Source organism: Rutidosis leptorrhynchoides, chromosome 4 (genome assembly GCF_046630445.1).
Source record: "Rutidosis leptorrhynchoides isolate AG116_Rl617_1_P2 chromosome 4, CSIRO_AGI_Rlap_v1, whole genome shotgun sequence".
Classification (NCBI taxonomy): domain Eukaryota; kingdom Viridiplantae; phylum Streptophyta; class Magnoliopsida; order Asterales; family Asteraceae; genus Rutidosis; species Rutidosis leptorrhynchoides.
Genome location: NC_092336.1, coordinates 461,483,954 through 461,628,132, shown reverse-complemented (window position 1 = coordinate 461,628,132; position 144,179 = coordinate 461,483,954). Strand labels below are relative to the sequence as shown.

General features: G+C 34.0%; 2 protein-coding genes across 2 annotated transcripts; one reads left to right on the top strand and one right to left on the bottom strand.

Annotated features, from left to right (window-relative positions):
* Positions 1 to 42,629: 42,629 nt before the first annotated feature.
* On the top strand, positions 42,630 to 47,433 carry LOC139844450 (hydroxyproline O-galactosyltransferase HPGT3-like). The gene is made up of 13 exons (XM_071834673.1): positions 42,630 to 42,950; positions 43,500 to 43,563; positions 43,937 to 43,986; positions 44,098 to 44,285; positions 44,357 to 44,417; positions 44,732 to 44,804; positions 44,921 to 45,044; positions 45,154 to 45,241; positions 45,797 to 45,847; positions 46,007 to 46,078; positions 46,560 to 46,672; positions 46,851 to 46,929; positions 47,032 to 47,433. Exons 1-12 carry the CDS (start codon positions 42,769 to 42,771, stop codon positions 46,871 to 46,873), a joined length of 1,089 nt encoding a protein of 362 aa, XP_071690774.1. The 5' UTR covers positions 42,630 to 42,768; the 3' UTR covers positions 46,874 to 46,929; positions 47,032 to 47,433.
* Positions 47,018 to 103,687, bottom strand: LOC139842239 (heparanase-like protein 3). Its single transcript, XM_071832407.1, has 13 exons — positions 103,679 to 103,687; positions 102,863 to 103,009; positions 101,802 to 102,091; positions 59,661 to 59,749; positions 49,656 to 49,858; positions 49,480 to 49,516; positions 49,171 to 49,354; positions 48,635 to 48,783; positions 48,228 to 48,458; positions 47,942 to 48,131; positions 47,654 to 47,779; positions 47,485 to 47,584; positions 47,018 to 47,398 (listed from the first exon to the last, which is right to left on the bottom strand). Exons 1-13 carry the CDS (start codon positions 103,685 to 103,687, stop codon positions 47,018 to 47,020), a joined length of 2,136 nt encoding a protein of 711 aa, XP_071688508.1.
* Positions 103,688 to 144,179: the final 40,492 nt, after the last annotated feature.

Here is a 144,179-nt window from a genome sequence, read left to right as displayed (position 1 = left end):
GCTATATTTGAATTCTCATTCCGTTTCCTCAAGATTTCTATACGTATATCAAGGGTATATGTAGCCGTATCATACCCAGCTTCTATATGTATTTACTATTGGTATATACACATCAAATCAACATCCTAATCAACATTATTACTGCCCTAGATATGGAGTAACTAGGATTTGTCAAGTAGCATGAATTATTAGTAAGAAAACAAAATTAGGAATCCTTTTCTTTCTTTATAAACTAAAAACGTTTTTATGAATGAACACCATTTCTTCACTCCATTTTCTCATACCTACACCCTTATTTCTCTCTCAAAATACTCCTAACTTCATACTTGATCATCTCCAAGCATTTTCTCCATCATTTAGCTTCAATTACAAGCCTTAAACACCATAAGAAAACTCTTTCAATATCAAAATAACCACCCATTTGAAGAAGTATACTTCCAACCTTTTGATCTAACTCTACCACTCTTTGATTCCAAGATTTTTCTCTTATCTCTTACAGTAACTTTGTCCAAGTAACTTGAGGTAGTAACCTTGTTCATAATCTTGTTCGATTCATAATTATATAGCTATCTTATTTTATGTTGTAAAATTTTAACAACAAGAACATAGTTTGAATGATTTCAAACTTGTTTGCAAACTAAATAGATCCTTCTAACTTAACTTTTAAAACACTTCAAGACCTGTAATATATCATAATGATATGCTAACTTAACAAGACATAACTTGGTTTTACAAAGAACACCTTAAAAACTGAATCTACGTCGTCAGAGTGCAACCGGAGGGCTATTTTGGGTTGGATAATTAAAAACTATCTTGAACTTTGAATTGGAAGTTCATGTTCTGAAAAAATGATATTTCTTATGAATATTTTAACACATAAAAATTTCATGGTTTAACTCAAAGTGTAAGTATTTTTAGAAAAATGATCATTAAATGTTGTTTTTATGATGGAAAATGATCACTTTCATAAGTTTTACCAAAGTTTGACCTATAACCTGTGATTTCGAATACAAACTAAGGTATTTTCAGTTCATATTCTTAAAATTTGACTCGATCCAAGGAAGTGGCAAGTTGAACCAACAAAAACGGAGTTGTAATGAAGAAACTACAACTAAAACAAGATTGGGTATCCGAAGCTAGTTTAGCTACGAAAATATTTGGAGATAAAGTAAATTAATCATATCTTTTCTAATTAATATGATATTTTATATATAATTACTTATGATTTGATTTTATATATTTCAGGACAACCCGTAAACAACACGAGAAGATTAATCATAAGACCTCATGATTGTACGCAACACGTCATTTGACAACACGGTACTTTATGTATGCAACACGTCATTTGACAACATGGTACCATGGGTCGAGATTAATTCTGATCAATACGAATACGATGGGGTCTTTATTTATTTTATTGAGCAACTAATTGTGGACCACTAACATCGGACTGCTAACTACGGACTAAGAAAATATTAAAAGTATTATAAGTGTGTATATATATATATATATATATATATATATATATATATATATATATATATATATATATATATATATATATATATATATATATATATATATATATATAACGATTACTTGAAAAGAAAATATGTTGATATATTATATATATATATATGGTTAGGTTCGTGATATCTATCGGAGACCAAGTCGAGTTAAATACCTTCAAGGAAAAAGTGAGTATATAGTCCCACTTTTAAACTCTAAATATTTCGGGATGAGAATACATGCATTTTATGATTTATGTTATGGACACAAGTGATAAAAAAAATATATTCTACGTTGAGTTGTAGCATTGGCATACTTCCCTGTAGCTTGGTAACTACTATTTACATGTGGTATTGTAAACGCGAATCCTGTTGATAGATCTATCGGGCCTGACAACCCCAACCGGACTGGACGACCAGTATTCAACGGTTGCACAGTACTTCGTTTCGGTGACTACACTTGGTACAGTGTAGTGAGATTTCATAATAAAGGGAATATGCGACGTTGATTAAATGTTAAGTATGGTTATCAAGTGCTCAACCACTTAGAATATTTTTATTAAAACGTTTATGTATATGAAATCTTGTGGCCTATATTTATAACGCTGCTAGCATTAAACCTATATCTCACCAACTTTATGTTGACGTTTAAAGCATGTTTATTCTTAGGTTCCTAGAAGTCTTCCGCTGTTTGAATATATGTTAGAGAAACCATGTGCATGGAGTCATACATGTTTTATTCGAGGAAGCATTGCATTCACAAAATCATCACCGTGTATTTATTTTGACTGCATTGTCAACGGAAGTATTCTTGTAAACTGTTATTTACGGTGATTGTCTATATGTAGAAATCATCAGATGTTGAAAACATTAAATTTTAAATATTCATTTATGGTATATCTTTTCAAAAGAATGCAAGGTTTATAAAACGTATCATATAGAGGTCAAATGCCTCGCGATGTAATCATATGTTATTGTATTCGTCCCTATGGATTGGGTCGGGTCGTTTCATGTGGTATCAGAGCGGTGGTCTTAGCGAACCAGGTCTGCATTAGTGTGTCTAACTGATAAGTCGTTAGGTTACATTAGTAAGTCTGGACTTCGACCGTGTCTGCATGTCAAAATTTTGCTTATCATTTTGTGTCGAAAATCATCTACTTATCATCTGTAGGAAATTACCTGCTTATCATCTTAAGTCTAAACGCGTCTTACTGCATTCATTGCATGAATGGTGTATAGACAAAATTCATATCTTATCGTATTTGCTAATTCATATCTACGCGTATCTGTTACTGTAAACTTTGTCTGACATATTCTGTAAATCCCTCCGTAATCTATGAGATCTTTTGTTCTATATATGTGGATATTCTATATAATTAGAATACCACCCAGTAGCCAGAAAATCATTTCATATCGAAAAATCCTTTATTCAATCATACGAAATGGAACTCGTCACTAGTTGAAGTCCCTCGAATTCCGATATGGAATACCACTCAAGCTCCGAAAGCAGTGTGACCGGAATGGATCAACCAATCAGTCATCATCTATTTTGGATGGATTGGGGATGGGTTCGTAGCCTCCTCAATCATTGGAGACAAGAAGAAGGTGATCCCTTCCATCCACCAAATTGCCCTCTTGACGATGAACCTGAAGCACTTACCGGCGAACCTGTTCGAGAAACCATTTTCTCTTTCATTTCCAGAGTATCTCATCACGATTATATACTACATAAAATTCTAGATTTTATTTATCCGCTCGTCCGAACCGACAATCACCCCGGTGTAATAGAAGAAGTCAACGAGCTTTGCACTCGGGTAGTGGCTTTGGAGAATACTGTACGAAGGTTACAAACACCATCAGCAGCATCAGCAGCATAACCAGTACCGTCAATAACATCAACATCGCAAGCCTCAATACCCTAAGCACCAACAGCATCACCAGCATCAACGTTATCACCATCATCAACATCAACAGAATCATTACCACCACCAACAATCACATCCGCATCACACGCCTCAATATCACCATCCGTACCTCGAATATTAATGTCACACTCACCATAGATACCAAGAAGTACCAACAACAATAAACGATGAAGTATTGATTCATAACTTCATCGGAGAAACATTCTATGGTGATTATGTAATCTCTAAAGACATAGAGATTACCTATTTCTGCCTTAACCATAAATCAGATGAGTGGACAAAAATGATAAAAGGAAGAGTAGAAACCCCGACAAGAATGATGCGTAAGGTACAAGCTAGACTTGTTTTACCAACAGCATCAGCAGTACCCTTAGCCTCACCAACACAGTCAGTGCTGTCAATATCATTAGAATCGTCAGCAACTTTAACATCACAAGCTCCACCAGTTCAAGAATCACCGTGGACATCATCAATAACGCGTATATTGCATCAACGAGTTATGAAGTATTAACTCATTCTTCTGAAGAATTTATATAAATATTTTATATATATGAATTCGGAAACCAAAATAAATCTTTTCGTACTAAGCTATTAAGTATGAATTGAAAAAGGGTAGATACTACTCGTTTAAATTCATACTACAAATATGCAATGATGTACGTCCTTCGTCAGCAACTTAATCATCGTTAACTACAATCCCTGTTTCAATTCAATGAATTTCGTTTTATAATAAACCAAGTGTATTATTCAATAATATGTTTGATTTTACACTTTCATCTTCAATGTACTCGAAGCTTACTGGGAAACAACATTCATATCTTGCGAAGTTAGCAAAAGTTCAATGAGTATCAGCATGATTCACTAAGGAAATATATGTAAGAATAAATAATGAAGTATTGATCCATAACTTCATTAATATTCTGTGAAGAATATGTGGTTCCTAATCGTTTTAGAGATTACTTATTCTAGCCCAAACCGAAAATCAAATGAGTCTAATATTATATTGACTTATTAAATTCATGATTACATCTGAAGAAGATATATATATACATATATTTTCATAAAGATTTTAATAAAATTCTCTGGTACAAAACATTACTTGTGAAATTTTTTTTAACGGGTAGGTAATACCCGAGAGATATATAAATTCACAATTAATATGATTATATTCTTCGACTCTGATTCAACAATCATCAACTATACTCACTACCTTCACAATAATATACATTCTTTCATAGAAATCAAAACAACCATTCTCATCCAAATTTGATTACGACAAAACGAAATCCAAGTCAAGACTTAACAGAAGACATCACTCTTAGGACTCTTACATCTTTCAAAACTATACTTTGACTTCAAAACTATGCTAGAACATCATTCGATTCTTGGAACCCAGAAAAATATTTGTATCATTCAAAGTCCTAAAACATCATATGTATATTAACAATTACAATCTATGATCAAACCCTTCGAAATTCCCGAAGACACTTCAAATAATGGACAATCGAGATGATGATCCAACCACACATTACCCGCAGTCTTGCACCTGAAAAGCTCTCGAAACCAAGGACATAATTTAACACGTATCCGCGTTAAATCTTTTAGTATTTATTAACAAAAATAACTTTGCGATTCCTTTTCAAAATAGCAAATTTTGTCACAGTTTCAGCAAGTCAACCTCGACTTTCCATTCGAAGTAGCCTTATTATAACCTGTAATACATACGATTACCCTTTTGTTGCCAGGGAACCTTTTATATTCCACGACATTATCAGCAGATGTACCAGCAACTCGTTACCCCTTTGGCAGAATCAACAATTGGTATTTTGAAATCTCGCAGCATTTCTATTTCGGCAGTTATATATATATATATATATATATATATATATATATATATATATACAACGTCTATCCACAAGAATTACATATTTCAAATGTGAAGTTTCTGAAAAAATGCTCCAGTCTACGAATTAGTGCTATTAAGTTTTGGAAAAGACTGATAAAGTGGTAAAGACAGTAGACAACAATTACGGTCAGAAGTTTGACAATAAAGAATAATAGATTGGAAAAGCTCGAACGAAAAATTTGGTACTGGAAAACGGATTGAGCAAAGTATAAAGGAGGTCGTGGACAAATCACAATGACGAAATCTACCTTCAAAGGATTCAAATGATTCAGTGTCTGCTGAAACCGTTAGTAAGAACCTTACTCCTTATTCTAAACCTTCACAGACAGATTTTCCGCATCATTCCCTGATCTTAGATATTCTAAGATATCATCGTATTTTTCATTATAAATATCTCCGATATTCCTGAAGATATATTCCCAACTATCCTCATCAAAAATCATTTATCTCTTCACAATAGTTGCGTTACAACATAAAAGAAACTGTGTTAGTTTCTAAATTCTGAAAAATTCGAGTTTAAAATATGAATTTTTAAAGTAGTGTTGGAAACTGAAGCATGAATTAGTATAATATAATTACACTTGATCAACGTGATTATATTACAATAATTCATGCTGAGTTTCTAAATGGAACATAATGATTCACAGATCATAACGTCATCATGTGCCATGTTACACAACTCTTACATTCTACCCAATCTCCAAACATATTAAGAACATATCTCCTTGATAATTCTATCTTTTCGGACATTCTGGTAACTTACCAAATCAAGATCGTGCAAATACTATTTCCTTCTTAGAACATTAACTATGTTTATTTCAAAATCCATACCTACGAATTCCGGACCATTATTCGCTTGACTCGAAGTCGGGAAGAGAAAACAGAAGTATGGAACTGTTGAATATAAAAGAAAATATAAAGCTCGACAACAACAAATAAATTACAAACCGTGTATATCAATACGTATTGCAACGTAAAGGCACGGTAGAATTAACAATACTATAACCCCAAGGTAATAGTAGAAATAAATAAAATCCTCCGGAGGTAGATGAAAAAGAAGAATGACAGAGATGAAAGTTAAGAGTATATCCAGGATCAGTACTGGATGAAGCATACTGATAAATGTGTTAAAGTATGAATTGAGGGAGGAAGAATAGAAGGTATGAGTTGTAAGGAAATGAAGGGAGGTGGATTTATAGTAAAAGATCCAATAGAGCAATCAAAATAGATGATCGCATTTAAAGCGGATTCTAATTTCCTTGATTATCAAAGAATCAAATCTCATTATGAAGATTTTACTCTAAATCTCTTGAACTTGGAAATCAATCCTATCTACGTCAAAAGATATGACGAATCTATACCTACTCATTTCACCCTTTAGTGATAGCCTCACTAATACTCTTAAAAAAAATCAAATTGCTTTATCAATATTACTTGATGATAATAAACTCTAATTTCCAACTCGTATACGTCATGAAAACATACTTATTGTCAGCCATGACCATCCCATTCAAATTTCGGGACGAAATTTATTTAACGGGTAGGTACTGTAACGACCCGGATTTTTCCAATCATTTTATACTTATGAGATTAATATTTACATAAATTAAACCTTACCAACATGATAAGCAATCCAAATTGTTGAGACTTGTGTTTATGAATAGAGTTTTACACAACGTTTGACCGTCCAATTTGACCGATGATATCACGAACTATATAACATAAAATAATTATACGTTTGTGTATATATATGTATTTATATATATTTAACATGATCTAAGGATGGTTTAACATCTCATTGTATACTAATGACAATGAGTTATAAGTATATTTTGAAACTACTAACTTAAGTTTTCAAAACGATAACTATACGTAACATTCTTTAATATATATACTTATAACCTATAATGCTTATACATGTATCGTATATATAATGTATTTAATCACTTTTTAAGGACTTAAATACATAAAACAATATAAGTATATTCACAAAAGATAGATATATTTGAATTCTCATTCCGTTTCCTCAAGATTTCTATACGTATATCTAGGGTATATGTACCCGTATCATACCCAGCTTCTATATGTATTTACTATTGGTATATACACATCAAATCAACATCCTAATCAACATTATTACTGCCCTAGATATGGGGTAACTAGGATTTGTCAAGTAGCATGAATTATTAGTAAGAAAACAAAATTAGGAATCCTTTTCTTTCTTTATAAACTAAAAATGTTTTTATGAATGAACACCATTTCTTCACTCCATTTTCTCATACCTACACCCTCATTTCTCTCTCAAAATACTCCTAACTTCATACTTGATCATCTCCAAGCATTTTCCCCATCATTTAGCTTCAATTACAAGCCTTAAACACCATAAGAAAACTCTTTCAATATCAAAATAACCACCCATTTGAAGAAGTATACTTCCAACCTTTTGATCTAACTCTACCACTCTTTGATTCCAAGATTTTTCTCTTATCTCTTACAGTAACTTTGTCCAAGTAACTTGAGGTAGTAACCTTGTTCATAATCTTGTTCGATTCATGATTATATAGCTATCTTATTTTATGTTGTAAAATTTTAACAACAAGAACATAGTTTGAATGATTTCAAACTTGTTTGCAAACTAAACAGATCCTTCTAACTTAACTTTTAAAACACTTCAAGACCTGTAATATATCATAATGATATGCTAACTTAACAAGACATAACTTGGTTTTACAAAGAACACATTAAAAACTGAATCTACGTCGTCAGAGTGCAACCGGAGGGCTGTTTTGGGTTGGATAATTAAAAACTATCTTGAACTTTGAATTGGAAGTTTATGTTCTGAAAAAATGATATTTCTTATGAATATGTTAACACATAAAAATTTTATGGTTTAACTCAAAGTGTAAGTATTTTTAGAAAAATGATCATTAAATGTTGTTTTTATGATGGAAAATGATCACTTTCATAAGTTTTACCAAAGTTTGACCTATAACCTGTGATTTCGAATACAAACTAAGGTATTTTCAGTTCATATTCTTAAAATTTGACTCGATCCAAGGAAGTGGCAAGTTGAACCAACAAAAACAGAGTTGTAATGAAGAAACTACAACTAAAACAAGATTGGGTATCCGAAGCTAGTTTAGCTACGAAAATATTTGGAGATAAAGTAAATTAATCATATCTTTTCTAATTAATATGATATTTTATATATAATTACTTATGATTTGATTTTATATATTTCAGGACAACCCGTAAACAACACGAGAAGATTAATCATAAGACCTCATGATTGTACGCAACACGTCATTTGACAACACGGTACTTTATGTACGCAACACGTCATTTGACAACATGGTACCATGGGTCGAGATTAATTCTGATCAATACGAATACGATGGGGTCTTTATTTATTTTATTGAGCAACTAATTGTGGACCACTAACATCGGACTGCTAACTACGGACTAAGAAAATATTAAAAGTATTATAAGTGTATATATATATATATATATATATATATATATATATATATATATATATATATATATATATATATATAAATATATGTAACGATTACTTGAAAAGAAAATATGTTGATATATTATATATATATGGTTAGGTTCGTGATATCTATCGGAGACCAAGTCGAGTTAAATACCTTCAAGGAAAAAGTGAGTATATAGTCCCACTTTTAAACTCTAAATATTTCGGGATGGGAATACATGCATTTTATGATTTATGTTATGGACACAAGTGATAAAAAAAATATATTCTACATTGATTTGTAGCACTGTCATACTTCCCTGTAGCTTGGTAACTACTATTTACATGTGGTATTGTAAACGCGAATCCTGTTGATAGATCTATCGGGCCTGACAACCCCAACCGGACTGGACGACCAGTATTCAACGGTTGCACAGTACTTCATTTCGGTGACTACACTTGGTACAGTGTAGTGAGATTTCATAATAAAGGGAATATGCGACGTTGATTAAATGTTAAGTATGGTTATCAAGTGCTCAACCACTTAGAATATTTTTATTAAAACGTTTATGTATATGAAATCTTGTGGTCTATATTTATAACGCTGCTAGCATTAAACCTATATCTCACCAACTTTATGTTGACGTTTAAAGCATGTTTATTCTTAGGTTCCTAGAAGTCTTCCGCTGTTTGAATATATGTTAGAGAAACCATGTGCATGGAGTCATACATGTTTTATTCGAGGAAGCATTGCATTCACAAAATCATCACCGTGTATTTATTTTGACTGCATTGTCAACGGAAGTATTCTTGTAAACTATTATTTACGGTGATTGTCTATATGTAGAAATCATCAGATGTCGAAAACATTAAATTTTAAATATTCATTTATGGTATATCTTTTCAAAAGAATGCAATGTTTATAAAACGTATCATATAGAGGTCAAATGCCTCGCGATGTAATCATATGTTATTGTATTCGTCCCTATGGATTGGGTCGGGTCGTTTCATGGATGATCACCTTACAAGATTGGAAGTGAGCTAGCAAACTTGAAAGTATTCTTGATTTTATGTAACTAGAACTTGTAGAATATATGAAGAACACTTAGAACTTGAAGATAGAACTTGAGAGAGATCAATTAGATGAAGAAAATTGAAGAATGAAAGTGTTTGTAGGTGTTTTTGGTCATTGGTGTATGGATTAGATATAAAGGATATGTAATTTGGTTTTCAAGTAAATAAGTCATGAATGATTACTCATATTTTTGTAATTTTATGAGATATTTCATGCTAGTTGCCAAATGATGGTTCCCACATGTGTTAGGTGACTCACATGGGCTGCTAAGAGCTGATCATTGGAGTGTATATACCAATAGTACATACATCTAAAAGTTGTGTATTGTACGAGTACGAATACGGGTGCATACGAGTAGAATTGTTGATGAAACTGAACGAGGATGTAATTGTAAGCATTTTTGTTAAGTAGAAGTATTTTGATAAGTGTATTTAAGTCTTTCAAAAGTGTATAAATACATATTAAAACACTACATGTATATACATTTTAACTGAGTCGTTAAGTCATCGTTAGTCGTTACATGTAAGTGTTATTTTGAAACCTTTAGGTTAACGATCTTGTTAAATGTTGTTAACCCAATGTTTATAATATTAAATGAGATTTTAAATTATTATATTATCATAATATTATCATGTATGAATATCTCTTAATATGATATATATACATTAAATGTCTTTACAACGATAATCGTTACATATATGTCTCGTTTAAAAATCATTAAGTTAGTAGTCTTGTTTTTACATATGTAGTTCATTGTTAATATACTTAATGATATGTTTACTTATCATAGTATCATGTTAACTATATATATATCCATATATATGTCATCATATAGTTTTTACAAGTTTTAACGTTCGTGAATCACCGGTCAACTTGGGTGGTCAATTGTCTATATGAAACATATTTCAATTAATCAAGTCTTAACAAGTTTGATTGCTTAACATGTTGGAAATATTAATCATATAAATATCAATCTCAATTAATATATATAAACATGGAAAAGTTCGGGTCACTACAGTACCTACCCGTTAAATAAATTTCGTCCCGAAATTTTAAGCTGTTGAAGGTATTGACGAATCTTCTGGAAATAGATGCGGGTATTTCTTCTTCATCTGATCTTCACGCTCCCAGGTGAACTCGGGTCCTCTACGAGCATTCCATTGAACCTTAACAATTGGTATCTTGTTTTGCTTAAGTCTTTTAACCTCACGATCCATTATTTCGACGGGTTCTTCGATGAATTGAAGTTTTTCGTTGATTTGGATTTCATCTAACGGAATAGTGAGATCTTCTTTAGCAAAACATTTCTTCAAATTCGAGACGTGGAAAGTGTTATGTACAGCCGCGAGTTGTTGAGGTAACTCAAGTCGGTAAGCTACTGGTCCGACACGATCAATAATCTTGAATGGTCCAATATACCTTGGATTTAATTTCCCTCGTTTACCAAATCGAACAACGCCTTTCCAAGGTGCAACTTTAAGCATGACCATCTCTCCAATTTCAAATTCTATATCTTTTCTTTTAATGTCAGCGTAGCTCTTTTGTCGACTTTGGGCGGTTTTCAACCGTTGTTGAATTTGGATGATCTTCTCGGTAGTTTCTTGTATAATCTCCGGACCCGTAATCTGTCTATCCCCCACTTCACTCCAACAAATCGGAGACCTGCACTTTCTACCATAAAGTGCTTCAAACGGCGCCATCTCAATGCTTGAATGGTAGCTGTTGTTGTAGGAAAATTCTGCTAACGGTAGATGTCGATCCCAACTGTTTCCGAAATCAATAACACATGCTCGTAGCATGTCTTCAAGCGTTTGTATCGTCCTTTCACTCTGCCCATCAGTTTGTGGATGATAGGCAGTACTCATGTCTAGACGAGTTCCTAATGCTTGCTGTAATGTCTGCCAGAATCTTGAAATAAATCTACCATCCCTATCAGAGATAATAGAGATTGGTATTCCATGTCTAGAGACGACTTCCTTCAAATACAGTCGTGCTAACTTTTCCATCTTGTCATCTTCTCTTATTGGCAGGAAGTGTGCTGATTTGGTGAGACGATCAACTATTACCCAAATAGTATCAAAACCACTTGCAGTCCTTGGCAATTTAGTGATGAAATCCATGGTAATGTTTTCCCATTTCCATTCCGGGATTTCGGGTTGTTGAAGTAGACCTGATGGTTTCTGATGCTCAGCTTTGACCTTAGAACACGTCAAACATTCTCCTACGTATTTAGCAACATCGGCTTTCATACCCGGCCACCAAAAATGTTTCTTGAGATCCTTGTACATCTTCTTCGTTCCAGGATGTATTGAGTATCTGGTTTTATGAGCTTCTCTAAGTACCATTTCTCTCATATCTCCAAATTTTGGTACCCAAATCCTTTCAGCCCTATATCGGGTTCCGTCTTCCCGAATATTAAGATGCTTCTCCGATCCTTTGGGTATTTCATCCTTTAAATTTCCCTCTTTTAAAACTCCTTGTTGCGCCTCCTTTATTTGAGTAGTAAGGTTATTATGAATCATTATATTCATAGATTTTACTCGAATGGGTTCTCTGTCCTTCCTGCTCAAGGCATCGGCTACCACATTTGCCTTCCCCGGGTGGTAACGAATCTCAAAGTCGTAATCATTCAATAATTCAATCCACCTACGCTGCCTCATATTCAGTTGTTTCTGATTAAATATGTGTTGAAGACTTTTGTGGTCGGTATATATAATACTTTTGACCCCATATAAGTAGTGCCTCCAAGTCTTTAATGCAAAAACAACCGTGCCTAATTCCAAATCATGCGTCGTATAATTTTGTTCGTGAATCTTCAATTGTCTAGACGCATAAGCAATCACCTTCGTTCGTTGCATTAATACACAACCGAGACCTTGCTTTGATGCGTCACAATAAATCACAAAATCATCATTCCCTTCAGGCAATGACAATATAGGTGCCGTAGTTAGCTTTTTTTTCAATAACTGAAACGCTTTCTCTTGTTCATCATTCCATTCAAATTTCTTCCCTTTATGCGTTAATGCAGTCAAGGGTTTTGCTATTCTGGAAAAGTCTTGGATGAGTCTTCTGTAGTAACCAGCCAATCCTAAAAATTGACGTATATGCTTCAAAGTTTTTGGGGTTTCCCACTTTTCAACGGTTTCGATCTTTGCCGGGTCCACCTGGATACCTTCTTTGTTCACTATGTGACCGAGGAATTGAACTTCTTCCAACCAAAATGCACACTTTGAAAACTTAGCGTACAGTTTTTCTTTCCTCAATACTTCTAGCACTTTTCTCAAATGTACTTCGTGCTCTTGATCATTCTTTGAGTAAATAAGTATGTCATCGATGAAAATAATGACAAACTTATCAAGATATGGCCCACACACTCGGTTCATAAGGTCCATGAACACAGCTGGTGCGTTAGTCATGTAGTGACCCGAACTTTTCCATGTTTATATATATTAATTGAGATTGATATTTACATGATTAAATGTTTCCAACATGTTAAGCAATCAAACTTGTTAAGACTTGATTAATTAAAATATGTTTCATATAGACAATTGACCACCCAAGTTGACCGGTGATTCACGAACGTTAAAACTTGTAAAAACTATATGATGACATATATATGGATATATATATATAGTTAACATGATACTATGATAAGTAAACATATCATTAAGTATATTAACAATGAACTACATATGTAAAAACAAGACTACTAACTTAATGATTTTTAAACGAGACATATATGTAACGATTATCGTTAAAAAGACATTTAATGTATATATATCATATTAAGAGATATTCATACATGATAATATCATGATAATATAATAATTTAAAATCTCATTTGATATTATAAACATTGGGTTAACAACATTTAACAAGATCGTTAACCTAAAGGTTTAAAACAACACTTACATGTAACGACTAACGATGACTTAACGACTCAGTTAAAATGTATATACATGTAGTGTTTTAATATGTATTTATACACTTTTTAAAGACTTCAATACACTTATCAAAATACTTCTACTTAACAAAAATGCTTACAATTACATCCTCGTTCAGTTTCATCAACAATTCTACTCGTATGCACCCGTATTCGTACTCGTACAATACACAGCTTTTAGATGTATGTACTATTGGTATATACACTCCAATGATCAGCTCTTAGCAGCCCATGTGAGTCACCTAACACATGTGGGAACCATCATTTGGCAACTAGCATGAAATATCTCATAAAATTACAAAAATATGAGTAATCATTCATGACTTATTTACATGAAAACAAAATTACATATCCTTTATATCTAATCCATACACCAACGACCAAAAACACCTACAAACACTTTCATTCTTCAATTTTATTCATCTAATTGATCTCTCTCAAGTTCTATCTTCAAGTTCTAAGTGTTCTTCATAAATTCCAAAAGTTCTAGTTTCATAAAATCAAGAATACTTTCAAGTTTGCTAGCTCACTTCCAATCTTGTAAGGTGATCATCCAACCTCAAGAAATCTTTGTTTCTTACAGTAGGTTATCATTCTAATACAAGGTAATAATCATATTCAAACTTTGGTTCAATTTCTATAACTATAACAATCTTATTTCAAGTGATGATCTTACTTGAACTTGTTTTCGTGTCATGATTCTGCTTCAAGAACTTCGAGCCATCCAAGGATCCATTGAAGCTAGATCTATTTTTCTCTTTTCCAGTAGGTTTATCCAAGGAACTTAAGGTAGTAATGATGTTCATAACATCATTCAATTCATACATATAAAGCTATCTTATTCGAAGGTTTAAACTTGTAATCACTAGAACATAGTTTAGTTAATTCTAAACTTGTTCACAAACAAAAGTTAATCCTTCTAACTTGACTTTTAAAATAAACTAAACACATGTTCTATATCTGTATGATATGCTAACTTAATGATTTAAAACCTGGAAACACGAAAAACACCGTAAAACCGGATTTACGCCGTCGTAGTAACACCGCGGGCTGTTTTGGGTTAGTTAATTAAAAACTATGATAAACTTTGATTTAAAAGTTGTTATTCTGAGAAAATGATTTTTATTATGAACATGAAACTATATCCAAAAATTATGGTTAAACTCAAAGTGGAAGTATGTTTTCTAAAATGGTCATCTAGACGTCGTTCTTTCGACTGAAATGACTACCTTTACAAAAACGACTTGTAACTTATTTTTCCGACTATAAACCTATAATTTTTCTGTTTATATTCATAAAATAGAGTTCAATATGAAACCATAGCAATTTGATTCACTCAAAACGGATTTAAAATGAAGAAGTTATGGGTAAAACAAGATTGGATAATTTTTCTCATTTTAGCTACGTGAAAATTGGTAACAAATCTATTCCAACCATAACTTGATCAACTTGTATTGTATATTATGTAACCTTGAGATACCATAGACACGTATACAATGTTTCGACCTATCATGTCGACACATCTATATATATTTCGGAACAACCATAGACACTCTATATGTGAATGTTGGAGTTAGCTATACAGGGTTGAGGTTGATTCCAAAATATATATAGTTTGAGTTGTGATCAATACTGAGATACGTATACACTGGGTCGTGGATTGATTCAAGATAATATTTATCGATTTATTTCTGTACATCTAACTGTGGACAACTAGTTGTAGGTTACTAACGAGGACAGCTGACTTAATAAACTTAAAACATCAAAATATATTAAAAGTGTTGTAAATATATTTTGAACATACTTTGATATATATGTATATATTGTTATAGGTTCGTGAATCAACCAGTGGCCAAGTCTTACTTCCCGACGAAGTAAAAATCTGTGAATGTGAGTTATAGTCCCACTTCTAAAATTTAATATTTTTGGGATGAGAATACATGCAGGTTTTATAAATGATTTACAAAATAGACACAAGTACGTGAAACTACATTCTATGGTTGAATTATCGAAATCGAATATGCCCCTTTTTATTAAGTCTGGTAATCTAAGAATTAGGGAACAGACACCCTAATTGACGCGAATCCTAAAGATAGATCTATTGGGCTTAACAAACCCCATCCAAAGTACCGGATGCTTTAGTACTTCGAAATTTATATCATATCCGAAGGGTGTCCCGGAATGATGGGGGATATTCTTATATATGCATCTTGTTAATGTCGGTTACCAGGTGTCCACCATATGAATGATTTTTATCTCTATGTATGGGATGTGTATTGAAATATGAAATATTGTGGTCTATTATTATGATTTGATATATATAGGTTAAACCTATAACTCACCAACATTTTTGTTGACGTTTTAAGCATGTTTATTCTCAGGTGATTATTAAGAGCTTCCGCTGTCGCATACTTAAATAAGGACGAGATTTGGAGTCCATGCTTGTATGATATTGTGTAAAAACTGCATTCAAGAAAGTTATTTTGTTGTAACATATTTGTATTGTAAACCATTATGTAATGGTTGTGTGTAAACAGGATATTTTAGATTATCATTATTTGATAATCTACGTAAAGCTTTTTAAACCTTTATTGATGAAATAAAGGTTATGGTTTGTTTTAAAATGAATGCAGTCTTTGAAAAACGTCTCATATAGAGGTCAAAACCTCGCAACGAAATCAATTAATATGGAACGTTTTTAATCAATAAGAACGGGACATTTCAGTTGGTATCAGAGCGTTGGTCTTAGAGAACCAGAATTTTGCATTAGTGTGTCTTATCGAGTTTGTTAGGATGCATTAGTGAGTCTGGACTTCGACCGTGTTTACTTGAAAAATGATTGCTTAACAAATTTTGTTGGAAACTATATATTTTTAACATGTGAATATTATGTGATATATTAATCACTTAACGCGTTTGATATTATATGATAGATGTCTACCTCTACAACAAGTCCCATTGACTCACCTAATAATAATGAAGAGTCAAATGTAAATTGGAATGATTCGTGGACTGATTCACAAGTTCCCGAAGAGGAACCGGAAGAAGAGTCGGAACCGGAAGAAGAATCGGAACTGGAAGAAGAATCGGAACTGGATGAAGAAATAGAACCGGTGGGAGAAATAATAAAACAGTTAAGTAAAAGAAAATCCTCAACCAACCGACCAAGGTTAATTATGGTCAATGGTGTTTCCGCCAAGGAAGCAAAATATTGGGAGGATTACCAATTCTCCGATGAATCGGATTCCGACGAGAATTCCGATGATGTTATAGAAATTACCCCAACTGAATTTAAAAAGGCAAAAGAAAATAATAAGGGAAAGGGCATAAAAATAGAGAAATCTAATTCCAACCCCGATGAACTTTATATGTATCGTCAACCCCCGAAGTCCTTAAGTTGTAACAATGACCCGGGAACCTCTAAACCACCAGGTTTTTCTAAACCAATGTGGATAACGACGGCTCGTATTAGGGGAACATCATATATCCCTACAAACTTGACAAAACGAACCAAAACCGAAGAAGAAGAAACAAGCGAGTCGGAATAAGATAGTTGTATTCGTGTGGTGTAATATATGTAATATAGTGTGCTTATGCTTTATGATATATGTAAAAATTGCTTGTATTAATAAGTATTTTTTTTTATGAATCTAACTCTTGTCTATTTTACAGTATAAAAGTACAAAATGGATAGACAACCCAATATTTTAAGAGACCTACCCGGAGACATGATTGATGAAATCTTGTCTAGAGTCGGCCAGAATTCTCCGGCACAACTATTTAAGGCGAGATCAGTTTGTAAGACATTCGAAGAACGTTCCAAGAATGCCTTGGTTTATAAAAGGCTTTCGTTTGAAAGATGGGGGATATCACATTGGGAAATCCATAAGTTACGATGTGTTTACTTTGACGCATATATTGCGGGGAACCCAAATGCTATTTTACGCAATGGGTTAAGAAATTATTTTGACTCAATATATCCGAATATTGGACTTCGTGATTTAGAAAAAGCGGCTAACATGCAACATAAAGAAGCATGTTATGCTTACGGATTAGTAATGTTCGCTTCTCACCAAAGTGAGAACAAGAACATCGGGCAACAACTATTAAACAAAACGTTCCCACAAGTGACGGAGTCGGTAATTGGGGTAAGAAATGAGGTTTTTAGATTGTTACGGGACTGTTGGACATTACGTAACCCTCGTCCCTTTGACGACGTTACAACACGCTGTCTTATCAACGACCATAACGGTTATGTTCCACAAGACCAAGGATGGGAAGTAGTCCTAGTAAAACCAGAATGCATGACTTGTTTCTGGACGTATGAATTACGTGTCTTTATTGCCTTTGCTGAACGACTTGTGTACTAGCTAGAATTATCTTCACAACCATCTTGTATCAAATTTATTGTGTGCTATATTTCATGCTATATGTAAAATAAGCGGTATTGTAAGTTTGTAAAATATTGTGTAAAAGTTTGAACGCGAAATATTATTATAATCAGTTTTTCATATAGAATTGTAGTAGTTGAATTGTATATTAGCTACTAAGTATGAACTTAACGGGTAGGTACTACCCGAATTTAAACTTATAAAACGCTAATATGAAGAAAAAGCTTTTATAAATGAGTTCATATTATGCTACGAAATACTATTAACTACTCTTAATATTCTGTATGATTAACTTGTTCCATTTGACTATTTTGAAGGAAATGGCACCGACTACTCGACACACCGTGAATATGAATGAAGAGGAATTCCGTACTTTTCTAGCTTCAAACATAGCCGCAGTACAGGCTGCGCTACATACCAACAATAACCTTGGATCTAGCAGTACAGGAAATCGTGTAGGATGCACCTACAAAGAATTCACTGCCTGCAAACCTTTGGAATTTGATGGAACCGAAGGACCGATCGGATTGAAACGGTGGACCGAGAAGGTCGAATCGGTATTTGCCATAAGTAAGTGTACTGAAGAGGACAAAGTGAAGTACGCTACGCATACCTTCACAGGTTCTGCGTTAACATGGTGGAATACCTATCTAGAGCAAGTGGGACAAGATGATGCTTACGCACTACCGTGGTCAGCATTCAAGCACTTAATGAACGAGAAGTACCGTCCCAGAACCGAGGTCAATAAGCTCAAGACAGAACTTAGAGGGTTACGAACCCAAGGATTTGATATTACCACGTACGAAAGACGATTCACAGAATTGTGCCTATTGTGTCCGGGAGCATTCGAAGATGAGGAAGAGAAGATCGACACGTTTGTGAAAGGATTACCGGAAAGAATCCAAGAAGATATAAGTTCACACGAGCCCGCCTCCATACAACAGGCATGTAGAATGGCTCACAAACTAGTGAACTAGATTGAAGAAAGAATTAAAGAACAGACTGCTGAAGAGGCCAATGTGAAGCAAGTCAAAAGAAAGTGGGAGGAAAATTGTGATAAGAATCACCAATACAACAACAACAGCAATTACAACAATAATCGCAACAATTATCCCAACAATCGCAACACCAATCGCAACTACAACAAATGGCCCAACAACAACAACAACAACAACAGCAACAGCAACTACAACAATCATCCCAATAACAATAATAACCGCAACAACAACAACAATCAGAAGCAGCTATGCCAAAGGTGTGAAAAGTATCACTCGGGGTTCTGCACCAAATTTTGCAACAAGTGTAAAAGAAATGGTCATAGCGCGGCGAAGTGTGAGGTCTACGGACCAGGGGTTAATAGAACGAAAGGAACAAATGGTGTCGGAACGAGTAATGGCGGAGCAAGTAGTGTCGGAGCAAGTTATGCCAATGTAGTTTGTTATAAATGTGGAAAACCGGGCCACATTATTAGAAATTGCCCGAACCAGGAGAACACGAATGGACAAGGCCGCGGAAGAGTTTTCAATATTAATGCGGCAGAGGCACAGGAAGACCCGGAGCTTGTTACGGGTACGTTTCTTATTGACAATAAATCTGCTTACGTTTTATTTGATTCGGGTGCAGATAGAAGCTATATGAGTAGAGATTTTTGTGCTAAATTAAGTTGTCCATTGACGCCTTTGGATAGTAAATTTTTACTCGAATTAGCAAATGGTAAATTAATTTCAGCAGATAATATATGTCGGAATCGAGAAATTAAACTGGTTAGCGAAACATTTAAGATTGATTTGATACCAGTAGAGTTAGGGAGTTTTGATGTGATAATCGGTATGGACTGGTTGAAAGAAGTGAAAGCAGAGATCGTTTGTTACAAAAATGCAATTCGCATTATACGAGAAAAAGGAAAACCCTTAATGGTGTACGGAGAAAAGGGCAACACGAAGCTACATCTTATTAGTAATTTGAAGGCACAAAAACTAATAAGAAAAGGTTGTTATGCTGTTCTAGCACACGTCGAGAAAGTACAAACTGAAGAAAAGAGCATCAATGATGTTCCCATTGCAAAAGAATTTCCCGATGTATTTCCGAAAGAATTACCGGGATTACCCCCACATCGATCCGTTGAATTTCAAATAGATCTTGTACCAGGAGCTGCACCAATAGCTCGTGCTCCTTACAGACTCGCACCCAGCGAGATGAAAGAACTGCAAAGCCAATTACAAGAACTTTTAGAGCGTGGTTTCATTCGACCAAGCACATCACCGTGGGGAGCTCCTGTTTTATTTGTCAAGAAGAAAGATGGTACATTCAGGTTGTGTATCGACTACCGAGAGTTGAACAAACTTACCATCAAGAATCGCTACCCACTACCGAGAATCGACGACTTATTTGATCAACTACAAGGCTCGTCTGTTTATTCAAAGATTGACTTACGTTCCGGGTATCATCAAATGCGGGTGAAAGAAGATGATATTCCAAAGACTGCTTTCAGAACACGTTACGGTCATTACGAGTTTATGGTCATGCCGTTTGGTTTAACTAATGCACCAGCTGTGTTCATGGACCTTATGAACCGAGTGTGTGGACCATACCTTGACAAGTTTGTCATTGTTTTCATTGATGACATACTTATTTACTCAAAGAATGACCAAGAACACGGTGAACATTTGAGAAAGGTGTTAGAAGTATTGAGGAAGGAAGAATTGTACGCTAAGTTTTCAAAGTGTGCATTTTGGTTGGAAGAAGTTCAATTCCTCGGTCACATAGTGAACAAAGAAGGTATTAAGGTGGATCCGGCAAAGATAGAAACTGTTGAAAAGTGGGAAACCCCAAAAACTCCGAAACACATACGCCAGTTTTTAGGACTAGCTGGTTACTACAGAAGGTTCATCCAAGACTTTTCCAGAATAGCAAAACCCTTGACTGCATTAACGCATAAAGGGAAGAAATTTGAATGGAATGATGAACAAGAGAAAGCGTTTCAGTTATTGAAGAAAAAGCTAACTACGGCACCTATATTGTCATTGCCTGAAGGGAATGATGATTTTGTGATTTATTGTGACGCATCAAAGCAAGGTCTCGGTTGTGTATTAATGCAACGAACGAAGGTGATTGCTTATGCGTCTAGACAATTGAAGATTCACGAACAAAATTATACGACGCATGATTTGGAATTAGGCGCGGTTGTTTTTGCATTAAAGACATGGAGGCACTACTTATATGGGGTCAAAAGTATTATATATACCGACCACAAAAGTCTTCAACACATATTTAATCAGAAACAACTGAATATGAGGCAGCGTAGGTGGATTGAATTGTTGAATGATTATGACTTTGAGATTCGTTACCACCCGGGGAAGGCAAATGTGGTAGCCGATGCCTTGAGCAGGATGGACAGAGAACCCATTCGAGTAAAATCTATGAATATAATGATTCATAATAACCTTACTACTCAAATAAAGGAGGCGCAACAAGGAGTTTTAAAAGAGGGAAAATTAAAGGATGAAATACCCAAAGGATCGGAGAAGCATCTTAATATTCGGGAAGACGGAACCCGGTATAGGGCTGAAAGGATTTGGGTACCAAAATTTGGAGATATGAGAGAAATGGTACTTAGAGAAGCTCATAAAACCAGATACTCAATACATCCTGGAACGGGGAAGATGTACAAGGATCTCAAGAAACATTTTTGGTGGCCGGGTATGAAAGCCGATGTTGCTAAGAGAATGTTTGACGTGTTCTAAGGTCAAAGCTGAGCATCAGAAACCATCAGGTCTACTTCAACAACCCAAAATCCCGGAATGGAAATGGGAAAACATTACCATGGATTTCATCACTAAATTGCCAAGGACTGCAAGTGGTTTTGATACTATTTGGGTAATAGTTGATCGTCTCACCAAATCAGCACACTTCCTACCAATAAGAGAAGATGACAAGATGGAGAAGTTAGCACGACTGTATTTGAAGGAAGTCGTCTCCAGACATGGAATACCAATCTCTATTATCTCTGATAGGGATGGCAGATTTATTTCAAGATTCTGGCAGACATTACAGCAAGCATTAGGAACTCTTCTAGACATGAGTACTGCCTATCATCCACAAACTGATGGGCAGAGCGAAAGGACGATACAAACGCTTGAAGACATGCTACGAGCATGTGTTATTGATTTCGGAAACAGTTGGGATCGACATCTACCGTTAGCAGAATTTTCCTACAATAACAGCTACCATTCAAGCATTGAGATGGCGCCGTTTGAAGCACTTTATGGTAGAAAGTGCAGGTCTCCGATTTGTTGGAGTGAAGTGGGGGATAGACAAATTACGGGTCCGGAGATTATACAAGAAACTACCGAGAAGATCATCCAAATTCAACAACGATTGAAAACCGCCCAAAGTCGACAAAAGAGCTACGCTGACATTAAAAGAAAAGATATAGAATTTGAAATTGGAGAGATGGTCATGCTTAAAGTTGCACCTTGGAAAGGCGTTGTTCGATTTGGTAAATGAGGGAAATTAAATCCAAGGTATATTGGACCATTCAAGATTATTGATCGTGTCGGACCAGTAGCTTACCGACTTGAGTTACCTCAACAACTCGCGGCTGTACATAACACTTTCCACGTCTCGAATTTAAAGAAATGTTTTGCTAAAGAAGATCTCACTATTCCGTTAGATGAAATCCAAATCAACGAAAAACTTCAATTCATCGAAGAACCCGTCGAAATAATGGATCGTGAGGTTAAAAGACTTAAGCAAAACAAGATACCAATTGTTAAGGTTCAATGGAATGCTCGTAGAGGACCCGAGTTCACCTGGGAGCATGAAGATCAGATGAAGAAGAAATACCCGCATCTATTTCCAGAAGATTCATCAACACCTTCAACAGCTTAAAATTTCGGGACGAAATTTATTTAACGGGTAGGTACTGTAGTGACCCGAACTTTTCCATGTTTATATATATTAATTGAGATTGATATTTACATGATTAAATGTTTCCAACATGTTAAACAATCAAACTTGTTAAGACTTGATTAATTAAAATATGTTTCATATAGACAATTGACCACCCAAGTTGACCGGTGATTCACGAACGTTAAAACTTGTAAAAACTATATGATGACATATATATGGATATATATAGTTAACATGATACTATGATAAGTAAACATATCATTAAGTATATTAACAATGAACTACATATGTAAAAACAAGACTACTAACTTAATGATTTTTAAACGAGACATATATGTAACGATTATCGTTGTAAAGACATTTAATGTATATATATCATATTAAGAGATATTCATACATGATAATATCATGATAATATAATAATTTAAAATCTCATTTGATATTATAAACATTGGGTTAACAACATTTAACAAGATCGTTACCCTAAAGGTTTCAAAACAACACTTACATGTAACGACTAACGATGACTTAACGACTCAGTTAAAATGTATATACATGTAGTGTTTTAATATGTATTTATACACTTTTTAAAGACTTCAATACACTTATCAAAATACTTCTACTTAACAAAAATGCTTACAATTACATCCTCGTTCAGTTTCATCAACAATTCTACTCGTATGCACCCGTATTCGTACTCGTACAATACACAGCTTTTAGATGTATGTACTATTGGTATATATACTCCAATGATCAGCTCTTAGCAGCCCATGTGAGTCACCTAACACATGTGGGAACCATCATTTGGCAACTAGCATGAAATATCTCATAAAATTACAAAAATATGAGTAATCATTCATGACTTATTTACATGAAAACAAAATTACATATCCTTTATATCTAATCCATACACCAACGACCAAAAACACCTACAAACACTTTAATTCTTCAATTTTCTTCATCTAATTGATCTCTCTCAAGTTCTATCTTCAAGTTCTAAGTGTTCTTCATAAATTCCAAAAGTTCTAGTTTCATAAAATCAAGAATACTTTCAAGTTTGCTAGCTCACTTCCAATCTTGTAAGGTGATCATCCAACCTCAAGAAATCTTTGTTTCTTACAGTAGGTTATCATTCTAATACAAGGTAATAATCATATTCAAACTTTGGTTCAATTTCTATAACTATAACAATCTTATTTCAAGTGATGATCTTACTTGAACTTGTTTTCGTGTCATGATTCTGCTTCAAGAACTTCGAGCCATCCAAGGATCCATTGAAGCTAGATCCATTTTTCTCTTTTCCAGTAGGTTTATCCAGGGAACTTAAGGTAGTAATGATGTTCATAACATCATTCGATTCATACATATAAAGCTATCTTATTCGAAGGTTTAAACTTGTAATCACTAGAACATAGTTTAGTTATTTCTAAACTTGTTCGCAAACAAAAGTTAATCCTTCTAACTTGACTTTTAAAATAAACTAAACACATGTTCTATATCTGTATGATATGCTAACTTAATGATTTAAAACCTGGAAACACGAAAAACACCGTAAAACCGGATTTACGCCGTCGTAGTAACACCGCGGGCTGTTTTGGGTTAGTTAATTAAAAACTATGATAAACTTTGATTTAAAAGTTGTTATTCTGAGAAAATGATTTTTATTATGAACATGAAACTATATCCAAAAATTATGGTTAAACTCAAAGTGGAAGTATGTTTTCTAAAATGGTCATCTAGACGTCGTTCTTTCGACTGAAATGACTACCTTTACAAAAACGACTTGTAACTTATTTTTCCGACTATAAACCTATAATTTTTCTGTTTAGATTCATAAAATAGAGTTCAATATGAAACCATAGCAATTTGATTCACTCAAAACGGATTTAAAATGAAGAAGTTATGGGTAAAACAAGATTGGATAATTTTTCTCATTTTAGCTACGTGAAAATTGGTAACAAATCTATTGCAACCATAACTTAATCAACTTGTATTGTATATTATATAACCTTGAGATACCATAGACACGTATACAATGTTTCGACCTATCATGTCGACACATCTATATATATTTCGGAACAACCATAGACACTCTATATGTGAATGTTGGAGTTAGCTATACAGGGTTGAGGTTGATTCCAAAATATATATAGTTTGAGTTGTGATCAATACTGAGATACGTATACACTGGGTCGTGGATTGATTCAAGATAATATTTATCGATTTATTTCTGTACATCTAACTGTGGACAACTAGTTGTAGGTTACTAACGAGGACAGCTGACTTAATAAACTTAAAACATCAGAATATATTAAAAGTGTTGTAAATATATTTTGAACATACTTTGATATATATGTATATATTGTTATAGGTTCGTGAATCAACCAGTGGCCAAGTCTTACTTCCCGACGAAGTAAAAATCTGTGAATGTGAGTTATAGTCCCACTTTTAAAATCTAATATTTTTGGGATGAGAATACATGCAGGTTTTATAAATGATTTACAAAATAGACACAAGTACGTGAAACTACATTCTATGGTTGAATTATCGAAATCGAATATGCCCCTTTTTATTAAGTCTGGTAATCTAAGAATTAGGGAACAGACACCCTAATTGACGCGAATCCTAAAGATAGATCTATTGGGCTTAACAAACCCCATCCAAAGTACCGGATGCTTTAGTACTTCGAAATTTATATCATATCCGAAGGGTGTCCCGGAATGATGGGGATATTCTTATATATGCATCTTGTTAATGTCGGTTACCAGGTGTCCACCATATGAATGATTTTTATCTCTATGTATGGGATGTGTATTGAAATATGAAATCTTGTGGTCTATTATTATGATTTGATATATATAGGTTAAACCTATAACTCACCAACATTTTTGTTGACGTTTTAAGCATGTTTATTCTCAGCTGATTATTAAGAGCTTCCGCTGTCACATACTTAAATAAGGACGAGATTTGGAGTCCATGCTTGTATGATATTGTGTAAAAACTGCATTCAAGAAACTTATTTTGTTGTAACATATTTGTATTGTAAACCATTATGTAATGGTTGTGTGTAAACAGGATATTTTAGATTATCATTATTTGATAATCTACGTAAAGCTTTTTAAACCTTTATTGATGAAATAAAGGTTATGGTTTGTTTTAAAATGAATGCAGTCTTTGAAAAACGTCTCATATAGAGGTCAAAACCTCGCAACGAAATCAATTAATATGGAACGTTTTTAATCAATAAGAACGGGACATTTCAAGTCAATCCAAACGGATAACCATAAACTCGTAATGACCATAACGCGTCCTAAAAGCAGTTTTTGGAATATCATCCTCCTTTACTCGCATTTGATGATATCCAGAACGTAAATCGATCTTCGAATAAACCAACGAGCCTTGTAGTTGATCAAATAAGTCGTCAATTCTCGGCAGTGGATAACGGTTTTTGATGGTAAGTTTGTTCAACTCTCGATAGTCGATACACAACCTGAATGTACCATCTTTCTTCTTGACAAACAAAACAGGAGCTCCCCACGGTGATGTGCTTGGTCGAATGAAACCACGCTCTAAAAGTTCTTGTAATTGGTTTTGCAGTTCTTTCATCTCGCTGGGTGCGAGTCTGTAAGGAGCACGAGCTATTGGTGCAGCTCCTGGTACAAGATCTATTTGAAATTCAACGGATCGATGTGGGGGTAATCCCGGTAATTCTTTCGGAAATACATCGGGAAATTCTTTTGCAATGGGAACATCATTGATGCTCTTTTCTTCAGTTTGTACTTTCTCGACGTGTGCTAGAACAGCATAGCAACATTTTCTTATTAGTTTTTGTGCCTTCAAATTACTAATAAGATGTAGCTTCGTGTTGCCCTTTTCTCCGTACACCATTAAGTGTTTTCCTTTTTCTCGTATAATGCGAATTGCATTTTTGAAACAAACGATCTCTGCTTTCACTTCTTTCAACCAGTCCATACCGATTATCACATCAAAATTCCCTAACTCTACTGGTATCAAATCAATCTTAAATGTTTCGCTAACCAGTTTAATTTCTCGATTCTGACATATATTATCTGCTGAAATTAATTTACCATTTGCTAATTCGAGTAAAAATTTACTATCCAAAGGCGTCAATGGACAACTTAATTTAGCACAAAAATCTCTACTCATATAGCTTCTATCCGCACCCGAATCAAATAAAACGTAAGCAGATTTATTGTCAATAAGAAACGTACCCGTAATAAGCTCCGGGTCTTCCTGTGCCTCTGCCGTATTAATATTGAAAACTCTTCAGCGGCCTTGTCCATTCGTGTTCTCCTGGTTCGGACAATTTCTAATAATGTGGCCCGGTTTTCCACATTTATAACAAACTACATTGGCATAACTTGCTCCGCCATTACTCGTTCCGACACCATTTGTTCCTTTCGTTCTATTAACCCCTGGTCTATAGACCTCACACTTCGCCGCGCTATGACCATTTCTTTTACACTTGTTGCAAAATTTGGTGCAGAACCCCGAGTGATACTTTTCACACCTTTGGCATAGCTGCTTCTGATTGTTGTTGTTGTTGCGGTTATTATTGTTGTTGGGATGATTGTTGTAGTTGCTGTTGTTGTTGTTGTTGTTGTTGTTGGGCCGTTTATTGTAGTTGCGATTGATGTTGCGATTGTTGGGATAATTGTTGTGATTATTGTTGTAATTGCTGTTGTTGTTGTATTGGTGATTCTTATCACCGTTTTCCTCCCACTTTCTTTTGACTTGCTTCACATTGGCCTCTTCAGCAGTCTGTTCTTTAATTCTTTCTTCAATCTGGTTCACTAGTTTGTGAGCCATTCTACATGCCTGTTGTATGGAGGCGGGCTCATGTGAACTTATATCTTCTTGGATTCTTTCCGGTAATCCTTTCACAAATGCGTCGATCTTCTCTTCCTCATCTTCGAATGCTCCCGGACACAATAGGCACAATTTTGTGAATCGTCTTTCGTACGTGGTAATATCAAATCCTTGGGTTCGTAACCCTCTAAGTTCTGTCTTGAGCTTATTGACCTCGGTTCTGGGACGGTACTTCTCGTTCATCAAGTGCTTGAATGCTGACCACGGTAGTGCGTACGCATCATCTTGTCCCACTTGCTCTAGGTAGGTATTCCACCATGTTAACGCAGAACCTGTGAAGGTATGCGTAGCGTACTTCACTTTGTCCTCTTCAGTACACTTACTTATGGCAAACACCGATTCAACCTTCTCGGTCCACCGTTTCAATCCGATCGGTCCTTCGGTTCCATCAAATTCCAAAGGTTTGCAGGCAGTAAATTCTTTGTAGGTGCATCCTACACGATTTCCTGTACTGCTAGATCCAAGGTTATTGTTGGTATGTAGCGCAGCCTGTACTGCGGCTATGTTTGAAGCTAGAAAAGTACGGAATTCCTCTTCATTCATATTCACGGTGTGTCGAGTATTCGGTGCCATTTCCTTCAAAATAGTCAAATGGAACAAGTTAATCATACAGAATATTAAGAGTAGTTAATAGTATTTCATAGCATAATATGAACTCATTTATAAAAACTTTTTCTTCATATTAGGGTTTTATAAGTTTAAATTCGGTTAGTACCTACCCGTTAAGTTCATACTTAGTAGCTAATATACAATTCAACTACTACAATTCTATATGAAAAACTGATTATAATAATATTTCGCGTTCAAACTTTTATACAATATTTTACAAACTTACAATACCGCTTATTTTACATAAAGCATGAAATATAGCACACAATAACTTTGATACAAGATAGTTGTGAAGATAATTCTAGCTAGTACACAAGTCGTTCAGCAAAGGCAATAAAGACACGTAATTCATACGTCCAGAAACAAGTCATGCATTCTGGTTTTACTAGGACTACTTCCCATCCTTGGTCTTGTGGAACATAACCGTTATGGCCGTTGATAAGACAGCGTGTTGTAACGTCGTCAAAGGGACGAGGGTTACGTAATGACCAACAGTCTCGTAATAACCTAAAAACCTCATTTCTTACCCCAATTACCGACTCCGTCACTTGTGGGAACGTTTTGTTTAATAGTTGTAGCCCGATGTTCTTTTTCTCACTTTGGTGAAAAGCGAACATTACTAACCCGTAAGCATAGCATGCTTCTTTATGTTGCATGTTAGCCGCTTTTTCTAAATCATGAAGTCCTATATTCGGATATATTGAGTCAAAATAATTTCTTAACCCATAGCGTAAAATAGCATTTGGGTTCCCCGCAATATATGCGTCAAAGTAAACACATCGTAACTTATGGATTTCCCAATGTGATATCCCCCATCTTTCGAACGAAAGCCTTTTATAAACCAAGGCATTCTTGGAACATTCTTCGAATGTCTTACAAACTGATCTCGCCTTAAATAGTTGTGCCAAAGAATTCTGACCGACTCTAGACAAGATTTCATCAATCATGTCTCCGGGTATGTCTCTTAAAATGTTGGGTTGTCTATCCATTTTGTGTTTTTATACTGTAAAATAGACAAGAGTTAGATTCATAAAAAAATATACTTATTAATACAAGCAATTTTTACATATATCATAAAGCATAAGCACACTATATTACATATATTACACCACACGAATACAACTATCTTATTCCGACTCGCTTGTTTCTTCTTCTTCGGTTTTGGTTCGTTTTGCCAAGTTTCTAGGGATATATGATGTTCCCCTAATACGAGCCGTCGTTTTCCACATTGGTTTAGAAAAACCTGGTGGTTTAGAGGTTCCCGGGTCATTGTTACAACTTAAGGACTTCGGGGGTTGACGATACATATAAAGTTCATCGGGGTTGGAATTAGATTTCTCTATTTTTATGCCCTTTCCCTTATTATTTTCTTTTGCCTTGTTAAATTCAGTTGGGGTAATTTCTATAACATCATCGAAATTCTCGTCGGAATCCGATTCATCGGAGAATTGGTAATTCTCCCAATATTTTGCTTCCTTGGCGGAAACACCATTGACCATAATTAACCTTGGTCGGTTGGTTGAGGATTTTCTTTTACTTAACCGTTTTATTATTTCCCCCACCGGTTCTATTTCTTCATCCGGTTCCGATTCTTCTTCCGGTTCCGATTCTTCTTCCGGTTCCGACTCTTCTTCCGGTTCCTCTTCGGGAACTTGTGAATCAGTCCACGAATCATTCCAATTTACATTTGACTCTTCATTATTATTAGGTGAGTCAATGGGACTTGTTCTAGAGGTAGACATCTATCACATAATATCAAACGCGTTAAGAGATTAATATATCACATAATATTCACATGTTAAAAATATATAGTTTCCAACAAAATTTGTTAAGCAATCATTTTTCAACTAAACACGGTCGAAGTCCAGACTCACTAATGCATCCTAACAAACTCGATAAGACACACTTATGCAAAATTCTGGTTCTCTAAGACTAACGCTCGAATACCAACTGAAATGTCCCGTTCTTATTGATTAAAAACGTTCCATATTAATTGATTTCGTTGCGAGGTTTTGACCTCTATATGAGACGTTTTTCAAAGACTGCATTCATTTTAAAACAAACCATAACCTTTATTTCATCAATAAAGGTTTAAAAAGCTTTACGTAGATTATCAAATAATGATAATCTAAAATATCCTGTTTACACACGACCATTACATAATGGTTTACAATACAAATATGTTACAACAAAATAAGTTTCTTGAATGCAGTTTTTACACAATATCATACAAGCATGGACTCCAAATCTCGTCCTTATTTAAGTATGCGACAGCGGAAGCTCTTAATAATCACCTGAGAATAAACATGCTTAAAACGTCAACAAAAATGTTGATGAGTTATAGGTTTAACCTATATATATCAAATCATAATAATAGACCACAAGATTTCATATTTCAATACACATCCCATACATAGAGATAAAAATCATTCATATGGTGAACACCTGGTAACCGACATTAACAAGATGCATATATAAGAATATCCCCATCATTCCTGGACACCCTTCGGATATGATATAAATTTCGAAGTACTAAAGCATCCGGTACTTTGGATGGGGTTTGTTAGGCCCAATAGATCTATCTTTAGGATTCGCGTCAATTAGGGTGTCTGTTCCCTAATTCTTAGATTACCAGACTTAATAAAAAGGGGCATATTCGATTTCGATAATTCAACCATAGAATGTAGTTTCACGTACTTGTGTCTATTTTGTAAATCATTTATAAAACCTGCATGTATTCTCATCCCAAAAATATTAGATTTTAAAAGTGGGACTATAACTCACTTTCACAGATTTTTACTTCGTCGGGAAGTAAGACTTGGCCACTGGTTGATTCACGAACCTATAACAATATATACATATATATCAAAGTATGTTCAAAATATATTTACAACACTTTTAATATATTTTGATGTTTTAAGTTTATTAAGTCAGCTGTCCTCGTTAGTAACCTACAACTAGTTATCCACAGTTAGATGTACAGAAATAAATCGATAAATATTATCTTGAATCAATCCACGACCCAGTGTATACGTATCTCAGTATTGATCACAACTCAAACTATATATATTTTGGAATCAACCTCAACCCTGTATAGCTAACTCCAACATTCACATATAGAGTGTCTATGGTTGTTCCGAAATATATATAGATGTGTCGACATGATAGGTCGAAACATTGTATACGTGTCTATGGTATCTCAAGATTACATGATATACAATACAAGTTGATTAAGTTATGGTTGGAATAGATTTGTTACCAATTTTCACGTAGCTAAAATGAGAAAAATTATCCAATCTTGTTTTACCCATAACTTCTTCATTTTAAATCCGTTTTGAGTGAATCAAATTGCTATGGTTTCATATTGAACTCTATTTTATGAATCTAAACAGAAAAAGTATAGGTTTATAGTCGGAAAAATAAGTTACAAGTCGTTTTTGTAAAGGTAGTCATTTCAGTCGAAAGAACGACGTCTAGATGACCATTTTAGAAAACATACTTCCACTTTGAGTTTAACCATAATTTTTTGATATAGTTTCATGTTCATAATAAAAATCATTTTCCCAGAATAACAACTTTTAAATCAAAGTTTATCATAGTTTTTAATTAACTAACCCAAAACAGCCCGCGGTGTTACTACGACGGCGTAAATCCGGTTTTACGGTGTTTTTCGTGTTTCCAGGTTTTAAATCATTAAGTTAGCATATCATACAGATATAGAACATGTGTTTAGTTGATTTTAAAAGTCAAGTTAGAAGGATTAACTTTTGTTTGCGAACAAGTTTAGAATTAACTAAACTATGTTCTAGTGATTACAAGTTTAAACCTTCGAATAAGATAGCTTTATATGTATGAATCGAATGATGTTATGAACATCATTACTACCTTAAGTTCCTTGGATAAACCTACTGGAAAAGAGAAAAATGGATCTAGCTTCAACGGATTCTTGGATGGCTCGAAGTTCTTGAAGCAGAATCATGACACGAAAACAAGTTCAAGTAAGATCATCACTTGAAATAAGATTGTTATAGTTATAGAAATTGAACCAAAGTTTGAATATGATTATTACCTTGTATTAGAATGATAACCTACTGTAAGAAACAAAGATTTCTTGAGGTTGGATGATCACCTTACAAGATTGGAAGTGAGCTAGCAAACTTGAAAGTATTCTTGATTTTATGTAACTAGAACTTGTAGAATATATGAAGAACACTTAGAACTTGAAGATAGAACTTGAGAGAGATCAATTAGATGAAGAAAATTGAAGAATGAAAGTGTTTGTAGGTGTTTTTGGTCGTTGGTGTATGGATTAGATATAAAGGATATGTAATTTGGTTTTCATGTAAATAAGTCATGAATGATTACTCATATTTTTGTAATTTTATGAGATATTTCATGCTAGTTGCCAAATGATGGTTCCCACATGTGTTAGGTGACTCACATGGGCTGCTAAGAGCTGATCATTGGAGTGTATATACCAATAGTACATACATCTAAAAGTTGTGTATTGTACGAGTACGAATACGGGTGCATACGAGTAGAATTGTTGATGAAACTGAACGAGGATGTAATTGTAAGCATTTTTGTTAAGTAGAAGTATTTTGATAAGTGTATTGAAGTCTTTCAAAAGTGTATAAATACATATTAAAACACTACATGTATATACATTTTAACTGAGTCGTTAAGTCATCGTTAGTCGTTACATGTAAGTGTTATTTTGAAACCTTTAGGTTAACGATCTTGTTAAATGTTGTTAACCCAATGTTTATAATATTAAATGAGATTTTAAATTATTATATTATCATAATATTATCATGTATGAATATCTCTTAATATGATATATATACATTAAATGTCTTTACAACGATAATCGTTACATATATGTCTCGTTTAAAAATCATTAAGTTAGTAGTCTTGTTTTTACATATGTAGTTCATTGTTAATATACTTAATGATATGTTTACTTATCATAGTATCATGTTAACTATATATATATATATATATATCCATATATATGTCATCATATAGTTTTTACAAGTTTTAACGTTCGTGAATAACCGGTCAACTTGGGTGGTCAATTGTCTATATGAAACATATTTCAATTAATCAAGTCTTAACAAGTTTGATTGCTTAACATGTTGGAAATATTAATCATGTAAATATCAATCTCAATTAATATATATAAACATGGAAAAGTTCGGGTCACTACACTAAGCTTCCAAGGCAGTACAGATACTTTACGTACGTTCTTCTGAGATGCTTGAGCCCGATGTAGGGTGGTTTCGATGAGATGATCGCGAAGTATAGTTCTATGTTTGTCGCGTTGGTTTTGAATGCTGATTTTAACTTCTCTCAAGTTATATTTGATGGGATGGTTCTGAATGTTAAGAGGAAGATACATCTGGTTTTTTCGAGGTTTCTTCAGATTATGCTTGAGAAGCAGGTTCAAGGATTAGTGAAAATTCCTCAGGATGAGCTGAAACAGAATCATTTGAATGATCAGTCTTTCAATAGGTTTCTTCAGAACAGAGTTGAGGTTCCAGAGAAGGGGTTGATTGGACATCTGGCTAATGAGAATTATGTGTGTCCGGAAGGTTTACACTGTCGACATGAGAATAGTAATTCTGGAGACGAGACTGATATTACCATCGAGGGTGAAGAAGAAGTGAATCAGCCACCGCCGAAACAAACTGGTCCTCGGTTGGTTGATGAAGATGAGGTGACTGCTCTTGATGACAGTCAAGTTAATTTGGTTAAAAGGAAGTTAGCTGAAGCTCCTAAGGTGTCAACTAGAGGGAGGCAGAAGCGTTTGAAAATTTTGGTCAAGGATGGAAGTTCATCGTCTACAACAAAATCACAACCGAAGGTCACTCTGACTGTTCAAGCTACTGGTGATGCTGATGTTTCTACACAAGTTCCACCCACTCAACCACAACAGCCTTCCACTACTCAACAAGTACAAACTTCTCAGCGTTCTGAAGTTGTTTCAGGTGATCTAACAGGAATAGTTAATCGGCGATTGATTCAGTTGAGTGCTGATTTTGATAAATTCCAAAAGGCTGCTGATGAAGACAAGAAGAAGACGGAGACAGAAATTTCTGGGTTGAGGAAGTTAGTTGATCAACAACAGTTGAAGATTGATGAGCTTGAGAAAAATGTGGGAAGTCAGGCTGGAGAAATCTTGACTCTTCAGACACGGAATCAAGAATTGACTGAGAGATTGAACGAATGGGAGAAGAAGATTGTGATAGAAGAGGAGGATAATGAACCGGATCCTTTTGGTACTGTTGGTGAAGAAGAAGAGGAGGACAGGGCTCTCGAGCTTGCTAAAGGATATACGGAGGATAACCCGCTGTATGTAACTCCACTTCAAGTGTGATGACCCGGAAATTTCTGACCAAATTTAAACTTTATCTTTAAATGATTTAATGTTTCCGACACGATAAGCAAAGTCTGTAATGTTGAGTCTCAAAGTTTTGGAACTATATTCATGTAATCAATTATTCTTTGACTGTTCTCGAAGATTCACGAACAATATATATATAACTTAATGTGCATATATATATATATATATATATATATATATATATATATATATATATATATGATTTCAAGTTATTTAGTAAACGATAGTAACATTCGATTATTGATTCGATTGATATTTAGATAAGTTAACTAAAACGTTTAAGATGAACAAATAAAACACTAATTTGCTACAGTATTTTCGAATTGTTACAGTACCCAAAATGCTACAGTGTTTTCGAAAATCACTATTTGCTACAGTAAAAAACTTTGCTACAGTAACTTTGCTACAGTAAAACCCTATTTCAAAATGAAAATGTATATATTTTACAAGGTGATAAAATAAAATATTAACTTAATCTTAAAACGATTTGATTTAAAATAATATTATTAAATATATATTAATAAATAACGAGACGTTGATTTATAAAAGTAAATGACCAAAACACTCAAATGTATAAGTTATATTTCAAGTGGTATAATTTATGGATAATTTAAGGCTATATTTTGACAAATGTACGTGTCACGAAACGTAAAATGCAAGTTTTCACAGCGCACGAAGGGACACTCGAAAAACTGGAACCGGGACATAAGTCGCGTGATGACGTACGACTTATCAGAACAAAAATTACAAGTCAAATATGCACGTGAATTAATATAATATATAATTAATTATATAAATTATATATTATAAATATTAATAAATAAATATGTCGACGAACAAACGGACAAAAGCATTTTGAGCTGGACAGCGAAGCCATGCGATCGCATGGCCTTTACACTCCAGGCCCATGCGATCGCATGGTGTCTGAATTCAGGCCACACTATAAAACGCGATGTCTGGTTCCATTTCTTTAATCATTCAAATATTACTTCGTATTATATTTATATATTATTATTATTATTATTATTATTATTATTATTATTATTATTATTATTATTAATCTTATGGTTATGAGAATTATTATTATTAGTATTATACGTAAAATACTACGACGGAGTGCTGTTTGAGTAATTTCAAAACAAGTTTACAAACAAGCTAGAGCTAAGGAAATTATGGGTTATTGCCAAGGAGGTTATGGGTAATGTTCGGGGATATATTTATGAATCAAACCTAGTGTTTATCATCTCCGTTACGTCTACGTACTTTCCTACAATATTGAATCTCAATATTGATAAGTGAGCATTCATATCTTATCTTTTATATATTAATAGTGTATACATGTCTAGTGCTCGAGTATATATGTTTATGCATGCTTGTATACTAAATTTTGTCGTTAAACAGTTTATAATGAATCACTAATTAAATACATATATTACTGGTAAAAGGTATATGATATACATGTTTTTGGAAAGCTGGCGAAAAATCAATAACTTTTCATTTAGATATCGAATAGTTTCGATGAATGGATTAAAAGATATGATCAACTGAATTATGATTGACGTTAATTGAAATTGCTTTTGAATCTGCAATTAAGATTTAAACAACTTGTTTACGAGATTGATAAATTGGATTTTTGAATAATACCAACCGAGTAAATGAATCCATATATAAGGTACATCTCGTTTTGTTAAACAACTGTCCAAAATTGACTTTTTGAAACGACTTTGGATAACTTTTGTACGTCGATCTCGAGCATTAGGATTGTGATACACTATGACCTGACCTAGCTTGATAGACATTTATTGACCAACATATGTTCTCTAGGTTGAGATCTACAGTTATTTGGTAATTCAAGTTTCGGTCACATTTTGGTGAACGACTTTATATGCTGCTAAGGTGAGTTTCATTGCTCCCTTTTTAATTGCTTTTGCAATCTATATTTTTGGGCTGAGAATACATGCAATTTATTTTAAACACAATGGATACAAGTACATACTAAATTCTATACTGAGTTTGAACCGAAAATCCCTTAGCTTTGGTAACTAGTAGCTGCCAGTACATAGGATATGGACTGGTGGGCGCGAATAACAGTATATGGATCCATAGGGCTTGACATCCCCGTCCGAGCTAGAGCGCTAGCCTTTTAACGGACGTGTGTTATTTGAGTTTAGGACACGTTGGTTTGCGTGTATTAAAACGAATGGGGTATTTATCATTATAACGTTAAAGCTTAGTTACCAGGGTGCTCTGTTATGTAGAAACTATTGATAAACGTTTCTGGATGAAACAACTGAAATCTTGTGATCCACTTTTATATACAGATTATACGAAACACTAAAACTATGAACTCACCAACCTTTGTGTTGACACTTGTTAGCATGTTTATTCTCAGGTTTCCTAGAAGTCTTCCGCTGTTTGCTTATATGATAGACAAACTATGTGCATGGAGTCTTACATGGCATATTTTTCAAGAAAATGTTGCATTCACCAAATCATCACCATGTATCTTATTTTGACTGCATTGTCAACGGAAGTACTGTTGTAAACTATTATTTACGGTGATTGTCTATATGTAGAAATCATCAGATGTCGAAAACCTTTGATTTAAATATTCATATATGGTTTGCCTTTTTAAAAGAATGCAATGTTTATAAAACGTATCATATAGAGGTCAAATACCTCGCAATGAAATCGATGAATGACGTGTTCGTCGATATGGATTTGGAGCGATCGTCACATCAAGTTATAACAGTTTCTGAATTTTTAGCTATGCAGGATTGACTTAATCACTCTACTGTTTACACTGATCTAGAAGAAGGGGAGATCCCTCCGGATCTCACCGAAACTGAGCAGGAGTTGATGGAGCGTCTAGAGCGACAAGCTAAGGAATCTGCTGACGCTGCATCAAAAGCTTCAACTGAAGCTTCGAATTCAGGAGCTCGTAATTTTGAAGATGATATGAGTGATACTGATGTTTTTGATGAAAGTGATAATATGTTTGATGAAGTTGTTATTGAGGATGAGCCAACTGAGCCTTATCCTCGTTATGAAGGCTGTGATGATGATTATCCAATTTTTGCTAAGTACTTTTAGATGAATGATGAACTTTTGAACAGAAAGTGCAAGGAAAAAGAACAGAAAGAGCAAGAGAGTGTGTTGCCGGAAGGTTTCTTGCCGGTAAAAATCAACAAAGAAAAGGTTGAAGTGTTGGAAGAAGAATGGAAGATTTTGATGCGGATTAGGCAATATGTGATGAAGCCTAAGGTAGAGCCGCAGTTTTTGAAGTTTATCGAGCACTGTGAGAGTTTGCGTGCTAAGGGGAAGATAATAGCCTGGGCTTATATTAAAGAATTTGATATGTATGCGATCAAAAAAGAACACGGAGTGGATTATATCAAGTCTCCATACGAATTCAAATCATTACCTTATTTTGAGTTTACGCAGGTGGCCAGGCTTAAGATGTTGTATCAGGATTATTGTGGAATTCCTGATATTTTGGTTCGTAAGATAAGAAGATCATATCGGTCACCTAATTTTGTAGATTTTCGACCACAATTTCCAAAGATCTCTTACAGGACGAACAAGAAAACAGGGGTAAGAAAGAAGATTGTAAAATATCAACCTGTGAAGTATATGCGAAAGGTTCCATTGAGGAAAATGCCGCAACACTTCAGCTCTCGTTTTCGTTGGTGGTATTACGATGAACGCTCGGAGGAAGCGGTTATCGCGTTAGACAAAGATGGAGGAGATGAAAATGATAGTATAAGGGTTTTGGATCCAGTTTGGTTGAGGAACTGCTGTGAGGAAGATATGTTCACCTTATACTACAACCGGATGATGTATCGTCCAGAAAATCGTGTGCAGGTTGAACAGTACTGCAGAGTTGTGAAACTTTGTTATCTGAAGAACTGGGTGACAGATCCGTTTTCTGATTGATAACTGAATCTTTCTGCTCTACGGCTAGGTCTTAGGGGGAGTTTGTTGGTGCATGAATCCCCAGCCGTAGTTTATCTTTACGTTTAACACATCCAGTTATGTAATAACGTTTACTTGTGACTATTGATTACGTTTGTGATTGTGCGTTCTTACTTTGTTAAATAATCAATATGTTAAACTGCACACACAGTCGGTCGAGTGTGTGTACACACTCGACCGACTGTGTTACTCAGTCGACCGACTGAGAGACACACTCGACCGAGTGTGTCTGACCTGCAGTATATATACGGGTTTGTTTCTCTTTTGTAGGGTTACTCATCCCTTTTACCTTAGTCGACTGGTTTTTCGTCTCCAGAGAACCCTAACACCATATACCACCGACATATATCGTTTAGGAGTCGATCTAATCTAGTTCTTGTCCTAGGTTTGATTTATTCGATCCAGATACGACCCATATCTCGGTTTATCTCTATTCTAGTGAATTCCGCCTCTAGGATAGTTTGCAAGCGACCTAAGATTCGTGAATAATCGTCTACACAGGGCTTTTGTGATGGTGAAAAATTAATTGCAAACTTTCACTTTCTTGAAAATTTGCTAAAAATGACAGGGCTTTTGTGATGGCTATACATGTATGTTGGTTGGTTAACTTATATTTTGACATATGTATTGAAGTCGTTCAATCCGTATATGTTCATCGAGACTAGGGTCTATCTTTATCATACTATACAAGCTAGTAATAAATATTGTCATACGTTTTTTATTTGCAATATTTTCTACTTAGATTTCTTTTGATAGAAAAATAACTAAACTACTATATGCTTGAACGACTCAGAAGTTTCGATTTAACTTAATTTAAGTGACAATACTAAGAGTGCTTCCAATGGTGGTGCCTTTCCACCCGCCCACAGCTCCGCCCACTTGGACCCCGATGGCAGCAAGCTGTCCGTCCAGGGTGCCGCCCTGCACCTCGTCTCTCAGCTCTCTGCTGGTCCTTCTCTGAAATGTTGCTGAACGGAAGGGATTGTTTTTTTCTGTGGTACTTTTTGCTTTTAAGCTTGTACATTTAATTAATTAATTAATATAGTGTGCCCTAATTTTTATGAGGAAGTATGTTATTGTTAGTAGTGTTTAGTCCTGAGAAAGAAGTGATGATGTGTGGCCGATGTGGCGGCTAGTCTTTGGGAGGAAGTGCTGTCATAATTGGAAGAACTCTAATATGTTCGATAATTTTTTGAATTAACACCTTTATTTATGTAAAATTATCGTATTGATGTTTTATATGAATAAATAAAAAATATAGTTGTTTAATAAGGTATTTCTAGATATAATTTAAGGTTAAAGATACAAATAGACTATATACTTTTACTTTTGTCCCATTGTATGCTATATGCCTCATATACTCTCACCATAAGGTATAAACGTTCAAAAAGTGTATTCATGTAAACGACTAAACTTTTTTAACCTGGAACAAAAACATGTGAAGTCTATAACTTAGAGTAAGGGTATTTGGGGTATATAGCCTACAATGAGACAAAAGTAAAAGTATATGGCTTATTTGTAACTTTAACCCTATAATTTAAGATAAATACTTAAGAAAAATTAATGTACTGAATAATTAAGAAAATATATCAAGTTTGAATATTTCATAACACATTCTATTGTCGATTAAAATCAGTTTTAATTTGAAGTTTATTATAAACAAACACACTAAATAATATGGAGTAAACGGTTCATCATTCAATGTCGAATTATCTTATTCAACTTTAAACGAATACAACCTTACTTTTGTATTTCCTTTAAAATCCCACTTGTTTTTCTCCCTCTAGAAAAATACTAAAAAACTCTCTTTTTGTTCCTCACCTTGGCTACCGACAACACGATATCTGAAGAAACAAACTATAAGAGCACTCGTAGTGGTTGAGGGCGTGAGTTGCTTTTTGATGACTATGACGTGTGGGTTGTTTTTGTAGAGTAGTGGTGGTGTGAGTTTTTGGTGTGAGTTGGGAGTATTGTGATGATGTGTTAAAATATAATTGAGTTAAGTATTAAAAAGAGGTATAAAATAATATTTTAAATTAATAAAAAATTAAAAAAATTCAACCACGGGTGTGGCTTCTTCCGTTGCAGGGCAACGCACCCCCTCCCCTCTCTCCTCCCCCACGCACCGATACCCCACCCTTGGAGGCGTGGCCGGCTGCCACATCGGCTGAGACGCCGTGGCCATACCACCACTACAACAAGTCTAAGCAATTCCCGGCCAAAAGGGTGTGTTATATTATGGACTTATTGGTTGACCGTTTGGTCACCACCGAATTTTGTTGCACGGTTTATTGGTGAATATTTACAAAAACGTTGGTAAACATCATGTTTGCTTGCCCTTGTAATATCTCGCAGTTTTCAAAAATAAGCTTCCATTTTTTCTTCAAGGTGTAGTCGTCATATTTTGTATTTTATGGTTTCAATATGAGAATTTAGTCTTCGTTAGTTTAAAGGATGACAGGGCAGGTTCAATGGTTTCGTGATCGTCGGTTCATTAATTTTCTTTTTGCAGGTCTTTGTTGCAAGGTGGCGTGATTTGTTGCTTTGACCCAACTCGTGGTTGTTGCAAGGTTACCGGATCTGACTCTCTATTTTCAGTCCATCTCTTTGTAATCAAACTTCAGCTTTCTAGTCCTTGATCTCGTGCGGGTGGTTCAATGGTTGCTTAGGCGACACGGTTCTGCTTTCAGCTAATGACAACTTATTCTGTCCGGGATACCCTCGGGTGAGTTGGGCTTTGGTTTGGTGTGTTCTAGATGGCTATGAGTTTGTTTATTGGGGTTAGATTTGTTAGTTTATCTTTTGAATGAAGTTGTGTAAGGAGTTGTCACCTCACTTTTTCCTTCGGCCCATTCGCAGACGACGAGTATAAGGTGGTTTCATCCGCGTACTCTGTGTCTGTGTTTAACGTTGTAGGTTATATCGCGAGGGTGGTTCTCCGCCTCTGATTCAGGATCTCATCGGTGATCATTTGATTTAAATGTCATGTTTGTCTATTTGGTTGTTTTCAATAGATATCGTGTGTAGGTGTATTATTTTTCATTGTCATCGTTTTGTACTTGAGATTTGTTCAATATTCTTGATGTTTGTATGTTTATTTTAATAGTTCGGTTTGAATAGAGATAAGATATTTGTTAGAGTTTCGGTCAATAGTTAGTTCGATATCTTGGTGCAAGTAGATCATTAGATCTATTCAAACAGACTATAAAAAATGAACCTATTTGTATTTCAATTGATTTTTGGACCTTTCTATATGTGTGTGTTGAGAAAAAAAACTACTTTGAAATCAATATGTTCTTTATATTGCTTATTTTATTTGAACATGTTTGTAAAAGGCAAAAATGTGAATTTTCTTTAAAATAGTATTATATCTTATATAAAAAGGTTTTGTTCTAATTTAATTTATATTGAATGAATAATTAAATCCTTATGGTATTCATAATAAACATATGTTTTGAATTCATTATTTTAGCAAAATAAACATTGAAGTCATGACAACCGAGTACATAACATAACATAAATACTGATATAAAACGTGACAGGCTTTAAAAAAAGTAAAAATTAAACTGAAAATGAAAATTAAAGATTAAATAATATTGAAACGTCGAGAGACAGATCTTGAAGTCCCCCATTTACTTCAGCAATGAAACGTTAGTTACACCACCTTCAAACACTACCCAACATTCCATCATCTCTTCCCCCACAAAATTGATTCAAGATTCTTATTTTTAATCCGAAGAAGAAGATAATGGATAACAATGTTCCATATTACAACAAAAAAGAGGGATTTCAATTACCCACAACAACAAAAACTAATAAATCAGATAAACGCTCCAGATCATCATCATCATCATCTTCAAGATCATCTTCTGTACCTTCACTTTTTTTAGCTTTTTTTTCTTGTCTAGCTTGGCTTTATATTGCTGGCAGGTATACCATTTTTAGCTAACTTGGGTTAATTAAATTTATAAACTTTAATCACTCTTGACTTGTATAGTTGGTAAAATTATATGTTTTTTAGGGGGTTTGTCTGATTTGATCATGTTATTTACAATGTATGTATCTTGGTATTGGAATTAACAATTTTATGTTCAATTTCAAAATGTAACTTTTAGGGTTTTGATTTTATCTGATCATGTTAATTAATTACTTGAAATTGCTTATAATTGGTATGATTTGATCTTGTAGTATACAATGTGTTTCTGGCATTATATATGACAATTTTTTGATGTTTGATCCAAAATCCAAATATGTAATATTCTAGGGTTTGGATCTATATGATTGTATAACATCTAATAATTGGATATAAGTTTTATTTACTATGTAATTTGTGTATTGTTGGAAAATCGGATGATATTTGGCGATGTTTAGGCTATGTAAGTGAAGGGTTATTGAGGGTAATTACGAAACTTTGTTATTTTCCTCATACTGAAAATATTTATGAGCCTAAGAGATGTGGTTGTATTTGATTTTTACTAGGTTATGGCAGGATGCAGAGAACAGAACGCTGCTGTCGAATTTGCTTATGAAGAATTCTGCTGAGGTTTGTGCTTAATCTAACTTTTTTTTAACTTAATTTAGATTTTAGATAACTAATATAAATGCACCAATAGGTACAATACATACTTGTTCTTTGTTGATTTATAAGCTTATTAGTAAGTACTGATCTAAACGCCTAATCAGTAATTATTGCTAACTGTGAGTATTATGCTCCCTCTCGTTGTGAAATTTCAATGCTTAATCTTGTTTCTAAACTCGTGTTGCTAAAGATATATGAATAAAATTTATTGGCCCAAAACAAGAGTGTCGATCAATTATAACGATGACTACAATATGTTATAGGAAAAGAAAAGTTTACAATTTTAATGAGATGATTTGTTTGGTTTATCATTTTTTTTGGATATGTTATATGGCAGAGACCAAAGGTTCTTACAGTTGAAGACAAGCTTGTGGTGCTTGGATGCAAGTAAAGTTTGTTTCTTTTTACTGTATGATTACGAATACGTTACATATCTAGATTGACTTCTTGACATGTTAATATTTTTTCTTTCTTTCTATATGAATCTTTGGTCTACAGGGATTTAGAGAGAAAAATTGTTGAAGCAGAAATGGAATTAACGTTAGCAAAGAGTCAAGGTTTTCTCAAGAACCAGTTGAAGCAACCTGGTTCTTCCACTAAAAAACTTCTTGCGGTGATTGGCGTTTATACTGGATTCGGGAATCGATTGAATGGGAATGTTTTTAGAGGATCTTGGATGCCAAAAGGTGATTACTTTTTGGTTTAGAAATATAATCTCAAGATTAATAATATGTTAAATGCAATGTGTGTTGTACAGGTGATTCTTTGAAAAAGCTTGAAGAAAGAGGAATCGTCATACGTTTTGTTATTGGACGAAGGTTGTCTATTTACTTTAAGTACTTCCATATATTTTCTATTTTTTAAAGATAGATAACTTCTATATATACTAATTTCACAAACAAACGAGAACTTTCAACTGATCTCACACAAATATTAATTGAGAATTTAACTAGATAAAATCTGGTGTCAGATTGATTACCATAATCCCAGAATGCATATATTCTTCGTTTTGCATATATAAATTCAGGACAAAATTTAGCTAGGGTTGTTAATTCACCAAATTTTGTTAAGATTTTTTAGTATGATTGTCACTTTGGGAACTAACCAAAGTTAAGTACCGTTGAAATTTCAGTCCCAATCGTGGTGACAGCTTGGACCGCCAAATTGATGAAGAAAATCGTACAACAAAAGATTTCTTGATTCTTGTAGGTTCATAGTGTTTTTTTTTTTTTTTTTTTTTTTTTTAAACCAGCTAAGCTAACTAGCAAATTATGCTTTGTTCTATGATTTATATATTTATTATCATCTGTTTAATTCTTAGGATGGTCATGAAGAAGCTGACGAAGAATCGCCAAAGAAAGCAAAGTTCTTTTTTAGCGCAGCAGTTCAAAATTGGGACGCAGAGTTTTATGTAAAAGTGGATAACAGTATCGCCCTTGATCTTGGTTAGAAAATTACCATGTGTTTCTGTATTAGAAGGCACATAGTTTTATTAATCGTTCAGATTGTGTTAGAAAAATTGTTGTACTTATTAGGGTATTATTCTAATTTCAGAGGGGTTGATTGAACTTCTTGAAAGCCGCCATGGTCAAGATAGTGTTTATATCGGATGCATGAAATCAGGAGAAGTGGTTGCTGAAGAGTAAGTAATTCTCGCTCTCTGTCATGTGGGTCCCATCTCCGTTTTACGTGCATGAAGCAAATGGGACCCACGACTATGTCACATATCTCTACATGTCACATAAATGGGACCTGCATGATTGCTACGTTTTTGTGTTAGCTTTTACTTGCTTCTTTTTACAAGTCCTCTTTCGTTGGGGTCTTATGAGAATTGCAACATATGAGTGGACACACATAGTTCGACGAATTTTTCATTATTAACTGATTGTCCAAAATGCCCTTAAACAAAGCTGGAAGAAGGATGGTTGAGGCCCAAATTCTATTTGGATATATTATAATGATGATTTTGGATTTTGGATTTTGGATATGGATTATGGATGGGCGAGCATGCGGTTTAGCATGAAATTTACGAAAAAGAATAGAAAGTTTTCAACTTTTATTGGATATCCAAAATGGGAATCTTTTGCATCAAATTGAAATTATTTATATATTAAACATCTCAAATCCTTTCAAAATTTATATGTATCAGTGTTTATGCATTCAATTTGTGTTTTTAACTAAGTGTGTGAATTGTCAGGGGAAAGCCATGGTATGAACCAGATTGGTGGAAGTTCGGCGACGAGAAATCGTAAGTATTTCTATTTCAGCTTGTGATTGGAACACTATAAATATCTCTTTACAGACGGGCTTCATCGTGACCCTTGTCCCCACCAAATTGTAAAGAGAATGTTAGTTAGGACTCTTTATGTATCTTATATGTATGAATAAAGCCTACATTTTTATCCAGGTATTTTCGACATGCTTCTGGATCACTTGTCATTTTATCAAAGAATTTCGCTCAATACATAAACATAAACAGGTATATTGTCTCTTGCAAGTTTTGAACCATTCAGTGTAGTTTGTGGGTAAACCTTGAGAGTCATATCAAACAAATATCTATCGTTGCAATAATGAGTTATCTGTTGTGCTGCTCGAATTTAGGCTCTTAAAGAGGGGGCTAGCTATGTGAAGTATGCTCTTAATTGTGATAGTGTCCTATAAACTTTATATTTGGACAACAGTTAATCAAATAAACTTCACAAGTTAAATTTCTTAAGAACTTAAATCAGAAAAGACCAGAATGTAAAACTTGAACGTATACACACTGCGGTAGGTGGGCGTATACAGCTATATGAGATTAATTGTACATTAAATTCTAGCTTTATAATGCACGGAAATGTAGGTTCACTTGTTTAGCCCTAACCATCTAATCCGGATGAAACCCCAATATAACAGGAATGAGATATTTTTAATTTCTGGTTTTGCTGATGAGTATAAGAAAATCCCGTTTTCTATTTCAGCGCATCTCTAAAGAGTTACGCTTATGAAGACACTTCAATTGGTTCATGGATGATGGGCATACAAGCAACCTATATAGACGAAAATCGTGTCTGCTGCAGCACCAATCGACAAGGTACACACGCTTCCATATAAGCGTATTTTTTATTCTTAATTAATGTTATCAGAAACTACATATGAAGTCGATGTCGATTACTACAATTTAAATGAAGACATGAAATACTTTGTAAGTGCAGCCGTTTATATCTGCGTTTGAATGCTAACTTTTTCGTTGAATGACCATTTGTTTCCAGACAAGGTGTGCTCATTGGCTTGATTGGAGGCTCAATTTATGGAAACGATCTCTTTTCAGAAACTAGTTGGAAACATTATGTAAGGATTTTAAACGAACTGTTAAATAAACCACGCGCACATCACACAAATAAGAAATTTGTAGTTATCAAATACCTTTACATTTTGTTCATGTACATGCAGGAACTTGTATATTGGGTATATGAACGAATACAATGGAGAACGGGGCAACATTGATCGGGCTCGAAAAATTTCGTCTTATCGGTTCTAACAAAGGTATCACTCCCGAAGAGTTAACAGTTAATTCATTTCCGTTTAGTAATACTATTTGGCTATGCAAGTCTCCGTCTTTTGCTGTTAAGTGATACTCGTCTCTTGTGGCTTCATCATCATATTTAGGATTTTTAACCATTTTTGCAAATTCTGTTCGTCGCATGTGTTTTGTTTTTTGTTGGGTTGATGTCGTTATTGTAGTCCCATTTTCAATAGAAATGCCAATGTTAGTTGCTCTATAACCGTCGAGATTAATCAATAGCAATGTGATCCCTGCCTGTAAATTGAAAGACGATTATAAGTTAGTACATTAAAAACTTGAAGTTAGGGATTTATATTCATAGCTTTTATGTTTGTACTTACTGAAATTTTTGAACAATGAGCGTAAGAACGTATTTTGTGTGTGCCGATAAAACTTGTTAGTAGAACATGTCTTCCCATTAGCCGGTGCCAGAGTAGCGCACTGCAATGTATAAACCAGCGATTAGGCTTAATGACGCACATTTAACCTCGGCCGAATTAATGAAATTACCTGTAGTAATCGGGATTAGGAACAAAAGTGGTAGTGTTAAGAAGTCCATAGTTTCCTCCTATCAATGTTTGTCGACAATACGTTTTTGTATCGTACATTGATGCCATTCCTAGTTGATCCAAGTACCTATTTTGGACACCCCAAATGCAAGATCTCATTAGTATTTTAGTACTATTAGTCACTCATAAGGCAATATAAATGTGATATAGTGAGCTTATTACAACTACATTCGACTCAAAAGTCTTCAAATATTTTGTAAATTGTGAAAATGTTATGAAGATGACGTACCAAAAGCCATAGACGAAAGCATTAGACACAAGATTATGACCGCTATTATAAGCACCACCAGCTTCACCCACCCAAGCCACAGTTGAAGTACCAGATTTCTTCAAAATGTTTTGAAGGTCTCTAAACGGTTGTGATCCGCCATCAAGATATGACGGGTCAAGTATCTTTTCAACCAAATGATCGTCGACACCTAATTATAAATTTATACGTTCGAATGTTAGAAGTTATTGGTTTTTCATGTTGTTATTTCTATATAGTCTATAGTTACGACGCAGTGTAATCTTACCTGGACCAAGGTTGTAAATGTGGTGAGTAATGACTTGAAGGGAATTTGAGGCTTGAGTTACATAGTCGTTGAACCAATTTGCATCGTAGAATCCTCCTGGTCCAAGAACTATCGGCTTTTCTTGAAATCCTCTGTATATCTTCTGCACTAGATTTTGGAGAGAAATTGTATCTAACGCGTACTGTTTTGCTGTCACACTAGTTCCTATCCCGTTTCCACTTAGCTCATTTCCTGAATTCTCATCAAATTACTTGACATATACAGATGGGGGCTACCAGAGGGCGTTTTACCTTTTTTATTATTACTTGACATAATTTTAAATAATCCTTTTTTTTTTTTTTTTTTTTTTTTTTGCACGCGATTTCGATAACTATAGATGAGTGAAAAGAATAGAAGCAAAAACTTACCAAGTTCCCAGCCATTAATGGTGTATCCCTTGTTCGCGGTGTATCTTATAAGAGCTTCTGCATTGCTCGAGTCCCATGAACCTGACATTGAACCATCTTGCCCTATGGTCCGACCGCGTAGCGCATTCAACCCGAACACAACCTTTGCACTGTGAAAATCAATAAAACATTTTACTGAATGTCATAAAAAAACAAGTCTTTTTGTTTAGAAGCATGCTATGTAGATTTATAATCAATTTTATAGATATACAACCAACTTTCATAATATTTTGAGGAAACATGCAAGTCAATATTCCTTTTTATGGCAAAAAAAAAAAATAAAAATAAAAAATAAGCTCCTAATAACCATCTATCTTAAGTAAGACCCGAACGTGGTTAGTTTTTGTCTTTTACGGCTCATCTCAATACTGTTAGGTCAAATGACATATATTTAAATATTCTACTAGCAGATATCATTGATTTTTTCTTAGGTGTAACTAATGAGTATTAACATACAGTATAATAACCAATGATCATAAGTAATATAAGAAACTAACCCGGAATTTTTCAAGAAAACATTGAGTTGATCCCATCTTGACATGGTCAAACAACCATTGGTGAAGCCAAACATGACACTAGTGTTCTTAGTGAAATTAGGAGACAGTTCTTGACCTTCAATCATTTCATAAACCACTTTGTCTTGCAAAGTGCCACCCAGTCTAAGTTTCAATGGAGAAAATGCTACATATAATATGATCACACTCATTATGTCAAAACACTTCAACTACATGTTCTTTGTTTAAAATCCTCTCTTCAAAAGAACGACAATCGTATCAAAATAGTTTTAGTTTGTACGTACAACATACCTTGTATAGCGTTTAACAAGATTTTGTTACTGAGATCCTGTGAATCATATACAAAACTTAAAATAATTATGCTAATCAAGACCAAAACAAAGTAAAATACATAGACTTTGAGTAATAAATTTAGTACATTACATTTACAAAGCAATAATCGTGATATATTTATAACTAAAACTCACCAGATTGAGAAGAGAAGCATTGGCCCAACTACAAGTTCCATAATCACATTTTTCTGGTGGCCACCAATCTAAAGTAGCACACACGAAATCATCATCTATATAACCTATTGAACTTGATCCGTTTACGTGTATGCTACCCTCGACAATGTCAACCCTTAATGAAACACTCATTTTCGAGCCGAAACATACCATGAGTAGCAAAAGTAACAATGCGGATAGAGTACTAAACCATAAAGCCATCTTAAACTTATTTGCCAATTTCTTTATACAAAAACCACTGAGACAAGTGAATATTTGAAAAATAAAACACTATCCAAAACAAAATAGCATTCAATATTTGAGTCAAATTGAAGCAAACATATACTGTAACAAAAAGTGAAAGATGACCCTTCTATTATATGCTCTATATAGGTATTCAATTTGTATGTGTATGTATTAATATATGACCATATATGGTGAGAGTTGGTGGTGTATTGTGAAAAAACAATAATAATAATTATATAATTTATAAGTCAATTGTTGCATGTTGGATGTGCTTTTTTCAATGTATTGATTGCATAATGTTAAATTATATATTGATTGGTGCAATACTTACCCAAGTCAGCTGTATGCTGATTTTTTTTTATTATCTAAAATAGGTAGTTATAATACATGCTTTCTGAAATTGGTAGTTATATAAAATATAATGTTGTATATACAAAAAAAAGAGCTTGATCACTTAATATATACGTATATGATAAATCACAGTTGTTTGTCTAGAAAAATAATCTTTATGAATAAATTTAATTTTACTGTATGACTATTAAAAATTTAATTGATTGTGGTTTGTGAGTTGTGACAACACCTCTGTTTTTTTAGATTCATGTAACAATCCTCTAACTCTACATACTAATCATGATCTTATTTCTTAGATAAGAACATGTTCAAGAGGTCTTAACTGGTGAGAAAGGACCCACTGATATATACATAGTAGGTTACCAAATTAGCTTTTAAAATACTCCGTATTACTTAATAGCATCTAAAAAACAGATTATACAATTTTTCGGTATTTTAAAAGCCTAGAAAATAAACTAAGGTGTTGTTTGTTTTTTAAGATATATTTTTGTCTAAAGATCTTCAGAACATGTTTATAAAGAAGATGTGGCATAAAAGTCTGTAAGACTGTTTGTTTTTATGTCTGCAAAATAACTTAATCATGTCTGCATCATTTAAAAGCACATTTATAATTCTGTGAGTTTGAAGACTGAATGACTGAATAATCGAATAAAAAACTATTTTATTATATGTCTTCAGAAAAACACAGTCTACACTAAAAAACGTCTGCGAGTGCGCACACATAAAAAAAACCTAAATATATATGTATGTGTACGCGTGTGTGTGTGTGAGATATAAAGTGGCATCTATTTACTTTGTTGTTATGACATCTTGTTGTAACATAATTAAAAGCTAGCGACCCTCTTGTCAAGATTGAGATTTTATCTATGATCGTTTTCATCTTTGTAAGATCGAGCTATTTATAAAAGATTTATCTATATATTTATATAAAAAATACTGTACAGACATTTATTATTACATTAAAAACAGTCATACGATCTTGATCATGGCCTCTTGACCTATATTAGAATATTGTTACCAATTTTATGATCAATATTTACGATCTCATGATCAAAATTTACAATCATATGAAAAATACAATGGTAATTTGTAATTATTTATTGGGGTTGTTAAAGGTATATTTGCCTTCACTAGATAAACTTGCAAAGGTGGGATTAGGCATGAAAGCTTGATTGCTATCGAGTATTCGAGTCTAGTTGTAAATCATGGTCGACTTCAAGTTTCAGAATTAATCCTTCTTAACTTTATACTTGTTAGTTATTTTGTTGTAGCATTGTTAATGAAAACTTCCTCATCAATTTCGAAGGTTTGCTACTTCCTATATTTCAAGCAAGTTTTATCCACGCTCGAGAAGTGTCCTCTTTTGCTGAACATAGTAAACGAACAATTATAGGGGGTCTTTACAAAAATGTTAAACAAAAGTTCTCTTGCATCTTGGTCACTTTTACTTTTTTGTTATTATACTTACGAAATACTAAAAATATATTCAATATTGTTCATGATGTTAATGCTAGGTTTTATATTGAGTTTCCATTCATAAAGAAGGTCCAAAGCCCAACAATTAGACCCCGATGCAAGTTGCCTTAGTCTTGCAAGTTATGGCATCATTTAAAGAAAAAGTGCACTAATTTGTTCATAACAAGAAAAAGGAGAGAAAAGAAAAAGTGTGAAAATCACATTCCCTTTTGTAAGACTACAGCTCACAAATCAATCGATCCCCAGAGATCTAGCCGTTGAATCTTCATAATTTCTGGATAGTGTCTTCTTAATACTTGGGCCAAGGTTTTCAACCGTTGAATTCATCTCAAGTGTTGACTATCTCGAGTTACATCCGGTCAAATAGTGACAGATTTTTGGGTGATGTTTTCCCTCTCCTGTCTTAGGTTGTTTCATATACTTGTTGATGTTGTAGTTGGTATGATGAATTTGTATACATCTAGTTAATCTAGAGAAGACCTACTGTATTGCTCTCTTGTTGGTAATAGTGAATTTATTTTAAGTGTCTTACAGGTCCCGTGGTTTTTACTCTCGATTTTGAGAGGTTTTTCACGTAAAAAGTCTTGTGTGTTTAGTGTGTGCATATTTATTCTTTAGATAGCTGATTTGGGTTGGTTTCAGTACACCCTATTTGTTAGCATTCTCATGGGTTCATACGGGTTGGAAAAGGTTTGTCAAATGAAACTTTGTTTTCCTTTTGTAATATGCCCGTTGTGTGAAAGATGAAGCTTGTACAAGTAGGATGATTAATTTAAATAGTTCAAATTATCATGTTTGAAAAGACAAGATGGAGGATCATCTTTATGTGAAGGAATACTATTTGCCTATTTTTATTGAAGATAAACCTGAGAGTAAGTATGCTGCATAGTGGACTATTTCGCATAAACAAGTATGTGTGTATATTCAACAGTGGGTTGATGATAATGTTTTGAACCATATCAATGGGGAAATTGATGCTAAAGCCTTAAGTAAGAAGCTTAAATAGTTATATGAGAGAAAAAATGAGAATAACAAGTTATTCTTATTTAAGCAGATGATGGTTTGAAGTATCATGATTGGTCTCCTATTACAGATCACCTAAATGCATTTCAGGGTATTATAAATTAGCTTGCAGGAATGGGTATCAAGTTTGAGATGAGATTCAAGGTCTCTGGTTACTTGGTACGTTACCGGACTATTGGGAGACTTTTAGGACATCTTTGTCCAACTCTGCACCGGATGGTATTATCACCACGGAATTGGCTAAGGGTAGTATTCTGAATGAAGATATGAGAAGAAAGTCACAAGGTTCCTTTTCACATTCGATGTCTTGGTCACATAAATGCGGGGGAGAAGTCATAGTAGAGGTCAGGGTAAGAGAGGCAACAACCGTAACTTCTCAAGAAAAGGAAACTTTGTCTATGTTGAGTGTTATCATTGTCGTGAGAAAGGGGACACAATTTGGTATTGCCCACCGTTGAAGAATCAAGAGATAAAGGCATGTGACAAGATTAAACAAAAGAAAAGTAATGGTGGTAATGATAAGGTTGAAGTTAACGTAATCACTGATAATTTCTTTGTTTGTATTGATAATGATATGATTAATCTTACTCATGATGACACGAGTTGGATTGTTAATAGTGGTGCTAGATGTCATATTGCAACATGTAGAGATAACTACTCATCTTACACTCCAGGTGACCATGGATTTGGTAGGATGGGTAATGTCGGGTTAACAAAGATCGTTGGTATTGGAGATGTTTGTTTGAAATTTGAAATGGGGATGAAGTTGGTTTTGCATACTGTAAAACATGTCTCAGATATGGGACTTAATGTTATATTAACAAGCATACCTGATGATAAATGGTAATTATAACGGTTTTGGTAATTGTATTTGAAAATTAACTCTTGGTTCTATGATAGTGGGAAGAGCCAAGAAAGACTAAATATTATAAATGGCATGCCCGAAGATCATCCTGAAGATTGTTAACGCATTGGACAATGTTGACTCTACTGAGTTGTGGCATAGAAGACTTGGACACATGAGCAATAGGGGATGTCTATCTTGTTAAGGAAGAATGTTTTATCGGGGGTTAATAATATTAATTTGAGTTAGTGTTCTTACTGTCGGGCCGAGAAAAACACCATAGTTGTGTTCAAGAGCCATTCCTCTTTTTCGAATGGCACACATACTTGACGTAGTACATTCGGATGTTTGTGGGCCTATGAAGATTGTGACACTTGGTGACTACCCTTATTCTGCCACGTTCATCGATGATCACTCTAGGAAGGTGTGGGTTTATGTGAAGGCCCGTCCAAATCCACCTGGACGAACACATCAACATCTGGTCCCATTGCGAGGTACTGACCTCTATATGATACATTTTACAAACATTGCATTCATTTTAAAAGACAACTCATTTCAAAATAACCAAATGATATATGTTTTCCAATAATATGAATGACTAATCTGCCATTTACTTAATAACAGTCTTTTTGAACTCGACGACTTGAATGCAACGTCTTTTGAAATATGCCATGAACGACTCCAAGTAATATCTTTAAAATGAGAAAATGCACAGCGGAAGATTTCTTTAATACCTGATAATAAACATGTTTAAAAGTGTCAACCAAAAGGTTGGTGAGTTCATAGGTTTATCATAAACAATAAATTCAGTAATTTTGATAGACCATAAGATTTGAATATGCTTGGCACAAATGGGTCCGTATCCTATACCCACCTGTAATGTCCATGCAATTTTTTTTAAATACAGTACACCTATCTCGTGTACGAAACTATTTTTCAAAATTCTTAATAACTGTACACATATCTCGTGTACAAAATATCATACACATAACATGTGTATAAAAATCATTCTCTCTATATATAACCTTGCCTGGTAACCGACCTTAACATATAAAGCGCATATAGAATATCCCCAAAACATACATGCATATATCAATCAATATGATAAATATATAACCTCTCGTCTGTTTAATATAAACCTCAAAGTACTAAAGCAGTTCATATCTCTGACCGGGGTGTGTCAAAGCCCATAGATCTATCTTTAGGATTCGCATCAATTAGGGGCCATTTCCCTAATTCTTAGGTTACCAAGCTAAAATAATCAGGGGGAAATATTCGGTATAATAACCTACAGAACTTCTCGTCTGTATAATAATTCATTCGAGGAATGTTTTGCTTGTGTCTATCTCGTCAAACATTTATAAAAGCATTTCATGAATTCTCACCAAAAATATATATTGCAAAAGCATTTAATAAAAAGGGATCAAATGAACTCACGATGCGATATTTTGTAGTAAAAATATGCATACGACGGAACTGGACAATGCAAGGTTGGCCTTGGATTTACGAACCTATATCAGTTATATATATTAAAACACATAATGACAATTAACAAGTTTATATATTAATATTATTAATATACTTCTTATATTAATAATTTATATATTATTAATAAATTAATTAATTATATCTGTTTTATATATTTTAAATAAATAATTAATATTTATATATTAGATTATATTAAAATATATTTATATCTTATATGTAACTTAATTAATATTTAATATTATATAATAATAACTAATAACATTTTATTTTAAAAACAAAATAGTATGTAATATTAATATAGTTATTATGTAATAGCTATATCTTTATAAATATCTTTTGTTTGTTAAAATAATAACTATCATAATGATAATGATAATAATAATAATAATAATAATAATAATAATAATAATAATAATAATAATAATAATAATAATAATAATAATAATAATAATAATAATAATAATATTAATAATAATATTACCTTAAAATGATTAAAAAGCTTCCAAAAATAAACTGTCACTGTCCATGTTCGAACTCGCGACCTCTCGAATAACAAACACACCCTCAACCATCCGTCTCTCTTTGTTTTTTCTGATTTTATTCCTGGATTATTTCTTTCTAACCCGAATAATTCTGTTTCCATTTTCTTCTATCATCTTCAACATAATCGTATATCATTTTCATCATCACCTTCATGATCATTTCATCATCCCATCGTCTGAATGATCATCATCTCGTTATATCGCCATATCATCATTCATGATTATCATCTCCTTCATCATCGATTACCTTCGTTTACCATCACCATGTTTATCATCTTTCTCACGCATCATCCATCTTCATCATCAACATTACTCGTTGATCATACCCCTCATCATCAAGCGTTGCTATCATTACCATCACCCCATATATACCACCATCATCATCATCGTTGGATTTAAAAGAAACAAAAAACGTAAAACAGTGAGCAACAGTATAGTTAATAACAAAATTACGCGGATCGCTTATAGATTACACGATTCGTGTAATGTTGTAAAAAAAAATTACGCGAATCGCGTGTATTACCCAATGGACGTGTAATGTTATTGCCATCAATACTGTTGTATCATCGTTTTAAGTAGAAAGATACGAAATAGCAGGAGATCCGATGGTGATCTTCAAACGAAACAGGAAAAAAAGAAAAGGAAAGAGATATGTAGAGAGAGAGAGAGAGTAATGGGGTTGTGATGGTTTCCGGTGGTGCTCCAGTGGTGGTTACACGAAACAGAAAATACAAACTGTAGCAACAGTGGGTGTTTTAAGGGTGATGTATGGTGGCATTTGATGGTGATGAAAGGTGGGTGTTGGTGAGGTTGTGGTGGTTGTTTAAATTCATTTGAAACAGAAAGTAATAAACGTCGTAGTAGTTGTAAGTAGGGGTGATCGATGGGTGTTCGGTTGAAGATGGTGATGATGAGGTTTCAAGGTGGTGGTTCCCGATAGTGGTGAGGTGGTGGTGATTTCATGGTGGTCGAGTGATAACAGGTGTGGGATAGCGGATGATGGTTTGTTCATGTATATATATATATATATATATATATATATATATATATATATATATATATATATATATATATATATATATATATATATATATATATATATATATATATATATATATATATATATATATATATATATATTATGAATACGTTTGCAAACAGAAAAGATGAAGAAAGAAGTGTGGGTCTTATAACTTATGAAATATGTATATGTATAAGTAAGTATATATAGAATAGATAGAAGATAGATGGTGGATACACAGTATCAATAATTCAACTCAATTAATAATAATTAATAATAATTAATAATAACAATCAGTGATTGTGAAATGAAACATAATGCACAGTAGTCTAAATAGGATAGCAGCCAGAGTTTTGTCATGTTATTAATTCACGGAGTATTATATCGTGTCTATTGTTAAACAGTTAACATATAAAAGTGTTCCTAAATATCCCAAATTTTTATATTAAATATATTTATTTATTTCGGTCTTTTAGTGTGTAAAATTAATCATAAAAAGTTCGTCTATTATTTGTTTCTAGTTTCAGGTAATATGTACGGAGTATTAAAATTTAATTTAATTTGTTTAAATAAATTTTTATCAAACCTAAAATGGATGTATCCTACTTACGCACCAACGTTTATTTTAAAATTCTCATAAGCTCGAATTAAAATTATTTAATATCTATCGAATGAAAAACGAGTGCTACTATCGTTTACTAAATAAATTCAAAACCATATATATATATATATATATATATTCAATATACTTCATTTATATATATAGATATGTTTAATAATAATCATTATATATTATTTTATTTTACAATATTAATTCTAACAATTAAATCGTATATTATTTCTAATTATATTTTAAATTATTATATATATTTATATATTTAAATATATATGTATCCATTTACAAGTAATTGTTCGTGAATCATCGGAAATAGTCGAAGGGTAATTGAATATGAAAACAGTTCAAAATTTTTGAGATTTCGTGTCGAAAATATTAATTCATTATGAGATTTGAATTAAAAATAAGTCTACCCGTTAAAGAAATTTCGTCTTGAAATTTGACTGAGGTCGTCATGGCTGAAAACTAGAATATTTTCGAGTGGAATAGAGATGGAGTTTTTTTGAGTAATATGAATAAAGCAATTCGATTGCTCAAAAGTATGAGTGAAGCTATCGAAAAAGATTGAAATGAGGAAATAGAGATTCGTCTTAACTTTTGACGTAGTCACGGTTGATTTTCAAAATTCAAGGAATTTAAAGAAAATGTTCTAAATAGAAAGGAAATGTAATAGCACGATTAATTAGCAAGCTGTTGGAATCACGGAAGAACAGAAATATCAAGAAAATATTTTCGTGATATGTTTAAAGATTAAGTAGAATGAAAGAGTTATGTAACATGACACATGATGAGGTATGATCTGTGAATCATCACGTTCCATTAGAACTTCAGTATGACTTACTGTAATATAACCACGTTGGCCAGGCGTCATTATATTATACTAACTCATGCTTTCCATTTCCAACACTACTCCTGAAAATCATTCCTAATTTAAACTCGAAGGTTACAGAATTTAGAAATTAACATTTTCTTTTATGATGTAACACAGATAGCATGAAAAGATAGATAATTTCGGACAAGAATATTTATGAAGATATCTTCAGAAATATCGAGAATATTTATAACAAAAGATACGATGATATTTTAGAATTTCTAAGATATCTAGAATCAAAGGATACTGAAGAATATTTTTCCGCAAGAATTTAGATTGAGTAAGGAACAAGGTATTCGCTAGAGATTTCATTAGATACTGAATCATCTGGATTCATGAAGTACATGTTTATGATTTCTCCACAACCTCCTTCATAGTTTGTTCAATTCGTTTCTCAGATCTAAATCTGAGCTTTTTCAACACCCCCTTCTTTATTATCAAGCTTTCGGTCATTAAGACCATCTACGGCTTTTGCTGCTTCATCAGCATTCTCATATCTGAATCATTGGTTATCGATCCGAGGTGTTTTTCAAGAGTTTCGAAGGGTTTGAATGCAGATTGTAATCGTCAAGATACAAATGATGTTTAGGATGAAATCAAGTGGCAAACTTGAAGAAATGTTTAGTCTAATATGTTGTAATCAATATTTTAATACCTTTTAATTGTCCAATGTTAGTAGTCCAATGTTAGTAGTCCAAATATAGTACAGTAGTTTAATATATAATCTTAGAATAATCAAGACGTATTGTATACCTATTGCCTAATACTCAATCGTGACCCATTGTACAACTATTATCTTAGAATTAATCTAGACGTATTGTGTACATTAGCCTTATGATTTATCCGACGTATTGTATAACTATTGTCTTAACTAACCAAGATTATATTATATTGTCTCAGGTTTAATCAAGACTAGTATATTACAAGAAAATAGTCATGACAAATATAGGAACAGTTAGTTAGGATATTGTTAGCGTGGATTCTTAACAAAATTTTACATACATAATTAGTTTGTTTATAATAAATTTTATTTTGTCCAATATTTTCTTCATCATGCCACCTGTTAAAACTTGACTTGGATACTGATCGGTAAAAATTCGTATATGAAATTGAATTTAAATGAAAATGATTATTCTTGGGTGAACGGATACGTATATCTGTAGATGTAAAGAGTATTGCTAATGACTGTTGAATCAGAATTGAAAGAATGTACAGTGTAACATATTAATGTTAAATCTAAATATTTCTCGGGTATTACCTACCCGTTAAAATATTCTCATCATTAATAGTTTGTACAAAAGAATTTTTAATTACAATCTTTATGAAAATATACATATATATATTTTCTTCAGATGTACTCATGGATTTAATGAGTCAATATGATATTAATCCCATTTGATTTACCTTTAGAACAAGAATATAAAATCTCTAAAACATTAGAGATTTCATAATTGCCATGTAGAACGAAGATAATGATGTAGAACGATACGTAGAACGAAGATAATCGATGTAGAATGATATGTAGAACGAAGATTATGCTCAAGGTATAGATTGTGATGTTGAGGCGTATGATGTTGAGGCTACTGGTGCTGTTGATGCTGGTTGTACTATTGATGCCGGTGATGCTACTGGTGCTTGTGGTATTGAGGCTTGTGATGTGGATGTTGTTGGTGGTACTGGTACTGTTGCTGGTGCTTGTAATCTTTGCACCATATTCTTCAAATCCACTACTCGAGCGCGAAGTTCGTTTATTTCTTCCATTACTCCAGGATGATTGGCGGTTGGAACAAGCAGATGAATAAGGTTTAGAATTGTAGATAATATATAATCGTTGCGAGATATCCTGGAAATGAGGGTGAAAATGGTGTTTCAGACTGGTTCGCCGGTAAGTGCTTCAGGTTCTTCAACAATAGGACAATATGATGGGTGGAAAGGATCACCTTTTTCTCGTCTTCATTGATTAAGTCGACTAAGAACTCATCCCCAATTCATCCAGAATTGATGATGGCTAATTGGTTGATCCATTCCGGTTACACTGCTTTCGGAGCTCGAGTGGAAATTCATATCGGAATAGCTGTCAGAATCTGAGGAACTTGAACTGGTTGCAGAATTCATCTTACACGGTTAGATAAAGGATTTTAAATATGAAATGATTTTTGGATATCGGATGATATTCAAATTACATAGAATACCTATATATAGTACAGAAGATCCCGTAGATTACGGAGGAACTTTCGGAAGCTGTCAGGCAAAGTTTACAGTAACAGATACACTAAGATATGGATTTTGTCTATACACTTTCTATGCAATAATTGCACTAAGACGTGTCTAGACTAGGAATGATAATCAGGTCATTTCTGACAAGAAATGATAAGCAAAACTTTTGACATGCATCTAAGGTCGAAGTCTAGACTCACTAATGCATCTTAACAACTATCAGTTAGACACACTAATGCAAGACCTGGTTCGCTAAGACCAACGCTCTGATACCAACTGTGAAGGCCCGTCCAAATCCACCTGGACGAACACATCAACATCTGTTCCCATTGCGAGGTACTGACCTCTATATGATACGTTTTACAAACATTGTATTCATTTTAAAAGACAACTCATTTCAAAATAACTGAATGATATATGTTTTTCAATAATATGAATGACTAATCTGCCATTTACTTAATAACAGTCTTTTTGAACTCGACGACTTGAATGCAACGTCTTTTGAAATATGTCATGAATGACTCCAAGTAATTTTTTAAAATGAGCAAATGCACAGCGGAAGATTTCTTTAATACATGAGAATAAACATGTTTAAAAGTGTCAACCAAAAGGTTGGTGAGTTCATAGGTTTATCATAAAAAATAAAATTCAGTAATTTTGATAGACCACAAGATTTAAATATGCTTGGCACAAATGGGTCCGTATCCTATACCCACCTGTAATGTCCATGCGATTTCTTTTAAATACAGTACACCTATCTCGTGTACGAAACCATTTTTCAAAATTCTTAATAACCGTACACATATCTCGTGTACAAAATATCATACGCATAACCTGTGTATAAAAATCATTCTCTCTATATATAACCTTGCCTGGTAACCGACCTTAACATATAAAGCGCATATAGAATATCCCTAAAACATACAGGCATATAGAAATAAGTATGATAAATACAGAACCTCTTGTCTGTTTAATATAAACCTCGAAGTACTAAAGCAGTTCATATCTCTGACTGGGACGTGTCAAAGCCAATAGATCTATCCTTAGGATTCGTGTCAATTCGGGGCCATTTCCCTAATTCTTAGGTTACCAAGCTAAAATAATCAGGGGGAAATATTCGGTACAATAACCTACAGAACTTCTCGTCTGTATAATAATTCATTCGAAGAATGTTTTGCTTGTGTCTATCTCGTCAAACATTTATAAAAGCATTTCATGTATTCTCAGCCCAAAAACATATATTGCAAAAGCATTTAATAAAAAGGGATCAAATGAACTCACGATGCGATATTTTGTAGTAAAAATATGCATACGACGGAACTGGATAATGCAAGGTTGGCATTGGATTCACGAACCTATATTAGTTATATATATTAAAACACATAATAACAATTAACAAGTTTATATATATTAATATTATTAATATACTTCTTATATTAATAATTTATATGTTATATTAATAAACTAATTAATTATATCTATTTTATATATTTTAAATAAATAATTAATATTTATATATTAGATTATATTAAAATATATTTATATCTTATATGTAAGTTAATTAATATTATATAATAATAACTAATAACATTTTATTTTAAAAACAAAATAGTATGTAATATTAATATAGTTATTATGTAATAGCTATATCTTTATAAATATCTTTTGTTTGTTAAAATAATAATTATCATAATGATAATAATAATAATAATAATAATAATAATAATAATAATAATAATAATAATAATAATAATAATAGTCATCATAATAATATTAATGATAATATTACCTTAAAATGATTAACAAGCTTCCTAAAATAAACTGTCACTGCCCATGTTCGAACCCGTGACCTCTCTAATAACAAACACACCCTCAACTATCCGCCTGTCTTTGTTTTTCTAATTTTATTCCTGGATTATTTCTTTCTAACCCGAATAATTCTGTTTCCATTTTCTTCTATCATCTTCAACATAATCGTATATCATTTTCATCATCACCTTCATGATCATTTCATCATCCCATCGTCTGAATGTTCATCATCTCGTTATATTGCCATATCATCATTCATGATTATCATCTCTTTCATCATCGATTACCTTCGTTTACCATCATCATGTCAATCATCTTGCTCACGCATCATCCATCTTCATCATCAACATTACTCGTTGATCATACCCCTCATCATCAAGCGTTGCTATCATCACCATCACCCCATATATACCACCATCATCATCATCGTTGGATTTAAAAGAAACAGAAAATGTAAAACAGTGAGCAACAGTATATTTAATAACAAAATTATTCTGATCGCTTATATATTACATGATTCGTGTAATGTTGTAATTTTTTTTTACGTGAATTGCGTGTATTACCCACTGGACGTGTAATGTTCTTGCCATCAATACTGTTGTATCATCGTTTTAAGTAGAAAGATACGAAATAGCAGGAGATCCGGTGGTGATCTTCAAACGAAACAGGAAAAAAAAAGAAAAGGAAAGAGATATGTGGAGAGTAATTGGGTTGTGATGGTTTCCGGTGATGCTCCAGTGGTGGTTACACGAAACAGAAAATACAAACTGTAGCAGCAGTGGGTGTTTTAAGGGTGATGTATGGTGGCATTTGATGGTGATGAAAGGTGGATGTTGGTGAGGTTGTGGTGGTTGTTTGAATTCATTTGAAACAGAAAGAAATAAACGTCGTAGTGGTTGTAAGTAGGGGTGATCGATGGGTATTCGATTGAAGATGGTGATGATGAGGTTTCAAGGTGGTGGTTCTCGATAGTGGTGAGGTGGTGGTGATTTCCTGGTGGTCGAGTGGTAACAGGTGTGGGATAGCGGATGATGGTTTGTTCATGTCTATATCACACACACACACACACACACACACACACACACACACACACATATATATATATATATATATATATATATATATATATATATATATATATATATATATATATATATATATATATATATATATATATATATATATCAACATATGAATACGTTTGCAAATAGAAAAGATGAAGAAAGAAGTGTGGGTCTTATAACTTATGAAATATGTGTATGTATAAGTAAGTATATATAGAATAGATAGAAGATAGATGGTGGATACACAGTATCAATAATTCAGATCAATTAATAATAATTAATAATAACAATCAGTGATTGTGAAATGAAACAGAATGCACAGTAGTCTAAATAGGATAGCAGCCAGAGTTTTGTCATGTTATTAATTCACGGAGTATTATATCGTGTCCATTGTTAAACAGTTAACATATAAAAGTGTTCCTAAATATCCCAAATTTTTATATTAAATATATTTATTTATTTCGGTCTTTTAGTGTGTAAAATTAATCATAAAAAGTTCGTCTATTATTTGTTTCTAGTTTCAGGTAATATATACGAAGTATTAAAATTTAATTTAATGTGTTTGAATAAATTTTTAACAAACCTAAAATGGATGTATCCTACTTACGCACCAATGTTTATTTTAAAATTCTCATAAGCTAGAATTAAAATTGTTTAATATCTATCGAATGAAAAACGAGTGTTACTATCGTTTACTAAATAAATTCAAAACCATATATATATATATATATATATATATATATATATATATATATATATATATATATATATATATATATATATATATATATATATTCAATATACTTCATTTATATATATAGATATGTTTAATAATAATCATTATATATTATTTTATTTTACAATATTAATTCTAACAATTAAATCGTATATTATTTCTAATTATATTTCAAATTATTATATATATTTATATACTTAAATATATATGTATCTATTTACAAGTAATTGTTCGTGAATCGTCGGGAATAGTCGAAAGGTAATTGAATATGAAAACAGTTCAAAATTGTTGAGATTCAACATTACAGACTTTGCTTATCGTGTCGGAAATATTAATTCATTATGAGATTTGAATTAAAAATAAGTCGAAATTTTCCGAGTTGTGACAGTTTACACCTTAAAGTCAAAGGATCGAGTATTTGAAAAGTTTAAGTAATTTCATGTTCTAGTTGAAAGTCAAATTGGGAAGAAGCTCATGTGTATTCAGACTTATAATCGCGGTGAATACATTGGGAGATTTGGTGCATATTGTAGGAGAATGGTATACAACATCGGATGACTCCTCCAAAGACTTCTTAGTTGAATGGCTTAGAAAATATGATGAATAGAACTTTGGTTGAGAGAGTCAGATGCCTGCTTTCACATGCAAGGTTTCCATGTCTATTTTGGGTTGAGGCTTTTGATGTTATGCGAGGTGTATACAAAATAGTTATATTTTTACTACAAAATACTATTAAATACGATACAATTTTACACAAGTTATTTATTTATTTATAGAGTGGATATACCTAAACCTTGCTACAACACTTATAGGCAGTGTACCTAATCGTACAATAGTGTAGTTTTTAGTAAGTCCGGTTCGTTCCACAGGGATCTTAGCCAAGTTTAACGCTATATTTTTAAAAACTATATTTGTAAAAATATAAATATATATATATAAGTAGTATTATTATTATAAAAAGGGAGTTTTTACCGTTTAATGACCGGTTTGTCGATTTTAAAACTTAAGTCGCAGTTAAAACCTGATGTAAAATATTAAAAATAAATATAACTTAATTTTAAGCGTAAAATAAATAACGATAATGAAATTGCGATAAATAAAAATGCGATAAATAAAATGACGATAAATAAAATTGCGATAATTAAAAAGTACGATAATTAAAAGTGCATTTAAATAAAATGACAGTAAATAAAAGTGCGATAATTAAAAGTGCAATTAAATATGAAATAAAGGAATTATGCTTATTTAAACTTTCGTAATCATGATGTTTGACATGTTGATTTTAGTTTATTACCATGAGTTAATTGTCCTTTGTCCTGGATTATTCAATATGTCCGTCTGGTTTTTGTCCATAACAGTCCATCAGTCATAAATATAAAGTGCGAGTGTCCTCGTCAAATTATCCTTATATCCGAAGTCAAATATTCCAACTAATTGGGGACTTAAACTATAATTACGCCAAGTGTCCTTGTACATAATTCACCCCTGTTTTAATAAGTCCATTAACTATTAATCCATTCCCGTGTCCGGTTAAATGAACGATTATTAGTACTTATAAATATCCCGCCCATCATGTCCGATCGAGTGTATATGGTTATTTATAGGTACGTCCAATTGTAAATCTTTATATTAAATTAACAAACTATCATTTAATTAAACAAATATAAAGCCCATTAATAGCCCATAGTCTAATTTCCACAAGTGTCGTTCTTTTGTCCAAACCTCAATTATGGTACAAAGCCCAATTACTCCGTCTTAATATTTTAGCCCAACATCATGATTAATTCGGCTTAAATAAGCATAATAATAACTTAGCTACGAGACATTAATTTAAAAAGGTTGAACATAACTTACAATGATTAAAAATAGCGTAGCGTTACACGGACAGAATTTCGACTTACACCCTTACAACATTCGCTAACGTACCCTTATTATTATTAAAATTAAAATTATAATTATAATATATATATATATATATATATATATATATATATATATATATATATATTTATATAATACGTGAGAGTGAGAAGAGAAAAAGATGTGTTTACATTCGACTGAAACTGCAAAATTTATAGCAATGTGGCCTCACTTTTTGGGTCATGCGACCGCATGAAATTCCTTCTTCCTGGCCATGCGATCGCATGGCCAGCTGGGACAGCTCACATTTGGTTGTTTTCTTCTTGCCGACGGTTTAATTAAATATATATAACATATAAATAATTTTAAGAATTATTTATATATTATATTATATTTATATGCATAGTTGACTTGTAATTTTTAGTCCGTTGCGTCGAGCGTTGAGAGTTGACTCTGGTCCCGGTTCCGGATTTTCGAACGTCCTTGCGTACAATTTAATATCTTGTATTTTGCGTTTCGCGTCTTGTACTCTTGTAATTTTGAGACGTTTCTCATTAATAATTTGAACCACTTTGATTGTACTTTGTACTTTTGAGCTTTTTGGTCGTTTGCGTCTTCAATTCGTCAAATCTGTCTTTTGTCTTCACCTTTTATTATTTAACGAATATCACTTGTAAATAGAACAATTGCAACTAAAAGCTTGTCTTTCTTGAGGGATAATGCTATGAAATATATGTTCATTTTTAGCATTATCAAATATTCCCACACTTAAGCGTTGCTTGTCCTCAAGCAATATAGTCTTGAAAATAAAAATACTAGAATCACTTCTTTATTCTTCACACTTTGTACATCAGTGATTTTTATGCGGCGGTATAAACAATGGAGTAACGATGTGGTTTACAGTCCCACATGACTATGAAAATTTAGATCCTTAAGGAAATTGGATCTTTATGAAAACATTTGATCTTTTGAAAATTAATCTAGCTTTTACCCTAGATAAGTTTTCCGGAATAACCCTTCATTGGTGTTTGCAAAATTGTTTTTTTGGGTTTGGTGGGTTTTAGATTTGAAAATTTTAGCTCAAAACTTGCGGTTTTGTGTCACCCATTTGCTATCCTTGTATTGGGAAAGCAACACGTCCAGTTTACTTGCTCCGTATATTACCTTTCGGTAAACTACCGTCCATTTGTAAAGGAAAGCGTTGAACAAGCAACTGTTAAGGCAATGTCCCCTGACATGCTTTTAATTATGGTCTATATCGTGTCGGATGCAATTACTATCCTTTGTAGGAGCAATAGTAAAGCTCACCCTATAGTTTTTCGGTCTGGCACAAGGTCCTGTCTTCGACCATGCTATGAAACCACCGTTCTTACGGTTGAAACCCGATTTGGTTCAGGTGACCTAATGCATTCCAGGTGAATTCCTAAGATTTTACCTTCAATGGTAATGAACGCATTAAAAATGGGGTTTTCAGAAAACAAATCGGTTTGTAATTTTGATCAAAATATTTTCTCGTTCAAGCTCGAGTTTAGATATCATCGAATTCCATGAGTTTGTAATTCTCAATCTTTAAGGTCAATCTCAAGGATTGAGTAATATCAGGCTTAAAAGCTGATTTTTGATCTTTAAGGAGATTATCCTTTCTGGGGATCTGATTCATTAGTCTTATCAAGCTAATTTGCACGGCGCCCTCCCCATTTTATGAGACAGATCCTCTCATGGTTAGAATAAGTCTGACCACTTGGCGACCCTGTTTGATGATGAGGTCCGTGGATTTTCAGCTGATTTTCGAGAAAACTTTTCAAGGTTTTTCGTAGACTCTACAACTGGTCTGGAAGACAACTTCCTGACCTAAATCAAGAAGCGCGTTTCTTTTTTGGAAGACTTTACTTCCTTTTAATGATGGAATTGATTCATCGTGTAGATCCATCTTTCTTTCAAATATATTACAATTTACCGGGTAAAACGGTTAATTTTGTCCAAAACAAAAGTATCTTCAATTATTTGTACAAAAATATGTGATATATGTTTTAAATAATTTGGTAAATTTTTTCCACACTTGGCTTTTATTTTCCTTTCTTTGCCTTTTTATTGTCCTCTATTCCATTTTAAATGAATTCTAACATTTTGGGTTGTTTCTCAATTTATGTCCTTTACGAGGTAACAATAATTTCGGTGTTAACACCTAGTTTTATCGTTCATAAATATGTATAAACATGATTTTGAATTCATTTATTTGAAAATTTTGAAAATTTTTACTAGAATTGTGTAGTCAGTATATAAGACTAGGGCTGTTCTTTATTATCAGAGAGCATTAGATTCTAATACAACTACTGCGTTACTAGTATTTTTAATGGTAACCAAGTGTATAAGTTAAAATTTTAAAAATCCGAAATAATTTAACCCCTTCCCACACTTAAGATCTTGCAATGCCCTCATTTGCAAGAAATCAGTAACAATTTAAATTATTGAGGGTGATTAGCGTAGAAAAATGATTAAATTTTACCAAAGTTTCCAAACATATTGGCGTTTGTTTGCTAAATGATAAATGGTGCACATCATTTGTTCATTCCGTCTTGTTGTTACATCACATTTGTTTTTCGTTTTGTCGACAAAATTAGTAGATTTTGCTGAACTTAATGCCAGTCTTTGAAAATGCGCTGTTTTACCCTGTTATGTACAATTGACAATATACATACATACAAATAATAACATGCATGGTAATTTAAAATGGGACTTAACATCTCACTTTCAAATCAAATATGAAATATTAGTACAATATAATAAAAATATTAAACATTACAATAAAAGTATCACAATGTCATAGGTTTAAACATAAATAAATAGAAATAATAAAAAAAAAAAATCATAGAAATCACCAACGGGAACTATATCATTCTGGATAGGGGTTCCAGTTCATGTCGTCAGTCGGGTTCCATGGTTGGTGATAGGTGTACTGGTAGGCCTGGTTAGGGTCGTAGAGAGTAAATGGTGGTCTCATCTCGGGCTGGTGTGGAGGATAGTAAGAGGGTCGGGTCGGTACCTAGTGATCCTGAGGTGATAGCCGACTTATGATCTGACGCTGATGATAGTCCCATCTATCATGCTGTCGTTGCCTAGAATGCTCGTACTCATTCCGGGCTTGCCACTGCTCGTATCGATTATGTCTATCCTGGTTTGTCATTTCTACCTCATCTATATGCTAGTAGACGTCAGTCATAGCCTCCCTAATGACATCCCTAATGTCATCTGCTTTCTCCATTTCCTAATCTGAACCTCTCTCTACCTGTGGATGGCGACCAACATATGGTACTGCCTGATTGTGTCTGCTCTTCAATACCTTAGCACCCTTATAGACCTTCAATCCTAAAGTATCATCCTGTTCCCTATAAACCAAGAGTGGACCCCCTTAATCCCTATCTACACCCAAATACTCACCAATGAGAGTAACAAAAATACCTCCTCCTATTATTCTCCCTTCCTGTATTCCTTCCACTATCTTAGATAAATAAAAACCAACACAGTAGGGGATATTAACAAAGCCTCTTGGGTCTCGAATACATTTATGGTAAAATAAATCATGTAAGGTCATTTTCTCCTTGTTGTGACCTCTCTGTGTAATCGAGTTAGCCAGAAATCTATGAATTATACGAAGCTCGGCTCTGTGAATATGTAAGTAGGAGTGTGTTCCTGCCCGCCCAAAAACATTATAATCTGACATACGCCTCCAGACGGCGTTAGCATCAAAATTCCTATCTACCCTTTCACCATGATAAATCAAATTCATACAATCGGGTAGTAGTAATTCAGCCGGTGTATATATCTGTAAAGCCCTGGCCATGTCCAGCATGGACATCCTGTACATCCTACGGCCAAGTATAAATCTAAGAAAACTTCTATCATCTAACCTAACTACATCCGCATTAAGTGAAATAGTACTCATAAGCTCAACGCATCATTCCTTATATACAGGCCTACGAATGATGAATAAAAGTTCCCAATCGGGAAAAGAAGAGCTGCCATACCTTTGGATCAAATGCTGTCTAACTGAGTTAGCTAGTTGGACCCTTTCCAAAGGCTCCCTATCGATTACCCTCGGCACTTCTACATTTTTCGTTACCAATTTGAATTTGTTACTTTGATATGTCGGGTAATCTCTCCAACTCCGATCAAATCTCAAATTGGGATTCAACTGTTCTTCATGAATCGTTGGGTGTTGTACTATCAGATGCATCGGAAATACTACGTAGGCATCAATATATTCTTGTTGCGGATCATAATAAGGTACGTGTTGATCAGGTTGTTGTTGTTGTTCCTGTTGTTGCTCCAGTTCATATTGCATTTCCGGTTCTGGTTCTGGAGCAGTTGTCTAGATGATGATGATGCACCATCAGTATTAGTAAATCTCTGCAAAACACATTAAACACAAATTTTGTGCATCCAAATATGCATTAGTGTTAGCAAAATAACAACTTGAAACAATTACAATAACATGTTTAATCAAAATTAAACTTATACACATTTTCACAATTTTAACAATTCTACACTTTTTCAAATAAGCATATATGAAAATGTTTACAAAGTTCATAAGCATTCAACTCAAATAACATGTTAAAACAACCATTACTAGCAATTAAACAAGTTTCAAATGGCATTTATATCAATTTAATCAAGTTCATGAATTTTAGACCTAAAAAGTCCACTTTAATTCTCAAAAATCATGTTTAGGATCAAAGTTTGGATCATTTAGCTACCTAAACATATTACACTACTTAATTTAGCAATAATTCATGACAAAAATTGGCCATAACCTGTTTATATCAAAAAGCCCCAAATTGCTCAAGAACACAAACCTTAGATTCCTAAAAATTTTGAAGTTTTTGGCTTCAAATCATGTTAAATAGCATCAATCTAGGTTATACATGCATAATATACTAACAATTTAACTTTAATTACACTAGAAATTAATAAAATTAAATTAGGAAAAATATAGCTCAAGAACACTAAAAATCAAATTTAAAGAGGTTTATGGGTGAAATTGTTACCCTTCTTGATAAACTTCTTATCAAATTCATGATTAGAGCGGATTATAGCGAGAAATTTGGTTGATTTTGGTGAAAAATTGATGAAAATTGAGAGAGTTTGGGAGGTACTTGCGTATTTGTGTATGTGTTTGTGAAAGAGCAGCAGCTCGATGAGCTTTGTAACCTGACCAGAAATTGGCCTCCATGCGATCGCATGGATATACAGGCCAAACCCCATGCGATCGCATGGATATACAGGCCAAACCTCATGCGATCGCACGGGGTCCTGGTATTTTTTTTTAAACCTTATAACTTTTAACACAAAATAATTAATTAAATTTTAAAAATTTTGTTTTTCTTTTTATTTAGGACGAGGTCGTTTCGGATCGTTGTCCTAGTCCGTCCCTCGACAAAATTTTAAAATTTGTCATTTTTAAGCGTTATTTTAAAAGCAAAGATTTTTGGGTTTTTTTAAATGTTTTTGGCATACATTAATTCAATAAGATTTAAAATAATGATAATAAAAGTTCTCGTCCCGCCCTCGGGTAAAGCAATTTCGGTTCAACGACCTAGTTTTCAACTCACGACGAATTTTTAAAAAAAAAAATCATATTTTTAACTTAATGAAATAAAGTACATTTTTGTTTTTAAATTCACACCAAACTTAAATTTAAAATGCATAAAATTAAAAATTCATATTATTAAAATTAAAAATTCACACCAAACTTATATTATATTTTTGTTTTTATACATACAAACTTATATTAAAAATATTAATTTTTTTAAATATTTACAAACTTAATTTTATTGATTTTAAAAAGTTTACAATCATAATTTAATATTTATATATTAAATTTAAAAACATGATAAAAAAAATAAATAAAATTAAAAATCTTTTTGGTCTTTTATCCCACTTTAATCAATCAAATATTATCAAAAATATACGCCCCTCTTTTCGGTAAAGTAATTTTGGTTACATAACCTAGTTTTACTCCTGACGAATTTTTGAAATATTTTAGGTTGATTGATTAAAGATATTTATACCTTAAGAATAAACGGTAAATTTCGCAGTGATGTAATAAATTTTTGTATGATATCAATAATTTCGATTACGCATACCTAATTTTATTGAATACCAATTTAATACTTTATATCAAACGATTCAGTGTTTATTATCAAAAGGATAAAAGCAATAAAAATAAAAATAAAAACTGTACATACTTACCTGTGAGATAGAATTCTTAGAGACCTGCTTTAGCCGACTCATATGAGAGTCGTGTGATTTGGCTTTCCATAGCTACATAAGCATAACCTTGAATCTTCAATATCTTTTCTTCTAAACATATGAATGGTCCTTCTCTGCATAGAGTAACAAATTCGGTGTTTGTATATGTTTGATTATTTGAATATTTACCTTCGTGTGACCATTTTCCGCATTTATAACATCTTTCAAGGTGTCGTGCTCTTCTTTTTGTTGCGGATTTTGATTTTCCTTTACCAAAATGTATCTTATGATGATCTTTTCTGAGTTCTTTTCTTACTCCGTCCATTTTTTCTCTTATGAATGATACTAGTTCACTCGGAAGTGTGTCATTATTACGTTTAGTAATCATAGCGTGTAGCATTAGACCATGGTTCAGATCAAAGGAATTCTTCATCTCGTAAAACCTAAAAAAAATAAAAATTCAGAATGGAGGGAGAAGACTAGTTCTTTAGGGTCTGCTAGGGAAAGACCATTCGGATTCCATTCTCGGAAACTACACGAAAACAGAATATCTAACTCTAACAGAAATATATATTACCCTAAAAAGATTCGAACCTTCCCACACTTAGTTAGTTGTGGTGTCGAAATTGTGATTAACTTCATCTTCAACTTCCATTAGATTATCTTTGTAATGTTTGACTCCGTGACCATTAACTTTAAATTCAATCCCATTTGAATTTATTAACTCTATTGTTCCATATGGGAAAACTCTTTTGACTATGAATGGTCCAGACCATCTTGATTTCAATTTTCCAGGAAATAGCTTGACTCATGAATTGAAAAGAAGAACTCTGTCTCCTTCTTTAAATTCTTTTGAACTTCTGATTCTTTTATCATGCCATTTCTTCATTCTTTCCTTATAGATTAACGAATTTTCGTATGCTTCATTCTTAATTCTTCTAATTCGTTTAGTTGACTTAACCGTAGACGTCCAGCTTCATGTAAATCAAGATTACATGTCTTCAAAGCCCAAAATGCTTTGTGTTCAATTTCTACTGGAAGATGACATGCTTTTCCGTAAACGAGTCTAAAAGGTGTGGTTCCAATTGGAGTTTTGTAGGCTGTTCTAAAAGCCCAAAGTGCATCCTCCAATTTCATGGACCATTCTTTCAGATTTGATCCTACGGTTTTCTCTAGAATACGTTTTAATGCTCGGTTGGTATTTTCAACTTGTCCACTTGTTTGTGGATGATAAGCGGTTGAGATTTTCTGAGTTACTCCATATCTTTTGAGAACTTTCTCAAGTTGATTATTACAAAAATGAGTACCCCGATCACTTATTAAAGCTTTCGGTGTTCTGAACCTTGCAAAAAGACGTTTTAAAAAGTTGACTACAACTCATGCATCGTTAGTCGGGAGAGCTTGTGCTTCTGCCCATTTAGATACATAATCAATGGCAACGAGAATATAGAGATTATTATGAGATTTTGGAAATGGACCCATAAAGTCAATACCCCAAATGTCAAATACTTCACATACTTGAATGACATTTTGTGGCATTTCATCACGTTGACTTATTTTTCCGGCCCTTTGACAAGCATCACAGGATTTGCAAAGAAGGTGTGCATCTTTGAAAATTGTAGGCCAATAGAATCCAGCATCGTAAACTTTTTTTGCTGTGAGTTGAGGCCCATAATGCCCTCCTGTTGGTCATGTGTGACAATGGTTTAAGATTTGACTAGCTTCATCCCCGAATACACATCGGCGTATTATTCCATCGGGACAACTTTAAACAAATGTGGATCTTCCCAGAAATAGTGTTTTATATCACTAAAAAATTTCTTTCGTTTTTGATACGACAATCCTTTTTCAAGGAATCCACATATTAAGTAGTTTGCATAGTCTGCAAACCATGGAATTTCACTATAATCTATCTTCAATAGATATTCATCAGGAAAGTTATCTTGTATGGCCGATTCATTTAAAACTTCTAATTCAGGATTTTCAAGACGAGAAAGATGATCAGCGGCGAGATTTTCTGCTCCCTTTTTATCTCGGATCTCAATATCGAACTCTTGTAAGAGTAAGATCCAACGGATTAATCTTGGTTTAGCATCTTGTTTCAAAAATAGGTATCTAAGAGCAGAATGGTCGGTATAGACCATCGTTTTAGCTAGAACGAGATATGAACGAAATTTGTCAAAAGAAAAGACGATAGCAAGGAGTTCTTTTTCAGTAGTTGTGTAATTTGTTTGTGCTCCTTGTAATGTCTTACTAGCATAATAAATAGGTTGAAATCGTTTTTCAATCCTTTGTCCTAAAACGGCTCCCATTGCAAAGTCACTTGCATCGCACATAAGTTCAAACGGTAGATTCCAATTTGGAGTTATCATGATCGGCGCATTAGTGAGTTTTTCTTTAAGAATATTAAAAGATTTGATGCATTCATCTGAAAAGATGAATGGAGCATCCTTTTCTAGGAGTTTATTCATAGGAGTGGCAATTTTAGAAAAATCTTTTATGAAACGTCGGTAAAAACCAGCATGCCTTAGAAAACTCCTAACTCCTCTAACATTGGTGGGATGTGGAAGTTTAGCAATTACATCTACTTTAGCTCTATCCACTTCAATTCCTTCCTTTGAAATTTTATGACTAAGAACGATGCCTTCTTTAACCATGAAATGGCATTTCTCCCAATTAAGTACTAGATTTGATTGTTCGCATCTAATAAGCATTAGTTCAAGATTAACTAGACATGATTCAAATGTATCACTGAAAACTGAAAAGTCATCCATGAAAACTTCCATGCATTCTTCTATCATGTCGTGAAAAATCGCCATCATGCACCTTTGAAAGGTTGCAGGGGCGTTGCAAAGTCCAAATGGCATGCGTTTATAAGCAAAAGTACCATAAGGGCACGTGAATGTGGTTTTCTCTTGGTCTTCGGGTGCTATTGGAATTTGAAAATATCCGGAAAAACCATCAAGAAAACAATAGTAACTATTTCCGGCTAATCTTTCCAACATTTGATCAATGAAAGGTAAGGGAAAGTGATCTTTTCTGGTGGCGTCATTTAATTTTCTATAATCAATACAAACACGCCATCCTGTTATAGTCCTAGTAGGAATAAGCTCATTTTTCTCATTTGTGATGACAGTCATGCCACCCTTCTTAGGTACGCATTGAACTGGGCTTACCCATGGACTATCAGAGATTGGATAAATTAAACCTGCATCAAGCAATTTAATAATTTCTTTCTTAACAACATCTTGCATATTAGGATTTAGTCTTCGTTGGCGTTGCACATACGTTTTATGACCTTCTTCCATAAGGATTTTATGTGTGCAATACGAAGGACTTATGCCTTTAATATCATGAATCTTTCATGCAATAGATGGTTTATGAGCTTTTAGCACAGAAATGAGTTGAGATTTTTCATTTTCAGTAAGAGAAGACGATATTATTACATGTAATTCAGATTCACCATGTAAATAAGCGTATTCCAAATGGTTTGGAAGTGGCTTTAACTCTAATGTCGGTGGTTCTTCTATCGATGATTTGTATCAATATTTGTCTTCTTCTTTTAGCATTTGAATTTCTTCTGTTGTTGGTTCATATCCATTAGCCATGAGTGTAGCTAACATTTCAGTTTCATCAATTGGTTCAGTTCCTTCTCCTAAAGAACATTCTCCTGTTCCTTGTAATTCTGGAAATTCTTCTAACAATTGTGCATGTGAATCTATAGTTTGAATATAATAACATGTATCATCTACAGATTGCGGTTGTTGCATGGCTCTATCAACTGAAAAGGTAACACTCTCGTCCTCTATACTTAGGGTAAGTTTCTTACCAAACACGTCTATTATTGCTTTAGCCGTGTTTAAGAATGGTCTTCCTAATATGAGAGGAACTCGAGAATCTTCTTCCATATCCAGAATAACAAAATCTACTGGAAATACTAAAGTACCAACTTTAACTAGCATGTTTTCCATTATCCCTCTGGAATATTTTACTGATCGATCGGCTAGTTGTATGCTTATTCGTGTTGGTTTCAATTCTCCAAGGTCTAGTTTAGCGTATAGTGAATACGACATTAGATTTATACTGGCACCTAAATCTGTCAATACTTCTATTGAACTAAGACTACCCAGAAAACATGGAATTGTGAAACTTCCTGGATCAGATAATTTTTCTGGTATCTTATTCAATAGCACTGTAGAACAATTAGCATTCATAGTAACAACCGAGAGTTCTTCCATTTTCTTTCTATTTGTGATTAGATCTTTCAGAAATTTAGCATATCTAGGCATTTTTGAAATCACATCAATGAAAGGAAGATTGACATTTATTTGTTTAAACATATCCAAGAATTTGGATTGCTCGGCTTCAAGTCTCTCTTTTCTCATTTTACTCGGGTAAGGAAGTGGTGGTTGGTATAGTTTAACATAAGGTTTTGCCTTAACTGTGTTATCTTCATTAACCTTTTCAACTACCGGTTCTGTTTCATTTTCTTGATCAGGTTGTGGTTCTTGTGGAGTAGGAATAGAGTCATCAGAAATTACAGGTATTTCAGGTGGTTTAAGTGTAATACCACTTCTTGTGGTAATAGCTTTAGCTGTTTCATTTCGGGGGTTAGCATTTGTATCACTAGGTAGACTTCCAGGTTTTCTTTCACCTATCAACCTTGCTAGGTTACTTACTTCTTGTTCTAAATTTTAAATAGAAGCTTGTTGATTTCTAAATGTTTGAGCATTTTGTTCATTGGTTTGTTTCTGAGATGTGAAAAACTGCGTTTGAGATTCAACTAGCTTCGACATCATATCTTCTAAATTTGGCTTTTTATCATCAGTTTGTGGTGGTTTGTTTTGAAAAATAGGTCTTTGCTGATTGTAAGTATTATTAGGTACTTGTTGGTTGCTAGGACCTTGTTGGTTGTTGTATGGAACATTTCGGTTATAATTCTGATTTTGATTGTAAATTGGTCTTGGCGGTTGATAATTATTTCCAGGCCTTTGGTTCATGTATGAAACATTCTCTCTTTGTTCCATTGTTTGTTCAATACTGAGACAATCTTTTGTCAGATGTGGTCCTCCACACTGCTCACAACTAATTCGTATTGAGTGAATATCTTTAGTCATCTTTTCCATTCGTCTCTCAACAGCATCTATCTTTGCAGAAATGGAATCAAAGTCATGGCTAGAATCGGCTCTAGCCGCTTTAGATGATCTAACGATATCTTTTTCTTGGTGCCACTCATGTGAGTGGGAAGCAGTGTTATCAATAATTTTGTAAGCGTCAGTTGCGGTTTTCTTCATAATGGAACCACCAGCTGCTATATCGATGTCTTTTCGTGTAGTGATGTCGCATCCTTGGTAGAATATTTGTACTATTTGATAAGTGTCTAAACCATGTTGCGGACATCCTCTTAACAATTTTCCAAATCTTGTCCACGCCTCATACAGAGTTTCGTATGGCTTTTGTGTGAACGTAACAATTTCTCCTTGAAGTCTTACGGCTTTAGATGCCAGAAAGAATTGTTTAAGAAAATTTTCAACTAAAACATCCCATGTATCAATCGCCCCTTCAGGTAACGATTCTAACCAATCTTTGGCTTCTCCCTTTAAAGTCCAGGGAAATAACATGAGATAGATCTGTTCATCCTCTACTTCTCGAATTTTAAATAGAGTACAAATCTTATTAAAGGTACGAAGATGTTCATTTGGATCTTCCTTCGGTGCACCACTAAATTGGCATTGATTAGTCACCATGTGTAGGATTTGCCCTTTGATTTCATAATCTGGTGCATTAATGTCAGGTTGAGTAATTGCGTAACCTTGGCCAGTGCATTTAGCTCTCATTCGGTCTTCCATACTTAGAGGTTCCAGATTCTCCATGATTGAATTTGTTAAATCTGAATCACTAGAGGATTCTGATTTAATGGGTTGTTCCTCGACAATCTCCGTTTGAATGATTGGTGGTTCCGGAGGAAAGATTAATGGTTCAGGATCTCTGAATTGTCCCTGAATATCCTCTGGATTCTCAATTGTGAGGTCGGGTTCAAAAAATGGATTATCGGAAATTTGAATTGGAGTACTTGGTCGACTGGATGACGATTCTAAAGAAAAATCAACGGCGACAATATTGGCTAGATGTCTTGATCGAGTTACAGGTGGTGAACGTTTTGCTCGGTGCATTCACTGAATATCCTATTAGTTATAAAAGATAAGAATTATTAAAGTTATCAAATTAATAGACTTTTCTGATTTTGCCCACGTTTCGAATAGCCAATAGATGCAGCAGGGAGCCAGAACCCTTTAAATCGAAAGCTCACAACTCAGCCACTAACAAATCCAACTATTACTACGAACCAGAAAATTTTGGATGTCTATCAATATAACCACTTAAAATAATTTTTCGTTGAAATTTAAAGAAATTTTAGAGAGGAAATAGAAAAAATTCTAAGTCCTAAAAACTAGAGCGTTGAGAAATAAGAAAGAAAAAAAGTGCGCCGAAAAACATCGAAAAATAAAAATAAGAAAATAAGCGTCGAAAAATAATAAAAAGAAAAAAAAAAGCGTAGCTCGTCGAAACTTAAAAGTCTAAAAACTAAGAATTAAAAGTTGCGTCTAAAGGTATTAAAGCTTAAAAGGAATTCTATATCCAAAACGGCAATAACTTAAAAAGGTACTAAAATTTTAAAACGGCGTCGCAAAATTCTAAAACACCTAAATCTTAGTCTAAAGAAAAAGCACTTAAGGAATTTTACTGCAAAGCCTAAAAATCTAAAAATAAAAATAACTACGGCAAAAACTATATCTTAAAACTAGTTACGAGCGAAAAATATAAATATTATGAATAAACGATTAAAAAGATAAGAAATATAGAAATAAAACTAAAAGTTTATAAAAATACAATTTTTATAAAAATATTATTTTTATATTATTATTTTATAAAAGTATTAATTTTTATAACTAATAAAACTAATTTAAACTAAATAATACAAATTAATTAAATCTAAAATTACTTAATATAATATATTCTAACCCTAATTAGGGTTTAATATTAATAATAATTAATAATAAACCGTAATTAATGCTGTCTGCAGGTTTAGACCAGCGTGTCAGGGCTGCTCATGCGGTCGCATGAGTTTTGTTCATACAAGCCATGCGATCGCATGACTCTTGGATCCGGGCCACAAGTCTGGGCTGCAACAGTATCAGGCCCGTAAACTTTTACTTATTTTTTTTCTGTTTTTAATTTTCTGTTTTATAAATATATAAAGTATTTATATAAGATAAATAAAAAAAAACTTATATTTTTACAAAAAAAACTACCTATTAGTTTTTTGTAACTAAAAGAAAATACAAACTTTTTAATTTTTTTTTATATTTTGAACAACTCTTAAAAATATATATATTTTGTTTGTTTTTTTATAGCGTTTCGCTTCCGGCGTTTAAGCAAGTTCCCCGGCAGCGGCGCCAAAAATACTTGATGTTATGCGAGGTGTATACAAAATAGTTATATTTTTACTACAAAATACTATTAAATACGATACAATTTTACACAAGTTATTTATTTATTTATAGAGTGGATATACCTAAACCTTGCTACAACACTTATAGGCAGTGTACCTAATCGTACAGTAGTGTAGTTTTTAGTAAGTCCGGTTCGTTCCACAGGGATCTTAGCCAAGTTTAACGCTATATTTTTAAAAACTATATTTGTAAAAATATAAATATATATAAGTAGTATTATTATTATTATAAAAAGGGGGTTTTTACCGTTTAATGACCGGTTTGTCGATTTTAAAACTTAAGTCGCAGTTAAAACCTAATGTAAAATATTAAAAATAAATATAACTTAATTTTAAGCGTAAAGTAAATAACGATAATGAAATTGCGATAAATAAAAATGCAATAAATAAAATGACGATAAATAAAATTGCGATAATTAAAAAGTACGATAATTAAAAGTGCATTTAAATAAAATGACTGTAAATAAAAGTGCGATAATTAAAAGTGCAATTAAATATGAAATAAAGGAATTATGCTTATTTAAACTTTCGTAATCATGATGTTTGACGTGTTGATTTTAGTTTATTATCATGGGTTAATTGTCCTTTGTCCTGGATTATTCAATATGTCCGTCTGGTTTTTGTCCATAACAGTCCATCAGTCATAAATATAAAGTGCGAGTGTCCTCGTCAAATTATCCTTATATCCGAAGTCAAATATTCCAACTAATTGGGGACTTAAACTATAATTACGCCAAGTGTCCTTGTACATAATTCACCCCTGTTTTAATAAGTCCATTAACTATTAATCCATTCCCGTGTCCGGTTAAATGAACGATTATTAGTACTTATAAATATCCCACCCATCGTGTCCGATCAAGTGTATATGGTTATTTATAGGTACGTCCAATTGTAAATCTTTATATTAAATTAACAAACTATCATTTAATTAAACAAATATAAAACCCATTAATAGCCCATAGTCTAATTTCCACAAGTGTCGTTCTTTTGTCCAAACCCCAATTATGGTACAAAGCCCAATTACCCCGTCTTAATATTTTAGCCCAATATCATGATTACTTCGGCTTAAATAATCATAATAATAACTTAGCTACGAGACATTAATTTAAAAAGGTTGAACATAACTTACAATGATTAAAAATAGCGTAGCGTTACACGGACAGAATTTCGACTTACACCCTTACAACATTCACTAACATACCCTTATTATTATTAAAATTAAAATTAAAATTAAAATTATAATATATATATATATATATATATATATATATATATATATATATATATATATATATATATATATATATATAATACGTGAGAGTGAGAAGAGAAAAAGATGTGTTTACATTCGACTGAAACTGCGAAATTTATAGTAATGTGGCCTCAATTTTTGGGTCATGCGACCGCATGAAATTCCTTCTTCCTGGCCATGCGATCGCATGGCCAGCTGGGACAGCTCACATTTGGTTGTTTTCTTCTTGCCGACGGTTTAATTAAATATATATAATATATAAATAATTTTAAGAATTATTTATATATTATATTATATTTATATGCATAGTTGACTTGTAATTTTTAGTCCGTTGCATCGAGCGTTGAGAGTTGACTCTGGTCCTGGTTCCGGATTTTCGAACGTCCTTGCGTACAATTTAATATCTTGTATTTTGCGTTTCGCGTCTTGTACTCTTGTAATTTTGAGACGTTTCTCATCAATAATTTGAACCACTTTGATTGTACTTTGTACTTTTGAGCTTTTTGGTCGTGTGCGTCTTCAATTCGTCGAATCTGTCTTTTGTCTTCACCTTTTATTATTTAAACGAATATCACTTGTAAATAGAACAATTGCAATTAAAAGCTTGTCTTTCTTGAGGGATAATGCTATGAAATATATGTTCGTTTTTAGCATTATCAGCTTTAGATACGATGGTACATATTATTAATCTAACCCCATATGTTCCTTTGTTTTTTGATGCTCCTAACAGGGTTTGGAGTAGCAAAGATGTTTTTTACCGTCATTTACTTGTCTTTAGATGTAACGCATTTGTGCATGTTCCCAAAGATGAGAGGTCCAAACTTGATATGAAGACTGAGCCATGTGTGTTCCTTGGCTATGGTGAAGGTGATTTTGGGTACATGTTGTATGATCCAGTTTGTAAGAAACTTGTACGAATAAGAGATGTTGTGTTTTCAGAAGATCAGAAGTTGAAGAATGTTAAGAAGAAAGAGAAAAGTTAGTTCCTCAATATAGTGTCGATCTTACTGATTCGGATCCAGTTCCTCCGAAACATGTTGGAGATGATGTTCATGAAGATGATTGATATTGGCTAAAAGGTCATGTTTTTATCCCCGATATTAAGGCCAAAACAATAAAGTTATAAACTTTACCGCCAAATTAAGCGTTTATTGGCTTTATTTGATAGATCAAGTGATTACAAAGGCGATGCAAGAAGAATCGAAGAAAAAGTGCTTAAAACAAAGAATCTAGAGCAAAAATGATGAAACTCAAGTTACAACTCTGGAAACCAAGTTACGATCCCGAAAATTAGCAAAGACGACCAAGGAAATGAAGCCACACGGCCTACCCAAGTTGGCTATAGCAAGGCTGGATTTAAGATTACACGGCCTGCCATGATTATGGTCACACGGCCAATGTGCTTGGGCCTATCACACGACTGCCTCACACAGCCAAGGACGACTACCTCACATGGCCAAGGCACACCAAAAGCATGACTGATATGGCTGAAACGGACGGTTTTATTTGTGTGGTGTCGTTAGGTCGCAACACGTCAGAATCAACTACCAAGAGATGGGTACTGTTTTAAATTTATATTTAGCGGGGCCTAAATCGTACTACTCCTTATTATGAGTAAGGGAAGTATGACCTAGAGTCGTATTTTTAAGATATCAGTTGAATCGAACCTGAAATGTCCCATTCATATTGATTATAAACGTTCCATATTAATTGATTTCGTCGCGAGGTTTTGACCTCTATATGAGACGTTTTTCAAAGACTGCATTCATTTTTAAAACAACCATAACCTTTATTTTATCTATAAAGGTTTAAAAAGCATTACGTAGATTATCAAATAATGATAATCTAAAATATACCGTTTATACACGACCATTACATAATGGTTTACAATAAGAATATATTACATCAAAAATAAGTTTCTTGAATGCAGTTTTTACATAATATCATACAAGCATGGACTCCAAATCTTGTCCTTATTTTAGTATGTAACAGCGGAAGCTCTTAATAATCACCTGAGAATAAACATGCTTAAAACGTCAACAAAAATGTTGGTTAGTTATAGGTTTAACCTATATATTATCAAATCATAATAATAGACCACAAGATTTCATATTACAATATACATCCCATACATAGAGATAAAAATCATTCATATGGTGAACACCTGGTAACCGACATTAACAAGATGCATATAAGAATATCTCCTATCATTCCTGGAAATCCTTCGGACATGATAAAAACGAATTCGAAGTACTAAAGCATCCGGTACTTTGGATGGGGTTCGTTAGGCCCAATAGATCTATCCTTAGGATTCGCGTCAATTAGTAGATCGGTTTACTAATTCTTAGGTTGCCAAGCAAAAGGGGCATATTCGGCTTCGATCATTCACCCATATAATGTAGTTTCATTTACTTGTGTCTATTTCGTAAAACATTTATAAAACTGCATGTATTCTCATCCCAAAATATTAGATTTTAAAAGTGGGACTATAACTCACTTTCACAGATTTTTACTTCGTCGGGAAGTAAGACTTGGCCACTAGTCAATTCACAAACCTATAACAAATATGTACATATATATCAAAGTATGTTCAAAATATATTTAAAACATTTTTAATATGTTTTAATGTTTTAAGTTTATTAAGTCAACTGTCCTCGTTAGTAACCTACAACTAGTTGTCCACAATTAGATGTACATAAATAAATCGATATATATTATCTTGAATCAATCCATGACCCAGTGTATACACGTCTCAGGCTAGATCATAACTCAAAGTATATATATTTTTGGAATCAACCTCAACCCTGTATAGCTAACTCCAACATTACTGCATATAGAGTGTCTATGGTTGTTCCAAGTAATATATATACATGGGTCGATATGATATGTCAAAACATTTGCATACGTGTCTATGGTATCCCAAGATTATATAATATATTAGAATACATGTATAATACAATATAAGTTAGCTAGGATATGATTTGTATAGAATTGTTACAATATTTCCCGTAGCTACAACAATCAAAAAATATCCAATCTTGTTTTACCCATAACTTCTTCGTTTTAAATACGTTTTGAGTGAATCAAATTGCTATGGTTTCATATTGAACTCTATTTTATAAATCTAAATAGAAAAAGTATAGGTTTATAGTCGGAAATATAAGTTACAAGTCATTTTTGTAAGAGGTAGTCATTTCAGTCGAAAGAACGATGTCTTGATGACCATTTTGAAAAACATACTTCCACTTTGAGTTTAACCATAATTTTTGGATATAGTTTCATGTTCATAAGAAAAATTATTTTCCCAGAAGAACAACTTTTAAATCAAAGTTTATCATAGTTTCTAATTATCAAACCCAAAACAGCCCGCGGTGTTACTACGACGGCGTATGTACGGTTTTACGGTGTTTTTCGTGTTTCCAGGTTTTAAATCATTAAGTTAGCATATAATATAGATATAGGACATGTGTTTAGTTTATTTTAAAAGTCAAGTTAGAAGGATTAACTTTTGTTTGCGAACAAGTTTAGAATTAACTAAACTATGTTCTAGTGATTTCAAGTTTAAACCTTCGAATAAGATAGCTTTATATGTATGAATCGAATGATGTTATGAACATCATTACTACCTCAAGTTTTGTGGATAAACCTACTGGAAATGAGAATAATAGATCTAGCTTCAAAGGATCCTTGGATGGCTTGAAAGTTCTTGAAGCAGAATCATGACACGAAAACAAGTTTAAGTAAGATTTCCACTCGAAATAAGTTTGTTATAGTTATAGAAATTGAATCAAAGTTTGAATATGAGTATTAACTTGTATTAGAAAGATATCATACTGTAAATAAGAAATATTTCTTGAGGTTGGATGATCACTTTACAAGATTGGAAGTAAGCTAGCAAACTTAGAAGTATTCTTGATTTTATGAAACTAGAACTTATAGAATTTATGAAGAACACTTAGAACTTGAAGATAGAAATTGAGAGAGATCAATTAGATGAAGAAAATTGAAGAATGAAAGTATTTGTAGGTGTTTTTGGTCGTTGGTATATGGATTAGATATAAAGGATGTGTAATTTTGTTTACATGTAAATAAGTCATGAATGATTACTAATATTTTTGTAATTTTATGAGATATTTCATGCTAGTTGCCAAATGATGGTTCCTACATGTGTTAGGTGACTCACATGGGCTGCTAAGAGCTAATTATTGGAGGGTATATATGATGTGCGAAAAGTGGTATATGAATTGTTGTATGGAAAATACCGTTTTTAAAGATTACACACACTAACGGGCAGTGTACCCAATCGTGTAGTAGTATAGATAATGGTAAAATCCGTGTATCGTTCCAAGGACAGTTGTATTAGTCAAACTAGAATTATAAACTATATTATGATTAACTAAGCAAATGAAGCTTAAAGGTACAAGTTTTATGTTTTGTGGCTTATTTAACGATTAGCCAAATCAGAGAAGAGTAAAAGTAAAAACAATATTTTTGGTCTTTTAAATTTATAAGTGCAAGGAAAGCAATTAAGATAGTTTTGATATCAAAGAGATGAAATATGCTCATCTAGACTTTTTACCCTCGATGTGAATGTTTATTTAGGATTAAGATCGGATTGATTGGTTATGCACGAGAACTAATTGATCGGTTTACCAAGAGTAGTCTTGAATAAACACTCAAACGGGATTACACGACGCAAGTGATGTTCTTGTCATCTAAGACCTCCTATTTGTAATCAACTAATTCAACTAGTCTAAAGACTTGAAGAATGATCAAGTCAATGGTGTGTTGATCATGATCCACTCCTATGTCAACTAATGGTTTAGCTTAGTTCATTCCCTTGATCTGGTTAAATGTTCAATTCACCCAACCCAAGTAAACAATTAAGTGTGGTAATAAGATCCCTATAAACGTCACTAGATAAGGCAATTTACTAACACCTATTAGTTATATGGAATTGAGTAGTGAAAATATGTATAACAGATTCTAGGGAATTGATCGTTCACCTAGATAACTACACATATCAATTAAGCTATCTGAGAGTATCTACAAGAGTCGTTCTTACATTCCTATATAGATTAACCGTTTGAACGCAACTTACCCCTTTTGGTAAAAGATGGGCAAACACTTGTCACTAGGTGTAAATCAATATACTAAATCAGCAAGATGGTGTTTCTTAGTTGAACAAGTATACTAACTAGTTGAATCGAAAAGATTAAACTTAACAAGAATGGTTCTTGTATTCAAACATCAAACTATCGTACATGGTAACTATCAATCAAAAGTAAACATTCAACATCTCGGTTATTTATCTAGATGAACATAAAAGGAACTAGCCAACAATCATGCTAGAAAACTTAAACATAACAGTAACAAAGATAGAATTCATTGTAAATACAAGATTGACCTTTTTAGAGTAATCTTGGATGAAGCCCTTGAATGATCCTTGAATCTTCAATGATTTTAGTGTTTAGATGCACTTTGATAAGCTCAAGAACTGTTTTGAATGATATGTTTTCGTCTCTGAACAGAAAGAAAACTGGCACACTTGGAATGAAGCTGGAAAGAGGTTTAAAAAGGCTGAAAAGTAGCTGGAAAGCACTGTGCGCGGCGTGCACATAAGGGGTGCGCGGAGTGCACTACTCACCTACTACACTTTTACTTTCCAGTTCACGATCGCACTTCAATTTGGACGTTTCAGGTACTTGTGCGCGGCGAAGTGCGCGGCGCGCTCTGTTGTGCGCGGCGCGCTCTGTTGAACTTGCGCGGGGCGCTCTCTGGTTTCCATTTTAATCAAATGTTCTGATCAAAGTCTTGAGTGCGCGGTGGTGTGCGTGGATAGTGCGCGGCGCGCACTGTAGCTTTCATTTTTCTGTTTCTTCGTTTCTTGTTCTGGTTTTGATCTTTGAGTTGTTTCATTCATTATCTTCAACATTTCTTCAAGTATTCAATGATTCTATGCTTAATTACAATACAACGGAATAATAATGGAAATATTACAAATTCGTATGAAATAACCGATGATAGGACTTGATATTGTGACTAATGATATGTCTATTTTGAGTAATATCAAAATCTCCCACACTTAACTCTTGCTTGTCCTCAAGCAAGTCTTGTTCTAATCATGCGTATACAAAACACAAATATATATGAATCAAAAACATTGTTTGAAGTACATTATACACAAATCACACGAATCACGCAAAACACACACAAAGACTCACGCTATATGGTACACAATTTTCACACTATTCACACGAAGTACACAAAACACACGCATTATTTTGTAACACAACTCACGCTATATGAACACATGTTTACACAATTGGAATACACACTCGCGAGGGTACACACACAATTTATGAAACACACGCACACATTTGGATTGCTTGGGAGAGGTGAACTTCGATGAAAGTTCTTTAAAAATTTGGATCCTTAGGGAAAATTGGATCTTTGAGAAAACGTTTTAAGATTTTGAAAATGTCATTGCTAGTTTTAACTAGACACGTTTTCCGGTTTTAACCTCAAATTCCGGTTGAGGGTAACTGAAAACCGAAGTCTCAGTCGGCGAGTAGCAAGCTATTCGCCCCCATGATTGTAGTATCATGGAACTCTTAACCGGGCGCCCCCTGACGCGATATAAATATCGGTATTTTATGTCAATTTTGTACAATTAAGATCAAGGGTTAAAACTGCGAAGACTAAGCTATCGCGCGAGACAGATCCTGCTCCAGCTTATACACCGTAATCGGTCTTGCACTGGATAGCGACTTGGATTTACCCTACCAAGTTTATTTTCGGGTTTGAAAGTTCAAGACTTTCCCTTCCCACTGTACTTTATATCGTGAAATGATATTAGTATGAAATGACATAGTTTAGGAAGTTTGCTATATCAAGTAAGGCGAAATTCAGAAGACTTTACTTCCTTCAAGGATGAACTAGATGCATCCTTTCGTTTAGTGACTTTTATTCCTTTTTCAAGCCAAACGTACTTTAATCGTTTTAATTTTGCAAAATTTGTGATAGTAATTCAAAAAGATTGGTAAAATCCCCCACACTTGGCTTTTTCGTTAAGGCTTTAATAATTATTTCCATTAAGAATTCGAAAGTAAGCCAAGATGTACCCGAGAGAATTACCTCTCCCCACACTTGAGATTAAGTAAGGCCCTCATTACTTAAATCTTATTACTTAAATTCACGAGGGCATTTGTGTGAAAAGAGTTCTAAAAAACCTTGATAATAAGCCTGAGATCGTGAAACTTAGGTGAGCGATGTCGCTGAACTTAATGCCAGCATAAGAACATCGTTCATTCCTTAATCTCTATCACAAATTCCAAAATGTTTGTACGTTGCTGAACTTAATGCCAGCATCACTAAACCTTAACAATAAGAAATAAACAAGCACACAAAATATAAATAGATAAAAATGGTGTTTTTAACACAACCACCACAAACATTAGTCTACAATACAAATATTCAAATAATTACAAACCAAAGCTTCTAAAAAATCACCAAATTGTTACCAATCATCAAATAAGGTACATTTGCCCTCTAATCATCACTAGAGAAATTACCAAAAGGCCATCCGGAGTAGGTTCCCGAACCATCATTTCGAGGTCTCCCGCGCGGGTATTGGTCCTCAAAGCGCGTCTGTACATCCTGCATAGCCGCTTGCTCATCGTATAAGGGAGGACTTGGAACTCTGTTCGGTGTGTTATAATAGGTCGGATTTTGGTAGGAAGTGGCATAATAATCCTGTGGGTGTTGCATATACAAACTAACATTATGGCGAAGCCAATCGCCCCTGTAATTCCCCCACCTTTGATCATACCTTGAAGCCCTATTATGTTTGAAATGTCCCGTTCTTATTGATTAAAAACGTTCCATATTAATTGATTTCTTTGCGAGGTTTTGACCTCTATATGAGACGTTTTTCAAAGACTGCATTCATTTTAAAACAAACCATAACCTTTATTTCATCAATAAAGGTTTAAAAAGCTTTACGTAGATTATCAAATAATGATAATCTAAAATATCCTGTTTACACACGACCATTACATAATGGTTTACAATACAAATATGTTACAACAAAATAAGTTTCTTGAATGCAGTTTTTACACAATATCATACAAGCATGGACTCCAAATCTCGTCCTTATTTAAGTATGCGACAGCGGAAGCTCTTAATAATCACCTGAGAATAAACATGCTTAAAACGTCAACAAAAATGTTGGTGAGTTATAGGTTTAACCTATATATACCAAATCATAATAATAGACCACAAGATTTCATATTTCAATACACATCCCATACATAGAGATAAAAATCATTCATATGGTGAACACCTGGTAACCGACAATAACAAGATGCATATATAAGAATATCCCCATCATTCCGGGACACCCTTCGGATATGATATAATTTCGAAGTACTAAAGCATCCGGTACTTTGGATGGGGTTTGTTAGGCCCAATAGATCTATCTTTAGGATTCGCGTCAATTAGGGTGTCTGTTCCCTAATTCTTAGATTACCAGACTTAATAAAAAGGGGCATATTCGATTTCGATAATTCAACCATAGAATGTAGTTTCACGTACTTGTGTCTATTTTGTAAATCATTTATAAAACCTGCATGTATTCTCATCCCAAAAATATTAGATTTTAAAAGTGGGACTATAACTCACTTTCACAGATTTTTACTTCGTCGGGAAGTAAGACTTGGCCACTGGTTGATTCACGAACCTATAACAATATATACATATATATCAAAGTATGTTTAAAATATATTTACAACACTTTTAATATATTTTGATGTTTTAAGTTTATTAAGTCAGATGTCCTCGTTAGTAACCTACAACTAGTTGTCCACAGTTAGATGTACAGAAATAAATCGATAAATATTATCTTGAATCAATCCACGACCCAGTGTATACGTATCTCAGTATTGATCACAACTCAAACTATATATATTTTGGAATCAACCTCAACCCTGTATAGCTAACTCCAACATTCACATATAGAGTGTCTATGGTTGTTCCGAAATATATATAGATGTGTCGACATGATAGGTCGAAACATTGTATACGTGTCTATGGTATCTCAAGATTACATAATATACAATACAAGTTGATTAAGTTATGGTTGGAATAGATTTGTTACCAATTTTCACGTAGCTAAAATGAGAAAAATTATCCAATCTTGTTTTACCCATAACTTCTTCATTTTAAATCCGTTTTGAGTGAATCAAATTGCTATGGTTTCATATTGAACTCTATTTTATGAATCTAAACAGAAAAGTATAGGTTTATAGTCAGAAAAATAAGTTACAAGTCGTTTTTGTAAAGGTAGTCATTTCAGTCGAAAGAACGACGTCTAGATGACCATTTTAGAAAACATACTTCCACTTTGAGTTTAACCATAATTTTTGGATATAGTTTCATGTTCATAATAAAAATCATTTTCTCAGAATAACAACTTTTAAATCAAAGTTTATCATAGTTTTTAATTAACTAACCCAAAACAGCCCGCGGTGTTACTACGACGGCGTAAATCCGGTTTTACGGTGTTTTTCGTGTTTCCAGGTTTTAAATCATTAAGTTAGCATATCATATAGATATAGAACATGTGTTTAGTTAATTTTAAAAGTCAAGTTAGAAGGATTAACTTTTATTTGCGAACAAGTTTAGAATTAACTAAACTATGTTCTAGTGATTACGAGTTTAAATCTTCGAATAAGATAGTTTTATATATATGAATCGAATGATGTTATGAACATCATTACTACCTCAAGTTTAGTAGGTAAACCTACTGGAAGTGACAAGAAATGATCTAGCTTCAAAGGATCTTGGATGGCTTGAAAGTTCTTGAAGTAGGATCATGACACAAAAACAAGTTCAAGTAAGATTTTTACTCGAATTAAGATAGTTTATAGTTATAGAAATTGAATCAAAGTTTGAATATGAATATTACCTTGAATAAGAAAGATAACCTACTGTATATAACAAAGGTTTCTTGATCTTAGATGATTACTTGGAATGGATTAGAAAGCTTGGAAGTAAATTAGTAAACTTGAAGGGATTTTTGAAGTGTTCTTGAAGTGTTCTTCCTATGATGATTATAGCTTGATTCTTGAAGTGATTTTTGATGAAGATGATGATTAACTACTGGAAAAATACGTTCATAATAGTGTGGGTGTGTTGAGAGAGAATTAGAAAGAGAATTGGAAGTGAAATGGAGTGAATGATGAGTGGTAATTGGTGAGTGGTGAGTGGGGTTAAAAGGAGTTCTAGTTAGTTGACTAGCTCATGGTAGAAGTTAAAATTGATTAGTCATACATGACATAATCAAGAGTGGAATCCCATGCTAGTTCCTATTGGTATATACTCATAGTAAGTACGTTTTGAAGCTGTATATAATACGGGTAAGAATACGACTAGAATTCTTGATGAAAGAAAAGAATGGAAAAGTAACTGTAACCATTTTCGTTAAGTATGAGTGTTTTGATATATGTCTTGAAGTCTTCCAAAAGTATTTTAATACATCTAAATACACTACATGTATATACATTTTAACTGAGTCGTTAAGTCATCGTTAGTCGTTACATGTAAGTGTTGTTTTGAAACCTTTAAGTTAACGATCTCAATTAATGTTGTTAACCCATTGTTTATTATATCTAATGAGATGTTAAATTATTATATTATCATGATATTATGATATATTAATATATCTTAATATGATATATATACATTTAAATGTCGTTACAACGATAATCGTTAAATATATGTCTCGTTTCGAAATCCTTAAGTTAGTAGTCTTGTTTATATGTATATAACTCATTATTAATATACTTATGGAGATACTTACTTATCATAATCTCATGTTAACCATATGTATATCCATATATATATCGTCATATCGTTTTTACAAGTTTTAACGTTCGTGAATCGCCGGTCAACTTGGGTGGTCAATTGTCTATATGAAACATATTTCAATTAATCAAGTCTTAACAAGTTTGATTGCTTAACATGTTGGAAACATTTAATCATGTAAATATCAATCTCAATTAATATATATAAACATGGAAAAGTTCGGGTCACTACAGTACCTACCCGTTAAATAAATTTCGTCCCGAAATTTTAAGCTGTTGAAGGTGTTGACGAATCTTCTGGAAATAGATGCGGGTATTTCTTCTTCATCTGATCTTCACGCTCCCAGGTGAACTCAGGTCCTCTACGAGCATTCCATCGAACCTTAACAATTGGTATCTTGTTTTGCTTAAGTCTTTTAACCTCACGATCCATTATTTCGACGGGTTCTTCGATGAATTGGAGTTTTTCGTTGATTTGGATTTCATCTAACGGAATAGTGAGATCTTCTTTAGCAAAACATTTCTTCAAATTCGAGACGTGGAAAGTGTTATGTACAGCTGCAAGTTGTTGAGGTAACTCAAGTCGGTAAGCTACTGGTCCGACACGATCAATAATCTTGAATGGTCCAATATACCTTGGATTTAATTTCCCTCGTTTACCAAATCGAACAACGCCTTTCCAAGGTGCAACTTTAAGCATGACCATCTCTCCAATTTCAAATTCTATATCTTTTCTTTTAATGTCAGCGTAGCTCTTTTGTCGACTTTGGGCGGTTTTCAACCGTTGTTGAATTTGGATGATCTTCTCGGTAGTTTCTTGTATAATCTCCGGACCCGTAATCTGTCTATCCCCCACTTCACTCCAACAAATCGGAGACCTGCACTTTCTACCATAAAGTGCTTCAAACGGCGCCATCTCAATGCTTGAATGGTAGCTGTTGTTGTAGGAAAATTCTGCTAATGGTAGATGTCGATCCCAACTGTTTCCGAAATCAATAACACATGCTCGTAGCATGTCTTCAAGCGTTTGTATCGTCCTTTCGCTCTGCCCATCTGTTTGTGGATGATAGGCAGTACTCATGTCTAGACGAGTTCCTAATGCTTGCTGTAAAGTCTGCCAGAATCTTGAAATAAATCTGCCATCCCTATCAGAGATAATAGAGATTGGTATTCCATGTCTGGAGACGACTTCCTTCAGATACAGTCGTGCTAACTTCTCCATCTTGTCATCTTCTCTTATTGGCAGGAAGTGTGCTGATTTGGTGAGACGATCAACTATTACCCAAATAGTATCAAAACCACTTGCAGTCCTTGGCAATTTAGTGATGAAATCCATGGTAATGTTTTCCCATTTCCATTCTGGGATTTTGGGTTGTTGAAGTAGACCTGATGGTTTCTGATGCTCAGCTTTGACCTTAGAACACGTCAAACATTCTCCTACGTATTTAGCAACATCGGCTTTCATACCCGGCCACCAAAAATGTTTCTTGAGATCCTTGTACATCTTCCCCGTTCCAGGATGTATTGAGTATCTGGTTTTATGAGCTTCTCTAAGTACCATTTCTCTCATATCTCCAAATTTTGGTACCCAAATCCTTTCAGCCCTATACCGGGTTCCGTCTTCCCGAATATTAAGATGCTTCTCCGATCCTTTGGGTATTTCATCCTTTAAATTTCCTTCTTTTAAAACTCCTTGTTGCGCCTCCTTTATTTGAGTAGTAAGGTTATTATGAATCATTATATTCATAGATTTTACTCGAATGGGTTCTCTGTCCTTCCTGCTCAAGGCATCGGCTACCACATTTGCCTTTCCCGGGTGGTAACGAATCTCAAAGTCGTAATCATTCAATAATTCAATCCACCTACGCAGCCTCATATTCAGTTGTTTCTGATTAAATATGTGTTGAAGACTTTTGTGGTCGGTATATATAATACTTTTGACCCCATATAAGTAGTGCCTCCAAGTCTTTAATGCAAAAACAACCGCACCTAATTCCAAATCATGCGTCGTATAATTTTGTTCGTGAATCTTCAATTGTCTAGACGCATAAGCAATCACCTTCGTTCGTTGCATTAATACACAACCGAGACCTTGCTTTGATGCGTCACAATAAATCACAAAATCATCATTCCCTTCAGGCAATGACAATATAGGTGCCGTAGTTAGCTTTTTCTTCAATAACTGAAACGCTTTCTCTTGTTCATCATTCCATTCAAATTTCTTCCCTTTATGCGTTAATGCAGTCAAGGGTTTTGCTATTCTGGAAAAGTCTTGGATGAACCTTCTGTAGTAACCAGCTAGTCCTAAAAACTGGCGTACGTGTTTCGGAGTTTTCGGTGTTTCCCACTTTTCAACAGTTTCTATCTTTGCTGGATCCACCTTAATACCTTCTTTGTTCACTATGTGACCGAGGAATTGAACTTCTTCCAACCAAAATGCACACTTTGAAAACTTAGCGTACAATTCTTCCTTCCTCAATACTTCTAACACCTTTCTCAAATGTTCACCGTGTTCTTGGTCATTCTTTGAGTAAATAAGTATGTCATCAATGAAAACGATGACAAACTTGTCAAGGTATGGTCCACACACTCGGTTCATAAGGTCCATGAACACAGCTGGTGCATTAGTTAAACCAAACGGCATGACCATAAACTCGTAATGACCGTAACGTGTTCTGAAAGCTGTCTTTGGAATATCATCTTCTTTCACCCGCATTTGATGATACCCGGAACGTAAGTCAATCTTTGAATAAACAGACGAGCCTTGTAGTTGATCAAATAAGTCGTCGATTCTCGGTAGTGGGTAGCGGTTCTTGATGGTAAGTTTGTTCAACTCTCGGTAGTCGATACACAACCTGAATGTACCATCTTTCTTCTTGACAAACAAAACAGGAGCTCCCCACGGTGATGTGCTTGGTCGAATGAAACCACGCTCTAAAAGTTCTTGTAATTGGCTTTGCAGTTCTTTCATCTCGCTGGGTGCAAGTCTGTAAGGAGCACGAGCTATTGGTGCAGCTCCTGGTACAAGATCTATTTGAAATTCAACGGATCGATGTGGGGGTAATCCCGGTAATTCTTTCGGAAATACATCGGGAAATTCTTTTGCAATGGGAACATCATTGATGCTCTTTTCTTCAGTTTGTACTTTCTCGACATGTGCTAGAACAGCATAGCAACCTTTTCTTATTAGTTTTTGTGCCTTCAAATTACTAATAAGATGTAGCTTCGTGTTGCCCTTTTCTCCGTACACCATTAAGGGTTTTCCTTTTTCTCGTATAATGCGAATTGCATTTTTGTAACAGACGATCTCTGCTTTCACTTCTTTCAACCAGTCCATACCGATTATCACATCAAAACTCCCTAACTCTACTGGTATCAAATCAATCTTAAATGTTTCGCTAACCAGTTTAATTTCTCGATTCCGACATATATTATCTGCTGAAATTAATTTACCATTTGCTAATTCGAGTAAAAATTTACTATCCAAAGGCGTCAATGGACAACTTAATTTAGCACAAAAATCTCTACTCATATAGCTTCTATCCGCACCCGAATCAAATAAAACGTAAGCAGATTTATTGTCAATAAGAAACGTACCCGTAACAAGCTCCGGGTCTTCCTGTGCCTCTGCCGCATTAATATTGAAAACTCTTCCACGACCTTGTCCATTCGTGTTCTCCTGGTTCGGGCAATTTCTAATAATGTGGCCCGGTTTTCCACATTTATAACAAACTACATTGGCATAACTTGCTCCGACACTACTTACTCCGCCATTACTCGTTCCGACACCATTTGTTCCTTTCGTTCTATTAACCCCTGGTCCGTAGACCTCACACTTCGCCGCGCTATGACCATTTCTTTTACACTTGTTGCAAAATTTGGTGCAGAACCCCGAGTGATTCTTTTCACACCTTTGGCATAGCTGCTTCTGATTGTTGTTGTTGTTGCGGTTATTATTGTTGTTAGGATGATTGTTGTAGTTGCTGTTGTTGTTGTTGTTGTTGTTGGGCCGTTTGTTGTAGTTGCGATTGTTGGGATAATTGTTGCGATTATTGTTGTAATTGCTGTTGTTGCTGTATTGGCGATTCTTATCACCGTTTTCCTCCCACTTTCTTTTGACTTGCTTCACATTGGCCTCTTCAGCAGTCTGTTCTTTAATTCTTTCTTCAATCTGGTTCACTAGTTTGTGAGCCATTCTACATGCCTGTTGTATGGAGGCGGGCTCGTGTGAACTTATATCTTCTTGGATTCTTTCCGGTAATCCTTTCACAAACGCGTCGATCTTCTCTTCCTCATCTTCGAATGCTCCCGGACACAATAGGCACAATTCTGTGAATCGTCTTTCGTACGTGGTAATATCAAAACCTTGGGTTCGTAACCCTCTAAGTTCTGTCTTGAGCTTATTGACCTCGGTTCTGGGACGGTACTTCTCGTTCATCAAGTGCTTGAATGCTGACCACGGTAGTGCGTACGCATCATCTTGTCCCACTTGCTCTAGATAGGTATTCCACCATGTTAACGCAGAACCTGTGAAGGTATGCGTAGCGTACTTCACTTTGTCCTCTTCAGTACACTTACTTATGGCAAACACCGATTCAACCTTCTCGGTCCACCGTTTCAATCCGATCGGTCCTTCGGTTCCATCAAATTCCAAAGGTTTGCAGGCAGTGAATTCTTTGTAGGTGCATCCTACACGATTTCCTGTACTGCCAGATCCAAGGTTATTGTTGGTATATAGCGCAGCCTGTACTGCGGCTATGTTTGAAGCTAGAAAAGTACGGAATTCCTCTTCATTCATATTCACGGTGTGTCGAGTAGTCGGTGCCATTTCCTTCAAAATAGTCAAATGGAACAAGTTAATCATACAGAATATTAAGAGTAGTTAATAGTATTTCGTAGCATAATATGAACTCATTTATAAAAGCTTTTTCTTCATATTAGCGTTTTATAAGTTTAAATTCGGGTAGTACCTACCCGTTAAGTTCATACTTAGTAGCTAATATACAATTCAACTACTACAATTCTATATGAAAAACTGATTATAATAATATTTCGCGTTCAAACTTTTATACAATATTTTACAAACTTACAATACCGCTTATTTTACATAAAGCATGAAATATAGCACACAATAACTTTGATACAAGATAGTTGTGAAGATAATTCTAGCTAGTACACAAGTCGTTCAGCAAAGGCAATAAAGACACGTAATTCATACGTCCAGAAACAAGTCATGCATTCTGGTTTTACTAGGACTACTTCCCATCCTTGGTCTTGTGGAACATAACCGTTATGGCCGTTGATAAGACAGCGTGTTGTAACGTCGTCAAAGGGACGAGGGTTACGTAATGACCAACAGTCTCGTAATAACCTAAAAACCTCATTTCTTACCCCAATTACCGACTCCGTCACTTGAGGGAACGTTTTGTTTAATAGTTGTAGCCCGATGTTCTTGTTCTCACTTTGGTGAGAAGCGAACATTACTAACCCGTAAGCATAACATGCTTCTTTATGTTGCATGTTAGCCGCTTTTTCTAAATCACGAAGTCCTATATTTGGATATACTGAGTCAAAATAATTTCTTAACCCGTTGCGTAAAATAGCATTTGGGTTCCCCGCAATATATGCGTCAAAGTAAACACATCGTAACTTATGGATTTCCCAATGTGATATCCCCCATCTTCCGAACGAAAGCCTTTTATAAACCAAATCATTCTTGGAACGTTCTTCGAATGTCTTACAAACTGATCTCGCCTTAAATAGTTGTGCCGAGGAATTCTGACCGACTCTAGACAAGATTTCATCAATCATGTCTCCGGGTAGGTCTCTTAAAATATTGGGTTGTCTATCCATTTTGTGTTTTTATACTGTAAAATAGACAAGAGTTAGATTCATAAAAAAAAATACTTATTAATACAAGCAATTTTTACATATATCATAAAGCATAAGCACACTATATTACATATATTACACCACACGAATACAACTATCTTATTCCGACTCGCTTGTTTCTTCTTCTTCGGTTTTGGTTCGTTTTGCCAAGTTTCTAGGGATATATGATGTTCCCCTAATACGAGCCGTAATTTTCCACATTGGTTTAGAAAAACCTGGTGGTTTAGAGGTTCCCGGGTCATTGTTACAACTTAAGGACTTCGGGGGTTGACGATACATATAAAGTTCATCAGGGTTGGAATTAGATTTCTCTATTTTTATGCCCTTTCCCTTATTATTTTCTTTTGTCTTTTTAAATTCAGTTGGGGTAATTTCTATAACATCATCGGAATTCTCGTCGGAATCCGATTCATCGGAGAATTGGTAATCCTCCCAATATTTTGCTTCCTTGGCGGAAACACCATTGACCATAATTAACCTTGGTCGGTTGGTTGAGGATTCTCTTTTACTTAACCGTTTTATTATTTCCCCCACCGGTTCCGATTCTTCTTCCGGTTCCGATTCTTCTTCCGGTTCCGACTCTTCTTCCGGTTCCTCTTCGGGAACTTGTGAATCAGTCCACGAATCATTCCAATTTACATTTGACTCTTCATTATTATTAGGTGAGTCAATGGGACTTGTTCTAGAGGTAGACATCTATCACATAATATCAAACACGTTAAGAGATTAATATATCACATAATATTCATATGTTAAAAATATATAGTTTCCAACAAAAATGTTAAGCAATCATTTTTAAAGAAAACACGGTCGAAGTCCAGAATCACTAATGCATCCTAACAAACTCGATAAGACACACTAATGCAAATTTTCTGGTTCTCTAAGACCAACGCTCGGATACCAACTGAAATGTCCCGTTCTTATTGATTAAAAACGTTCCATATTAATTGATTTCTTTGCGAGGTTTTGACCTCTATATGAGACGTTTTTCAAAGACTGCATTCATTTTAAAACAAACCATAACCTTTATTTCATCAATAAAGGTTTAAAAAGCTTTACGTAGATTATCAAATAATGATAATCTAAAATATCCTGTTTACACACGACCATTACATAATGGTTTACAATACAAATATGTTACAACAAAATAAGTTTCTTGAATGCAGTTTTTACACAATATCATACAAGCATGGACTCCAAATCTCGTCCTTATTTAAGTATGCGACAGCGGAAGCTCTTAATAATCACCTGAGAATAAACATGCTTAAAACGTCAACAAAAATGTTGGTGAGTTATAGGTTTAACCTATATATACCAAATCATAATAATAGACCACAAGATTTCATATTTCAATACACATCCCATACATAGAGATAAAAATCATTCATATGGTGAACACCTGGTAACCGACAATAACAAGATGCATATATAAGAATATCCCCATCATTCCGGGACACCCTTCGGATATGATATAATTTCGAAGTACTAAAGCATCCGGTACTTTGGATGGGGTTTGTTAGGCCCAATAGATCTATCTTTAGGATTCGCGTCAATTAGGGTGTCTGTTCCCTAATTCTTAGATTACCAGACTTAATAAAAAGGGGCATATTCGATTTCGATAATTCAACCATAGAATGTAGTTTCACGTACTTGTGTCTATTTTGTAAATCATTTATAAAACCTGCATGTATTCTCATCCCAAAAATATTAGATTTTAAAAGTGGGACTATAACTCACTTTCACAGATTTTTACTTCGTCGGGAAGTAAGACTTGGCCACTGGTTGATTCACGAACCTATAACAATATATACATATATATCAAAGTATGTTTAAAATATATTTACAACACTTTTAATATATTTTGATGTTTTAAGTTTATTAAGTCAGCTGTCCTCGTTAGTAACCTACAACTAGTTGTCCACAGTTAGATGTACAGAAATAAATCGATAAATATTATCTTGAATCAATCCACGACCCAGTGTATACGTATCTCAGTATTGATCACAACTCAAACTATATATATTTTGGAATCAACCTCAACCCTGTATAGCTAACTCCAACATTCACATATAGAGTGTCTATGGTTGTTCCGAAATATATATAGATGTGTCGACATGATAGGTCGAAACATTGTATACGTGTCTATGGTATCTCAAGATTACATAATATACAATACAAGTTGATTAAGTTATGGTTGGAATAGATTTGTTACCAATTTTCACGTAGCTAAAATGAGAAAAATTATCCAATCTTGTTTTACCCATAACTTCTTCATTTTAAATCCGTTTTGAGTGAATCAAATTGCTATGGTTTCATATTGAACTCTATTTTATGAATCTAAACAGAAAAGTATAGGTTTATAGTCAGAAAAATAAGTTACAAGTCGTTTTTGTAAAGGTAGTCATTTCAGTCGAAAGAACGACGTCTAGATGACCATTTTAGAAAACATACTTCCACTTTGAGTTTAACCATAATTTTTGGATATAGTTTCATGTTCATAATAAAAATCATTTTCTCAGAATAACAACTTTTAAATCAAAGTTTATCATAGTTTTTAATTAACTAACCCAAAACAGCCCGCGGTGTTACTACGACGGCGTAAATCCGGTTTTACGGTGTTTTTCGTGTTTCCAGGTTTTAAATCATTAAGTTAGCATATCATATAGATATAGAACATGTGTTTAGTTAATTTTAAAAGTCAAGTTAGAAGGATTAACTTTTATTTGCGAACAAGTTTAGAATTAACTAAACTATGTTCTAGTGATTACGAGTTTAAATCTTCGAATAAGATAGTTTTATATATATGAATCGAATGATGTTATGAACATCATTACTACCTCAAGTTTAGTAGGTAAACCTACTGGAAGTGACAAGAAATGATCTAGCTTCAAAGGATCTTGGATGGCTTGAAAGTTCTTGAAGTAGGATCATGACACAAAAACAAGTTCAAGTAAGATTTTTACTCGAATTAAGATAGTTTATAGTTATAGAAATTGAATCAAAGTTTGAATATGAATATTACCTTGAATAAGAAAGATAACCTACTGTATATAACAAAGGTTTCTTGATCTTAGATGATTACTTGGAATGGATTAGAAAGCTTGGAAGTAAATTAGTAAACTTGAAGGGATTTTTGAAGTGTTCTTGAAGTGTTCTTCCTATGATGATTATAGCTTGATTCTTGAAGTGATTTTTGATGAAGATGATGATTAACTACTGGAAAAATACGTTCATAATAGTGTGGGTGTGTTGAGAGAGAATTAGAAAGAGAATTGGAAGTGAAATGGAGTGAATGATGAGTGGTAATTGGTGAGTGGTGAGTGGGGTTAAAAGGAGTTCTAGTTAGTTGACTAGCTCATGGTAGAAGTTAAAATTGATTAGTCATACATGACATAATCAAGAGTGGAATCCCATGCTAGTTCCTATTGGTATATACTCATAGTAAGTACGTTTTGAAGCTGTATATAATACGGGTAAGAATACGACTAGAATTCTTGATGAAAGAAAAGAATGGAAAAGTAACTGTAACCATTTTCGTTAAGTATGAGTGTTTTGATATATGTCTTGAAGTCTTCCAAAAGTATTTTAATACATCTAAATACACTACATGTATATACATTTTAACTGAGTCGTTAAGTCATCGTTAGTCGTTACATGTAAGTGTTGTTTTGAAACCTTTAAGTTAACGATCTCAATTAATGTTGTTAACCCATTGTTTATTATATCTAATGAGATGTTAAATTATTATATTATCATGATATTATGATATATTAATATATCTTAATATGATATATATACATTTAAATGTCGTTACAACGATAATCGTTAAATATATGTCTCGTTTCGAAATCCTTAAGTTAGTAGTCTTGTTTATATGTATATAACTCATTATTAATATACTTATGGAGATACTTACTTATCATAATCTCATGTTAACCATATGTATATCCATATATATATCGTCATATCGTTTTTACAAGTTTTAACGTTCGTGAATCGCCGGTCAACTTGGGTGGTCAATTGTCTATATGAAACATATTTCAATTAATCAAGTCTTAACAAGTTTGATTGCTTAACATGTTGGAAACATTTAATCATGTAAATATCAATCTCAATTAATATATATAAACATGGAAAAGTTCGGGTCACTACAATGTTCCCGTTGTTCTTCCTGAAATTCGTTAAATTGTCGCCTTTGTTCTTCATATTGGTCGTCTCTGTGTTGATAACCAACCTGAAAATCATGAAAACCGGAAATCACTTCCTCCAACTCTTCTTCCCGTGTCCTTTGCGTCTGCCTACGCCTTCTCCTTTGAAACTGAGGTAATTCTTCTTCACTTTCAGGTTCCTCCATGTGAACCTCCTCCTGCACATTTTCTCGTCCGACACCGCTACCACCTGCTTCATGATCGTGGGCACGGGGTGGGTTTTGAGGTGGTTCCATCCTAGGAACAAAGGGAATGAGCCGATTGTGTTGGTTGAGCTGCAAAAATTGGGCATTGATATAGTATATACTTCCCAAAGGTTCCATCATGTCCGGATTTGCTACTAGCCGGTCAAAGTTAATTCCAAACGAGCTCGCTATTCGAGTGATATAGTGACCACCTACAATAGGGTTTATATTTCTTGTCCCTGTTTCGTTTAGATATTTTGCCACTGTGGTTGGAATATCAACTGGACTTTTATTGTAGATTTTGTCCATCAGAAAAACGTCTAGCCTCGTTACCTTGTTGTTTCCTTCCCTTCTTGCATTGAATGTGCAAGAAACCAACCTCTGAATTAACTTCGCCTCTTGATGATGTATTTTCGTGAATGTGCTTCAACTAGCAGCGAATTGGTAATTACTTATGTCGCTCCAAAAAATTCTGGGATTGTAGCTGGAATCGTAATACTCTGTCTGTCGGAGATATGCGTCCAATTGATCGTCATCTAGCTCGTTATATATGTCCAAAGCATGAGCTAAATCGATTTGGCTCATTGATCGAGCCAAACCTCCCAATCTAAACCTCATAAAATCCTGCCCTCTCGGATTTAAAATGCATTGAAAGTTCAGAGTTGCGATGAATTCCTTACACAACTCGGGGTAAATGGTTTCATTTATCCGCATAACCCGTTCTCATGCCCGAATTGTGATTTCTTGTCCGGATGACAATTGGTGTTTCACCTCTAACATTCGTGCGACTCTATTGTACTCTCTTGCTTAAACCAATGGTTCCGGGTCAAAATACCAAGTGGCCTCACACTTTTTCCTTACCACCCATTCATATTCTTCCGCGTAGTCCTCATGATCCCGGACATAAGCTAACCAAACAGCAGGATCATTTTGATCCGGTACGGGTGCTTGTTGTCTTCCTTGGTTTGAACCTTGTCCTTGTTGGGCCGCTTGACTAGATGACCTTGTCTACACATAAGAAACATCACCAAAACAAAAAGGCATATAGAAATAATACCTTGTTAGTGTTAGGTTAAATCAAAATACATGTTCAAAGATACATATAGCAATAGTTATGTTAATCCTTCAAGCAAATAAATCATTTTAAGAGCAAAGATTATCATGACTAGTATAGCATTATAGAAACCAAATTTGAACATAATCCTTAAGCACAATTTAACTCATCATGTTATTGTTACCCAAAAATCTATTAATCATATCACAACAAGCATACTTAAGTGGAACACTAAAGTTTTTCATGCTTACATTATCAATTTTTTTCATTCAATTCATGTTAGCATTCCAACTTTGAGACTTTTATTCAAGATAACAAGACTCATAAAACATCCAAAATCATCTTCAATCAACCCACAATCACTAATTACAAACTATCCTTAACAGATTATCAAGCTAGCAATTCTATTGGCATGTAAACCCTAGATTCATAAGAATATCATAAAAATACAATGAAATCTCAATTTTAAGGCATACAAGGTGTACATAATAATTATAGCATGTTAATGTTCACAAAAATCATGAATTTAAAGAAAACCCACTTAAATTCTTCAACAAATTCGAATTTAAGAGATTAAAATCGATGTATTAAAAAGAATAAAAAGTAGAAGAACATGAACATACTCTCCTCATCTTGAATTTGCTTGAAAATGGAAGTGATTTGGTGAAGATTGGATGAAAATTAGTTAGGGTTTGGTAGGTTTTTTGAGTTTGGAAGAGATAGATGCAGAATTTGGGGATGAAAAATGGCAGAAATCGGGGTTGGGGTTTTTGTGGTTGAGAATTAAAAGTAGGCCCCACAATAATTGAACCAATAAGTAGCTGAACGGAGGGGTGCGCGAAGTGCACACAGAAGTGTGCGCGGCGCGCACAAGCTTGTACGGTGTTTTTCTTTTTGGTTTTGCGCGGAGTGTACCAGAGACTAACTCAGGAAGCTTGCTGATCAAAATTTTTCCCGATATAATGAATTCAGTGGTGTGCGCGGGGCGCACAAACAAGGGTGCGCGGCGCGCACCATGTGTTCTTCACTGTTTTTTTGATTTTGATCAGTTTAGCTTTAGTTGGTAACTTTAAGGTAATCACAGAAGTAAAAATCACACAGAATCACTCAAAATCACGCAATCCTAATTCTACCATTCGTGAAGGTTTAAAAGTTGAGTCGCTTCACTCGACTCTTCCCCCAAACTTAGGTAGCTTTGGGGTCGAAGATGAGGTTGACCTCATCTTCAATGTTCATGGGTCCATCAACATATAGTTTGACCCTGTGCCCATTTACCTTAAACGTGTCACCTTTTGCGTTTCTTAACTCCACCGTTCCATATGGAAAAACCTTATTAAACACAAATGGTCCCATCCATCGGGACTTGAGTTTTCCAGGGAAAAGATTAAATCGTGAGTTAAATAACAAGACACGATCACCCTCTTTAAAATCTTTTGGATTCCTGAGACGGTTATCGTGCCAAACTTTGGTCTTTTCCTTGTAAATGAGTGAGTTTTCATAGGCATTTTGTCTCAACTCATCCAACTCATTAAGTTAGTTTAGACGGAGGTTTCCCGCTTCTGTAAGATCGAGATTACATGTCTTAAGAGCCCAATGTGATTTGTGCTCTATCTCCAAAGGGAGATGACATGCCTTCCCATAGACTAGGCGGTAAGGTGTGGTTCCAATAGGAGTTTTGTAGGCGGTTCTAAACGCCCACAAAGCATCGTCAAGCTTTGTTGACCACACCTTAGGATTTGATCCAACTGTTTTCTCAAGGATCCTTTTCAATGCCCGATTCGTGTTTTCAACTTGCCCACTTGTTTGTGGGTGATAAGATGTAGAAATTTTATGGGTTACCCCATATCGTTTCAACACCTTTTCCAATTGGGTGTTGCAAAAATGGGTACCACGGTCACTAATTAATGATTTCGGGGTACCAAATCGGGCAAAAAGCTCTTTAAGAAAAATTATAACAACTCGTGCATCGTTTGTGGGGAGAGCCTTTGCCTCCGCCCATTTTGACACGTAGTCAACTGCAACGAGTATGTATTGGTTGGAATTAGATTTTGGGAATGGTCCCATGAAATCAATGCCCCAAATGTCGAAAACCTCACAAACTTGGATTATGTTTTGAGGCATTTTGTCTTTCTGACTAATTTTTCCTGCCCTTTAGCAAGAATCGCATGATTTACATACTTGGTGGGCATCCTTGAAGATGGTAGGCCAATAAAAACCGGCCTCATAGACTTTTCTCCCCGTGACTTGGGGTCCGAAATGTCCACCAGTGGGACCAAGATGACATTGGAGAAGAATCTGATTGCATTCTTCCCCGGAGACACATCGACGGATTATCCCATCGGGACACCGTTTGAAGAGATACGGGTTTTCCCAAAAATAGTATTTTATGTCACTGAAATTTTTTTTTCGTTTCTGATGTGACATACCGGTTTCTAGGAATCCACCCGCAAGATAGTTGGCTATGTCTACAAACCATGGATCATCAATTTTCTCAATCTTCATGAGATTTTCATCTAGAAAGTTATCTTGGATAACAGTCTCATGGAGAACCCCAAGATTCGGGTTCTCAAGTCGAGAAAGGTGATCGGCAGCTAGGTTTTCGGCCCCCTTTTTGTCTTTAATATCGATGTCGAATTCTTGCAAAAGCAAGACCCAACGTATTAACCGGGGTTTAGCATCTTGCTTAGCAAGCAAGTACTTCAATGCCGAGTGGTCTGTATAGACAACCGTCTTTGCTAGTACCAAATAGGATCGGAATTTATCAAACGAAAAGACGATTGCCAGGAGTTCCTTCTCGGTGGTAGTGTAATTAAGTTGGGCTCCTTGCAATGTCTTGCTAGCATAATAAATGGGCTTGAAATGTTTTTCAATTCTTTGCCCCAAGACGGCACCAATAGCAAAGTCACTAGCGTCACACATAAGTTCGAATGGTATTGACCAATTCGGTGATATGAGAATGGGTGATTGTGTGAGCTTTGCTTTAAGTAGGTTAAAGGCGGTAAGACACTCGTCCGTAAAGACAAATGGAGCATCTTTCTCAAGAAGTTTGTTCATGGGGGTTGCAATTTTGGAAAAATCTTTAATGAACCGCCGGTAAAAACCGGCGTGCCCCAGAAAACTTCTTACGCCTTTTACATTTGACGGTGGTGGTAATTTGGCTATGACTTCCACTTTAGCTCTATCCACCTCCAGACCTGCACAAGAAATTTTATGACCCAATACAATGCCCTCTTTTACCATAAAATGGCATTTTTCCCAGTTTAGCACAAGATTTGATTCTTCACACCTAATCAACATACGCTCAAGATTATGAAGACATGAGTCAAAAGAATCACCGAAGACTGAAAAGTCATCCATGAATACTTCCATAAAGTCTTCAATCATATCATGAAAAATAGCTACCATACACCTTTGAAAGGTAGCAGGAGCATTGCATAAGCCAAAGGGCATACGTCGATAGGAGAAAGTACCATAAGGGCATGTAAAGGTCGTTTTCTCTTGGTCCTCTGGTGCTATAGGGATTTGGAAATATCCCGAGAAACCGTCAAGAAAACAATAAAAGTTCTTTCCTGCCAACCTTTCCAACATTTGATCAATGTAAGGAAGAGGAAAATGGTCTTTTCGGGTAGCATCATTTAATTTTCTGTAATCAATACATACCCTCCAACCCGTGATAGTCCTGGTAGAAATTAATTGGTCGTCTTCATTTGTGACAACGGTCATGCCACCCTTTTTGGGCACGCATTGGACCGGACTCACCCAAGGGCTATCCGAAATTGGATAAATGAGACCTGCATCTAGGAGTTTGACAATCTCCTTTTTAACAACTTCTTGCATATTAGGGTTGAGTCGCCTTTGTCTTTGTACACATGGCTTATAGTTATCTTCCATTAATATCTTATGCGTACAATAAGAGGGACTTATACCCTTGATGTCATGAATTTTCCATGCTAGAGCCGTTTTATGGGCTTTTAACATGGAAACAAGTTTAGACTTCTCACTTACAGAGAGTTCAGATGAAATGATAACCGGGAGAGTAGAACCTTCTTGTAGGTAAGCATATTCCAAGTGTTTTGGAAGTGGCTTGAGTTCTAAAACGGGAGGTTCTTCAATCGATGTTTTACATCGGTACTCATTTCCTAAATCCAACTTTCTGTATTCTTCATCATTTGGCTCATAACCGTTAGCTATCAAGGTGGTCAACATCTCCACTTCTTCCAACATATTCTCTTCATCACCTTCCGTAAAAATGCATTCTCCCGTACCTTGCAATTCTGGAAATTCCTGTAACAACTCCGAATATGTGTCTATGGTTTGCACATAATAACATTGATCATCAGTAGACTTGGGGTATTGTAGGGCATGGTCAACGGAAAAGGTAACCTTCATATCCTCAATACTAAGGGTCAATTTCTGCCCATGAACATCTATCATAGCTCTAGCAGTATTGAGGAAAGGTCGACCTAATATAAGAGGCACACGTGTGTCCTCCTCCATGTCCAAAATTACAAAGTCAGCCGGAAATACTAGGGTACCTACTTTTACTAACATATTCTCTAAAATTCCACGAGGAAATTTAACAGAGCGGTCCGCTAGTTGAATTGCCATTAGGGTTGGTTTTAGTACCCTGGGGTTTAGCTTAACATATAATGAATAAGGCATTAAATTTATGCTAGCCCCTAAATCCGCTAATGCTTTAATGCATTCCAAATCTCCCAGGAGACATGGTATGGTAAAACTTCCAGGATCTGCTAATTTCTTTGGTATTTTGTTCATTAAAATTGCTGAGCAATTAGCATTCATGGTGACGGATGAAAGTTCCTCCATTTTCTTCCGATTAGTAAGTAAGTCTTTTAAGAACTTAGCATACTTGGGCATACCTGAGATTACATCAATGAAAGGCATATTTATGTTAATTTGTTTAAACATATCTAGGAATTTTGACCTTTCGGCCTCTAGCCTTTCTTGTTGTTGTTTTCTTGGGTATGGGAGCGGTGGTTGATATGGTTTCACTACGGGTTTTTCCCGTTCTTCCTTTTCAACCACTTTTTCCGGCTCCTTAACCGGTTCATCATTTCGGTTCAACGGAACACTAAAATCAGAATTTTCGGGTATTTTTGGAGCATCGTATGCTAAACCACTCCGTGTGGTGATAACATTGGCGTGCTCATTTCGAGGGTTCTTATTTGTATTGCCCGGTAAACTACCTGGTTTTCTCTCACTAAGTAAATTAGCTAAACCACTCATTTGTTTCTCCAAATTCTGAATTGAGGCTTGTTGATTTTGAAACTGGTGTTCGTTTTTCTCGTTGGTTTAGTTTATATTTGTGACAAGCTGAGTTTGTGATGAAATCAACTTTTCCAACATACTCTCCAAATTTGACTTTTTTTCTTCCTGTTGGGGTTATTGATAAAAACCCGGAGTTTGTTGTTGGAACCCACTACTTGACCCTTGTTGGTAATTGGAATTTTGACCTTGAGGGTTGTAGGGGTTGTTAAAGTTCCGGTTAAATTGGGCTATTCCTTGAAATTGATTGTTATTTCTTTGGCTTATGAAAGCCACTTCTTCTTTTTGAGCCATTGTTAAACCGGCATTACAATCTTTTCCTAAATGAAGACCACCACAGTATTCACAACCTACTTTCATACTATGAATTTCCTTGGTGATTTTATCCATGGTTCGAGCAACACCGTCTATTTTAACACTTAGGGAACTAAGGTCATCATAGGCGCCGGCGCTTTGGACTTGAGCATTACGAGTAATTGGGCGTTCTTGATGCCACTCATGAGAATAATCGGCTAGCTTCTCGATTATTTCATAAGCCTCTTGCTCGGTTTTTCCATAAGAGAACCACCGGCCGCTTGGTCAATTGAAATTTGGGTTGCTACATCACAACCTTTGTAAAAGATTTGGACCTTTTGAAAGGTATCCAAACCATGGTTTGGACAACCTCTTAACATTTTGGAAAATCGATTCCATGCTTCGTACAGGGTTTCCATCGGCTTTTGACAGAATTGGGTAATTTCGTGTTGGAGTCTCGCGGACTTGGATGCTGGAAAATATTTCTTAAGAAAATTTTCCAACATACCATCCCACGTTTCTATCGTAGCCTCAGCCAATGAATCTAACCAACTTCGTGCTTCCCCTTGGAGTGTCCAAGGGAAAAGTCTTAATAATATGGCCTGGTCAGTTTCTGGTTTAAGTTTAAAAAGAAGACATATCTCTTGAAAGAGACGAATATGTTCGTTTGCATCTTCATTCGGACCACCACCAAATTGACACCTGTTATTAATCATTTGAAGAATAGGTCCTTTTATTTCAAAAGTTACCTCACCAGTAGGTGGAGTAATAGCACTACCTTGTCCGATCCGGGTTGCTTTCATCTTTGCTGCCATTGATTGTCGTGGTACCAACGGTCTTTCTCCTTCCATTTCAAAATTTGGGGGTTGAACGGGTTTACCAAAGTCTGAATATCGAGGCTTGGTCGTACTTGATTCTGAATCAAAGGTTTCTTGCTTTGATGAAGATTCAAAAATTTCAAGTACTTCTTTTGAAATCCTACCAAGCTTTCTATCAGGTTCTGTAAACGGTGTAAGTAATGGAGATTCAGAACTTCGGGTATGTGGCATATGCGACCTATAAACTGTCAATCACACAACTAACAAAAACTATTAAACATACCGATTCTATAAGTTTTAAAAAAAAATCAAAGACTATTAATAATTTAAAATAATTAAGAAACTACTTAATCACAAATCAGTTAATAATTCTATTTTGACACAAAACTGTTCCCCGGCAGCGGCACCAAAAACTTGATGTGCGAAAAGTGGTATATGAATTATTGTATGGAAAATACCGGTTTTAAAGATTACACACACTAACGGGCAGTGTACCCGATCGTGTAGTAGTATAGATAATGGTAAAATCCGTGTATCGTTCCAAGGACAGTTGTATTAGTCAAACTAGAATTATAAACTATATTATGATTAACTAAGCAAATGAAGCTTAAAGGTACAAGTTTTATGTTTTGTGGCTTATTTAACGATTAGCCAAATCAGAGAAGAGTAAAAGTAAAAACAATATTTTTGGTCTTTTAAATTTATAAGTGCAAGGAAAGCAATTAAGATAGTTTTGATATCAAAGAGATGAAATATGCTCATCTAGACTTTTTACCCTCGATGTGAATGTTTATTTAGGATTAAGATTGGATTGATTGGTTATGCACGAGAAATAATTGATCGGTTTACCAAGAGTAGTCTTGAATAAACACTCAAACGGGATTACACGACGCAAGTGATGTTCTTGTCATCTAAGACCTCCTATTTGTAATCAACTAATTCAACTAGTCTAAAGACTTGAAGAATGATCAAGTCAATGGTGTGTTGATCATGATCCACTCCTATGTCAACTAATGGTTTAGCTTAGTTCATTCCCTTGATCTGGTTAAATGTTCAATTCACCCAACCCAAGTAAACAATTAAGTGTAGTAATAAGATCCCTATAAACGTCACTAGATAAGGCAATTTACTAACACCTAATAGTTATATGGAATTGAGTAGTGAAAATATGTATAACAGATTCTAGGGAATTGATCGTTCACCTAGACAACTACACATATCAATTAAGCTATCTGAGAGTATCTACAAGAGTCGTTCTTACATTCCTATATAGATTAACCGTTTGAACGCAACTTACCCCTTTTGGTAAAAGATGGGCAAACACTTGTCACTAGGTGTAAATCAATATACTAAATCAGCAAGATGGTGTTTCTTAGTTGAACAAGTATACTAACTAGTTGAATCGAAAAGATTAAACTTAACAAGAATGGTTCTTGTATTCAAACATCAAACTATCGTACATGGTAACTATCAATCAAAAGTAAACATTCAACATCTCGGTTATTTATCTAGATGAACATAAAAGGAACTAGCCAACAATCATGCTAGAAAACTTAAACATAACAGTAACAAAGATAGAATTCATTGTAAATACAAGATTGACCTTTTTAGAGTAATCTTGGATGAAGCCCTTGAATGATCCTTGAATCTTCAATGATTTTAGTGTTTAGATGCACTTTGATAAGCTCAAGAACTGTTTTGAATGATATGTTTTCGTCTCTGAACAGAAAGAAAACTGGCACACTTGGAATGAAGCTAGAAAGAGGTTTAAAAAGGCTTAAAAGTAGCTGGAAAGCACTGTGCGTGGCGCGCACATAAGGGGTGCGCGGAGCGCACTACTCACCTACCACACTTTTACTTTCCAGTTCACGATCGCACTTCAATTTGGACGTTTCAGGTACTTGTGCGCGGTGAAGTGCGCGGCGCGCTCTGTTGAACTTGCGCGGGGCGCTCTCTGGTTTCCATTTTAATCAAATGTTCTGATCAAAGTCTTGAGTGCGCAGTGGTGTGCGCGGATAGTGCACGGCGCGCACTGTAGCTTTCATTTTTCCGTTTCTTCGTTTCTTGTTCTGGTTTTGATCTTTGAGTTGTTTCATTCATTATCTTCAACATTTCTTCAAGTATTCAATGATTCTATGCTTAATTACAATACAACGGAATAATAATGGAAATATTACAAATTCGTATGAAATAACCGACGATAGGACTTGATATTGTGACTAATGATATGTCTATTTTGAGTAATATCAATATACCAATAGTACATACATCTAAAAGCTGTGTATTGTACGAGTACGAATACGGGTGCATACGAGTAGAATTGTTAATGAAACTGAACGAGGATGTAATTGTAAGCATTTTTGTTAAGTAGAAGTATTTTGATAAGTGTCTTGAGGTCCCTCAAAAGTGTATGAATACATATTAAAACACTACATGTATATACATTTTAACTGAGTCGTTAAGTCATCGTTAGTCGTTACATGTAAATGTTGATTTGAAACCTTTAGGTTAACGATCTTGTTAAATGTTGTTAACAAATTGTTTATTATATCTAAACAGATGTTAAATTATTACATTATCATGATATTATGATATATTAATATATCATAGTATGATATATATACAGTTAAATGTTGTTACAACGATAATCGTTACATATATGTCTCGTTTCGAAATCATTAAGTTAATAGTCTTGTTTTTACATATGTAGTTCATTGTTAATACACTTAATGACATGTTTACTTATAATTTATCATGATTAAACATAGTGTATCAATATCTTAATATGATTCATATGTATTTAGTAAGACGTTGTTATAACGATAATCGTTATATATACAGTTTCGAGTTTCTTAATTCAATAAACTCAATTTTATGTATATAACTCATTGTTAAAATACCTAATGAGATACTTACTTATCATAATATCATGTTAACTATATATATAATCATATATATGTCATCATATAGTTTTTACAAGTTTTAACGTTCGTGAATTACCGGTCAACTTGGGTGGTCAATTGTCTATATGAAATCTATTTCAATTAATCAAGTCTTAACAAGTTTGATTGCTTAAAATGTTGGAAACACTTAATCATGTAAATAACAATTTCATTTAATATATATAAACATGGAAAAGTTCAGGTCACTACAGTACCTACCCGTTAAATAAATTTCGTCTCGAAATTTTAAGTTGTAGAAGGTTGATAATGCTAAAAACGAACATATATTTCATAGCATTATTCCTCAAGAAAGACAAGCTTTTAGTTGCAATTGTTCTATTTACAAGTGATATTCGTTTAAATAATAAAAGGTGAAGACAAAAGATAGATTCGACGAATTGAAGACGCAAACGACCAAAAAGCTCAAAAGTACAAAATACAATCCAAGAGGTTCCAATTATTGATAAGAAACGTCTCGAAATTACAAGAGTACAAGATTCAAAACGCAAAGTACAAGATATTAAATTGTACGCAAGGACGTTCGAAAATCCAGAACCGGGACCAGAGTCAACTCTCAACGCTCGACGCAACGGACTAAAAATTACAAGTCAACTATGCACATAAATATAATATAATATTTAAATAATTCTTATAATTATTTAATATATTATATTTATTTATAAAACCGTCGGCAGAAGAAAACAACAAAATATGAGCCTCCCCAGCTGGCCATGCGATCGCATGGCCTGGAAGGCATAAATCCATGCGATCGCATGAGCCCCAGTTCCAGCCCACATGCCTATAAAAATCGAGCTTTGGTGCACCACAAAATCCATCTATCTTTCTCTTCTCCATTCATACGTAATATTTATATTTATAATTTATATTTTAATTTTAATTTTAATTATAATTCTAATAATAAGGGTATGTTAGCGAATGTTGTAAGGGTGTAAGTCGAAATTCTGTCCGTGTAACGCTACGCTATTTTTAATCATTGTAAGTTATGTTCAACCTTTTTAATTTAATGTCTCGTAGCTAAGTTATTATTATGCTTATTTAAAATGAAGTAATCATGATGTTGGGCTAATTACTAAAATTGGGTAATTGGGCTTTGTACCATAATTGGGGTTTGGACAAAAGAACGACACTTGTGGAAATTAGACTATGGGCTATTAATGGGCTTTATATTTGTTTAACTAAATGATAGTTTGTTAATGTTAATATAAAGATTTACAATTGGGCGTCCCTATAAATTACCATATACACTCGATCGGACACGATGGGCGGGGTATTTATATGTACGAATAATCGTTCATTTAACCGGACACGGGAATGGATTAATAGCCACTAGAATAATTAAAACAGGGGTGAAATTATGTACAAGGACACTTGGTATAATTGATAACAAAATATTAAAACCTTGGGTTACACTCAGTCGACATCCTGGTGTAATTATTAAACAATGTATTAAAATCTTGTTACAGTTTAAGTCCCCAATTAGTTGGAATATTTAACTTCGGGTATAAGGATAATTTAACGAGGACACTCGCACTTTATATTTATGACTGATGGACTGTTATGGACAAAAACCAGACGGACATATTAAATAATCCAGGACAAAGGACAATTAACCCATGGGCATAAAACTAAAATCAACACGTCAAACATCATGATTACGGAAGTTTAAATAAGCATAATTCTTTTATTTCATATTTAATTTCCTTTATTTTATATTTAATTGCACTTCTAATTATCGCATTTTTATTTATTGTTATTGTATTTAATTGCACTTTTAATTATCGTACTTTTTAATTATCGCAAGTTTATTTTATCGCACTTTTATTATTCGCAATTTCATTATCGTTATTTACTTTACGCTTTAATTTAAGTCTTGTATTTATTTTTAATATTTTACATTTGGTTTTAACTGCGACTAAAAGTTTTAAAATCGACAAACCGGTCATTAAACGGTAAAACCCCCCCCCCCCCTTTATAATAATAATATTACTTGTATATATATTTGTATTTTTATAAAAGTAAACTAATATAGCGTTAAGCTTTGTTTAAAGATTTTCCCTGTGGAACGAACCGGACTTACTAAAAACTACACTACTGTACGATTAGGTACACTGCCTATAAGTGTTGTAGCAAGGTTTAAGTATATCCATTCTCTAAATAAATAAATATCTTGTGTAAAATTGTATCGTATTTAATAGTATTTCCTGCTAAAATATAATAGTATTATATATACACCTCGCGAAACATCAAGATATTTTTGGCGCCGCTGCCGGGGATCTCTTAAATGCCGGAAGCGCAACGCTAATAAAAAAAAAAAAAATTTAGTTTACTTTTATTAAAATTCGTTTTTATAAAAATACGTTTTAAATATTCGAAAATATAAAAAAGAAAAAAAAATATAAATATTTTTTTTAGAGTTTGGTAAATATTTAAGTTTTATAAAGTTTCTTTATTTCTATTTTTTTTATTTTGTAAAAATATAAGTTTTATTTAATTAATAAATATATTTTATATTTTACAGCAAAAACAGAAAGAAAAAAAATTATTAATTCGGCCTGTACTGTAGCAGCCCACTCTGTGGCCCGAAACCCTAGCCCATGCGATCGCATGGCTGGGCAACTGAGGACTCATGCGATCGCATGAGCCCATCTGACACGCCAGACTGCAGCCTGCATTAATTACGGATAATAATAATTATTATTATATTTAAACCCTAATTAGGGTTATATATAATATATATTAATTTAGTTTTTATTATTAATTTGTATTTTTAGTTTAATTAGTTTATTTAAATTGTAAAATTAATAGTTTTAATAAATAAATAATATAAAAATAATATTTTTATAAAAATTGTACTTTTTACAACTTTTTATATATTTTTATATTTTTTCCCTTTTTAATCGTTTTAGCGTAACTTTTGTATTTTTCGCTCATATTTAATTTTAATTCATAGTCTTTGCCATAGTTATTTTTACTTCTAGAATTTTAGGCTTTGCCGTAGAATTCCTTAAGTGCTTTTTCTTTAGACTAAGATTTAAGTGCTTTAGAATTTTGCGACGCAGTTTTTAGATTTTAGTACCTTTTTAAGTTATTTCCATTTGGGATTTAGTTTTTCCTGTAAGCTTTAATATTTTTAGACGACTTTTTCCTATGTATCAATTATCATTCCAATTAGTAATCTCAATTTGCGATTATAATTTTAAGTTAGTTGTAGTAATAAGGTTAGGTTAGTCAAGTGTTTTAAGTTTTATAAGTTTCTTTTATTTTTCCGTCACCTTTTATTTTTCAACCATTTTTCTTTTTCGACACGCTCTTTTTCTTTCTTATTTCTCGCTATTCTAGTTTTAGGACATAGATTTTTATTCTACTTCTTATCTAAATTTCTTAAAATTACAAAAATTTATTTTAAGTGGTTAAATTGATAGACATCAAAATTTTTTGGTTCGTAGTAATAGTTGGATTTGTACGTGGACCGGGTTATTGGAGCCAAACAGTCCTCAATTATATTGAGACCAAACGAATCCTGCCCCTCTGCTGCATCTTTTGGCTATTCGAAACGTGGGCAAAATCAGAAAAGTCTATTGATTGGATAACTTATTATAATTTTTCTTTTCTTTTAAAAACTAATAGGATATTCAGTGAATGCACCGAGCAAGACGTTCACCACCTTTTGTACATTCACCACCTGTAACTAGATCAAGACATTTAGCAAATATTACCACCGTTGATTTTTCTTTAGAATCGTCATCCAGTCGACCAAGTACTCCAGTTCAAATTTCCGATAATCCATTTTTTGAACCCGACCTCACAATTGAGAATCCGGAGAATATTCAGGAATGATTCATAGATCCTGAACTACTAAACTTTCCTCCGGAACCACCAATCATTCAAACAGAGATTGTTGAGGAACGAACCATTAAATCAGAATCCTCTAGTGATTCCGATTCAACAAATTCAATTATGGAGAATCTGGAACCTTTAAGTATGGAAGACCGAATGAGAGCTAAACGCACTGGCCACGGTCACGCAATTACTCATCCAGACATTAATGCGCCAGATTATGAAATCAAAGGACAAATTCTACACATGGTGACTAATCAATGCCAATTTAGTGGTGCGCCGAAGGAAGATCCAAATAAACATCTACGTACCTTTAATAGGATCTGCACACTATTTAAAATCCGAGAAGTTGAGGATGAACAGATATATCTCATGTTATTTCCCTGGACTTTAAAGGGAGAAGACAAAGATTGGTTGGAATCGTTACCTGAAGGGGCGATTGATACATGGGATGTTTTAGTTGAAAAATTTCTTAAACAATTCTTTCCTGCATCTAAAGCCGTAAGACTTCAAGCAGAAATTGTTACGTTTACACAGAAGCCAAATGAAACTCTATATGAGGCGTGGACAAGATATGGAAAGTTATTAAGAGGATGTCTGCAACATGGTTTAGACACCTGTCAAATAGTACAAATATTCTACCAAGGATGCGACATCACTACAAGGAAAGACATAGATATAGCAGATGGTGGTTCTATTATGAAGAAAACCGAAACTGATGCTTACAAAATTATTGATAACACTGCTTCCCACTCACATGAGTGGCACCAAGAAAAAGATATCGTTAGATCATCTAAAGCAGCTAGAGCCGATTCTAGCCATGACTTAGATTCCATTACCGCAAAGATAGATGCTGTCGAGAGACGAATGGAAAAGATGACTAAGGATATTCACTCAATATGAATTAGTTGTGAGCAGTGTGGAGGACCACATTTGACAAAAGATTGTCTCAGTATTGAATTAACAATGGAACAAAGAGAGAATATTTCATACATAAACCAAAGGCCTGGAAATAATTATCAGAATAATTATCAACCGCCAAGACCGATTTACAATCAAAACCAGAATTATAACCGAAATATTCCATACAACAACCAACAAGGTCCTAGCAATCAACAAGTATCCAATAATACTTACAATCAGCAAAGAAATAATTTTCAAAACAAACCACCACAACAAACCGATGATAAAAAGCCGAATTTAGAAGATATGATGACGAAGCTAGTTGAAACTCAAACGCAGTTTTTCACATCTCAGAAACAAACTAATGAACAAAATGCTCAAGCATTTAGAAATCAACAAGCTTCTATTCAAAATCTGGAACAAGAAGTAAGTAACCTAGCAAGGTTAATAGGTGAAAGAAAACCGGGAAGTCTACCTAGTGATACAAATGCTAACCCCCGGAATGAAACAGCTAAAGCTATTACCACAAGAAGTGGTACAACACTTAAACCACCTGAAATACCTGTAACTTCTAATGAAGCTATTCCTACTCCACAAGAACCACAACCTGAACAAGATAAGGAAACAGAACCGGTAGTTGAAAAGGTTAATGAAGATAACACAGTTAAGGCTAAACCTTATGTTAAACCATACCAACCACCACTTCCTTACCCGAGTAAAATGAAGAAAGAGAAACTTGAAGCCGAGCAATCCAAATTCTTGGATATGTTTAAACAGATAAATGTAAATCTTCCTTTCATTGATGTGATTTCAGGAATGCCTAGATATGCTAAATTCTTGAAAGATCTAATCTCAAATAGAAAGAAAATGGAAGAACTCTCGGCTGTTACCATGAATGCTAATTGTTCAGCAGTGCTGTTGAATAAGATACCAGAAAAATTATCTGATCCAGGAAGTTTCACAATTCCATGTTTTCTGGGTAGTCTTAGTTCAATAGAAGCATTGGCAGACTTAGGTGCTAGTATAAATCTAATGCCGTATTCACTATACGCTAAACTAGACCTTGGAGAATTGAAACCAACAAGAATAAGCATACAACTAGCCGATAGATCAATAAAATATCCTAGAGGGATAATGGAGAACATGCTAGTTAAAGTTGGTACTTTAGTATTTCCAGTAGATTTTGTTGTTTTGGACATGGAAGAAGATTCTCAAGTTCCTCTCATATTAGGAAGACCATTCTTAAACACGGCTAAAGCAATGATAGACGTGTTCGGTAAGAAATTGACCCTAAGTATAGAGGACGAGAGTGTTACCTTTTCAGTTGATAGAGCAATGCAACAACCACAATCTGCAGATGATACATGTTATTATATTCAAACTATAGATGCACATGCAGAATTATTAGAAGAATTTCCAGAATTACAAGGAACAGGAGAATGTTCTTTAGGAGAAGGTAATGAACCAATTGATGAAGCTGAAATGTTAGCTACACTTATAGCTAATGGATATGAACCAACAACAGAAGAAATTCAAATGCTAAAAGAAGAAGACAGATATCGATATAAATCATCGATAGAAGAACCTCCGAAATTAGAGTTAAAGCCACTTCCAAACCATTTGGAATACGCTTATTTACATGGTGAATCTGAATTACCTGTAATAATATCGTCTTCTCTTACTGAAAATGAGAAATCACAACTCATTTCTGTGTTGAAAGCTCATAAACCAGCCATTGCATGGAAGATTCATGATATTAAAGGGATAAGTCCTTCGTATTGCACACATAAAATCCTTATGGAAGAAGGTCATAAAACGTATGTGCAACGCCAACGAAGACTAAATCCTAATATGCAAGATGTAGTTAAGAAAGAGATTATTAAACTGCTAGATGCAGATTTGATATATCCAATCTCTGATAGTCCATGGGTAAGCCCAGTTCAATGCGTGCCTACGAAGGGTGGCATGACTGTCATTACAAATGAGAAAAATGAGCTTATTCCTACTAGGACTGTAACAGGATGGCGTGTGTGTATTGATTATAGAAAATTAAATGACGCCACCAGAAAAGATCACTTTCCCTTACCTTTCATTGATCAAATGTTGGAAAGATTAGCCGGAAATAGTTACTATTATTTTCTAGATGGATTTTCCGGATATTTTCAAATTCCAATAGCACCCGAGGACCAAGAGAAAACCACATTCACGTGCCCTTATGGTACTTTTGCTTACAAACGCATGCCATTTGGACTTTGTAACGCCCCTGCAACCTTTCAAAGGTGTATGATGGCGATTTTTCATGACATGATAGAAGAATGCATGGAAGTTTTCATGGATGACTTTTCAGTCTTCGGTGATACATTTGAAACATGTCTAGTTAATCTTGAACGAATGCTTATTAGATGCGAACAATCAAATCTAGTACTTAATTGGGAGAAATGCCATTTTATGGTTAAAGAAGACATCGTTCTTGGTCATAAAATTTCAAAAGAAGGAATTGAAGTAGATAGAGCTAAAGTAGATGTAATTGCTAAACTTCCACATCCCACCAATGTTAGAGGAGTTAGGAGTTTTCTAGGGCATGCCGGTTTTTACCGACGTTTCATAAAAGATTTTTCTAAAATTGCCACTCCTATGAATAAACTCCTAGAAAAAGATGCTCCATTCATCTTTTCAGATGAATGTATCAAATCTTTTAATATTATTAAAGAGAAACTCACTAATGCGCCGATCATGATAACACCAAATTGGAATCTACCATTTGAACTAATGTGCGATGCAAGTGATTTTGCAATGGGAGCCGTTTTAGGACAAAGGATTGAAAAACGATTTCAACCTATATATTATGCTAGTAAGATGTTACAAGGAGCACAAACGAACTATACAACTACTGAAAAAGAACTCCTTGCTATTGTCTTTGCTTTTGACAAATTTCGATCATATCTCGTTCTAGCAAAAACGGTGGTCTATACCGACCATTCTGCTCTTAGATACCTATTTTCGAAACAAGATGCTAAACCAAGATTAATCCGTTGGATCCTACTCTTACAAGAGTTTGATATTGAAATCCGAGATAAAAGAGGAGCAGAAAATCTCGCCGCTGATCACCTTTCTCGTCTTGAAAATCCTGAGTTAGAAGTTCTAAATGAATCGGCCATACAAGACAACTTTCCTGATGAATATCTATTGAAGATAGATTATAAAGAAATTCCATGGTTTGCAGACTATGCAAACTACTTAGTTTGTGGATTCCTTGAAAAAGGATTATCGTACCAAAAACGAAAGAAATTCTTCAGTGATATAAAACACTATTTCTGGGAAGATCCACATTTGTTTAAAAGTTGTCCAGATGGAATAATACGCCGATGTGTATTTGGAGATGAAGCCAGTAAAATATTAAACCATTGTCACACAGGACCAACAGGAGGGCATTATGGGCCTCAACTAACAGCAAGAAAAGTTTATGATGCTGGATTCTATTGGTCTACAATTTACAAAGACGCACACATTCTTTGCAAATCCAGTGATGCTTGTCAAAGGGCCGGAAAAATAAGTCAACGTGATGAAATGCCACAGAATGTCATCCAAGTATGTGAAGTATTTGACATTTGGGGTATTGACTTTATGGGTCCATTTCCAAAATCTCATAATAATCTATATATACTCGTAGCCATTGATTATGTATCTAAATGGGCGGAAGCACAAGCTCTCCCAACTAACGATGCACGAGTTGTAGTCAACTTTTTAAAACGTCTTTTTGCAAGGTTTGGAACACCGAAAGCTTTAATAAGTGATCGGGGTACTCATTTCTGTAATAATCAACTTGAGAAAGTTCTTAAAAGATATGGAGTAACTCATAAAATCTCCACCGCATATCATCCACAAACAAGTGGACAAGTTGAAAATACCAACCGAGCTTTAAAACGTATTCTAGAGAAAACCGTAGGATCAAATCCGAAGGAATGGTTCATTAAATTGGAGGATGCACTCTGGGCTTTTAGAACAGCCTACAAAACTCCAATTGGAACCACACCTTTTAGACTTGTTTATGGAAAAGCATGTCATCTTCCAGTAGAAATTGAACACAAAGCATTTTGGGCTTTGAAGACATGTAATCTTGATTTACATGAATCCGGACGTCTACGATTAAGTCAACTAAACGAATTAGAAGAATTAAGACATGAAGCATACGATAATTCGTTAATCTTTAAGGAAAGAACGAAGAAATGGCATGATAAAAGAATCAGAAGTTCAAAAGAATTTAAAGAAGGAGACAAAGTTCTTCTTTTCAATTCACGATTCAAGCTATTTCCTGGAAAATTGAAATCAAGATGGTCTGGACCATTCATAGTCAAAAGAGTTTTCCCATACGGAACGATAGAATTAATAAATTCAAATGGGATTGAATTTAAAGTTAATGGTCACAGAGTTAAACACTACATAGATAGTCCGATGGAAGTCGAAAATGAAGTTAATCACAATTTCGACACCACAGCTAACTAAGTGTGGGGAGAATCAAGGGGTTTATGTATTTCTGTTAGAGTTAGATTATCTGTTTTCGTGTAGTTCTCGAAAATGGAACCCGAATGGTCTTTCCCTAGCAGACCCTAAAGAACTAGTCTTCTCCCCCCATTCTGAATTTTTATTTTTTTTTTAGGAAATGAAGACTGCCTGTGAACTAAACCATGGTCTAATGCTACACGCTTTGATCACTAAACGTAATAATGACACACTTCCGAGTGAAATAGTATCAGTAATCAGAGAAAGAATGGTCGGAGTTAGAAAAGAATCCAGATGCGAAGATAATAAGTTACAATTTGGTAAAGGAAAATCAAAATCCGCAGCAAAAAGAAGAGCACGACACCTAGAAAGATGTCACAAATGCGGAAAATGGTCACATGGAGGTAAATGTTCAAATAATCAAACCTATTCAAACACCGAATTTGTTACTTTATGCAGAGACGGACCGTTCATATGTTTAGAAGAAAAGACACTGAATGCTCGAGGTTACGCCTATGTAGCTATGGAAAACCAATTAAACCGACTATCTTATGAATGGGATAGATCATATAACTAAGAAATCTATTTCACAGGTATGTTTGTACAGTTTTTATTTTTTTTTTATTTTTAACCTTTTGATAATAAACGCTAATTTGTTCGCTATAAAGTATTAAATTGGTATTGAATAAAATTAGGTTTGGCGACCGAAATTATTGATATCATTCAAAAATTTATTACATCACTGCGAAATTTAACATTTATTCTTAAGGTATAAATATCTTTAATCAATCAACTCAAAATATTTCAAAAATTCGTCATGAGTTAAATTAGGTCTTGGAACCGAAATTACTTTACCGAAAAGAGGGGCGTATATTTTTGATAATATTTGATTGTTTAAAGTGGGATAAAAAGCCAAAAAGATTTTTAATTTTATTTTTACCATGTTTTTAAAATTAATATATAAATCTTAAATTAATATTGTAAACTTTGTAAAATCAATATATTTAAAATTGTAAATATTTGAAAAATTAATATAAGTTTGGTGTGAATTTTTAATTTTTAAAATGTGAATTTTTAATTTTATGCATTTCAAATTTTAAGTTTGGTGTGAATTTTTAATATTAATTTTGAATTTCATATTTAAGTTGTGTGAATTTAAAAACAAAAATTGACTTTATCTCATTAAGTTAAAAATATGATTTTTAAAATCGTCGTAAGTTGAAGACTAGGTCTTTGAACCGAAATTGCTTTACCCGAGGGAGGGACGAGAACTTTTATTATCATTATTTTTAATCTTATTGAATTAAAGTATGCCAAAAACATTAAAAAAACCCAAAAATCTTTACTTTTAAAAACCGCGCTTTGATTTGACAAATTTTAAAATTTTGTCGAGGACAGACTAGGACAACGATCCGAAACGCCCTCGCTCCTAAAGGAAACCAAATTTTTAAAATTTAATTAATTATAAGTTTTATAAAGTATAACCTTTTCAAAAAAAAAAAAAAAATCAAAAATCAAAAATCACTGTAGCCGGCACCCCATGCGATCGCACGGGGTTTGCACTTGGAACCCATGCGATCGCATGGGGACCAAATGCAGGCCTGATACATACAGCAGCCTGTTCTGTCTTCCTCACCACAACACACACACATTCACGAAACTCACCCAAAAATTCATCAATTTTCGCCATTTTTTCACCGTAATTCGTCATTTTTCTTGCTCTAATCATGCATAGATTCTCATTCTTCAGCAAATTGGTAAAAATTACACCCCTAAACTCTATAAATTCCTAGTTTTTGTGATAATTACCAATTTTTTACCTAATGCAATTTTGTTAATTTCTAGTGTAATTAGTGTTAAATTGTTAGTATTTTATGCATGTATAACCTAGATTGATGCTATTTAACATGATTTGAAGCCAAAAACTTCAAAATTTTTAGAAATCTAGGTTTGTGTTCTTGAGCAATTTGGGACTTTTTGATATAAACAGGTTATGGCCGATTTTTGTCATGAATTATTGCTAAATTGAGTAGTGTAACATGTTTAGATAGTTAAATGATCCAAACAATGATCCTAAACATGATTTTTGGAGATTAAAGTGGACTTTTTAAGTCTAAAATTCATGAACTTGATTAATTTGATATATTTGCCATTTGAGACTTGTTTAATTATTAGTAATGAATATTTTGACATGTTATTTGAGTTAAATGCTTATGAATTTTGTATACATTTTCATATGTGCTTATTTGAAAAGTGTAGAATTGTGAAAAATTATGAAAATGTGTATAAGTTTAATTTTGATTTAACATGTTATAGTGATTGTTTTTAGTTGTTATTTTGCTAACACTAATGCATATTTGGATGCATAAATTTTGTGTTTAATGTGTTTTGCAGAAAGCCGATACTGGAGGTTCAGGAGCATCATCATCTAGACGACCAGCACCAGCACCAGAACCAGAACCAGAAATGCAACACGAACAAGAACCACAACAGGAACAACAACAGCCTGATCAGCACATACCTTATTATGATCCGGTACAGTTTGTTGATGAATTCATAGTATTCCCAATGAGGCCGCCAGTAGAATTCCCAACGATTCCTGAGCACACTCTACATCCTAATCTGAGATTTGATAGAAGATGGAGAGATTACGAGACATATCAAAGGAACAAATTCAAATTGGTAACAAAAAATGTAGAGGTGCCAAGGGTAATTGATTGGGCCCCTTTGGAAACGGTCCATCTAGCTGACCGTGTTAGACAACTTTTAGTTCAAAGGTATGGCAGTTCTTCTTTTACAGATTGGGAACGTCTTTTCACCATTCGTAGACCTGTATATAAGGAATGGTGTGTTGAGTTGATGAGTACTGTATCACTTGATATAAATATTGTTAGAATAGATGATAGAAGATTTCTTAGGTTTATCCTTGGCGGGAGGATGTACAGAATGTCCATGCTGGACATGGCCAAGGCCTTACAGATATATACTCCTGGTGAGTTGCTATTACCCGATTGTACAAACTTGATTCATTATGGTGAACGGGTAGATAGTAACTTTGACGCTGACACCACTTGGAGGCGTATGTCACATTTTGATGTTTTTACACGAGCAGGAGGACACTCCTATACACATATTGACAGAGCCGAGCTTCGTATTATTCATAGATTTTTGGCTAACTCGATTACACAAAGAGGTCATAATAAAGAAAAAATTACCTTATATGATTTATTCTACCTAAAGTGTATTCGGGATCCTAGAAGCTTTGTCAATATCCCTTACTGTGTTGCTTTTTATTTATCTAAAATGGTAGAGGGAATGCAAGACGGGAGTATAATAGGAGGAGGTATTTTTGTTACTCTCATTGAAGAGTATTTAGGTCTTGATAGGAACCAAGGGGGTCCATTACAGATTTGTAGAGAACAGGTTGAGCCCTTAGGATTGAAAGTTTATGTGGGTGCTAAGGTATTTAAAAGTAGACGTAACCAGGCAGTACCCTATGAGGGATCTCATCCTCAGGTAGAGAGAGGCTCAGACGAGGAAATGGAGGAGGCGGAAGACATTAGGGATGTCTTTCGAGATGCTATTCTTGACGTCCACGTTCGTACAGATGAGGAAGCAATGACGAACGCGGCCAAACATAGTATGTATGAGCAGTGGAACTCCGAGCGAGTATACGAGGATTATAGGCGATGCCAACATGATAGCTGGTTACTTCATCAGCACCAAATCATGAGCCAGCTATCATATCAGGTACTGAATAACTATGTACCTACTCGACCTGCTCATTTTCCGCCACATAGCCCCGATATCCGACCACCCTTTAACCGGTATGACTATAACCAAGCCTATCAGAATACCTATAACCAACAATGGAACCCACCCGATGAGATGAACTGGAACCCCTATCCAGACTGATTTAGTTCCATTTGGTTATTTTTATGATTTTTATGTTTTTATCTTTTGACTTTTTCATGTTTAAACTTATGTTATTGGATATATTTGTGTAATTTTTATTATTTTATTATTATTGTGTACTAATATTTCATATTTAGAATTTGAAAGTGGGATATTAAGTCCCATTTCAAATTGCCATGCATGATTATATTTGTATGTATGTATATTGTCGATTGTACAAAACAGGGTAAAACAGCGCATTTTCAAAGACTGGCATTAAGTTCAGCAAAAGCTACTAATTTTGACGACAAGATGACAAATAAATGTGATGTAACAACAGACGAAATGAACAAATGATATGCACCATTTATCATTCAGCAAACAAACGCCAATATGTTTGGAAACTTTGGTAAAATTTAATCATTTCTACGCTAATCACCCTCAATAATTTAAATTGTACTGATTTCTTGCAAATGAGGGCATTGCAAGATCTTAAGTGTGGGAAGGGGTTAAATTCTTTCGGATTTTTAAAATTTTTATCTTTATACACTTGGTTACCATTAAAAATACTAGTAACGTAGTAGTTGTATTAGAATCTAGTGCTCTCTGATAATAAAGAACAGCCCTAGTCTTATATACTGACTACCCAATTCTAGTAAAAATTTTCAAAATTTTCAATTAAATGAACTCAAAATCATGTTTATACATATTTATGAACGATAAAACTAGGTGTTAACACCAAAATTATTGTTACCTCGGAAAGGACATAAATTGAGAAACAAACCAAAATGTTAAAATTCATTTAAAATGGAATAGAGAACAATAAAAAGGAAAATAAAAGCCAAGTGTGGGAAAAATTACCAAGTTATTTTAAACATATGTCACATATTTTTGTAACAAATAAACTGAAAATACTTTTGCTTTGGACTAAACTAAACTATTTTACCCGATAAAAGAAAAGAAGAGATGGATCTACACGATGAATCAATTCCATCATTAAAAGGAAGTAAAATCTTCCAAAAAAGACATGCGCTTCTTGATTCAGGTCAAGAAGTTGTCGTCCAGACCAGCTGTAGGTTGACGAAAAATCTAGAAAAGTCATCATTAAAATCAGCAGGAAATCCACGGACCTCAGCATTAAACAGGGTCGCCAAGTGGTCAGATTTATCCTAACCATGAGAAGGATTTATCTCGTACAATGGGAGGGCACCATGCAAATTAGCTTGATAAGACTAATGAATCAGATCCCCAGAAAGGATAATCTCCTTAAAAGATCAAAAATCAGCTTTTAAGCCTGATATTACTCAATCCTTGAGATTGACCTTAAAGATTGAGAATTACAAACTCATGGAATTCAATGATATCTAAACTCGAGTTTGAACGAGAAAATATTTTGATCAAAATTACAAACCGATTTGTTTTCTGAAAACCCTATTTTCAATGCGTTCATTACCATTGAACGTAAAATCCTAGGAATTCACCTGGAATTCATTAGGTCACCTGAACTAAATCAGGTGTCAACCGTAAGAACGGTGGTTGCATAGTGGTCAAAGACAGGACTTTGTGCCAGACCGAAAAATTATAAGGGTGAGCTTTACTATTGCTCCTACCAAGGATAGTAATTGCGTCCGACACGTTATAGACCATAATTAAAAGCATGTCAGGGGACATTGCCTTAACAGTTGCTTGTTCAACGCTTTCCTTTACAACCGGACGGTAGTTTACTGAAAGGTAATATACGGGAAAAGTAAACTGGACGTGTTGCTTTCCAAATACAAGGTTAGCAAGTGGGTGACACAAAACCGCAAGTTTTGAGCTAAAATTTTCAAATCTGAAACCCACCAAACCCACAAAAATATTTTGCAAACACCGGTAAAGGGTTATTCCGGAAAACTTATCTAGGGTAAAAACTAGATTTAATTTTCAAAAGATCAAATGTTTTCATAAAGATCTAATTTCCTTAATGGATCTAAATTTTTATAGTCATGTGGGACTGTAAACCATATCGTTACTACCATTGTTTATTGTAACGACCCTACTTTTTCCGTTATCTTTTACCGTTAATTATTTAACGACCGTTAACTGTTATTCGTGCCACGTCATTTCTATGACCTATATTATTATTTTTGTAATAATATATTAATTATTATGTGTTAAATGAATATTTGTATTCATATTTTAAATCGTACGTTTCTACGTGTCGCGGATTTCAGTCCGGCGAATCTTTTCGGTTTTCCAACCAACGGTCGAGCTTTTGGGATTTTTAAGTCCTAAATATTTTAAATATGATATTTTAATGTCATATAACCATATATAGTGTTTATATATTTTATCTGTCGCGTAGTTGTTATCTCTCCGAAAAATCAATCGCGTAGTAGCGTTTTCGCGTTTCGGGCTTCGATCGGGCGTTCGGGCCACAAGCAATTAGTCATTTTATCAAAGTTGGGCCACAAAGGGGCCCACCCCCTCAAAATTTCGGCCAAATGGGACCCCCCTCCCCATTTTTCATTTTTCCAATTTTCCATTTCAATTTCATATTTCACTTATTATTTTTTTTCCCTAAACCTAAATTCTCTCTAATACTCTCTTTCTTTTTTTTTCTTTCTTGGCCACCATTTTTATCACCATCATCACCATCAATTAATCATCAATTATAGCTTGGATCAAAGGGCTTTTCACATATTCGGATTCTACACAACGATCTCTACGCGTTCTTATTACTTGATTCTTGATTAGGGTATAAACCCTAACCCTAGATTTTTAATTTCTCATATATTTTACTGTATTTTGATGTTATTATGATAGCATAGCACTTGTGTATTGTTGTATTGATGATTGTATGCGTAGAATTGCTCGAATATACATGTTTTCGGTTTGATTAATTTGGAACAGCAGCTTATTCGTTCATTTCTGGTTGTGTAACTGATATGAAAGTGAAATTAAAGTATCTAGATGAGTTCCTCTCATCAAGACATTAATTTTAGACTCCGGATTCATGTCGTTTCGATTCCCGGAGCTCTAGTTATGATTAAAATGGTGTTTTGTTAAGATTAAATTGTAAAAACGAATTGGTTCAGTTATCGTCCGATTTTGTGACCATTTATGGAGTCTTTAGGGTGTACTAGTGTGTTAGGATTGATGATGGGATGAACTTTCATGTTCGGGTCATCGAAATCCGAGCCACGGATCACCCGTTGTGACTAAAATACGTTTTGAGCGGATTAAAGGTACAAACTGATTAAGAGCTGTAAGTCACGACTTGGTGACTGTTCTTGGGATGTTCTTGAGCACACTAACGTGTCGGGTGGGTTGGTTAGGCGAAGATATATATAAGGCTCGCCGAAAACTGATTCCCGGGGCTCAAGTTATGACCCGATGAACTTTTGAATTAAAACTTATGGTTAAATATTAAAACTTATGATAAAAATAATGATTTTCATTATTGATTAATTACTTATGATATAAGAAGTAATTATTATCATTTAAGACTTATGATATATATTTATTATATCATTTAATTATTACTTATGATTTAATTAACATTTTAATTAAACTTATGATTAATAATACTTTTATTATTAATGAAAAATACTTATGATAAGTATTAAATTTATTTTATGAGAATATTATTTTAAGACTTATAATAAAGATTAAATAATTATTTAATTATTATAAGACTTAATTATTATTTAATTATGATCTAATTATTAAATACTTATGATTTAATAATTTTAATTAGAAACTTATGAAATGATTAATAATTCATTATTAATTAATAATACTTATGATATGATTTAAAATTTATTTTTAATTAATAATACTTATATTATGACTAATATTTAATTAATTAATTAAATACTTATGTTATATTAATTATATCATTTAAACTTATCTTAACTTTAATAATTCATTTTTATTTAATTAAACTTATGTTATGACATAATTATACATATTTAACTTTAACTAACATTATAACTTATGTTATTATTATACTTTACACTTTTAAAATTAATGTTGACTATGTTTGACCAAGGTTGACTTTTGAGTTGACTTTCGGTTGACTTTGACTTTCAGTTGACTTCTGTTGACTTTCTAAATAAGGAAACTTTCCTAACTTCAAAACTTTCTAAAAATAGAACTTTCTAAATTTGGAAACTTTCCAAAAATAGAAACTTTCCAAAAATAGAAACTTTCCAAAAATAGAAACTTTCCAAAAATAGAAACTTTCCAAAAATGGAAACCTGCTAAAAATAGAAACTTTCTAAAAATAGAAAGTGTGTGTCCGTACGCTGTTCTGATCAAACCGATGCATGTTGAGTGTTGTTCTATGTCTACTTGCAACATGTACAATAGCTATCGTACTAAGACTTGACCTAAGTTAGTTATTTATATCGACCTGCTTTATTTATAGGTCGGCGTTGTGATCATTCATGATCACTTTACTTCATTTGCTGTTCGCATAATTGTGTGGTTACTTCGGTTGCTATTAAGGTGAGTTATAGTCCCATTTTTCTATTTTAAATCTTTTGGGATGAGAATACATGCAATTTATTTTATATTTTGGACACATGTGGAAGTTGGTTTAAATTATTCATTGTGAGTTGAACAAAAATATTCCCTAGTCTGGTAACTGTAATCACTGGTTTCTACTGGTGAACGCGAATCCTATGGATAGATCTATCGGGTTTGACAACCCCATTTCGAGCTAGTCGCGCTAGCAATTTATAATCGGAATGTTTAGTACTTCGTATTTTGTTGTAGATACACTTGTTCGGTGTATATTATTTATTGTGCTTGGCAAGGGTAAATAAAGGGTTAAGTGGTTACCAGGTGGCTCACGGAAAATGGAATAATGTTTTATTATATGTTTTCTAGCATATAATTTGGTGGTTTAAAAAGGTGTTTTATGTTTTCAAACATAAATTTTTATTGTTTAAATTAAATAATGTTTGCAATATTAAACCTATAATTCACTCAACATTTTTGTTGACAGTTACTCGCATGTTTTATTCTCAGGTTCATGATTGATTGCTTCCGCTGTGCTTAGAGAGTCTGCATATTTATGATGGCAGCTTTTGATAAACATTAACTTGCATTCTATTTTGTTACATTAAATAGTGGGTGTTTGTTGACACTGTTTTGGTCAACCTTTGGTTAAAGTATTTATGTATAGTTTTTCTAAACTTATACATTTTAGTAGATTTCCTTTATAGGAAATCATTTTTAAATAAAGAATGCAAGGTTGTTTTATTAAATTCATATAGAGTTTCGATCAAGCTGTGGGATCAAGTGACGGAGCCGTTAAGTGTTTTGACGGAGTCGTCACAGTTGGTATCAGAGCATTGGTTGTAGGGAATTAGGCTGCATTGATGTCGTTACCCGCGTCAATAGGGTGCATTAGTGAGTCTAGTCTACAGCCCGGCCTATTATATATTATTATATGTGATTATTTGTATCGTATTGGTATGTATATGGTTATCACACATACATTTCTATTATGTTCTGAATCCGGGAGGAACTCCCATTCCGATTTAAACGTATTCTCCGACTCATGCGAGTTCATCTTTTAAAGGAACACCTCGGTTAGTGAAACCGAGGGGGTGTCATTCTTGACTTCTGAAATTCTCGACATTTCTATGTCATAATTTGTGTTTATTGATATAACGTTTGAGTTATATTACGTGTTCTAGGATTCTAGGCATTTCTATGTCATCTATTAGGGTTATGTATATAACGTTTGAGTTATATTACGCGAGATGTCATTCTTGACTTCTAAAGGCTTGGCATTTCAATGTCAGCTATTGTGTTTGGGTATATAACATTTTTGTTACATTACATGCCATTGTGCCGTTGTGCCTATGTGCTTTGGTTTTCGAATCGGAAAAACGTCATTCTTGACTTTTAGAGATTTTTGGTACTTCGAAGACATTTCTATGTCATCGTTACTCCTATTCGTTACTTATGATGTTTTGTCTCTTGTGCTATCCTTAGCACATTGTTTAAGAAATTGTTTTGGGGAAATTGTGTTGAAATTCGAGGTTGACCACCTTTCCTGACCTTATGTAGTGATATTGGAATGGAACTATGAGTTAGTGAAATATAATGGCGTCAGGCCAACGTGATTATATTACGTTAATTCATAAAAAGTCCCACTATTGTGACATGAGGAATAGAAAGCGAGTCAGAGAAAATTTATACACCACTCATTCGGAAATTCTAACGTTGCTACATGAGTAAGGAAGATACTCATTATCTTATTTGTTGATATACGAGAGACTCGTCTTAACCGAACTACTTACCCTATGTTTTGTCATTCATAACTCGCTTGTTAGTGACAGCTTCGCACGTGAAGAGTTTTGGCCCAAGGACTTGTGTCCTGATAAAAGTCAAAACAATATTTAACTCATTGGTTTTCATGACCTCGTAGCATTTATTGATTAGATGTCGCAAGACGATTCAAGTCCTTCACCCGAGCTTTAACGGTCTTACTTCAACTCGTAACCTTTATAATGCGGATACCCTGCTTTTCATTTAAAATTTTTACACATTTGTGTAATTGGGCGGTTCTCGTGAGATTTATGGGCGAATAGAAGTAATGAAATATTTTGTCATGTATACTATTTATAAAATCATATATGTACGTATGAATTCAAATGGACTAATTTACCCTTACCTATTTTGGCTATTATACACTAAATTATACCTTCAAAATTATTTTAAAAACCACTCTTGTTGAGTTGTTTAGTTAACTCAAATTGATTTACGTAAAATGGTACACGTTGTACATACTTCTAAATTATTAAGAGCTTCGTTCCATTTATGGGGTTACATCAGACGTTTCAAGCTTTTTCAAAACTCCTTTGAGTGATTACATTAGAATTTTCGCATTACTCTACCGAGTGTTTGGATCACAGTTCTCCTCATCCTCCGTTTAAGGATGAAACTTACTATTAAGTTCATTGATAGAAATTCTTACACCAGTTTGGATGTCGGTTTTATAAAATTTTTTGGAAAGTCTTTGCGCCCATAGAATTTTCCCTCTTATGGTTGGACATGGCCGAAACGCAGACCGATAAATCAAGTTTTTGGGGTACACTCGATGGTCACCCTATTGTAGAAAAGGCGCTAAGTGGGTTTCTACCCCAACTGTTGTTATAATGGGTATCATGGATATATATTACTCTAGACCGTTTGAGGAGTTTCTACTCTCAATTTTCGCTGTCAACCGCAACACTCTCGTAAACATCAATCCTAGGATTCGATACTTTAGGGTGCACGAAATTATTTTTGGAGATTCATCTCACCTGGAGTCGGCCATTCTTTATAACCCATGATTCGCGTTCTTTTCATCCGCACATAAATTTAAGAATATGGATGAATCCTAGACTTCCTCGCTCATTGTACAAGGAAGTTCACTCTCGTTGAATTATCACACCTTTCATACGTCTTCCTCTCGGAAATATAATGAAAATTTACTTTGGAGTCCATGACCCTCGTTAACTCCTTTGAGAGAATTGCCTTAAATATCTATGCCACCGATGTGACTACTCCATATTTATTTCTTCCTTCATTATTGCAACTTTATTTCATCCGTCCCAGTTCGTCCCCTTGGGGAGCTCCCGTTTTGTTCGTTGAGAAGAAAGATGGTTCATTTCGTTTGTGTATTGATTATCGTGAATTGAACGAGCTTACTGTTAAAAACCGTTACCCTCTTCCGAGAATTGATGATCTGTTCGATCAACTTCAAGGTTCGTCCGTTTATTATAAGATTGATCTTCGTTCCGGTTATCACCAATTATGCGCTAAAGAAACTGATATTCTGAAAACCGCTTTCTGTACCCGTTATAGTCACTTTGAATTTCTTGTTATGCCGTTCGGATTGACAAATGCACCTGCTGTGTTCATGGACCTCATGAACCGTGTGTGTAGACCCTATCTGGACAAATTCGTTATTGTTTTCATCGACGACATCCTTATTTATTCTAAGAGTGATGAAGAACACGAAGAATATTTGAAGTTGGTGCTTGATTTATTGAGAAAAGAAGAGTTGTACGCTAAGTTCTCTAAGTGTGCTTTCTGGTTAAGAGAAGTTCAATTCCTTGGTCACATTGTTAGTAATCAGGGAATACAAGTTGATCCTGCTAAGATTGAGGAGATCGAAAAGTGGGAAACTCCGAAAACTCCTACTCAGATTCGTCAGTTCCTAGGTTTGGCAGGCTATTATAGAAGGTTCATTCAAGATTTTTCACGAGTAGGGAAACCTCTGACCGCTTTAACGCATAAGGGGGAGAAGTACGAGTGGAAGAGTGAACAAGAGTCTGCTTTCCAAACTCTGAAGAAGAAGTTAACTTCTGCACCGATATTATCACTACCTGAGGGTAATGATGATTTTGTTATCTATTGTGATGCTTCGTGTCAAGACTTTGGTTGTGTTTTGATGCAACGAAAGAAAGCCATTGCTTACGCGTCATGTCAGTTGAAGATTGATAAACAGAATTATACAACTCATGATGTAGAATTGGGAGCTGTTGTGTTCGCACTCAAGAATTGGAGACATTACTTATATGGGGTCAAAGGTACAGTGTACACGAATCACAAAAGTCTTCAACATATCTTTGGTCAAAGACGGTGGAATATGAAGTAGTGAAGATGGGTTGAATGGTTGAACGATTATGATTGTGAACACCTTTAGCCATTCCGGGGAAAAAGCCAATGTCGTGGCTGATGCTTTGAGTCGAAAAGATAAATTTGAACCTCGTAGGTTTAGAGCCTTAAATACGACCATTCGAACATACCTCGCATGGCAGATTCTTGCAGCTCAACAAGAAGCCTTGAAGGAGGAGAATTTTGTAACGGGAAGGTGCGAGGCTTAAGTAAACAGCTAGAGGTACGAACCGATGGTACTCGGTATTTTGCGAGACGTCTTTGGGTTCTGAAATTTTGTGATTTGCGACAACTTATTTTAGATGAAGCTCATAAGTCTGGGTACTCTATTCATCCTGGTTCAGGAAAGATGTATCATGATCTTAAGGAGCTGTATTGGTGGCCTAATTTGAAAGCTGATGTGGCTATGTATGTGGCTAAGTGTTTGACCTGCGCTAAGGTTAAAGCTGAACATCAGGAACTGTCTGGACTTTTGGTGCAACCTGAGATTTTCGAGTGGAAATGGGAAGGGATTACAATGGATTGTTTTACAAAATTACCGAGAGTTGTGGGTAGTTATGATACTATTTGGGTGATTGTAGATCGACTCACTAAGTCAACTCATTTCTTGCCAATTAAGGAAACTGATTCAATGAATAAGCTTACTCGTTTGTAAGTGAGGGAGATTGTTTTGAGACATGGTGTTCCCGTATTGATTATTTTGGACCGAGACAGTCGATTTACTTCGAGGTTTTGGCAGTCCTTACAAGATGCTTTGGGAACTAAATTGGATATGAGCACCGCTTATCATTCACAGTCGGATGGTCAGAATGAAAGGACCATCCAAACGTTGGAAGGCATGTTGAGGGCATGCGTAATTGATTTGGTAATGGTTGGGATAGATACTTGCCGTTGGCTTAAAATATCTCATGATAACAGCTATCCTGCAAGTATTAAGCCTCACCTTTTGAAGCTCTGTATGGTAGAAAGTGTAGGTCTCCTATCTGTTGGAATGAGGTTGGGGATGCTCAACTCACAGGCCCAGAAGTTATTCATGAGACTACCGAGAAAATCGTACAGATTAAAGAAAGATTGAGAACCGCCAGAAATCGGCAAAAGAGTTATGCCAATAAGTGAAGGAACGATATTGAATTTCAGGTCAGTAACCGTGTTATGTTAAAGGTTTCACCTTGAAAGGGTGTGATACGTTTTGGTAAAAGGGGAAAGTTGAGTCCTCGTCTTGTTGGACCATTTGAGATTATCGAAAGAATTGAACCCGTGGCTTATCGTTCGAAATTGCCACAAGAGCTTAGCGCTTTTCATAACGTTTTCATGTATCGAATTTGAAGAAGTGTTTGGTCGAGGTCAATGAAACCATTCTTCTTGATGAACTTCATGTTGATAAACAACTCCATTTTATTGAGGAACCTGTCGAGATTATGGATCGAGAGGTTAAGACTCTTAAGCAGAGTAGAATTCCTATTGTTCGAGTTAGATGGAACGCCAGGCGCGATCCCGAGTTCACTTGGGAGCGTGAAGGTCAGATGAGGCAGAAGTACCCGCATTTGTTCCCAAATGATGAGAAAACCCCTGCACCTTCTTAAATTTCGGGACGAAATTTCCGTAACGGGAAGGTACTGTAACGACCCTACTTTTTCCGTTATCTTTTACCGTTAATTATTTAACGACCGTTAACTGTTATTCGTGCCACGTCATTTCTATGACCTATATTATTATTTTTGTAATAATATATTAATTATTATGTGTTAAATGAATATTTGTATTCATATTTTAAATCGTACGTTTCTACGTGTCGCGGATTTCAGTCCGGCGAATCTTTTCGGTTTTCCAACCAACGGTCGAGCTTTTGGGATTTTTAAGTCCTAAATATTTTAAATATGATATTTTAATGTCATATAACCATATATAGTGTTTATATATTTTATCTGTCGCGTAGTTGTTATCTCTCCGAAAAATCAATCGCGTAGTAGCGTTTTCGCGTTTCGGGCTTCGATCGGGCGTTCGGGCCACAAGCAATTAGTCATTTTATCAAAGTTGGGCCACAAAGGGGCCCACCCCCTCAAAATTTCGGCCAAATGGGACCCCCCTCCCCATTTTTCATTTTTCCAATTTTCCATTTCAATTTCATATTTCACTTATTATTTTTTTTCCCTAAACCTAAATTCTCTCTAATACTCTCTTTCTTTTTTTTTTCTTTCTTGGCCACCATTTTTATCACCATCATCACCATCAATTAATCATCAATTATAGCTTGGATCAAAGGGCTTTTCACATATTCGGATTCTACACAACGATCTCTACGCGTTCTTATTACTTGATTCTTGATTAGGGTATAAACCCTAACCCTAGATTTTTAATTTCTCATATATTTTACTGTATTTTGATGTTATTATGATAGCATAGCACTTGTGTATTGTTGTATTGATGATTGTATGCGTAGAATTGCTCGAATATACATGTTTTCGGTTTGATTAATTTGGAACAGCAGCTTATTCGTTCATTTCTGGTTGTGTAACTGATATGAAAGTGAAATTAAAGTATCTAGATGAGTTCCTCTCATCAAGACATTAATTTTAGACTCCGGATTCATGTCGTTTCGATTCCCGGAGCTCTAGTTATGATTAAAATGGTGTTTTGTTAAGATTAAATTGTAAAAACGAATTGGTTCAGTTATCGTCCGATTTTGTGACCATTTATGGAGTCTTTAGGGTGTACTAGTGTGTTAGGATTGATGATGGGATGAACTTTCATGTTCGGGTCATCGAAATCCGAGCCACGGATCACCCGTTGTGACTAAAATACGTTTTGAGCGGATTAAAGGTACAAACTGATTAAGAGCTGTAAGTCACGACTTGGTGACTGTTCTTGGGATGTTCTTGAGCACACTAACGTGTCGGGTGGGTTGGTTAGGCGAAGATATATATAAGGCTCGCCGAAAACTGATTCCCGGGGCTCAAGTTATGACCCGATGAACTTTTGAATTAAAACTTATGGTTAAATATTAAAACTTATGATAAAAATAATGATTTTCATTATTGATTAATTACTTATGATATAAGAAGTAATTATTATCATTTAAGACTTATGATATATATTTATTATATCATTTAATTATTACTTATGATTTAATTAACATTTTAATTAAACTTATGATTAATAATACTTTTATTATTAATGAAAAATACTTATGATAAGTATTAAATTTATTTTATGAGAATATTATTTTAAGACTTATAATAAAGATTAAATAATTATTTAATTATTATAAGACTTAATTATTATTTAATTATGATCTAATTATTAAATACTTATGATTTAATAATTTTAATTAGAAACTTATGAAATGATTAATAATTCATTATTAATTAATAATACTTATGATATGATTTAAAATTTATTTTTAATTAATAATACTTATATTATGACTAATATTTAATTAATTAATTAAATACTTATGTTATATTAATTATATCATTTAAACTTATCTTAACTTTAATAATTCATTTTTATTTAATTAAACTTATGTTATGACATAATTATACATATTTAACTTTAACTAACATTATAACTTATGTTATTATTATACTTTACACTTTTAAAATTAATGTTGACTATGTTTGACCAAGGTTGACTTTTGAGTTGACTTTCGGTTGACTTTGACTTTCAGTTGACTTCTGTTGACTTTCTAAATAAGGAAACTTTCCTAACTTCAAAACTTTCTAAAAATAGAACTTTCTAAATTTGGAAACTTTCCAAAAATAGAAACTTTCCAAAAATAGAAACTTTCCAAAAATAGAAACTTTCCAAAAATGGAAACCTGCTAAAAATAGAAACTTTCTAAAAATAGAAAGTGTGTGTCCGTACGCTGTTCTGATCAAACCGATGCATGTTGAGTGTTGTTCTATGTCTACTTGCAACATGTACAATAGCTATCGTACTAAGACTTGACCTAAGTTAGTTATTTATATCGACCTGCTTTATTTATAGGTCGGCGTTGTGATCATTCATGATCACTTTACTTCATTTGCTGTTCGCATAATTGTGTGGTTACTTCGGTTGCTATTAAGGTGAGTTATAGTCCCATTTTTCTATTTTAAATCTTTTGGGATGAGAATACATGCAATTTATTTTATATTTTGGACACATGTGGAAGTTGGTTTAAATTATTCATTGTGAGTTGAACAAAAATATTCCCTAGTCTGGTAACTGTAATCACTGGTTTCTACTGGTGAACGCGAATCCTATGGATAGATCTATCGGGTTTGACAACCCCATTTCGAGCTAGTCGCGCTAGCAATTTATAATCGGAATGTTTAGTACTTTGTATTTTGTTGTAGATACACTTGTTCGGTGTATATTATTTATTGTGCTTGGCAAGGGTAAATAAAGGGTTAAGTGGTTACCAGGTGGCTCACGGAAAATGGAATAATGTTTTATTATATGTTTTCTAGCATATAATTTGGTGGTTTAAAAAGGTGTTTTATGTTTTCAAACATAAATTTTTATTGTTTAAATTAAATAATGTTTGCAATATTAAACCTATAATTCACTCAACATTTTTGTTGACAGTTACTCGCATGTTTTATTCTCAGGTTCATGATTGATTGCTTCCGCTGTGCTTAGAGAGTCTGCATATTTATGATGGCAGCTTTTGATAAACATTAACTTGCATTCTATTTTGTTACATTAAATAGTGGGTGTTTGTTGACACTGTTTTGGTCAACCTTTGGTTAAAGTATTTATGTATAGTTTTTCTAAACTTATACATTTTAGTAGATTTCCTTTATAGGAAATCATTTTTAAATAAAGAATGCAAGGTTGTTTTATTAAATTCATATAGAGTTTCGATCAAGCTGTGGGATCAAGTGACGGAGCCGTTAAGTGTTTTGACGGAGTCGTCACATTTATACCGCCATATAGAAATCACTGATGTACAAAGTGTGAAGAATAAAGAAGTGATTCTAGTATTTCAAGACGATATTGCTTGAGGACAAGCAACGCTCAAGTGTGGGAATATTTGATAATGCTAAAAACGAACATATATTTCATAGCATTATTCCTCAAGAAAGACAAGCTTTTAGTTGCAATTGTTCTATTTACAAGTGATATTCGTTTAAATAATAAAAGGTGAAGACAAAAGACAGATTCGACGAATTGAAGACGCAAACGACCAAAAAGCTCAAAAGTACAAAATACAATCCAAGAGGTTCCAATTATTGATAAGAAACGTCTCGAAATTAAAAGAGTACAAGATTCAAAACGCAAAGTACAAGATATTAAATTGTACACAAGGACGTTCGAAAATTCGGAACCGGGACCAGAGTCAACTCTCAACGCTCGACGCAACGGACTAAAAATTACAAGTCAACTATGCACATAAATATAATATAATATTTAAATAATTCTTATAATTATTTAATATATTATATTTATTTATAAAACCGTCGGCAGAAGAAAACAACCAAATATGAGCCTCCCCAGCTGGCCATGCGATCGCATGGCCTGGAAGGCATAAATCCATGCGATCGCATGAGCCCTAGTTCTAGCCCACATGCCTATAAAAATCGAGCTTTGGTGCACCACAAAATCCATCTATCTTTCTCTTCTCCATTCATACGTAATATTTATATTTATAATTTATATTTTAATTTTAATTTTAATTATAATTCTAATAATAAGGGTATGTTAGCGAATGTTGTAAGGGTGTAAGTCGAAATTCTGTCCGTGTAACGCTACGCTATTTTTAATCATTGTAAGTTATGTTCAACCTTTTTAATTTAATGTCTCGTAGCTAAGTTATTATTATGCTTATTTAAAACGAAGTAATCATGATGTTGGGCTAATTACTAAAATTGGGTAATTGGGCTTTGTACCATAATTGGGGTTTGGACAAAAGAACGACACTTGTGGAAATTAGACTATGGGCTATTAATGGGCTTTATATTTGTTTAACTAAATGATAGTTTGTTAATGTTAATATAAAGATTTACAATTGGGCCTCCCTATAAATTACCATATACACTCGATCGGACACGATGGGCGGGGTATTTATGTGTACGAATAATCGTTCATTTAACCGGACACGGGAATGGATTAATAGCCACTAGAATAATTAAAACAGGGGTGAAATTATGTACAAGGACACTTGGTATAATTGATAACAAAATATTAAAACCTTGGGTTACACTCAGTCGACATCCTGGTGTAATTATTAAATAAAGTATTAAAATCTTGTTACAGTTTAAGTCCCCAATTAGTTGGAATATTTAACTTCGGGTATAAGGATAATTTAACGAGGACACTCGCACTTTATATTTATGACTGATGGACTGTTATGGATAAAAACCAGACGGACATATTAAATAATCCAGGACAAAGGAAAATTAACCCATGGGCATAAAACTAAAATCAACACGTCAAACATCATGATTACGGAAGTTTAAATAAGCATAATTCTTTTATTTCATATTTAATTTCCTTTATTTTATATTTAATTGCACTTCTAATTATCGCATTTTTATTTATTGTTATTGTATTTAATTGCACTTTTAATTATCGTACTTTTTAATTATCGCAAGTTTATTTTATCGCACTTTTATTATTCGCAATTTCATTATCGTTATTTACTTTACGCTTTAATTTAAGTCTTGTATTTATTTTTAATATTTTACATTTGGTTTTAACTGCGACTAAAAGTTTTAAAATCGACAAACCGGTCATTAAACGGTAAAAACCCCCCCTTTATAATAATAATATTACTTGTATATATATTTGTATTTTTATAAAAGTAAACTAATATAGCGTTAAGCTTTGTTTAAAGATTTTCCCTGTGGAACGAACCGGACTTACTAAAAACTACACTACTGTACGATTAGGTACACTGCCTATAAGTGTTGTAGCAAGGTTTAAGTATATCCATTCTCTAAATAAATAAATATCTTGTGTAAAATTGTATCGTATTTAATAGTATTTCCTGCTAAAATATAATAGTATTATATATACACCTCGCGAAACATCAAAGGTGTTGACGAATCTTCTGGAAATAGGTGCGGGTATTTCTTCTTCATCTGATCTTCACGCTCCCAGGTGAACTCGGGTCCTCTAAGAGCATTCCATCAAACCTTAAAAATTGGTATCTTGTTTTGCTTAAGTCTTTTAACCTCACGATCCATTATTTCGACGGGTTCTTCAATGAATTGAAGTTTTTCGTTGATTTAAATTTCGTCTAACGGAATAGTGAGATCTTCTTTAACAAAATATTTCTTCAAATTCGAGACGTGAAAAGTGTTATGTACAGCTGCGAGTTGTTGGGGTAACTCAAGTCGGTAAGCTACTGGTCTGACACGTTCAATAATCTTGAATGACCCAATATACCTTGGATTTAGTTTCCCTCGTTTACCAAATCGAACAACGCCTTTCCTAGGTGAAACTTTAAGCATGACCATCTCGCCAATTTCAAATTCTATATCTTTTCTTTTAATGTCAGCGTAGCTCTTTTGTCGACTTTGGGCGGTTTTCAATCGTTGTTGAATTTGGATGATCTTCTCGGTAGTTTCTTGTATTATCTCCGGACCCGTAATCTCTCTATCCCCCACTTCACTCCAAAAAATCGGAGACCTGCACTTTCTACCATAAAGTGCTTCAAACGGCGACATCTCAATGCTTGAATGGTAGCTGTTGTTGTAGGAAAATTCTGCTAACGGTAGATGTCGATCGCAACTATTTCCGAAATCAATAACACATGCTCGTAGCATGTCTTCAAGCATTTGTATCGTCCTTTCGCTCTGCCCATCAGTTTGTGGATGATAGGCAGTACTCATGTCTAGACGAGTTCCTAATGCTTGCTGTAATGTCTGCCAGAATCTTGAAATAAATCTGCCATCCCTATCAGAGATAATAGAGATTGGTATTCCATGTCTGGAGACGACTTCCTTCAAATACAGTCGTGCTAACTTCTCCATCTTGTCATCTTCTCTTATTGGCAGGAAGTGTGCTAATTTGGTGAGACGATCAACTATTACCCAAATAGTATCAAAACCACTTGCAGTCCTTGGCAATTTAGTGATGAAATCCATGGTAATGTTTTCCCATTTCCATTCCGGGATTTTGGGTTGTTGAAGTAGACTTGATGGTTTCTGATGCTCCGCTTTAACCTTAGAACACGTCAAACATTCCCCTACGTATTTAGCAACATCGGCTTTCATACCTGGCCACCAAAAATGTTTCTTGAGATCCTTGTACATCTTCCCCGTTGCAGGATGTATTGAGTATCTGGTTTTATGAGCTTCTCTAAGTACCATTTCTCTCATATCTCCAAATTTTGGTACCCAAATGCTTTCAGCCCTATACCGGGTTCCGTCTTCCTGAATATTAAGATACTTCTCCAATCCTTTGGGTATTTCATCCTTTAAATTTCCCTCTTTTAAAACTCCTTGTTGCGCCTCCTTTATTTGAGTAGTAAGGTTAGTGTGAATCATTATATTCATAGCTTTTACTCGAATGGGTTCTCTGTCCTATCTGGTCAAGGCGTCGGCTACGACATTTTCCTTCCCCGGGTGGTAACGAATCTCAAAGTCGTAATCATTCAACAATTCAATCCACCTACGCTGCCTCATATTCAGTTGTTTCTGATTAAATATGTGTTGAAGACTTTTGTGGTCGGTATATATAATACTTTTGACCCCATATAAGTAGTGCCTCTAAGTCTTTAATGCAAAAACAACCACGCCTAATTTTAAATCATACGTCGTATAATTCTGTTCGTGAATCTTCAATTGTCTAGACGCATAAGCAATTACTTTTGTCCGTTGCATTAATACACAATCGAGACCTTGCTTTGAGGCATCACAATATATCACAAAATCATCATTCCCTTCAGGTAATGACAATATAGGTGCCGTAGTTAACTTTTTCTTCAATAACTGAAACGCTTTCTCTTGTTCATCCTTCCATTCAAATTTTTTCCCTTTATGCGTTAATGCAGTTAAGGGTTTTGCTATTCTGGAAAAGTCTTGGATGAACCTTCTGTAATAACCAGCTAGTCCTAAAAACTGGCGTATATATTTCGGAGTTTTCGGGGTTTTCCACTTTTCAACGGTTTCAATCTTTGATGGATCCACCTGAATACCTTCTTTGTTCACTATATGACCGAGGAATTGAACTTCTTCCAACCAAAATGCACACTTTGAAAACTTAGCGTACAGTTTTTCTTTTCTCAGTAACTCTAGCACTTTTCTCAAATGTTCTTCGTGCTCTTGATCATTCTTTGAGTAAATAAGTATGTCATCGATGAAAACAATGGCAAACTTGTCAAGATATGGCCCACACACTCGGTTCATGAGGTCCATGAACACAGCTGGTGCGTTAGTCAATCCAAACTGCATAACCATAAACTCGTAATGACCGTAACGCGTCCTAAAAGCAGTCTTCGGAATGTCATCCTCTTTCACCCGCATTTGGTGATATCCAGAACGTAAATCGATCTTCGAATAAACCGACGAGCCTTGTAGTTGATCAAATAAGTCGTTGATTCTCGGTAATGGGTAACGGTTCTTGATGGTAAGTTTGTTCAACTCTCAGTATTCGATACACAACCTGAATGTACCATCTTTCTTCTTGACAAACAGAACAGGAGCTCCCCATGGTGATGTACTTGGTCGAATGAAACTACGCTATAAAAGTTCCTGTAACTGACTTTGTAATTCTTTCATATCGCTGGGTGCGAGTCTGTATGGAGCACGAGCTATTGGTGCCGCTCCTGGTACAAGGTCTATTTGAAATTCAATGGATCGATGTGGGGGTAATCCCGGTAATTCTTTCGAAAATACATCGGGAAATTCTTTTGCGACGGGAATATCACTGATGTTCTTTTCTTCAGGTTTAACTTCCTCCATGTGTGCTAGAATGATGTAACAACCTTTTCTTATTAGTTTTTGTGCCTTCAAACTACTAATAAGATTTAATTT

Bases quoted from the DNA above. Each gene is read 5' to 3' on its own strand.
- LOC139844450 (XM_071834673.1), top strand. From the start codon at position 42,769: ATGGATAACAATGTTCCATATTACAACAAAAAAGAGGGATTTCAATTA. The intron at 43,987-44,097 runs GTAAAGTTTGTT...TTTGGTCTACAG, and splicing joins CTTGTGGTGCTTGGATGCAA to GGATTTAGAGAGAAAAATTG. The intron at 45,242-45,796 runs GTAAGTAATTCT...GTGAATTGTCAG, and splicing joins GGAGAAGTGGTTGCTGAAGA to GGGAAAGCCATGGTATGAAC.
- LOC139842239 (XM_071832407.1), bottom strand. The intron at 49,355-49,479 runs GTATGTTGTACG...TATTATATGTAG, and splicing joins CTTGTTAAACGCTATACAAG to CATTTTCTCCATTGAAACTT. The intron at 47,585-47,653 runs GTAATTTCATTA...TATACATTGCAG, and splicing joins CCTAATCCCGATTACTACAG to TGCGCTACTCTGGCACCGGC.